The sequence below is a fragment of the Podarcis cretensis genome (assembly GCF_951804945.1).
Source record: "Podarcis cretensis genome assembly, chromosome: 1".
NCBI lineage: Eukaryota > Metazoa > Chordata > Lepidosauria > Squamata > Lacertidae > Podarcis > Podarcis cretensis.
The window spans coordinates 50,823,812-50,967,990 of NC_137170.1; the positions used below are offsets into that span (position 1 = coordinate 50,823,812).

The 144,179-nt window shown below is 41.3% G+C and overlaps 1 protein-coding gene, 1 long non-coding RNA gene and 1 pseudogene across 5 annotated transcripts; 2 read left to right on the plus strand and 1 right to left on the minus strand.

The window, feature by feature from the left end:
* Positions 1 to 25,797: 25,797 nt before the first annotated feature.
* On the minus strand, positions 25,798 to 99,593 carry FUT8 (fucosyltransferase 8). The gene is made up of 10 exons (XM_079951652.1): positions 99,169 to 99,593; positions 71,385 to 71,798; positions 64,720 to 64,835; positions 64,456 to 64,621; positions 57,818 to 57,932; positions 49,274 to 49,511; positions 36,198 to 36,444; positions 33,565 to 33,741; positions 32,818 to 32,968; positions 25,798 to 26,848 (listed from the first exon to the last, which is right to left on the minus strand). Exons 2-10 carry the CDS (start codon positions 71,585 to 71,587, stop codon positions 26,531 to 26,533), a joined length of 1,731 nt encoding a protein of 576 aa, XP_079807778.1. The 5' UTR covers positions 71,588 to 71,798; positions 99,169 to 99,593; the 3' UTR covers positions 25,798 to 26,530.
* Positions 99,594 to 104,587: 4,994 nt separating this feature from the next.
* LOC307213559 (actin-related protein 3 pseudogene) lies at positions 104,588 to 106,822 on the plus strand (annotated as a pseudogene). The gene has a single exon. The product of its transcript is annotated as an actin-related protein 3 pseudogene (transcript).
* A 22,448-nt stretch (positions 106,823 to 129,270) lies between these two features.
* LOC307202824 lies at positions 129,271 to 131,740 on the plus strand. Of its 3 annotated transcripts, none has more exons than XR_013833021.1 (3): positions 129,271 to 129,707; positions 131,191 to 131,280; positions 131,706 to 131,740. It is a non-coding gene; the product is annotated as an uncharacterized lncRNA (long non-coding RNA). The 3 variants fall into 3 exon arrangements; XR_013833022.1 differs by lacking the exon at positions 129,271 to 129,707 and adding an exon at positions 129,827 to 130,346; XR_013833023.1 differs by lacking the exon at positions 129,271 to 129,707 and adding an exon at positions 130,789 to 130,825.
* Positions 131,741 to 144,179: the final 12,439 nt, after the last annotated feature.

Here is a 144,179-nt window from a genome sequence, read left to right on the forward strand (position 1 = left end):
AAGTTCATTGTTGTTGACAGCTAGTTAAATAAGAGAAATACATTGTTTCCATTGTCTCCTTCTGCATTTAAAAAGGAGTAAAAGTAACTGAAAATTGAAACTAATTTTATTGCTTGAACTGTGCCTAAAAGGATTGATACAAATAGAAATTGTTTCCCTCTAGAGGGAGCCTTTGAAGCTGTTACAGGAGTTGAGCTGGGGGGATTTCCAGCTGCAAGATAAAAAATAATGAGAACCAGGGATTGACCTTGGATTGGTTAAGAATGTCGACAGAAGAAGCCTTAGTGACTGCATTTTGTAAGATAAGTGATTCATTGGAACAGCTCCACAAGAAGATGGACGTGGTGACTATTAAAATTGATAATTTGGGTCAAAAAGTGACTAATTTTGGACAAAAAGTGAATATCTATACAGAAACTATTCAGGAATTGACACAGCAATCTATTTTGATATGGCAAACTGTGGAGAACGCGAGGGAGAAAGATGTTGTTGTTGAACCTAAAGTAATACAAGTGGAGAGGGAGAGAGCCCCAGTCTTACAGAGGCAATTTGATGACTATAAGTTGTTGCCTTCTATGAGTGAATTCAGAGAAAGTCAGATTTTGAGGATTGGAGCCCTGCTTGGACTGGAGAAGGAAAGTTGGATAGATCCCCTCATGCAGGGATTGACTGACCTTTGGGACCTGGACCTGGGTCAGGAGGAGATTGGAGCTGTAGGGACCTTCAGATTTGGAGGAATTTTGAAACACGTCCTGAAATATCCTTTGGATTTTAGTTTTAACTACGGAGATTTGGCTGACCTGTCGAGAAGGAATAAAAACATTGCTAGGTCAGAGCTAACCCGAGATCTACTCTTCGGCATCAAAGGAAGGAAATTAAGAACAAGATCAGCAGAAGACAAAGTAAAGTGCATGTATAAATATGAAGAAGACATGCAGAAGGGACTTGGAAAAGAGTTAAGAGCCTCGGACAGAAGATCACCAGGTTGATGGACTATATGGAATTGACGGAAACTACTGGCAGAATCCGAGACCAGGGAGAAGAGACGGTGGAAGAAGATTGGAAAAAGTTTAAAGTTTATTTATAGAAATATTGTAAAATTAATGAGTGTTAGAAAAATGTTGGAATGAAATTATATGGCTTTAGTAGAAATGTTATAAGGAATTAAGCATAAATAAGTATTATAGTATTAATGGAAAATAAGGTTAAAATAAGTTAAGATAATTATAAGACAGAAAATAGAGAAAGATGGAAATGAATTGCTGAAACAATTAATAGAATTGGAATACAAAAAGGGAGGTGAGAGGAGGTCGAGGAAACAAGGGAATGAAGGATAAGACATTGAAATGGTACGATGTATGTTTATAAACTGTTTTTGTTTTGTTTTGTTTAGTTTAATGTGTTAATGTTGCGTTGTGTATATTGTAATGTATTTTTTTTCTTTTTATTTTTTTCTTTTCTTTTTCTTCTTTTTTGTAAGGTTTAAAAGTAATAAATATTATTTTTTTAAAAAAAGATTTTAAAAAAGACTGGGAACCATTTATATTGTATCTACAGAAACAGTGTAAAGAATTGGACTCACTAAGTAGGGTTTGAGTGAACGCTTACAATTAAGAAAATAAGTGCACAGTTAAGAAACAACAATATGGACATTAATTAGGTGTAAGATGTTATTTGAAAGAAAATTTGTTACAAAAATGAGAAGAATATAAGAGCATTTAGTAAAAAAACAACATAGAAAGTAAGATAAAATTAAGCAGAAGTAGTATATATTTAAAGAACCAGAAGGGAAAGCTGAGGGAAGTCATGGGGTGGAGGGAATTTGCTGCTCCTCCTCCTCCTCCTCCTCTTCTTCTTCTTCTTCTTCTTCTTCTTCTTCTTCTTCTATGTGTTTAATGTGTTGAATATTAAATTGTAAAACCTAATAAAAATTTATATATAAAAAAGAATAAATAGCTGCCTTACCTTTGACCTGTCCATACAACTCCAAGGGTGGTGGTCTTTCATATATATATGGTTGGCCTTACCCAGGTACAAGAGAGAAAAAATACTTACATTGTGCAAATATTTACTCTCTTTTTTCAAATCTCTCCACTGTAGCTTTTTCCTCCTGGCTATTGGTGCAGCAGCATCACACCACACTCACCACACTCCCCTGGCTTCTTCATCATTCTTCTTGGATAAATCACATGGGTGATCTATCCCAAACAGAGACAGGCAGCAAAATAAGGTGATGCCATCACAATACCGTGTAGCCAGTCAGATATGGCTATGTGATAATACAACGGAGGACAAGTCAGGGCAATTAAGAGCAAGGGCAATGTATCACAGAACTTTATTCAAAGAGTGCTGAAAAACAAAGTGGGGATGAATGGAAACATTCATCCCAAAAACATCATACGTTTCCCTTTTTTAAAGGGAAATTCCCTTATTCCGAATAGGATTCCTCGCAAGAAAAGGGAAAAGTTGACAGCTATGCAAAACATAGCTACATGACTCTAACGGAAAGAGGCATGCAATTCCACACAGACATTTACCTCATAGCTAGAAAAGGAACCAACCAAATTCACCTAAATTGTATCAATTTAGATTTCTCCATCCAGAAAACTATTTTAAAAACATAGTCCAAGGAACGCAAATTTTTACCCGGTTGGGGAGATAATCCTGGAGGGAAAGAGTAAGCGAGAATTAACTTCATGCTGCAATGGCAATGCAAGCTTATGCTAGCATAACATCCCTAGTTCTTACCATGAGTATCCATGTTTGCTTTAGCAAAGCCATTGGAACAAGGGTTTTGTTTTTACATTTGATTTAACACTGACCTTAGGTAATCCTTGCTATTTAACTCCCTGGTCTTCCATGCACATCTCCGTCTTGACAATGTAACCTTTTCTCCCTCCCTTTTTTGTGTGAAGCATCTTTCATATAAAATACAACTCTAAATATATCTCAAAGGGCTTACATGTTTCTGGTGTCTCAAAAACTCAACATCAAATGTGCTCAGTACACCAGAAAATTTACTTCTAGTTGATGGCTCTGCTTTTAGAAAATAGTAGAACTGAATCTAATTACCATAAAATAGTTTAGAGAACTTTTTAAAAGGAGTTTTGTGGTAATAATAAAAAGGTATACTTTTGTACATGCAAAAAAACACACACCCCACTGTTGAATATAAAAAGATTTGAGTCCAATAACCAGTGCAAGGCTGCCATACTCCCATCTAAATCTCCACACACACAGCCACTGAGCCTTTGGCCAATCACCATCTCTTAGCCCAGGCATCCCCAACCTGCGGCCCTCCAGATGTTATGGCCTACAACTCCCATGATCCCTAGCTAACAGGACCAGTGGTCAGGGATGATGGGAATTGTAGTCCAAAACATCTGGAGGGCCAGAGGTTGAGGGTGCCTGTCTTAGTCTAACCTACTTTGCAAGTTTGTGGGGAGGACAAAAGAGCCATATGTGGCGCCTTGAGCTTCTTGAAGGAAAGATGGGATATAAATGTATTAAAAATAGGGAATGCATATGCCACCACTATGGAACCTCATCATAAGGTTCTGTGTATTTTTAATATTTGCATTAGCATGGTAAAAAAATATATATTTGCATTAGCTTTTTTACACTACACTTGATCTTAGCCAAAAGGCCAAGAAGTGATGCATTAACATTTTTAGCACTGTTCAGTCTGTGACCCACAAAGGCAAAAACAGCTTTGTGTTATTTTTAGATTTGATAAGCATCCACTCAACCCTGTCATCCAAATGCCTTTTGAGTTAGGTATACTAACTTCAAAGGGTTAGGTCAGATTCACCTGGCAATTTGGGGCATTAAAAGAAAATCCTAGCAGTTTCAGGAATGTGGTAAGTAACAAATATACCATTAGTTCATTCGCTTTCCTGCCACATGAGAACAAGGGAAAGCAATTTTGTGGATTTAGAATCTCGAGGACTAGGCTAGCAATATTTTGAATGAAGTTGCTCTGGGCCATATTGATTGACCTGGGATGTGTGAGGAACGGCCTCCACCACTTAGGAACTTCATGACACACCAGCATTCTCTTGCCCAGGGCAACCCCAAGCGACTTACAACCAAATTAGGAGGCGGGGCATTCTGGCACCATTTTTTCTATAAGAAAGGCACTGGGTGCAGCCATGAGAAGATCAAGCGCTTTCACTTCCATGTTTAATTAATCACAGTTTAGCATTACATCTGAACACAAAATTGTTAATCTCATGAATGGTGTGTTCAATGTACAGTGGTACCTTGGTTTACGAACTTAATCCATTCCGGAAGTCCATTCTTAAACCAAAACCGTTCTTAAACCAAGGCGCGCTTTCCCTAATGAGGCCTCCTGCCGCCGGTGCCCTTCCACCATTTGGCTTCCGTTCTTAGACTGAGGTAAAGTTCTTAAACCAAGACACTATTTCTGGTTTTGCGGAGTTTGTAAACCAAATCGTTCTTAAACCAGACTGTTCTTAAACTGAGGTACCACTGTATATACTTTAGCGAAACATCATAAACCATAACTTGAAGTCAGTGGCGTAGCGTGGGGGGTGCAGGGGGGCTGGCCGCACCGGGCGCAACATCTGGGGTTAGGGCAAATCCACGGGTTAGGGGGCGCAAATCCACGGGTTAGGGGGCGCAAATTACTTGCCTTGCCCCGGGTGCTGACAACCCACGCTACGCCACTGCTTGAAGTGAAAGTGTCTATTTTCTTTCTTGTGGATGCACTACAGGAGAAAAGGGGAATATCAGCTCCACCCTCTCAAGGCTCATTTATGTAATAATAACAGCAATAATTGTATTATTTGTGCCCTGCCCATCTGTCTGGGTGGCCCCAGCCACTGTGGGTGGCTTCCAAAACACAATCAAACATCGAACATTGAAAACTTCCCTATATAGGGCTGCCTTCAGATGTCTTCTAAAAGTTGTATACTGTAGTTATTTATCTACTTGACATCTGATGGGAGGGGCATTCCACAGGGTGGGCATTTATGTAAGGCTAAACCATAGTTTAATGTAACACCCCAAAACAACCATTATGTAGCAGCAAACTCAGGTTTGCCACATTGTGCACAAAATTCAAGAAAAAAAGTAGAAGGTTCAGTAGACATCCCCATAAAAGACAAACAATCCCAAGATATCATTTTAAAAGTTAAGAGTCCATGTGGTCTTTGCTCAGTCATCCAGTAAGCTTCATGAGCATGTGGAAATTTGAAACCGGTGAAATCAGTGATTTGAAATCAGTTTGAAATCAGTGATTTGTAGGCATAAAATAATAATAAATAATAATAGTAACCACCACCACCACAATATTATTATTTCTACCCCGCCTATATTGGGACGCGGGTGGCACTGTGGGTAAAACCTCAGCGCCTAGGACTTGCCGATTGCATGGTCGGCGGTTCGAATCCCCGCGGCGGGGTGTGCTCCCGTTGCTCGGTCCCAGCGCCTGCCAACCTAGCAGTTCGAAAGCACCCCCGGGTGCAAGTAGATAAATAGGTACTGCTTACTAGCGGGAAGGTAAACGGCGTTTCCGTGTGCGGCACTGGCTCGCCAGAGTAGCTTCGTCACGCTGGCCACGTGACCTGGAAGTGTCTGCGGACAGCGCTGGCTCCCGGCCTCTAGAGTGAGATGAGCGCACAACCCTAGAGTCTGTCAAGACTGACCCATACGGGCAGGGGTACCTTTACCTTTTTACCCCACCTATAAGGCTGGGCTGCCCCAGCCACTGTGGGTGGCTTCCAAAACACAATAAAACATCAAACATTAAAAACTTCCCAATACAGGGCTGCCTTCAGATGTCTTCTAAAAGCTATGTAGTTCTTTATCTCCTTGACATTGGTTGGGAGGACATTCCACAGAGAGGGTGCCACTGCCGAGAAGGCCCTCAGCAAATGCTTTCGGATCCCCAGGATGAAAGATACACCATGGTTACAATCAGTGCTTTTTTCTCGGAGGACGCAGGGGTACACATACCCCTAAACATTTTGTGAATCTAAGTTTGGCCTCATTGAGGGGCAATATTTCAATATGAGTAGGAAAATGAGAGTTCCCCTAAATATTTTTTTAGGAAAAAAAGCACTGGTTACAATCCTAAACATCTCTCCCTAGAACTTCATTGGCACAAAGAGGCTTATTTAGAAGTAAATACGCATAGGATTACATGCTCATACTATATTTTAACCAAACCCAAGCAAGACAGCAAAGAGAAATCCAGCACAAATATACTTTGAACGAAGCCCCCAGCCTGTTCTGAACTGAACCAGTAAAGAACAAAACACCCCAAAATAGATTAATTGTATTATGTGTCAGTGCTGGAGATGCATATCAGAAGGGGGGGGGGGGAGTGAGAACTGGATGAATTCTCTTGTCACACCTCCCAATATGCTAGTAATTAAAAACAGCAATCTTTACCTTGTTGAAATCTCCAAAGTGCCAAGGCCGGATTGCACTGAACACATGTAGCTCAGAGACCACCTGCCAAGAAATGAATGCAGATGCATCACTTCACAACAAGAGGCTGCAGTGGATTCTCAAAGCTTCCAAATCATTTATCTGCTGAGGGGGAAGGGGGCAGAGAGACTGTCTCACTTGTGTGTATGTTTGTGTGCAATTGTGCAGGTCTGTGAATCCTAATAACTGGGGGACACACAACCGATGAATGCCAATTATCCAGCTGCTTTCTTTACAGTCACTCTGCTAGATTCAGGTAGGTAGCCGTGTTGGTCTGACGCAGTCAAAATAAAAAAATTAAAAAATTGTCCAGTAGCACCTTAGAGACCAACTAAGTTTGTTCTTGGTATAAGCTTTCGTGTGCATGCACCCAGGTATCTGAAGAAGTGTGCATGCACACGAAAGCTTATACCTAGAACAAACTTAGTTAGTCACTCTGCTGTTGAACCAAATGTCATCCAGTCCACAGCAGTCTTCCCCAACCTTCTGTCCTCCAGACCAGGGATCACAGGTGCTCTGAGGTTATGAGAGTTGGAAGCCAGCAGCATCTGGAGGTATCAGGTTGGCCAAGGCTAGCTTACACTCTGTTCCAGGGAAGAAAAAGAAAATCATATTTGACAGTTCTTGGAGAACAGGTGAGGTCCCTACAGACTGGAGGCAGGCAAATGTTGTCCCCATCTTCTTCACAAATGGGAAAATATAGGGCCCAGGCAACTTCTGGCTGGTCAACTTACCATCAATACCAGGAAAATTCCTAGAACATATAATTAAACAGTTGGTCTGCGAATGCTTAGAAAAGGAGGCTGTGATTATTAAGAGTCAACATGGGTTTCTCTAAAACAAGTCATGCCATACTAATCTTATTTATTTTTTTGATAGAGTTTCAAGCTTGGTGGATCAGAGAAATGCTGTGGATGTAACTTACCATACCTTTCAGAGGGACACAACTGAGAACTATATCATTTAATAAGAACAAGCCACATTTGGAAGATACCTTCAGGAAGTCAATCCAATAGAAGGAAATATGTTGTTTTAAATGAAGGACCTCTAAAATTCATAGTCAAACTCAGTGACAGATGTGGCATAAACTGTGCAGCTTTTCTCTCTCTTCAAGCCCAATTTCAAGCTCAACTCTTCTCCTGTTATGTCAAATCTAGTCCCTTTCTTTGTTTATGCTACTTTTTGGTTTTCTCTGCAGGTAAGCTTATCATTTCTTGTAGGCACAGAACAAATGCCAAAATAATCCTGCTGGAGAGCAAATGTCAACCCCATGCTGCTTCCTCTTGTAGTAATTATTGTTTCTGATGTCTAACTCTGCTGCTGAGCAGAAAAGGGTGGGGTGCAGAGAGAAGAGAGGAAACACAACTGGTGTTTCTACAAGGCCCAACTCTCCCCAGCTACATTGCAATGGCTTGTACTGATATGGTTAGATCACCAAAGGGTCCACTGGGTGAATAGATACACACAGGAGGAATGAGATTAAAGCTGCAATGTTATGCACACTTACTTGGGAGCATGCCCAACTGAACACAGCAGAACTTGCATCTGAGTGAACATGAGTAGGTTTGAGCTTCATATTAACCTGGCTCTGGAACAAGGATATAGAATCTGTGGTCCTCCAGATGTTCCTGGACTCCAGTCAGCCCTAGACAGCTGGGCAGGGATGATAAGAGTTGTATTTCAAGAACATCTCAAATCGTTCCTCTTCCAGAAATGCTTATTCCATGAACATGGAGAAGTAGTCTGTTATCTGTTTGGACCTGTTTAGAGACATGTGTCCCTGAATAGTCCAATCATCTACTATGGAATAACAGAACTCCATCACTGGTGTAGATACATACACAGGACCATTCTATGCCCTTGTACTAAGTCCCAACGTGTTCAGTGATGTCTGTAACTCCCAGGGAGGACTAACCTTCATCCAGAAGAATTTGAAGACATTAATGGCACACAAGGGGAGCCAGTTGGTCAGCCTCACCCTTCACCTGACAATCTTGAAGGAGATATTGAACTGCAAAGGCTACTCCCAGCAGATCATTGTAGGTTTCATATCATTAGTTTTTAGGCAGCCTAATCAAGCTGGAGGGATAATTTATGCATCAATAATAAAATGCAAGCTTGGAAGAAGCTGGCTGCAAACCCTTCAGGAAATGCAAATGGGCGGCAAAGTATCTCTAAGCACCACCTTATGAGGGTAGCTGTGAAGCAAAAAGCAAGGATCTTGCAACGTGTGCTACCGTCACCAGCCTTAGGGCAAGACCTTTGGGTCCCTCTTCTATTCCGGTGATATGCATAATGAAACAATTAGTTCCCAACACCAAGGCTGAAAAAGCAGCTTCTAATACTTTGATATCGCAATCTGGGGTACATGAAGAAACCATCTGCCAGCTACCTAATTTGCCCATCTCTCCTTCCCCAAAGAATTTCCTTTGTTATGCAGAGTTTGCACAAACACAAAATAAACCACCATGTCAGCACCTTCACTGTCTGTTAAAACTATAGGCTTGCTAACAGAAAAGGTGCAGGGATCCTGTAGCCTTCCAGGTGCTGTTGGGTTCCAACTCCCAGCTGCCCCAGGCTATTCAGCAGGTACCCTTCAGCAGGTTCCACAACTCTTGAGCATGAAATAACATTTGATTACCCTCTGCTCACTGGTTTTGGGTGCTGAGCAATCTTAGTGTTATCTCAGCACTTTTCCTGAGAAGAGTAGCTTCATTTTGTTGTTTAGTCGTTTAGTCATGTCTGACTCTTCATGACCCCATGGACCAGAGCACACCAGGCACTTCTGTCTTCAACTGCCTCCCGCAGTTTGGTCAAACTCATGTTCGAGAACACTGTCCAACCATCTCCTTCTTTGTCATCCCCTTCTCCTTGTGCCCTCCATCTTTCCCAACATCAGGGTCTTTTCCAGGAAGCCTTCTCTTCTCATGAGGTGGCCAAAGTATTGGAGCCTCAGCTTCACGATCTGTCCTTCCAGTGAGCACTCAGGGCTGATTTCCTTAAGAATGGATACGTTTGATCTTCTTGCAGTCCATGGGACTCTCAAGAGTCTCCTCCAGCAGCATAATTCAAAAGCATCAATTCTTCGGCGATCAGCCTTCTTTATGGTCCAGCTCTCACTTAGTTTCATTAGCACATCACAATTAGAGACATTAATGCAAAGCAAAGTAGCCAGTTCTACAGCTGGCTTGATTATTATTTTTTTAACACATGGCATATAGAAGTAGGAAATCTGAACTCATACCAAGGCTTGGCTTATAAGCATGGACATCACCACAAGGCAGCTATTTTCTAGACCATAGTAGTAACTCTTGCCTGCCACACAGAAGCAAGATGATGAAACTGATGGAGTGCTGCAATGCCAGCTCCAGGTTTAGAGAGTCCTTGGACAAGGTATTTGTTGGTTGGAAATGGGTATATAAAAAGTAGAATTCTTGGATGCCAAGCTCCAGGTTTGGGGCAGTTACCCTTTGTAAGAGAACCCCAGCAGAGATTTAAAATCACAAAACATGCAGCCAAGTAAAGCATGGAAATATAGGCTGCTAGGCCTTTAAAAGATGCTCTTCTAAGTTCCTGCCAAAGCTTCTCACTCCCTCTAGCATAGAAAAGCACCACACATTTGGAAAGTTAAAAATGGTTTACTTACAAGATCTTTGAAGGTCAGATTCATGTGCTTTTCCAGACAGCATTCAGAAAACACAGGCAGCAAAACTTAGGTTAGTTCCCAAGTGGTGAAAGTTCCTATTTACAGTGGTGCCTCGCAAGACGAAAAGAATCCATTCCGTGATTCTCTTCGTCTAGCGGTTTTTTCGTCTTGCGAAGCAAGCCCATTGACGGCTTAGCGGATTAGCGCTATTAGCGGCTTAGCGGCTTTTAGCGGCTTAGCGGATAAGCGGCTTAGCGGCTTAGAAAAAGGGGGGGGAACCGCAGGTACTCGCAAGACATTTTCGTCTTGCGAAGCAAGCCCATAGGAAATTCGTTTTGCGAAGCACCTCCAAAACGGAAAACTCTTTCGTCTAGCAAGTTTTCCGTCTTGCGAGGCATTCGTCTTGTGGGGCACCACTGTATATAGGAACATAATGATGGCTTTGTAAAAAGGCCATGCAGTCTGAGCCTGGAGCAGCTAGCTGAGACCTCTTCACACACTGGAGTTCACATGGTGGACTGAGGGAACAACAGGACTAGTCTACCTTCCTCCTAAGGAGAAGGGGAGTGACCTAGCTAAGTCTGGCAGGACAGCTTACTCTATGGCATTAACCCCTCCGTGCATTAATTAGACTTGAGCATTTGGGTTATATGAGGCTGCATTCTCAGAGGGCCCTCCACTTTGAGTGTGCCACCAGCTGTTCCTTGAGAAAAATGCATTGCAGCTTCTTGGGCCCAGCAGTCAACAGGGCATGTTATGATACAATCCAGCATATGGTTAGATACCATGATAGCATTCTAGTCATAAAGAATCACACATTACCTGATGGGCAGCTGTTGTGGCCAGAGCATTGTGCAGTAAGACCCATTCCATTCCTGTGATTGTGAACCAGGGCAATGAAACTTGAGAGGCCTCTGTCCACCTCCCTGTTGCTCTAGAAGGGGAGATGATCTGAGACTGCTCTTTAAATACTATAAAACTACATCGTAGTACAAAACAGCAACATACGAAGGCTTGGAACAGGTATTATGCAGCATATTTCAAGCCCTCAGGCAAAACATCTTGAATTCTTCAGAGAAAATTATATATTTATTGCCATGTGGAGGATATTTGGAGACAATTCTACACTCTTTTTCTAGTGGGAAGGGGAAAGAGGAGAAAAACCTCAGACATTTTCTCAGGAAAAAAGTCTCTGTTAAATGTTAGCTCAGCTGTTTTTCACCCTGATGAAAGGGATACACACACACTCACCAGAAGCAGAAGATGGCAGAAGAAAAGAACAGGAAGGCAGGAAACTGAGAAAAGGATTGTACCATCCCAATTAATGTGTTGGAGTCAAAACTAAAATCAGAAGATAGAGATTATCAAAAGAATTGAAGAAGTGGAGAACCGATTACTTAAAGGCTTCTTTGACACAGAGACACACACAGTACTCATGGTACAATATTTTGTCAGCTATGATCAGTGAAGTGCTCAGGTATGGGCAGGGTTGAAAAAAACACTCAAGTGTAAAAGAGAAAAGAAGCAACAAATAGACTTAAAAGTTACATACACGCAAGGTATTTCCAGTGCATTAGGCAAGGTCAAAGACAAACTGACACGAGCACTTTGCAATGCACATCCATTAGAAGTGGTATTCTCAAATGCACCCTAATGGAAATGACATGAAGCCTTTTGCTATTTCGCCTGCCGCATCTTTGGCAATTTCCCATTGACTTTGGGATAAACCAAGAGGCTGAGTAGATCAGGGAGTATAACGGTGCATCAGGTGTCGATAATTGTTTGTCTTTTATGGCAGTGATGCGCTCTCTACACTCTACTGAACCCTCATGTTTTGGAAATAATTAGCTTCAATATGCCTAGGGGACAAGGATCCAGAAAGTCAAAGCTGCATGCTGTATAGCCATGCAAGATATAGGAAGCATCAATAGTAGGAAACTCACTCCTCTAAAGTAAATTAGCATGCCTCCCTGAAAGTGATTGTAATTATACACACACATAAAGATGAAGCTCCAGCCACACTTGAATTTAAAGATTCGTTCTTATTCGGGGGTTGTTGTTTTTTGCACATGCAAGTCTTTCTATTGCCAGTGTCTCCAAGGCTTTGCCCTGTGAGGATCTCCTAGTTGAAACATCAATGAGAATACATGATAATAGCTATGTAAAGAGATTGTTCTCATGTTCCCTTCAAGTCTCACCCTTGAATGTGGCTTTTACTAGTCTCTTCTCATTTTATCATTGGTCCAGATTTTAGAAGGATGTTGAAAGTTGGCGTTCTAATTGTTGCTAGCAAAGGATATCTTGGAGATGGAGGGTACATGCCTGGCATTGCGATGGGTCTTTTACTTTGTTTTGTTTCATGATTAAGGTTTGTTCAGACATTAGAGACAAAAAAAGTGGTCCAAGTAGCCATTTCTATCACAGGCATGTGCTGTACATTTCATTACAATGTGCATTCAGGGAATTTATTTATTTATTTCAACAAAGGAAGAAGTGGAGGGAATGATAAGACAAACAAATAAGGACAAGGAAGAGGCAAAGAGGCAAAAGGCTAACAAAACAACCACAAAAGCAGCCATGCAGAGAAAAAGGCCTGTGCCAAGCTGACCAGATGCAGGGCAGATCTGGAGGGCTGAGGACTGGACTCTTCCTCCTCCTCCCTGCTTCCATGCTACAAAAGCAGTCCCTCACCGGTACAGATCTTCACCAAAGGTGGTGAGCCAATGTCAAGGCAGGAGGCAAGAGCAGGTCTGCAATACCTCATGAGGCATCCATGAAGTCAAATTGATTCAAAGAAACAAAACAGCTCAGGGCTAGTGAGCACAGCAACTCTTCCCAGTAGGTCTTGCCCCAATGAGGCAGTTGTGAGGACTGAAGGTCCTCACCTTCCTACAACTCCCTAAGTCTCCTCTTCCCCTGGGACCTGACATTGAGACTTCCTCACCTGGTCTGTCTTTGCTCTGCTCTCTTCATACCTCTGCAGGTTCTGGGAGACCAAGAGGGGAGGGGAGCTGGTTGCAGCAGAAGAGAGAGATGCCCTGGCTTGTTTAGCAGCCTGATTCATTTCTGCCACTTAGCCCTCCTTCTTTCCAGACTTTGCTTCTACCTCTGATTCTGGACTGATCTTTGCCATAGACTCTCTTTTTTTTAAAAAAATAAAATACATTTTTATTAGTTTTTAACATATTAATTAACATTCATCCAACAGAACTTCACATCTTATACAATACTTTTTGGACTTCCGTCAACGCCTCTGATGATTTTCCATTCTTATTCCTTATTATGCATTTCTTAATTTTATATTACCTTTAATTATCTTTAACTAATAATTCTCCTCATTGTCTTTTTTGCAATATTTCAAATAATTCGCCTCACAAAACTTCTTGCAAACCTACTAGCGCAATCTGTCCATCACAATTACTTTTCAAATAGTCCATAAATTTACTCGTCTTCTGAGAATCTCTGGTCCTGCGGGTTTCAAATCCTTCCTGTTAGTTTAATTCTGCATAGTCCAGGTCTTTGCCATAGTCTCTTCCTGCTCACTAAACCCTATTACCTCTCCAGCTTCTAACACCTCCTCCTCCCAGTCTGCTCTTCTCTTTCTGACCACTCATCATCATCCCACCACCAATCCCCAAGTTCTGAGCCTTCCTCCCTTGGGGGTTCCCCAGCTGGTGCCTCCCACCACCCCTCTGCAGCCAGCCAGCCAGATCAGAGTTCACTCAGAGGCAGAGCTATGAGACGGATGCAGAAGCAGGCAGAAGAAAAAAGCTGGAATGGATCTGCAGTTTCCGCCTGCATCTGTCTCTGGAAGTAGCATTGGGGCGACTGGCTCCAGCAGCAGTCATAAGAGAGCATGAGGAGTACCTCTTACAGTTCTTGTCAGGATAAAATGGGGATGCCATGCATGCCACCTTGAGCTCCCTGGATAAAAGGTGGGATACAAATAACTAACTGCATATTACGTTGCTGTGGTTACAGATAGGTAGCCGTGTTGGTCTGCCATAGTCAAAACAAAATAAAAAAATTCCTTCCAGTAGCACCTTAAAGACCAACATAAAAAAATTCCTTCCAGTAGCATCTTAAAGACCAACTTTTGTCTTTAAGGTGCTACTGGAAGGAATTTTTTTTATTTTACGTTGCTATGCTGCACCATAACCAACATTCTCTGGTTGGCCCACATCAAAACTTCAACACAACCCCAAGCCAATCAGGTATTTATGACAAGTGATGAATTGTTCCTCAAAAATGTCAGCCCATCAGCTTTAGCAAATATCTTTAGAATAAAATTCGGAAATGTAGAAGGAGGGAGAAAATGAGAGGACATTTTATTCTACTTACAAAAAAAAAATTGCAAACAAAATTAGTATCAAGTTTGTGGGGGGGAAATTTTTTGAGATTCTCCCTCAAATCTTTGGGCTATGCTATTGTTAATAAAGTGTGTTAACCATATTCATTCATTTGTATGCTGTGCATAATATAGTCGCTAGCTATTGAAAGGGATTAGCATTTAATCTATTCAGCTGTGAGTTACCAATTGCCAGCCCCTGCTGAATGCAATGTATTACTTAAGTTCTTTGTGAGCCTGGAAGTTTATAAACAAAATTGCCATACGGGGCATAATTTTGCTTATGAATGTGTTTACTGTATGAATGGCTCCCTGTTAGTCAGAACACCATATTGGTAAGTGGATATAGACAGATACACTTTTGTTTTAGGGTTAATTTGGGACAGGTGAATCACTGAAGCAGCAATTTATATGGCTAATTCATGGAAGCTATTCAACAGCTTTGCTTAAGTAGTTGTCAAATTTGGCTGCTTTATTCCCCGGCAACTCATCTCCAATTGTTCACAAATTGCTAAAGGCAGTTCACAATTATTTGTATTGTTCTTGAAATGATATACATGGGATCGACCACAGAATTAGCATCTGTGTTTAGATTAGAGAATGTGAAAGGTGAAATGTGGCTCCAAGCACTCACTGCTGATCTACCTGTGTTCTTACCAGGACTTCTGAAGTAGAGTTTTGGGTCTCCCCCAGCCTCTCACCTTTTTGCAAATAGGATTCGGTCGGAAATTTAGGTTTGTGCGATTATTGTTGATTAAAACACTCTGGGGCAGCAAGTTCACTTTAATGAAAAAAGGGATACTTTTTGTTGTTAGGCTGTAGGATAAGATTGATGGGAAGACTATAACCTCCATGCAAACAAATCAGAAAAGAAATCATCGTTAATGTGTAGGCATGGTATTACCTCTGCACAAGCTTTCTGCAAGCAAATCAGGATGCTCAGTGAAATGATCATCTGGAGCAGCCCCTGAAGTACCTTTAGACCAAGCACCTATTGACAGATTATCACACTAAAATTCTAGAATCATAGAAGGGACCCTAAGGATCACCTAGTCCAGCCCCCTGAACTGCAGCTGCCTCATACAGGGATTGAACCTGCAACCTTGACCTCATCAGCACCACACTCTAACCAACTGAGCACAATCCAACCAAAGGGGGGGGGGAGCCACAATTGTAGCACAGCATGCTAAAAAATGCCAACCTTAACCCACTTACTAAAATGTAAGCTCCCATTAAACTTAGAGGGGTTTACTTCTGAGTAAGCATTGTTAGAATTGCACTGTAAAGCCTACTGAAATCTGTGGGCTAAACCATGCTTGATTCTGTGCTGGACTACAGCCAAACACTTTTAAGCCTCATTGGTTTTTAATGGAAGAATCATAAAGATCCTTAACCCTCTCCCATTTAAATCACTGAAAGGTAAACAAAATGTTCCAGCTTTGCCTATGGTGCGACTTTTGCCTGCACGGTGCCTCAGAAATCCTTGTCTTCTTGGCTGAAATAGATTAACCTCTAAAACCAACATCTCTGATCTAGATTCAAGGCTGGTGCCGCAAAGCATTTCTTAACAGCCAGACAAGGCATGAAGCTAGCTGCAGGAAGACAATTAATGTGCACTTTTGAACAATATAGTGTCTGCTGATGAATTGAAGTAGGATTGGGATTACTGCAAATGGGAAGGTGAAGTTAACCCCCTGCACCTATTGTAAGCACACTTACTTCTGGGACAGAAGATTCCTCAAGATGCCAATGGGAGTTTTGCCCCCACGGTTAATACCTCTCCTTATGCACCATGCTGCTAGTACTTTCCAGGGGATTCTTCCGCTGCTATTTAATTTTTTTAAGCTGTGCATTAATTCATTTCATAAGCAGCAAACATGTGAAGGTTGCAGTAAGGAAGAAGTGCAAGAGGAGCACCAAGACATTCCTTGTTCATGGTAAGCCATTTCTTCTGCCATAATGGGTTATCCAAACGCAGCCTGTCTCTGTCTCTCTCTCTTATGTACTAGAAATAATGTGAGATGTCCAATCACGTCTTCCATGTCTACTTCTTTGAAACAGAGGCCATGGCTCACCCTATGGTTTGACAGGAAAATGGCCACCTCAGACTGTTGATTTTGGGTGTCCTAAAACAACAGAAAAAACCGAACATTTTGCTGTTGTTTTATGACACCTAAAATCAACCGTCTGAGGCAGCCCACTTCCCTGTCAAATTGTTATTTCATTAATTGTTGTATTTTTACTTCCAGGAAGATGAGCTTGAGTGACTTTCCTTCTCAGGTGCCAAAATAACTTTAGTGGCCTTGGGTTTCCATGCATCTTGACCTGGGGGGTAGGGCAGGGAGGGGGGTGCCTTTTGCTGAAAACTGACAGCAATGGCTTTGGGTCATTCTCAGTATAAAGAGCATGAGACTTGCCTTGAAGACAGATCAATGTTTTATAAACACCACCCTTCAAAATCATCCACAGTACACTCAATGTGTTGGTTAATTGGAATTAAGTCATTATATAGTGAAAAGTTCATTTTCCTGAGGTGATATTACATCAGCAATGATCTAACATTAGTAAGCTAACACTGAGTTAGCAAGACACAGATCTGAAGATGGGAAATGCTAGTCACATTTATGATGACCTTATTAAATTTATGGCTTAATATATTCTCAGAACAGTGTATCAGAACGCATCTTACTATCACCATTTCATGACGAAGAAATACATGGACTCATGTTTTGTACATTGTGAAATAATGCTCCAGAAGTGAAACATATTCAGAAAGATTTCTCAGAGCCCAAAGAAAGATCCATATTCCATAATGATCTTTGTGTGCAGCACTTATCTTTCATTTTTTATGCAAAAGTATGCTTGAAAGGAAAGTCTTGTCAAGGAGTTGAATCGAAATTTAGCCATGCTCAGAGAAGACCCACTGAAACGAATGCTCATTAAATTCAATGGGTTTACTCTAAGTAGGACTTTGATACAACCAAAATGAACACTGATGATTGTTGTCATAAAAATCTGGAAGAGGAGGAGGGAGATTTTCTCTGATTTGAATTGCAGGAATGTAACATTTCAAACTGCCAGCCATGCTAACCTTTAGAAAACATTCAGATCTAAGATGATACGAAAAAGGGCCCTATTATTTAATAATAGCAAACAGCAGAAAACACAGCCTCTCTCAAACTGCCACCAGAGGGCTCCTCAAGAACCATCTTGCCTTGAGGAGTGAAGACACTGAGCTTTCAAAAGGCACTTTGCAATGCTGTTTGTCTCCATTGTTTTATATTGTTTATATAATTGATTGACGCTTGTTTAAACCGTTGTGTGATAAATCAGTAAGTACAAAGGATTTGCCTACCACATCCCTACTGCCTGTGCATGGAAAATCTCTCTCTTCTAGTCTTTGCGTACAACGCTGCCTTACATGGAATGAGAGGTTCCTCATGACCAGTATTACCTGCTTTCTGGGTGGCCAATGGCTGTCTAGGATCTCAGGCAGAACCTTTCCCCATCACCTACTTCTCAACTCTTTCTCAATTGGAAGTGCCAGGGATCATTGCCTTTCTGCATGCAAGGTATGTATTCTTACCACTGACCTGTACCATCAAGTCACAGACACTTCCTCCCTTCAAAGCCCACATCTACTACTAAGAGGTTCCTGGCCTGGAAGCCACTCTTATTCTATCCCTGCTACGCCTATAGGAAATTTAGGCATGGTCTTCTCCTTTTCTGTGGCCTTCTCTGCCAGATCCCTCTGGAAAGGGCTGTTACACATCAGTGCGTACACTTGGGACAATGCCCAGGGTCCAAAGAAACACCAAGCAAGGAATACGAGCTCAAGAGGCATTTAGATTTGTTTTCTTGAACAGTCTCTTCCTCCCTAAGGGGCACAAAAGCTGCAGAAGACTCAGCTTTCTAAAGAGCAAAAGGCAAGCTTCTGTTGTGACCACCAGCAAGTTGTGGTAGCCTAATCAGCTCTTTTCCATTTTAGGGGCTAGCTGTAGTGCAAATTTAAACCATTGTGTGAATTGTTCAACATTTCCAGTTACGTTGCAATTCACGTATTTCTTCCACTAAAACAGGAACAGGTTCTTTATAACTATTTAAGTAAAAAAATAACTCTTAAGAAGCATGTCCTTTATTTATTGATTTTTTTACTTCCCAGACTAGGAAAGTTAATTGAGACCTGTGATTTCAGAACTATGGAATCCTCCAATTAGGGAAAGACGTCTCTTGCAAAGACCTGTTTTTTGTTGTCTGTTGTAGAGGTGTATACCCTATTAGAACATCCAGATTTCTTACCAAGGCTTTACAAATTTGTGTAGTAACACTTAAAGGGGGAATGGGAAACGGTTTATTCTGTATTGATGGGGGAGCAGAAATGTAAACCACTATTATTAGCAGTATTCTTGTTATTATTGTGTGTGAAATGGCTGCTCGCTAAACACAATAAATCAAACTGAACTGAACTGAACTAGGATCAAGACTGCAGCAGTGGGAGACAAATGTTCAATCCTTTCCCCCAATTCATTTGCTATTTGATCCATTGGTCACACACAAGTCTTCCTAATGGGGTAAATGGCAGCCTTGGGGGAGTATTGTCATCAGCAGAAGGGTATGGCAGAGGATTAAATCCCTCTCTCCCCACAGCGCAGATCCCAGTCATTTCTCTTTTGGCCTGCCTCACCAAACAGGTACTCCTTGAGTTTTCACATTTGCTCTCTAAGAACACAAATATGGTGCCAATGCCAAAACTAAAATTAACATTTTGGAGGAAGTCAGATTTTGAATTCAAAATTTGAATGCTTTGGTCTTGCTAGAGATCTCTCAAATCTCTATTGCACTGTTGTATACTTGTTTGGGTTTTGGTCATTTATCTCATAAAATAGTATAAGCAATCAAGTACCAAATATGATATTGAGTCCCAATAATAAACAAATGCTAATTATCATTCATTTTAAGTCAAGTATGTCACAGCTCCGAATGCTAAATGTCAAATTGTGACTCAAACATTGAACATCAAGCTTTACACAGGATTTGAAGATTTTTGTGAGCATTTACCCCCCATCTCAACCCTCACTCTACACACTATAAACACAGGACCTTGTCAGCCTTCCAGGAGAGCATGAGGGCTTACAGAGGAAGGGCAGGTGTGAATTGGCCTTGGGGCTAACATCCCTGTGCATACAATATTGTATATGTTAAGAAAAATACACACTAAAATCCTTACTATTCTTTGTGAGGAAACACACACACACACACACCACAAACTGATGTGGAAATGTGGCCAACTGAATTTAAGACCAGAAAAATGAGAAACTAAAAGAAACCAAATTAGACAAATTATCCACTTCTATCCAGTCCCAATATGAGCTCTCATGCATTATTTTGAACACCTTAAGTCTAAAGTTTTGTAAGGCATTGTGTCCAAATTCTGAAAGTTGTGCGCTCTCTCTCTCTCTCTCTCTCTCACACACACACACACCACTCAAAATTCTCAATAAATCTGAGATTGCTCTTTGCAGTTTTTTTGATATAAAAAACTAAGAGGCCAAACAGAATTTGCAGGTCAGGCTGTCCTTCCACACAACTTTTCCTATTAATGTTTCCTTTGACAATGCTGAGAGACACGAACATAGCATGGCTGGATACAGATGGGAACAGGACAAATAACTGATATGAAGCCTTTGAGTGTTACATAACCAAAGCCTCTTTCATAAGGGTACAAAATGTGATGGTGAACACCATCCATTTACTACATTAATGCTGCCATTGAAAGAGATACTTTAGTCATCATTTTTATCATCAGTGTAAGATGAGGATTTTTCCATTGAACTAGCAAAGTTATTATTGTACGCCACCACAATCTCCAAGTGGTACGAGATTCCAGGCGTTTCAGGCACTTACCCAAGGGTCATATTTCCTTTAGAATGAGGTACAGCAGAGACTCACTTCTGCAAATCACTACTCAAGGCACTCAGAATAGCTGTTCTCCCCAGTTCAAAATGAACTATGCTAAAAATGTGCAGAACCATCTCTCTTCAGAACCACAAGTAGGTAGAGGTTTGAATCTGAATCAGAGGGGACGGGAATTCTCCTTCCCTCTCACCACCACAGCAACAGCCAGGTAGCAGCAGTGATTGAGATACCTATCCCACGCTCATTTCTTTTCTCTACCTGGTTTTCTCTTTCTTTTGCGAATGACATCCAGGAGCCATCAGGTATGTCATTTTCAAAGAGCACCTGTTAGTATGGCTGCCAGGTGTCAGGTGTCAGGAGAGCCAGTGTGGTGTAGTGGTTAAGAGCGATAGACTCATAATCTGGTGAACCGGGTTCGCGTCTCCGCTCCTCAACATGCAGCTGCTGGGTGACCTTGGGCCAGTCACACTTCTCTGAAGTCTCTCAGCCCCACTCACCTCACAGAGTGTTTGTTGTGGGGGAGGAAGGGAAAGGAGAATGTTAGCTGCTTTGACACTCCTTAGGGTAGTGATAAAGTGGGATATCAAATCCAAACTACTACTCTTCTTCTTCTTCTTCTTCTTCTTCTTCAGGAAAAGTACACCTCTCAGTGCTGTAGCATCATTCCAGCTGCAGGAGGAGAATAGGGTAGAAAAGCAATATTCCTCCTAGTCAACCACAGAAGAAAGGGGTGAGTAGGGAGAATCTCCGTCCAATCAACTATTTGGGGGGGGGGGCTTCCTCCCTAGCACAAGGTACAGGACCCTGAGGTCTCAGAGAGATGGCAGTTGAAGGAGAATTCAAATAAAATCCCTTTGTGTGCTGTACTTTTGTTCACAATCACTAGCCCATTCTATATTAAGCCAGGGCAAAGCCACTCAACACTAATTATTATTCCAGTATTGCAAGTGTCTGTCTGAAGGTAAGGAACAGTTGATTTTGTAAGACAACCCTGCAGGTTAATCACTGAGGTGAGATCTGAAGTGGTGACTTCAAAGCTCATGCTATTAGCCACCGTATTGTACTACTTCATAGTGTCCAAAGTATTTCACAACTCTCATCTTGTTATCCTCACAGAGCATCTTTGTTATGACAAGTTTGGCTGAAAAAAGAGACCAAGGTGATTAAGTGGGTCCCATGGCTAAGAGGAGTTGTCCTACATAAAACCCAAAGTTATCAACTGCGCTACAAGCAGAAATGTTGAATGTCTCTTTTGTATATCTTGTGGTAGTAATGAGAATTTCTGTAGCCTCTTAGCTCAGATCAAAATAGCAACTACAAACATAGACTGTATGCACCAAGGTGATCAGCAATCATTGACTCTCACTGAATCCTTTCTAAACATTATGTTGCCACATACACTATAGTTGAATAAATCCAAACTCACACAATTCTACATTTCCCTTTTTGAGAAAACCTTATAAAACAGATACAAAGTATATAAAACTTATATGTAATTACAAAGTCCCAGGGTTTGGCTTTATGATATGAGCCTTCTACCTTGCTGAAGCTAAGCAGGTCTGGATCCGGTCCATGCCTAGCTGGATATGCACAGCACTTTGGGTTTAATGAAAGAGGAAAAGCAGGATATAAATGTTATGGGGGCAGGGGACTAGTTTCCCCAGTCTCCTTTATTTGAGTAATTCAACTGTGGAAGCAAAATGCAAAGCCTAAGATCACCTTTACGAGTATGTTTTTCATTTAAGATTTTAGTGGTAAGCCTGATTACATTTAGAAACCTGTATACCTTTTATCACAATTTTCCAAGACATTTAAATGGAAGAGTTTAATGAAATGGACTATAAGACAGAAGCCAGAAGGTTCTCTGCCTTCCCTACAAGCTAATTATTCTTTGAGCAGAATCCATTTTCTGCCAGCTTTTGAGAGAGATGCTGTTTTTCAGTAGAGTGGAGCTAAATAATTCATATATAAAAATGTTGCCACTTTATCCGAGTAGGAGAGTAGCAATAAGGTCCAAAGCATGTATTACAGGGAGCCAAGAAAGATTTCTCACTACTATTGAATAACCAAAGACTGTCTTATTTTTCTTCTTGTTGGCCTGGTGACTAGATAATATTTCTTCCTTTTGAGTAGGAAAACGGGTTACATTTGACCGTCTGTCAAGACATGCTAATGCAGGAAGCTATGCAATAAAATAAAATAAAATTAGAGGCATAGAGCAAAGTGAACATGATGTGACTGGAGAACACCTGAAGTGGAAACTTGTGCTTTAAGAAAGACTGCACCAGCTGAAGAAAATAAAGTGTGAACCACTTTTCTTTTTTAGTGACCCCACAATGCTGAAGTGCTGAGATTGCTGGCGAACAATAGCAGAAAGGGTTTTACGCTCAGGTCCTGCTTGTGAGCTTCGCATAAGAATCTTGCTGGCCACTGGGGGAAACAGGATGCTAGCCTAGTTAGGCCTCTGATCAGATCCCACAGAGTGGCTCTTATGAGATATACCCCCCTAATGGGAAAGGAGTGACACAAGTTGCAATTGCAAACCCATTTACCTAGAAGTAAGGCACACTGGACTGTGTGTGTTTTACTTCTCAGTAGGCATGCATAGGATTGCCCTGGTTGCCACCAGAACTGATCAAGAGATTTGAGGCCCTTTCACTTGTTGCAGAGATAAGGAGCACAGCAAATGTATGCTGTAATATCCAAGGTAGATACATCATAAAATGTGGGTGGAGAAAACTGTAACTGGCTCAGTTCCCTGGAGTGTGTATGTACTACATACCTGTCATATACTTGTGATCATTAAAATATGCTACTCTCACTAAGATGTAGCATATAGAATAGGCCTAAGACTAAATAGCAAGCATTTCTGAATTCACTCATAGCCTTTAAGTTAGCAAGCTTTTTTCAGTTTCTATTTGCTCTTAAGATATTATGTTAGAGTATCTCAGGAGTAGCCTCTCTATAACAAAGGTTGGTTATGGTCTCACCAAGGATATTTGAACTGATGATCATGTAGCAACTTCTTTGTCTTAGGCTTTTCTAATTACTTTAAACTTCTAACAGTTAACTCGGGGGGGGGGGCAATTATCCAGATAATGTTCAAAATAGACTTCTACCACCATTCAGAAGAAATATTTACACAAACTGATGCTTTTACACTGATACTATATGTAGTTCACACCAAAGGACATCTCATAAATATCCTGACTGATAAGACAGGATATTTCTATAATACTCTTGGCCAAATAGTTTATATTGGAATGAAAATAGTTTATATTGGAATGAATGAAGCAACTGCTGTTAAAAGTTATTCATATCTTCAAAGGAAAATATGTTAGAATTGACTATCTCCTTTTCCATTAGCCCTGCTGTTTGCACAGAAATGTCAAGTCTGGCCCAAGCTTTAACCATATGCAACAGTTGTCTTGAGTTATTTGAGTTAAGACGTAGGATTCCATTGTGCCATTTCACATTATTAGGAATGAAGTTGAACACAGTGGCGAACTGCACAAGCCAGAACCAGGAATAGAAAAGTAGCAGCTTGTGTAACTCAGCTTAAAAGAAAGAACATAAAATATATATTCAGGTTCTGGACATCATTGTGATTTAAGGGAGAAAAGAACAAGGTTATATAGATGACACTGAACTATTACCAGCACTACAGTGGTGCCCCGCAAGACGAATGCCTCGCAAGACGGAAAACTCGCTAGACGAAAGAGTTTTCCGTTTTGGAGGCGCTTCGCAAAACGAATTTCCTATGGGCTTGCTTCGCAAGACGAAAATGTCTTGCGAGTTCCTGCGGGGGGTTTTTTCTCCCCCCCTTTTTCTAAGCCGCTAAGCTGCTTATCCGCTTATCCGCTAAGCCGCTAATAGTGCTAATCCGCTAAGCCGTCAATGGGCTTGCTTCGCAAGACGAAAAAACCGCTAGACGAAGAGACTTGCAGAACGGATTCTTTTCGTCTTGCGAGGCACCACTGTATAAAATTTTCAAGGTCGGTTCTATGTCAGCTTGAAAAGAAAAGAGGTATGGCTATGGATACACCATGTATCTGTCAACAGACAGATTACTGGCCATTAACAAATAAGTATTTTTATAACAAATATGTTCATTTCAGTACTCAAATGTTTCCACTCCTACTATCCCACAGAAATGAATTGCTTGCTTATGTGCTTAAGTTTTTGTATTTCATTAACTGCTAGAAGCTCTTATCAGTTCACTGAGAAAAAAATGTGTCAAGTTGTTCAGTACGACAAAATTTCTAGCAAGAAACATTTAAAAAGCAAGGCTAGTGTGATATAAACATGTAACAACCCAGTTACAGATAGGTAGCCGTGTTGGTCTGCCATAGTCAAAACAAAATAAAAAAATTCCTTCCAGTAGCACCTTAAAGACCAACTAAGTTAGTTCTTGGTATGAGCTTTCGTGTGCATGCACACTTCTTCAGATACCAACTAGGCATGGCTCTTCCAAAAGGTCACTGGATCTTTCAAAGAGAGGCACCATGTTTTAAATTCTGCACATACAAGTATCTGAAGAAGTGTGCATGCACACGAAAGCTCATACCAAGAACTAACTTAGTTGGTCTTTAAGGTGCTACTGGAAGGAATTTTTTTATTTTGATGTAACAACCCTTGAGAGAACAAATTCCTGGGCAGGAAAATCATAGAATCATAGAGTTGGAAGGGATCCAGAGGATCATCTAGTCCAACCTCCTGTAACGCAGGAAGTTTCCGTACACCAAATCAGACCATTGGCCCACCTCATTCAGTATTGTTGGCATAGACCGGTAGCAGCTTACCTTGGTTTCATGCAGGAGTCTTACCCAGCCCTACCTGAAGGCACCAGGGATTGAACCTGTGACCTTTTGTATGCAAAATGTGTGCTGTACCCTAAGCAACAGCCCTTCCTTTGCAGGCTCAGATTAATACTATGCCATAATGTTTTGGGCTATCTCAATCTCAAGTGATCTATTTCAACACACACACACACACACACACACACACACACACACACATATATATATATACGACACTAGAGTTAATTATAATAAACAGCAAAAGCATTTCACAAAGACTTATACCAACAGTTGTTTCACCCACGGCTGATTTTGTGTTGAGGCCATAAAGAAAAATTGGAAAGAAATACTACAGGAGAGGTAAGAGAGAGTGTTTGTGTGCATGTGCACTCACTTAATTTTTTTTTTTATTATTCAGAGGCCAACAGGCTGCAGTCTTGTCACTTGGTCAAGAAAGAAATAAACACTCTTGACTGGCAGTTTCCTGCTGATTGAGAACACCAGAAAAAATCCGAAATGTTATCAAATTTCATCACAGACAATTTTCCCAATAAAGAGATCAAGGATCTGGAAAGATAGACCTTTGTTGGTTCTTCCAAATTTTAAAATCAAATTACTTGTATAACTCCAGCTACTTCTTTTTTGAATTTATTTTTTGTTATCAAAGACAATGTCCAGCAACAGTACCAAAGAATCTGTTCATGGCATTGTTTTACAAAAGTTCCTACCAGACAAATATTTTATTGTTGGATGTACTCTTTATTAATGATGAGATGAACTAATCAATGAAATTGCTAACAAAACTCCTATAAAGAAAGGTCTAGACTGAGTTTTGAATCTGTTGGTTGGAGCATATTCAGTGGTCATAACAACATCATCAGTTAAAGGCAAGTACAACTCTTACCCATCGACAGAACTAGGCATGGCTCTTCCAAAAGGTCACTGGATCTTTCAAAGAGAGGCACCATGTTTTAAATTCTGCACATACAAAATATGCTCATGTCACTCAAATTACACAATGCAGCAGTGTTAAAAGTCTTATTATAGTCTATTAATGGCAAAGAACTGAGCCCAAGGCTCATATATGACTCATGGGAGGGACATGTCCTCAAAGAGACAAACAGTATAAAACAGCAGGTTCCCTGTTGAATGTGTATCAGTGTGCATGAGTGCAAGTGCATGTAACAAAAGAAGTCCAAACCATGGCCCGTTGAATTGTTCCAAGCTGTATATCCAGTCCGAATGATAAAAGGCTTTCATTTTAACTGTATGTTAAAACGCAAATTCATATCCCACAAAAGCCAACAGTATGGTTGGTTGAAATAGCTTCAAAGTGAGTGTTACGGCGAGCTGTCCTGCTTGTCTTTATTTGTCAGCCTCTGGATATGTGGGGTACTTGACTGTCTCAATTTTCTCTTTGACTTTGTAGGAGGGGTATAAGCCTGTTTTTCCTAATTTTCTATTGACGCCTTTGGAGTAACCATCCCAGTGGTTTCCAGCAACACCAATTATATCTCCAGGTTCCATAGGAATTTCGTCAGCAGTTCGGGGATGATGAGCATAAATAGCAATCTGGTTATGAGCATTTTGTCCCCCAAAATAATAGATATCATCTAAAGAGTGAAAAAAGGCTGATGCATCTGGATGCAATGTCTGCATGATTTCATAGGCAACTCGACAAACCTAGGGAAAGTAGTAAGAAAAAGCATTAATTAGCAAACAGCATGACAGTACATCAGTTAAGTATTCCTTACAGAAGTGTATCTTGTCCAACTTTCTTTCTTCTCCAATCATTCATAAAGCATATTCAACATTAAGCAATTAGCAACAGAATGCAACAATGTTAATCCTTGTATAATGTTTTACAGAAGCCTTTTAAAACATTCAATTTAAAGTAATTTTAATTTGCTTACATCTGGAGAATGAGACAAAGGCATTTTGGGTTGTATCCAATGTTAATCATACTCAGACCCAATGAAATTAGTAGACATGATTAATCTCAATGGGCCTATTCTGAGTATAACTTAACTGGATGCACCTACTTTGTTGGCTTGAACCTGGGACTTTTTGAATGCAAAGCATGAGCTCTACCACTGAGCAACTCACACCACAGCAGTTTATATTATAAGCCCCAAGCCTGACTTGCTGAACCTTAAAAAAGTTTGAATTAAATAAAAAAGTAACTCATCCTCTGTAAGAAACTTCAGAACCTACTAGAAGCCCAAAGGACATTTACTACATTGGGTCTTCACTGGATCAAATTCAAATTCTTAGTACTACTCTGTGGAACCTCCTTAAAATTGGCCCAAGGCATCTAGACAACCCTCTGACTATGATCTGGCTTGGCAGTGATATCCTTCAGCAACTCCAAAGCTGTCAGGCTTAAGTACAAGCCCTCTTAGAACTGGAGATAGTAATGTCTTGGCAACAGGCCCAAGGCTCTGGATAATTGGAGAATATTAGAATGACTTATAATCTCATGACCTTCAGAGCAATGTGAAACCCTCTTGGTTTTCAGAGTTGCCACTAAATCGATTAAATGGAATATGAGTATCAAGTCCAAAGCAGAGTAGCAAAAGGAAAAAGGAAATGAAAAATGAATAGTATACAAGTGCCAGAGAACACGGAAAGAAAAATTGGACCAATCACCAATTTTTTATTTCCTTTGTATGCTGTAGAAGGTGGTCAGGAGTGGTGATAAATGTTTTAATAAAAGAGGTAGATGGATGGTAGGTAAACAAAATAAATTCAAATCTAGAGTGATCAAACATGTATCCCTTTTAATAAACTTAAAGCACAGCCATTTATCAAAATCTCAGATTTACACATTCCCTCATCATCTATTCCTAACAAAAACAGTAATAACTGTTAATATTTTATAATACTTTAGTGCATATATGATTTATTAAACACTATTTCTGACTGCTTCACTCTGAAACCGCAGTTCTGTGGCCACAACAATTACCAAATATGCTACCACTAAGGCTGAAGACTAGTATCTCTTTTTGGTATAACAGGTGCCTCGTTATAATCAAGAGAGGTTTGACACTCTAAAATTAGAAGTGGGTAACTTCCCCCCCCCTCAAAAACAAACAAACACTGCAGCCTTATCTATTACCGTATTTTTCGCTCTATAACACGCACCCGACCATAACACGCACGTAGTTTTTAGAGGAGGAAAATCCGTAGGCATGCCACCTGTAGGCATTTCCTCCATAACACGCACAGACATTTCCCCTTACTTTCTAGGAGGAAAAAAGTGAGTGTTATGGTGCAAAAAATACGGTACTTAAGCCATTTCTGCTCATTTTTATTTACAAGGCAGAAGCAAAACCATTATCTTTCCTGGTATCATTAGGTCTCATTGAGATTAAGATGAATGGTATTTAAATTTCTTGTAGCTTTTAAAACATCTATTTCATAAATTTAAAAAATCTGGTACACAGGAAAAGGACTTTTGAAAGCACACTGTTTACTTTCAGATATATTTAAAATGGAAGAATTTGTCCTCAAGATCACAAAATATGGGCATGATCCACTTGTGAACACAAGGCCCATTGAAAAAAATAGGAATTGCTCAAGAAAGCAGGCATGCTTTTCCACACTTCAACAAATTTTTGCATAGTCTGTGACCGATTCTAGACAGAATAAGCAACATATTCAGTGACAAGGGACACAGACCTGGATACATTAATATAGCTTAAATTCTGTATTATCCAATCTGGATGGGAGTAGGGCTGTGCTCTCTCCCTCCTCTCTCCTAACAATAAGAAATGAAGATAAGCCCTCACACAAACCAGCAAACTCTTTCAGCTTCACCTGATCTTTCCACTTAGAATCATAGAATCATAGAATCATAGAGTTGGAAGAGACCACAAGGGCCATCGAGTCCAACCCCCTGCCAAGCAGGAAAGCAGGAAACACCATCAGAGCACGCCTGACATATGGTTGTCAAGCCTCTGCTTAAAGACCTCCAAAGAAGGAGACTCCACCACACTCCTTGGCAGCAAATCCCACTGTCGAACAGCTCTTACTGTCAGGAAGTTCTTCCTAATGTTTAGGTGGAATCTTCTTTCTTGTAGTTTGGATCCATTGCTTCGTATCCGCTTCTCTAGAGCAGCAGAAAACAACCTTTCTCCCTCCTCTATGTGACATCCTTTTATATATTTGAACATGGCTATCATATCACCCCTTAACCTCCTCTTCTCCAGGCTAAACATGCCCAGCTCCCTTAGCCGTTCCTCATAAGGCATCGTTTCCAGGCCTTTGACCATTTTGGTTGCCCTCCTCTGGACACGTTCCAGTTTGTCAGTGTCCTTCTTGAACTGTGGTGCCCAGAACTGGACACAGTACTCCAGGTGAGGTCTGACCAGAGCAGAATACAGTGGCACTATTACTTCCCTTGATCTAGATGTTATACTCCTATTGATGCAGCCCAGAATTGCATTGGCTTTTTTAGCTGCCGCGTCATTAGAGCTCAGCTAATTATGCAGAGCCTGCTAACAATCTAAGAGGGACCCCCATGCCTAGACAATCAAAGAGGCAAAGTAAACAAAGAACTGGGGAAGCACCTCTTTCTTCCCTCACCAGTGAAAAAAAGGGGGGGAAGAGTTTTTATTTTTGATTTTCTGGGGGTGTTTATGTTGTTGGTTCCCCCTAAATAGCTTTCCTCCACATTAAAAAGGGTGTTTTTTAATTTAAAGGAGACTATCTTTCTGCTTGCTTGCCCTCCCTTTGATAAAAAGGAGAGATTGGTGGGATGAGGGCTGGGGGGGAGTGGGCTTCTGTGGGGGGAGAATGGAGGGAAGAAGATTTAGCTGGCTGCCTCATGCTGAAATGGAAGGTTGGGTACTATGTGAGAATGATGGGGAGGGTGTTTTTTGGTAAGCAGTGAAAGCAAATGTTTGTCTACTCACAAGCAAGCCCTACTGAATTCAATGAGGCTTACTCTCAGGAAAGCAGAAGAAAGTTTAGTTGAACTCAGTGGGGCTTATGCATGCACAGATTCCACTCAGACCTCTCAGTGGGAAAGCTGATGCAACTTGAACAAGAAATCACTTAAACTAATTTTAAATTAGTTGAAAATATATTAAATATAATATATGGAAGCTTATTTAATATTTTTATTAAATGTACTACTTCCTTCTGCTGCCGTGGGGAGGCATGACAAAGCCCTCTGATGCTGTGGGGAGATGTGGAGGGACCCTCTGCCCCCGCAGGGAGGCCCAACAAAGCCCTCCGCCACCACAGATAGAAATTGCGATGTTGAAAACCAGATGTTGCCCAGCCCAAGTTGGACGGCACTGTCATACTCTAGGAAGAATGGCTGACTCATCCATAATTTGATACTGACCTTCTACACCTCTAACGCAATCACAAAGTATCTGGGAATGAATTATTAGATAACAGTCTATGATGATTTATGTGCAACAGAATACTTTCTGGGTCCATAATTAAAAGGCTAACCATGAAATGTTCACAGTGAAAGAGGCATTTCTTTCATTTTTGCCTTGAATGAAGTTAAGAAATGGTTTGTCAAAATGTCAGTCTTTAAAAACAATTTAATGCTTTGTAGTGCATATTGTTCACTTCTTGATTATAAAAAGTACAACTCTTCAGCATATACTTGAACAGTAATCTTTTATAATCCTATAATCTCTTCCATCATGCTTAACCATCAAGGCAAATTCTCTGCAGAAAAGGGCAATTTAAAAACCATCAATGCAGGGAGCTAATCCGCATTGTGCCAGGTACTGCAGTAAATGGGGAACACCGTAAAACTACTAAGGAAGTTTAAAATATATATTGCATTGCTGTCATGGGAATTAATCCTCTGATACTAAAATGGTGAAAAAGAATATTTTGTTGCATGGAAAAAAATCAAATAGTCTGCAGTCCACCTTCTGACAGAAAGGGAAACTGTCAGTTTGGAAGAGAGTAAAAACCTAACATGGGGCAGACACAGGAAAGAGGCTGAAGGGAGGATACAGAATAGGCAACCGAGTGAGGAAGAATCTGAAAGAAAGTAAAAGGGAAACAAAGCTTGAGGAAAGAATATAAATCTATATCTAATAAATAAATAAAAAGTGGCCCTGGAAACAAGGAACTAAGGAAATGGGAAAAGCTGGGGAATAAAACTCAAAAGCGCTTAAAATAGCAAGGACAGCTATGAAAATATTTTTACTGGCAATAATGCTCATGCTGATGGAGAAATCCTATATTAAAGAAACTCTCAAATTTGGGTCAATAATAATTTACAAATATTACTAATAGTGATAGGCCATTATTATTTATCATTATTTTTCTCTTCTTTTTCTTCGTTTTGTTCTTTAATGTTATTTCATTTCTTTCTCTCCTCCCCTTGTTATATGTGCAAATAAAAAATAATTAAAATACAAACCCTTAAATATTGCAGGGAGACTTCGAAAATTGTTTTAAAACGATCTATCACTGGTATTTAACGGCTCAAGAAAGGAATACAGCACTTGGTTTGATGTTCACTCTTCAAGGTAGACTTCTTAGAAGAATACAGGAAAAGAACTGCTAGATTGATTCATTTAGGCTAGTTAGTGGTCTCCATTAGTGACATTAAGATGTCACTAGCAAGTTCTCAAGCACTATGTGACTGAGAGAACCATCTCCTAATGTTTGTCCGCAGAGGCAATATATCTCTAAAGACATATGATCCACAAATAATAATAATGATCCACAACAGTATCCTCTTCATGAATGTTAATTAAGGTTAATTAGCAGCCATCACCACATCTGGCAATCTAGTCTTCCAGTTAGTAACCAAGTAGTTTGAAAAAAGTATTCCCTTTTGTTTGTCCTAAACCAATAGAAAATCAATTGCAGCGAGAGATCCACTGAGTTCCAATGTTCTGACTTAATACCTTTTTCTACCAACTGTTCACCTTGTTTATCATTTACATTTCTTTTGAGGTATCTCCCATATTGGTCTCTACAGCCACAGCAGGTGCTGCAACCTTCCAACAATTTGACTTCACCCCCCCCCAAAGGCGCACTCCTCCATTGCCTCTCAAGACAGACAGATGCCAACAAATCTCTCTACCATTGCTCCCCATGGTCATCTTTTTCAAAGGGGCAGAGTTTTAACTTCCAATCACTTCTCTTAAACTCAGTATATTTTCATGAGACATACCATGGATTGGATCCAGAGTAATCATGAAAACTAGTTCCACTAATGTGACACACTTACAGGAAGAGGGGGGAAATTATTTTTTTCTGACTCTTCCTCCAATCCTCGCAAGCTGCTCTGGAAGGGTGGGGACATTCCAGAATATTGGGGATCAGCTAAAATTGCTTCCTCTTCCTCCTTCTGTATGTCAAAGGGCATGTCTGAACACAGCTCATTATTTCTGAGATGTAACAAGCAGAGCTACACATTGCTGTGGTTCCCTTTTTTAAATAGTAGTTCTGCTCTTGTTTTTAGGGATGTTAGTTTTGCATTGATTTTCTGCATGTTGTGAAAGAGAATAATTTTTTAAAGGAATTATTAATGCTTTTATATTTCAAGTATTTCATAGTACTACTGCTGGTTATAGGAAACCACTGAGTACTATAGCCATTCAGGTTTATACTGTGCTACTGGAGTATTGATATACAGAACTTTATAATGTGCACCACCTTACCTGTGAAGAAAATGTGCAGACAAGGAAGTCTGCCTGAGACAAAAAGTGTATATCCAGAATAACACCCCGTAGAGAATTTTCTGTGTACCGATTATGGAGACCAGCTGACCACGAAATGGAGTTGTCACTAATAAACTCATAATTTGGATACCTGAGGGGGAAATGCATCACAAATATCAGCATTCAGTTTTGGAGGTTGCACCCAAAGTAGTACATCCCATCAGTGCAAGGATTTTTGCTTGTGCAATAGAACTTCTGCCTCCCCTCAAGTACCTTCTAAATCTGTTCTAGGGGTGGGTGCAGGGCGGGAGGGAGCCTTGCTGCACAAGTGGAAATTCTTGCACTGACAGGACTCATTAATTGGATAACACACTGAAATTAAACAAATTTTTCACCTCTTAGCAGTTTGGTATGCCTTCATAGCTTGTAGCCCTACTGAGAAATTAAATTTTGCAGGATTTTTATCCACTTCTTGTAAACAGAAACCCATGACTCATGTGTGTCATAATTGACCTGCAAATTCAAGAACAAATCGGAAGCTTTCAGCTATATCTGATAAGAATTACTATTAGTTGAGCCTTGTTCTACCATACCTGTTTTGGAAGCATGTATATAAAACTCAGAGGTTATAGCTATTTGCAAATAGTTTCAAACACAGGTAATCATATAGGCATTAAAAGTAAATATGCTATTTGTTTAAATAGCCACACTTCATGTAAAATCACTTATGTACAAAGATGGTCTTACTTGGATTTTGCCTCTTGCAATAATGAAGGATCATCTGTAGCCAAATAGACTCGTTTTTTGTCAATATGCATTCTGCGGGAGAGAAGTTGGAAACGTTCTTCAACATGTACCATATATTCTTCAATGGGATGAAATGCTGCTTCAGTTCCCACTTTGTCTGTTCTTCGGACATGAATACTGCAATGAAAAGGAAACACACATTTCTCTTGATCAGGATTTGTTTGTTTTTTGTTTGTTTGTCCTTTACTTTCATTAGAATGGACTGCAAAATAAATTGGCATTAGAATATGTATTATTTTCAGAATACATTTATCAAAAACCACAGAGCAAGGGCTTGGATTAGTTACATGGCTGAGGGTGGGTGGAGAGAAGTAAAGATTACTATTCAGTCCTTGAAAACCAAATAGATGGTTGGAGGCCAAATGCCAATATATTTTACACATGTCACAGTAGAATCACAGCATTATGATTTTGCAAATACCTTCAAGGTACTAATCAGCACTGTCAGCATGGCCTCCTTTTACACACATATCCAGTAGGTTTAAATATAGTCACCAGCTCACAGAATTTAACCTTGTGTGAAAAGACACTGCATGTATCATAAATGTGCATTTGTCAAGAGGGTTCTTAAGGCATTTTTATCACTTCTCTACAGTTTCATCCATACTAAAACATGCCTGCTGAACTAAAACACTGGAGTAAAATTAATTTTCTCCAGGGTTTCTGGAAAGGAAGCTGTCTTTTATTGGGGTAGTACTATAGATACTTACTGTTGCTAATTTGATTGTGATTCTGTGGTTTCAATTATGGCTTTAATTGTGCTCTGTCTTGTTTTAACTCAGTCATGTCCAAAGTCCGTTTTGGGGGCCTAATCCAGCCCGCCGGTCGGTTTAATCTGGCCCCTGTGGCAAAAACCTCAACAACTCCAACCCTAAAAGAAAAGCTCAACAAACTTTGGCCAGCCCCCACGGCCCTGGCCCTTCACTTCATCAAATCTGGCCCTCTTTGAAAAAAGTTTGGACACCACTGCTGTTGCTGTCATCCACCTCAAGATTGAAAGGTGGGATATAAAAACAAACAAGAAGAAATGTTTACTGAAAAGTCCCCTATTAAACTTCAATTTTCTTTAACATCTTGTTCATTTCCCCACAAAACTGATGACTGAATGATAGGAATAGATTCAAACTAGAAGTGTCTTATTTTTAGTATGTTACTAAGTTATTTTCAAATATATAACCAATATTGTGCAAGTGGCTGAGTTCTGAAACCCAAGGAGCTAATGCAGATAAAAAGGTAAAGGTAAAGGTAGCCCTGCCCGTACGGGCCAGTCTTCTCAGACTCTAGGGTTGTGCGCTCATCTCACTCTAGAGGCCGGGAGCCAGCGCTGTCCGCAGAGACTTCCGGGTCACGTGGCCAGCGTGACAAGCTGCATCTGGCGAGCCAGCGCAGCACACGGAACACCGTTTACCTTCCCGCTGGTAAGCGGTCCCTATTTATCTACTTGCACCCGGGGGTGCTTTCGAACTGCTAGGTTGGCAGGCGCTGGGACTGAACGACGGGAGCACACCCCACCGTGGGGATTCGAACCGCCGACCATGCGATCGGCAAGTCCTAGGCACTGAGGTTTTACCCACAGTGCCACCCGCGTCCCTGTGCAGATAGATAACAATATTAGTATGTAAAAAGGTGGAACAAAAATTACACAAATTTTTATAGTAAAAACTGAGAACAATTCTATACATTGAACTCTTGGTGCACTGTATCAAAGTATTATTAAGACCATTAGTGCCAAATTAGATATGACAGGGACAGGGAAATGCTTATTCAGAACATTTTCTGTGGTTGCACCTAGATTATGAAACACTTTATCCCTTGAGGTTCAAGTAGCACCCTCTTTTGCCATTTTCTGCAGGTCAGTGAAAACTTTCTGTACCAACAGGCTTTGCTGCATCACTTTAGATAAGGATCTGCATTGAGGACTTCATCTTTAATACGTCATGTCTTCTTTGTTATTTACTTTATTGATTTCTATTGTGATTTTAATCTAATTACTGTGATTTTAAATGGGTCTTCAACTGGGTATAAGCCTAAGTCACAGAAATCTTATAAAAGTATTAAGTATGCCTTCTCTTTTCATATCTAAACCAAGCAAGGGTGGGCAGGAGCCTACATTTCTACAACAAAATATGTAACTGCCATTACAATGATGCCAGGTGACCCATTTTTTGCATAGTACTATACACAGAAACCTGGAGGCTGCTGCCTTCATGTATTAAAACAATAAAGTAGCAAAATAGGTTTAGGACAACACCCTTTATTCTCAATGCATTTTGAGTTCTGACTTTCCAAGAAGTGTTTCACAGCCTTCTATGTGAAAAAGAATGCTAAAGAAGGTGAAATGTTCTTGTTTACTCAGAAGTCCTACTAATTTTGATATATGACTAAGCATGAATAGGGTAAGGTTACCAGACGTCCCCGTTTCCCGGGTACAGTCCCCGGATTTACAAATCAGTCCCCATACAAAATCCATTGAAGTTGAAAAGTGTCCCTGGATTCATTGACAAAAAATCTGGTAACCTTAGAATAGGGATATGGCTAAGATTGTAGTCGTAGCGCATAATAAAATACCTTACCCAATAACTGGATGTTTAAAGCCAAGTTTCCTTGTAGCTTCTTCTATTTCCTTTTCTAACCAAGGCTGTGGACGGATCAGGTATTTGACAAACTGTGAGACCCACCACACTGCAGGATCCCCATGGACACGAATCAGCCTGTCAGCCAAGTCTTCTGGGATAGCCAATGGCAAATATGGAGGTCGCGGGTGTAGACTGTCAACTATGGGTAGCTCTATAACTTGAACCTCTTTATCATTTGCCTCACCTATAAAAGATACAGTATAGTTTAATACTTCAAAAACAGATACATAGTTTTCCATACAACTAATTGGGAGATCATTTATACCTAACATACAATGTTTTCTTGTTTGATAAATCACCAGATTAAGAATCAAAGAAATAAAATATGTAAGAATACATATGCACAAAAATGTGTCAGAAAAGCACTACCAATATTATTTTGCAGAACAAAATCAGACTCATCCCTGGTAGAAGTTTATTGGAGTTTAGACAACTTTCATAAACCTGGCAGAGGTGCCAAAGAAAGAGCAGGTTCCATAATTTAATTTACAGTATCTGAACAAGTCTGAGTTTATGACTGTTGGGATGCGTCTGGGAGACATGGGCCATTGGCAGGCCCCCAGCTGGCTCCAGCCCACTGGTCGGCAGCTGGGCGAACTCCGGTTCTCGAAACAGCATCAAAACTGCGACTCATGCCTCAGAAACCTTTAGAGACTGAGCACGCAAGCCAGCAGAGATAAGAACTCTTTGCAACAGGAGGGCGGACAGAGTTCTTCTCTCTGCTGGCTTGCATGCTCAGTCCCTAAAGGTTTCTGAGGCTTGAGTCACATGTTGGTATGGGCATACTAAAATGAAGATGACAAAACAGAAGATTTCCAAGTGACTTGCCTGACCGCACTATCAACTATTACTGAAGAAAGGCTGGATCACAAAATTTAGAACTTATTGTTGCCCTCAGAGTTCCCAGCTGAAAACCACCCACTCCCAAGCACCCATTCTAATTAATATCTTGCATGTGGCACCTGCAATATTTCAGAGTTCTGGCAAAAGATTCAGCAGCAACATCAGATATATTTGAGAACACAATAAATATTCTAGATTGGTTGCAAACTAAATGACCATTTCACCAGTTCGCCTGTGCCCACTGTTCAAGAACTTATGTAAAATGTTGTATATATCTGGCAATGGTAGTTAGCAGATTCATTTAGAGCTTGCTGATCAACATGATAATATCTAATGGGAGCTGGGAGACAGATAAACCCCACAAGCCTAAAACTTAGAACTTTTAATAGATGGCATTATATATGGTGCATGAGGAAAGGCATGTTTAGCCTGGATAAGAGAAGACTGAGAGGAGATATGATAGCCATCTTTAAATATCTAAAGGGTGTCACATGGAAGATGGCACAAGCTTGCTTTCTCCTCCTCTGGAGGGTAGGACCAAAACCAATGGCTTCAAGTTACAAGAAAGGAGATTCCAAGTAAACAACTGGGGGGGAGGGATTCTGATGGTAAGAGCTGTTCAACAGCAAAACAAACTCCCTCCTTCATTGGACTGTCCTTCATTGGAGGTTTTTAAGCAGAGGCTGGACATCCATCTGTCATGGAAGCTTTAGTTGGGATTTCTGCACTGCAAGAACTAGATGACTCTTTGGATCTTTTCCAACTCTACAATTTTATAATTCTATTATGTGTCAAAGCTTTATCCCCCTAAAACATACCGCCAGCAGTTTTATTCTCTGCAAGAGTTACTTTGGGTCCACAAAAGAGAAGCGAGAGGTAAGTGGAGACAAAGCACAGGCAGGGGAAGGTTTGGAATTTCTCCAGCTTACCCTGTTTTGAACACACACACACCCCAACACACACTTTATAGACATTTTGATGGTGGATCCGATTCCAACACATGTACAGTTGGTAGTTTAAAACAACAGGAAAAGATCCAATGACAATTTCTGCAAAATTAGAAGTCTGTCTTCGCTAGCTGCTGCTGTAATATCAACAAAATATTGATTAAAGAAAAATTTAATCAATTTAGTTGAAAAGCATGTGAAAGCACCTCTATTAGAGATTTGTGAAGAAAGGACCTAATTTATAAGTGAGACAGAATGATGCAGTGTGTGTGTGTGTGTGTGTGTAGACACACACACAAAATTAAATTTAATAAAGAATAATTAGATTTGGAATTCTAACACGAAAAGAAGAATGGAAATAATTACATGAGAGAAGTAATGCTAATAGTAGTGAGCAAGAAGAAATTGTAAAGAATGAACTGAACATTCCCTAACAACAAAATTCAATGCATTAACACTTCATTTGATTGATTATACACTGTGTGTGTGTGTGTGTGTGTGTGTGTGTGTGTGTGTAAAAAAATCTAATTCTAAAAGATCAGTTATTTCAGTAGATGGTTATTTAACTCTGGTCTCAACAACTGATTTCCCAGGAAGGTTCTCTTAAAGTAAAATAAAACTGGTAATTCAAAAATCAAAATGTTGCCACTCTCTGAATGTAAGATAAATTTGCTTATTCTGCAAAAAAAAAACCCAAAAAAACCACCCACCCCATGGATTAAGGCTATAGCTACACAGTTAAGGTTTCCTCTCAAGCCTTCTTTTGATGTAATCAAAACAAAAACCTTCCACATTTTGCATACAGTGGGATAACTGCTACACACTGCAATCCTCCAAAGAGTTTCTGAATCACTGTACAGTGGTGCCCTGCAAGACGAATGCCTCGCAAGACGGAAAACTCGCTAGATGAAAGAGTTTTCCGTTTTGGAGGTGCTTCGCAAAACAAATTTCCTATGGGCTTGCTTTGCAAGACGAAAATGTCCTGCGAGTTCCTGCGGGGGTTTTTTCTGTCCCCCCCCCCTTTTTCTAAGCCCCTAAGCCGCTTATCCGCTAAGCCGATAAGCCGCTAAAAGCTGCTAAACCGCTAATAGCGCTAAGCCGTCAATGGGCTTGCTTCGCAAGACGAAAAAACCGCTAGACGAAGAGACTCGCGGAACGGATTCTTTTCGTCTTGCGAGGCACCACTGTAAAGTCAGAGCACTCCTGCGTCTTCATCTGTCTCTTTGGACTTTGGTCTCAAGTACGGAAATAATTGACTTAAGTGCTATTTAGCGACTTAACGTCGAGGCAGCCAAACATATTGATTCAGTTTCTCACAGTATGAGAACTTCATGGGTGTGCAAGCGTCTTGAGGACAAAAACACAAGACATACCAGCAGCAGAGGACACTTGGCAGAGCTGGGGACATCATGCCATATTTTCAGCAACAAGTATTTTCAGCAATAAAGCTAAGTTTGGTGTACAAGCAGAGATGTATGAACATGCCTCAATCCATTCCAACGTTCATTCACACTTTGATCTGGTATTTTCCATTCCATGGCAATTGGTTTATTTTGCACAAGTCTTTCTTCTGTTTTGTCATCCTCTGGTGTAGAAATATACATATTTTTTTCATATATATCATAGCACACAGGAAACACGCAACTCTCGGCAGTCAAAATATATTTACAAATCAACTACTTTCCCTGTGTGTTATCTTTCAAAGTTAGTGACTTTCCAGAGGGAGTAAACCTCCTTTGTAGCAAAATCAGTTATTCTTATGGCAAAGGTGCCAGAATAATAATGGATTTTGCTATAAAGGAGGCAAAGTTAATGAACTGGCTAATGACACATCACAAAGCCACCTATGGCTGCAATTCTATCCAAGTATATTGAGAAGGAAGTACCATTCAGTTCAATGGGACTTACTACTAGATAAGTGGAGTTGCAGTCTCTCTTAGACATACAAGTTCTATTTGCTGCAACATCTTATTTCATAAATTTGTATTTTATACAGAAAATAGTCATATACAGTGGTACCTTGGTTTTCAAACACCTTGGTACTCAAACAACTTGGAACCCAAACACTGCAAACCTGGAAATAAGTTTTCCGGTTTGCAAACTTTTTTCAGAAGCCGAACACACTCCATTTTTGCGTGTTACACTTCCAATTTGAGTGTCACACTTCCATTTTGAGTGTTACGCTGAGGTCTGTTTTTGCTATTTATTTGCACTTTTGTTTTTGCGGCTCTTGTTTTTGTGACTGTGTGGAACCCAGTTCAGCTACTGATGGATTGATTGTGTGACTGCAGCACACTGTCTACTGCTTTCATTTTATGGATCAATGGTCTTGTTAGATAGTAAAATTAATGTTAAATTGCTGTTTTAGGGTTGTTTTTTAAAGTCAGGAATGGATTAATCCATTTTGCATCACTTTCTATGGGAAAGTGCACCTTGGTTTTGGAATGCTTTGGTTTTGGAATGGACTTCCATAACGGATTAAGTTTGAGAACCAAGGTACCACTGTATGGGTATGCAGAAGCATAATGCTCAAGCTAATTCCTGTTTGGCAGCTTTAAAACCTTTTTAGTGCCAATGTATTCTTGCCATGTGAAAAAGAACAACAATGAATTATGTGTTTCGTTGGTTTGGATGCTATTAAATGAAATGAAATAAAATAAAACAAATGTTTAAAGGGCAGGTGCTTGTTCAAAACGAGCAGTCAAATCTTGGTGGTTCCACTCATTTTGACAAAGAGGCTTGGACTTTTAAATGAGGAACACAGATAAAGTCTACAGGTAACAAAAAGGGTGAAAACAATAATGAACAATGCATCCCACTGGTTTTTCAAATTCATTGTAGGAAGCAGATTAAGGCTGCAATTCTAACCCCAAAGAAACAAGTCCAACTGAGTTCTGATTAGACATGGTTAGGATTTCGGCCTTAGTGCATATAGGTGGTGTCTAGGAACAAACAATTTACACAATTAAATACTTCAGAAAAAAAAAGAAAAACAATGAGGCACCCATTGGGACAGTGGCAATTATGCATCAGTGAACATCTAAATGTACATGGCAAATCAATATGCATACACATAATGTGTGCATATTTTTTTAAAAAAATATTTTTGTTGTAGACAACTATGGTTAAAAGCACCCCTAAGAAGAATCCATACCGTGATGGGGATCAACTGGGGGGACGGGGGGACGGACAGAAGGAAATCCATTTGAAAGGCTGTTTTCAACTGATCTGTCCAACATCCTTATGGATGTTGAAGGCCTGAGCTGCTTCACTGTTACTCTATATGGAGATTAAGTACAATAAGTATATTGTAGGAGCCCCCAAGAGCTGCATGTGAAACTTCTACTAGCATCAAAATAATAACTGACTATTACACAAAGGAAACACATAAATTACCACATCTTAAAAAATGCCAATATAAAAGTACTCATTTGAAGGGGTGATTTACTGCCTGATAACTATTACTGAGATTTCTTCACTTAGCAGACACTGTAAATGATTACCTGAAAAATAGCATACTCCCAGAATCATTTATTCTTGGGCATATAATGAAAAATGAAAATGAAAAAAAACACTGGCCTTTCAGAAATAACACATATTCATTATACCACATTAAGATGAAAAGGAAAATTAAATCTTAAACAGAAGATGCTAGAAATAATTTATCATACTTTGTAAATATCAAAATAATTGATTTAATACAGAGATGGACTGGTCTAATGAGACACATTCCCAATTGGATGTTCTGGAAGAAACAATTTAACTTTAGTATATTTCTCACCATGCCTACTGTTGAAAATAATTAAGATAGATACTGAAAACTCAAAAAGTATTTGCAAATAATTGCTCCACAACATGAAGCAGGGTGGAATGGAAGAGAAAGAATTATATCAAGACAGAAAATGGGTTAAAACAGCTACTTTATTGGTTACAACAAAGTTTGACATGGCATAGGGCAAGGATCGCTGACAGCCAAGCTGCTTACTGACAAAATCACCAATTCGCTTGCTGGGAAAAACATAAATGGGTGGAAGGCGAGTCCAGGTCTGCAATAGGGCATATGCCATCACTAAAAACATGGATGTGGTAGGCATGCTAGTCCCCTCTGAGATGGCTCTTGAACTGACACCCAATATCTCATAAGGTAGTACCTTAATAATAAAATAATTATAATAAACTTGGAGTATAATGCTTGCAAAATAATAGGACAACATAACCAAATAACCAAGAAAGACACTGCTATTGGACAGGCAAAAATGCTACAGCACCAAGCTGTGTGAATGCAAAGTGAAATTCCTTCCCAGCCCTATCAACTCCAAGACAAGATGCGAGAAAACATGGGAACAACACTGCTAAGGCATGGGCTAGACCTCAATCTACAGCCCATAAGCAGACCAAAGGGGTAAAATTCATTAATTCTGAAATACATTAGATGTACTTGCTTGCTCTAAAAATAAAATACATAAAACCCTAGCTCCAGTGCAACACCTTGTCAGTGCAAAATGGCTTGGGGAGACAGTGTTATTGAAAAAAGAAGGGCAGCTGAGTGGCATGTATGAACTTACTGACCTTATTCAAAAACTGCAAAATGGTTCTAGGTATATGGTTATAGGGTGATGGGGGAGAATAGCGATGTACTGCTTGGCACAAGTGATGCCATGCAGAATGGCAGATAGACAGCTGCTGCAGCAGCCACACACACACATTTTTAGAACCAGTGTTCATCTTCCTCCAGGAAGGACAAATCTAGTTTTCCTAAATGCAGACATAACCAGAAGCTACAGTGGGATAGCAAAGGTGTATTTACATACACTATGGACAACAAGGAATCCACAATGTTCTCTCACTTTGAAAAGTGTTAAATGTGAAATTCCTCACATTTTTTAAACTTCTGTGGAGTGGGGGCTAAGTAGCATCTGATATCACATAAATGAATTCCAGAATGAAGTTATCCAGGTAACTGATCTTGTTTGTCCATCACACTAAACCATGTTTAAGTAAGGCTGGTGAAACTGTGGCCCTCCATACATTGTGGGACCACATCTTCTATCAACCTCAGCCAACCTAACCATTAGTCAGTGGATGTTGGGAGTTGGGAACAAGTGAGATGCCCCTCTCTTCCTCTTATAATTATTCTGGTTTAATTAAACTTCAGCTTGCCATTAAATCCAAATTTGGTTTGAGATCCTGATTAGTAAACTGACATTAAGCCACAGTCTTTAAACTTCCAAATCAAACTAACCTAACATTAACACCTGGGCTGGCAGAGCACTACAGGAAGCCAGGAAAATTTAGAACTGCCCAGTAGATGCAATTACAATTTGTGTACAAAGCACATACCACTTTGGCACCTGTCCTTATGTGCACATAAAGGTTTTCTTGCTCAGGGGCACATTTCATGACATTTAATAGCCTACACACAGTGGGAGAAAATCCTCAGAACTTGGGACATGTGTGGCAGTGGTGGTGGTTGTGGACTGATACTTGATTGGTAAGAAGAGCTTGTTTCCATTTAGAGTGAAGAGGGATCTTCAGAGCCAACCCTGTCTAATAGTTTCGCCACCAGCTCATAGGTCCTTATACTGCAGCATACTTCCCAAGTGCATTTTTGGGGTCGAAATGTGGTTGACTCTCATTATAGTGATGAATCTAGATAGATTTCCTTCTTTTTGAAGCTCAAATTCAGTAATTTTATCCTTCAAACTATAAATATTGGTGAATATCCAGTGGAGAATAGCAGTGGAGTCTGCACAGAGTACAGTGGTACCTCGGGTTATGAACTTAATTCGTTCCAGAGGTCCATTCTTAACCTGAAACCATTCTTAACCTTAGGTGCGCTTTTGCTAATGGGGCCTCCTGCTGCTGCTGTGCAACTTCTGTTTGCATCCCAGGGCAAAGTTTGTAACCCAACCAACTTGCCAACTGTTTAAGAAGGCACTTCTGCACTAGTTGCAACATTCCACCCTGTGTAGTACAGAGGAAGTGAAAAAAACTTGCCAACTATAACTAATTGGTTATGATGATGATGATGATGACCCAAGAGAAGTGATGAAAATCCAAAGAGGACTGTACATGTTTGCATAACTTTGCTGACTCTGCCCCAACCTTGGTTTGGGCATGGTTTGTTTCAGCATGCTGATGCAGAGGATGTCTTGCCTCCATCCAGGCTGGTCAACCCTCTGTCCACACCTGAACCCCACTGGGAATGGCAGGTGAAATGTTTTACTTTAGAAATGTTGATGGACTCCCATATAAATATACTTGTCTTTCTGGCTGTTTTATCACTTAAAGTTGATCAGCAGATCTAACCATAACTGTTGTCTTCTCAACTCTCTAGAAATACCCAGCTTGAACTTCATAGGAAAAATCCCAAGATTCTTTGCCAGAAGACTACAAAGTGGGGTGGGGGGGGTGCTACCTCATTAAATGCTGAAGGATTACAGTCAAATACCCTATTAGAATTCATGCTATTTCCCTTAATACTAGAAGTGACTTAATTAGCCACTGGAATACACACAAATGACTAGTGTACATAAATAGAAAAGACATCAACAATGGCACTTAAAAATAAAAATCCTCTTAATACACAGATAAACCGCTTAATTATTTTCACACTAGGTAACTATATAAATTGTTTCATCCATTCCAGGCTTTGAACATATTTAAATAATTACTAATCAAAATTAATTAAAATTTTCCAACAGGGACAGTTCAGTTCATTAGTATGAAGATAAATGCACTACACTCTGCTTGATAGGAACAAACAATTTAGTAACTGCTGTTTAATGTCATTGACTGCAAGTTAACACAATGAAAGAGCACTGCATAAGGAATATAAATACTAAAACAAATTTTAAAGGAGTTCTTAATTTTTGTCCCTTTGCATACTTATTAGAAGGACCACTTACCATATCATCAATGGCAGTCATTGAAGACTGGTGCAGACTCAGGGGAGCCAGCTGTCCTGACCCATGCGGCTGCCGGCACTGTTAACAATCTTGGCCAGTTGCAGGGTGCTCTGGGAAGTCCCACCAAAACTTAAATTCAAATCGGCCAATCATGGCCAGTCTAGGGGGAATGGGTTTGGAGGAAGACCTGGGGGAGCCTGTCTTCACTCAGGTCCACTTCCATACCTTACATTCCTGCTGTACCGTGAGTGGTACAATGCACTCGGCAACGGACCATGGGAAAAGTTTTGTCCGGAGGCCCAGACATGGACTAACAGGCCATAAAACTTCCCAAATGGCAACCTAGCAGGTCTTCCCCATCTGATCTGCATCATGGGGTGATCTTTTAAGCCAGGATTGACCATAACGGGCTGACGGGAGGAAAATATCTCCCACTCAATTCAATGGAGAAGAAAAACACACTTTAAAAATGCCCCCTGCACTACCGGGCACATTGTAGAGTAAGAGATTGGGGGTGACCCTAACCTTACACCTAAACTCAATCACATCAACACCTGTCTATAAAATCCAGACAGGAAGCTTGAAATGACAGTGCACACAGCACAAGATTCAAGTTGGGTATACTTTCCAGATTCAAATAGGGTAAGCTCTGGTGATGGAAGCTTTGGCATTTCCCACAAAAGTCTTGCCTCAGAACACAGAGAAACCTGGGCACACTGAAAACACTTCTCAAACTATAACGTTTCAAGCTACCCTGCTTCAGAACTCCAAACATAAGTACTCAACATAACTGGGGCATCTTCCTGTCACCATTAATTCATGCTAGACTTTCTTAGCTGTGCAAAGGAAGATCTTCAACTATGGGTCCTTATAAGGTTATTTTACTGTTAGGTCATTTTTGGTGCAAAAAATAAAATGTTGCTCAGGTTGCATCACAGGGATTGAAGAATACAAAACTGAACTAACTGCTAGGTTCTACTCTTTTCAGAGGGAGAACACCTAAGCTTCTCTGCCCCTGATGTTTTTGGTGCCTTTTTGTACCAAGGACAGCAAAACAAGTCCTTTTAGCAATTCCCACATTCCATCTTAAGACTGTTACAAACCCTGCCATATAATTTAATCACCTGTGTGGTTAGGGGAGCAGTCTAGTAAAGAACTGCTTTCTATTTGTGTTCTTGTTTGAATTGTGCAGCAGTTCATTCAGCCCAAAATAAGAGAGTAAGACTCACTATGACAATAAGGCACTCTCTGCAGATGACACTTTGCATGTGCCCTGGAACTTTATAGTCCTGGAACTTCAATCAACAGATGAATGGACAATGAACGGATTCACTATAATTGCACAGATGAAGCAAACCTGAGTATACCACTGGCTGCCCTCAGTGAAAGATTACTTGTTCTCATGGGATTGAGAGGCCAAGAACTCCATAAGTATGCTAATGCATAATTTTACATGTGATCATTTGTCAGCTGCCAACACAAGCTCAAGCCACCATTTGCTCCCCATTAGCCCTGGTGAGAACAGAAGCCTCTTTCCAACTGGCACTAACCCAAATCGCTAACAAGCAAATCACAAACAAGAGGGAAATGTTATCAGTCTGAAATTATGAATTCAGTACAAGTTGCATGTTGTTCACTCACTCCAAATCATCTTTAAAATGTCTCTCTCTCTCTCTCTCTCTCTCTCTCTCTCTCTCTCACACACACACACACACACACACACACAGACATGTTTATAACCTTACATGTACTGATGTTTCGCAGTTGGAGGATCCTGCAGTCTAATTCAGAGAGTCGAATCGAACCTGAAACCGAACCTGGAAACCGGTTCAGAGAGCGTTGTTTCAGAGAAGCAGCTAAATCCAACTCTAAAGTATTGCAGATTCCTTGACTCATATTGAACTTCTCAAAACAAACCAGTAACTGGCTCAAAGTAAGTAGTTAATTATCAAGTACTCAAGTAGTGTAAAAAGGTGTTTCTGAAAGACTTCCTGCAACTTTGGGCCAAATTACATGCAATCCACACTTCTTTTTGTGCCGTGTGTCTAGGCAAAAAGTTTGGGCTTTCCAAGTCTGTCTGATTTTTTTTATTATTATTTTTTGTCCCAGCACTTTCCCCAGAAAACCCCACATTTTACCACTGAATTGGAGCAAACAGCAATGGGCTTTCCCCTCAGATTGCTGTTTGTAACAATTCAGTAATAAAAGCGCTGGGACAAAAACAAGCAAACCATTCCGTCACCGACCTGGAAAGTGAAGACCTATGACTAGAAAGTGCAGAACAAAGGTAAGTTTGGATGACCCCTTAGTCGTGCATATCTGCTCTAAAACAAATCAATGGTCTTTTAAACTGAGGGTATTGTTTTTGTTTGTTATTTATAGAATCCTCGAATCTTAGAGTTGGAAGGGATCCAAAGGTCATCTAGTCCAACCCCCTGCAATGCAGGAATCTCAGCTAAAGCATTCATGACAGATGGCTATCCAATCCAAAAATTATGCTATATATTTTTGTATTTTTATATTGTAAACCACCCTATGACCTTCAGATGAAGGGTGATATAGAAATTTAATAAATTAAAAATTAAATGCAAAGAGTTTGGGAGCAAATAGCATGAGACCTGAACCAGACCAGGACCATAATGTGCAAAGAATGTGGCTTTAACCCTTTTGCCCTCCCCACTGTGGGCTGATACAGATCAGGGTCCCTGCACCCGCAGTTTGTATAACAAAAAACCACCCCTTTGGGGCAATGCAAATTTCAGGTGTGGTGACCTTGATCTAGATCAGGCTGCAGTATGTATTTGTGAGGGGGGGGAGTTAGAGCCCCTATTTTCTCTACCAGGATCGCAATCTGATTTAAGCCTCCACACTGGCTATTGGTCAAAACAAGAACAAAAAGACTCGCTTCAGTTATGGATGGAGCTATGTGGCTAATATCACTTTGAAGTGTGGCCCTAAATAAGAAAGAAGGAAGAAGCCAGGATTCTAGGACTGGAACATTTGTTAAGGAGAAACAAAAAGCTACAAGTCATCTAACTAAAACATAGGTCAAACTGGAACTCTTATATACGCCAGATAAAGTATTCAGTGTAACTGATTTTCAACCAAACACCTGGTAGTTCAGATGATAACCCAGAGCTACTTTTTGAACAACATGCCAAGAGGAGAAATTTCATCACAGCTTTTTATCAACAAGATCAATCTCTGCAGAAGTAAAACTATAAAGTATAGAGGAAGCACAATAAAATCAGATCCAAACAAAGATCAGACAACCAAGATGCTTACGCCTGGTATATCTAATATGCTTTAAAATATTTGCTATGCCATTCTAGGCTGAGATTCCTACCCATCTCTCTTAAACTGTTTATATATAAACAACTCTCAGCAATGTATTTCTTTGGTGCAATAAGTGACCCTTGTTTTGATAAAAATGAATACAGAAAGGCTCTCGCCATTGCCTTTTGGATTCCAGCCAACATGCCTAATATAGCTATTCAATTAGAAAGAGAATAAGGGTTGAAGGCTAGCCTAGATACTGTTGATAACATGACTGGCTACCAGCCAAAGTTTTTTTTTTTTTTTTTTAAAAAAAAACCCAGACGACATAACATTCACTGACGGTACACATCATCTTTTCTAATGATGTGACCAAAACAAGGGATATCTCTTGTATGCTCATCTGTGAGCTTCCCAAGTTCATCTGATGAACCAGAGTTAGAGCATTGGACTTCAGTCTTATATCACAAGGCTTAGCTTCATGAAAAGTACCTTAGATCATTAAACAAAACTCTCCATTCTCTACTCTTTTGACCAGTAGATTATCTGAATTGCTACGAGAAGAATGATACTACCCAGAGTAGAAGGTCAAATGCTAAATAAGCAGACTTTTGCTTGTTCAATGGAACATCCCCCTTCCTCTCCTCCTCTGTGCCCTCCAAATCTGACTGAAGGGGCTTCCCAAACCTCTGAAACAGATTTGGGGGGTGTGGGGAGAAGAAGAAATGATTTGTTTCGCAGGCAGAGAAGTCCATTCACACACTGTTGAATACAACTTTCTGTGTCTGAGCAATTGATAAAAACATCAGAACAGCCAATTAAGCATGGGGCGATCTGAGGAAATTCTTGAACCACTTGATAATATTCATTTTTCTTCTTTCCATTGCTTTTCTTTATTTCCTAACATAAATTATCTTTCCTCTACAATGGAAAGGCAGACTGGGTCCAGAATGGTAATTGGGACTGAAATGTTATCAGATTTCTCTTAACATGCCCCTTATGCAAGAAAGAAAAATAGCTGTAATGAAATGGGACTTACCTGACCAGTGGCCAGTAGTACTTCCTGATCTGTCTGTGCATGTCTCACTCACTGGCCTAAAAACAGTCTCCCAGCCTCCGGTAGCATATCGCCAGTTCTGAGACTCCAAAATTAGCGTCCTTTGAGTACCATATGCAATCATGAAGCAGTAGACTACATGATGAAGTTGGCAACCATAACCACAGCCTTTGTTGATATTACAAACTAGTTTCTTGGCTTTGCTACAATCCTTAGGGTTCTACAAATGAGAAAGTAGACATGAAGACATTATAGACACAAAAGAAATAATTTTTTCAGAGCAAATGAGAACTATCATAAATTATATAGCAATTATCATAATTCATATGCAGATACAGGAATAGACTTCTGCTCCGTCAAAATTTTATGCACATTCTTCACTAAGCTAATATAAAATAAAGTGATTTTATGATTTTAAATTACTGTTTTATTTCTGAATTCATCAGAATTATAACTTTTGGTCTCAATGCTCACATGCCACCAGTACTGCTTTGAAAGTGGAATGTTCCCTATTGCAGATGGCTACTTTCCAAATTTCTTAGCTTGCTTCAGTAAACATGCATAACCACCCACCCATCCTACTGCAATTCTGCCTGTATTGTTAACACTAAACAAATGTTAATTGTTTGTATGTTAATTTTTGTATATCAAGGACAAAGAAACAGATGTATGAATAAAAAGACAAGTCCAGGAGAACAAAGAGCTTTGTGGCTTAAAGACTAACACATTTATTGTGGCATAAGCTTGAAATTTGTTGGTCCTTAAGGAGTCTCAAGAATCTGTTCAGCAGATACAGACCTGGATGCTACCCTCTCTGGAGACCATTACAATGGAAGGTCCAGGAGAGTAGTAAAACATACATGCACATACTAACATTCTCACACACACATGCACAAATGCAGGTGCGCGCGCACACACACACACACAGGCACATCAGTTTTCAAAAAGGACGTTAAGGATCTGATGTATAATGGAGGGGATTACTTGAGTTTGTGGTACAATATGAAGTGAGAATTGGTTTAATCAAAGCTGGAGTTGGATCAAGGAGACCCAAGCTCAAAATCCCAATCCAACAGTGCTGAGATCAAAGTTCTCTGAAAAGAACTTTTGACTTAAATTTGAGAAAGCAAAACTCCTGAACTGAGGTCATTTTGTGATCTCTCCCTTCCCCCATTATTTTAGTGTTGTTATTTATGGAAACAGAGATCTTCTAAGCAGCCACTGGTGCCAATATTTTACCCAGAATGCTTGGAAACTGCATCATTTGATAGCATCGGGGAGCAGAGAGTTAAGTGGCCAGCAGCAAAAATGAGAGGGAAGTACCACTCTTGCCATGAGTTATGTGCTCCCTAAAATTTTGAAGGTCTCCCCCTTGCAATTGCCAAAATCCACCATTTGTGAATGGGTTAGAATTACCATGCAAATATAAGGCTCAATGCTTGACCTTGAGCAAGTTACCATCTTTCAGCCTAACCTGGTCTAAAACACTGCTATGAGAATAAAATTGAATAACAGTTTTCTGGGGAAGGCAATACAAATGGGGTATTAAATAAATCAAGTTAAAATCAAAACAAATATAGGCAGCAATTAAGAAAAGGAAGTCTGGTTGATTTGGCTGTAGTCATGGACTTTTTGTCCTTTCCAGTTCTTCCTGGGTGACACTTTAAAATCTAGCTGTTCATTTAACATTTATCTGCCTTTCCTGCACCACCTATCCTCTTGTCTACAGTCTGTTCTCCTCTAAGACACAAGGTACAGTGGAACCTCGTGTTACGTACCGTCCTCCTTGCAAACGCTTTGGGTAACCAGCTCTGCTAAACCGGAAGTAGGTCTCCTGGTAGCAAATTTTGCCCCGGGGTGCAAGCGGAAGTCGCATGCCGGAGGCACACGTGCAGTGGAAGACCCCATTAGCGAAAGTGCGCCTCATGTTAAAAACGGTTTCAGGATAAGAACGGACCTCCAGAACGGGGGGCCGCTAGGGGCACATTGGAAGATGGCCGACAATACCATCTCTCCATCTCACGTGAGGTAATTAAGAAGCTGATATGGGAGTATGCAGCCTCCCTTGTTGCCCCAAGGGAATGGGGAACACTGCCTCGCCTGCGGTTGCCACAAATCACCCCCGGATTCGAAAGAAGGGGGTGAGGGCACTAGGCGCACAGCCCTCGCATGGGACAGCTCTCCCTGACGCTGTCTCTGATCACGTGCCTGGTTGCAGGAGCTCAAAATAAACAATTAGCGAGAAGCTAATTAGCGAGTTAAGACTGCTAATTGAAGTGACCTCAGTAAAGTCGAGCAATGGGCTGGATTCAACAATATATCAAAAAGAATATATATCAAAGATGTTGGTATGTCGGAACGGGACTGAAAGGGGAGACGACTTTTCTTTTTTTATCTTATGTGAGTACCTAACAATCCCCCCCAAGAAGAATCGTTGCAATTACTGATTACAAGCAGGATGATTAAGAACTGTGTGGAAATAAATTACTACTCAAAGACATGGCTTGTGGAATATTTGGAAAGGAATAAAAGATCTTTGTGATGCAGTTATAAAAAGAGACTTGTTGGGGCAGGCCTGGCTACAGGAATCGAGGGGGAGGAGACCAAGGTTTGTTATTATATCGGACTGTGAGTTTGATCTGGCAGAACCCCCTAAGAGAGACTGACTGGCCTGTGAAGATTAATGGACAAACTTTAAGAATGTTTTGTACGGAAGTGCGGAAATGGTGTTTGTCTGTCTGAATATGGCTCTTGGAAGAACAGAAAATCCACACAGGATATAACAACGTTTGTTTTCAACCCGCTTGTGGAGACTACCAGAGGTCACAAAGAAAGGAATATATGACAACAACAACAAGAAGATGAGGAAAATAATAGAGAAGATTGATTAGAACTGTGAATACTATTTGGACAGAAATTGTGAACATTAAAGCAGCAGCAAGAGAGATGTTTGGATCCCTTTCTGAGCTCGAAGCATGGGTACCCCCAACAAAAATTTTAAAATTTGGCTGTGTAATTTGGATTTAATGTGATTTGATTGGTTAATATTTTTTTTTTAAAAAAAAGAACGGACCTCCAGAACAAATTAAGCTCATAACTGGAGGTACCACTGTACTGTGTCTAGGCAATCCCACTTTCTATTGCACATTATACCCACCTCCATGGAAATTTGTACCAGGTCAGAGACATGTTTTTCACTTCCTACAAAAATGAACCGAGTTGGATTATTACCAACATGACTCATTTTAGGGAGCCATGCTTCACATGGCATGGTGCATACTTTGCATACAAGAAGGTTGCATCTCAGGTAGAGAAGAGATGGGATTCCTTTTGCTGTGTGCTTTGCATTATCTAATTGTTTGTGTTAGGTTTTAGTGAGGTTGTTTAACAATACTGTATTGTTTCTATTTATTTTGTTCCATATTACTTTGGGTACTATTGGCAAAGTGCCAGTTTTAGAAAATTAAAAGTTTTAAATGCATAGCCACACAATCAAACACAATTTTCATGACTCAAAGAAACATGTTAATAACCTTCCCCAGACATTTCATGATTCTTTGCACATACCAGATCAGTGTACAAGCACATACCAGTGAAATATATACACCAATATAGTACAGTATTTTTAAAATACTTTCTTTATTGAAAAATAAATCCCATAGCATAAAATCTCCTGGACCTATCTGAAATTTAGCAGGGTTAATCTACTCTTTTGGGGGCTATCTTTCCTTCTAATTTGATGCACTCATGTGTAAAAACCTAATAGCTGTGTCTGGTTTGATTTCCCAACGCAAGTGAATGGGACTACAGTGGTACCTCGGGTTAAGTACTTAATTCGTTCTGGAGGTCCGTTCTTAACCTGAAACTGTTCTTAACCTGAAGCACCACTTTAGCTAATGGGGCCTCCCACTGCTGCCACACTATGATTTCTGTTCTGATCTTGAAGCAAAGTTCTTAACCCGAGGTACTATTTCTGGGTTAGCAGAGTCTGTAACCTGAAGCGTATGTAACCTGTAACCTGAAGCGTATGTAACCTGAAGCCTATGTAACCCAAGGTACCACTGTACAATATCTGGATTACTAGATCGCTCCAAAGCAAATCAAGGCCAGATCTAGATCTGGACCACCAGATGTTGAGCTATGTCCAAAAGTCATATCCCAGGAAATAGTGTTCACTACTGACCTTGATGTTACCCTGTAGGTGGTCTTGTAGATCAGTATGAGGTTGGTGTTGGTCATCAACACTACGGGCTCTGACAGTAATTAGCATGTATTCAATAGCTATGTTTTAGCTGCTGCTGCTTGTCTATGGTTTGCATCCAAACGGAGTTCCACTTTGACAATAGGACATCCACTTCCTGTCCTCCTCCCTGCAGCCTCCCACATGTTTTAGAAGGTGGGGGACCCTCCACAGCAATTCTGGGGAAGCACGTGGTGCTGTAGGGGGAGAGGAGAGGAAGAAGTCCCATTATCCAAGCAGATCTCCATTTGTGCGATGCTGGATTCAACTTTTTTATTATTTATTATTTCTAAAAAAATATATTCTATTTCTTACTGATTTTAAATGTTGCTAGCTGCCCTGAGTGGTGAATAAATGGGATATGATTATTCTATAATAAAATAAATACCAACTGCAGCACTTCAAAGTTAACTTCTTTTTCAGGTTAACTTCTTTTAGATATCTATCTATTTTCGATATCTTTTAGATATCAGATATCTAACACTACTCACTGAAATGCTAAGTTTATACAGAATGCTTTCTCCCCCTTTAAACATTTTAAGAGAAATGCATGTTTTTGAATGATCATGTATTACAACAGCAACAGGAAAGCTCTGGCCTACAGACCTAATTAAGCCTGGCAAAGATGCCAACTTTGTTCACAAGGCTGTTTCCCACAAAGCATGTCTACCTGTCCCACACCTAACATCAGATGTGATATGACGTGGGGCGGGGGGCACAGGTGAAGACACAGCTGCCAGTGCACAATCAGGAGCATTAAAAACACTCCAAACTGTGCATTTGCAAGGCAGGCTTGCTGTCAGTGCTGATGAGCTGATCAGCAATGAGAGAAAGCCTGTTGGGATCAGCTTCGCTACCAAGTTCCCCATGGTTACTTCAATCCTTGGCTTTTCTTTTGCTGCATAATTTGCTATGCTACAAAGGAAAACTGGGTTGCCTTTTGTCATAGTAACATCAGGTGACTGATAGCTGGGCAGGCTCTGGCCAGCTGCTGAAGTGGCACAGCAGGATTGAGAGAACCCACGATCCAGCTCAGACTGTATCTAGTTTTCAACGTGTTTTAAGGTATTCACATGTATTCTAATTTTTTTTAAAAAAATCAATTAAAGCTTTTAGATTATATGAATGTTGTTCAAGTAAGCAGACTTGAACATTTTTCTAATATTTTCTAATCAAAATTTTCTGCTCAAGTGCTACTGAAAGAACTTTTCAGATCTTTATACAACATGAAGATTAACATGTATAGGTTCAATTTTATTTACTGCATATAAATGAAACAAATACACCCTGATAACAATTTGTTTAAGGCACTGGAAACTACAAATTCAAAATTCTGCAGAGAACGTACATTATGATACTTCAGTTTTGCAGGAACTCAGCTTAATGAAGAGAAATAGAAGACTATTAAATTGTATCTGACACTGCTCGTGCCATACAAACAATATAAGTGAACCAGTGGTGGCATCTGCTAATGGAAGGGAAGAGGAGGGAATTCCATGCCATCTTCTACATTGTTCAGGAAGGTTCCCCGACTCTCTGGAGCTGATTGTCAAGGGCACTGGAGACAGTAGGAGGAAATGGCAAAAATAACCTTTCTTCTTCCATTACCTGATGCCTCACTTGCATTGTTTGATTGCTTTGGCCCAAGCCCTTCCATGAGCACAAGAATACCAAATAGATTCCACCCATAATGAATTGATATTGAAGTAAAATTGAGCAAATGGAATGGTCACAATCCTAGCAAAATATGAAATCAAGTTGTAATTAACTTTTATGCCGGCTCAGGCTGGCAATATATTTAACCAAAAAAACAAGTCAAGAAAACAAGCCTCTGAAGAGAGCAAGTCAGACCCAACCAGCAGTGGCAATAGAAAGAATCGCTCTGGTGAATGGGATTATTATTGACTAAATTTGTATACTGTCCTTCATTCATAGATCTCAGGGTGGTTCACAGGAATGACCCCCACCCCCTGGAGAGGAGGCAGTAGACTTTCTAGGATACCACCACCAGGAGATGTCACCCCTATCAGAGGAATGTCCTTCAGCCCAATCCAGAAACAAGAATTCCACAGTAAGAATTCCATTTTTTTTCAAGCAATCATCCCTAGAGAGCACTGCTCTATATGCATATTAAAATTGGAATGGTAGCATTTTTCAATGGCTTTTAACTTATCTAAATACTTTTAAGGAAAATGTATTACATGAGTTGTCTAGTGTCTTTTGAAAACTAATGCACTTCAAATTTTTACATGGTCACAATTCCATAGTACTGACTGCTTTGTTTAGAATCATGAGGCAGAATTTTAGAGATAAGATTTAAATTACCACAAACGTGGCAAAACCAAGTTCAAATTGCTTGCATATTATACAGCTTAACTGCTGATTTGTAACCATTTCTATCAAGATGCAAACTGAAATGATACTACAACTTCCAACAAGCTTCCTTAAGAAATATGCAAAATATTCCCAAGAATATAATAAAGTTCAATTTTTTTCAATTGTTTACTTTAAATTTTAAAATGAGGTGCCAATTGTACAACATGTTAATATAAAGCAGATATGTCTATTAAAGCATACATTTGCTAATGATTTGCGGACAATTATTTGGCAAATTCTTAGCATTACTGATTTTTTATGACTTCAACATTAACTACAGACAGTTTCTCATGTCGACAAGTCCTGTGTAAAGACCTCCACACCCCAGCCTACCTCACTGGACCCCCAGCTTCTCAGTCCTCTGGACCGTGGCTGCTCTCACTTTAGTCCTAAAGCATGTTTCCTAAAAATGCAATTACAATAGTTCTACTCAGAAGATCCATTGAGTTCACTGGGGCTTATTCTGAGGTCAGCAGGTATAAGTTTGCCACTTTAGCTATATCATTCCAGAATTATTTAAATATGCACATGTATAAAGGTAAAGGTAAAGGGATCCCTTGACCATTAGTTCCAGTCGTGGCCGACTCTGGGGTTGCGGCACTCATCTCTCTTTATTGGCCGAGGGAGCCAGCGTACAGCTTCCAGATCATGTGGCCAGCATGACAAAGCCACTTCTGGCGAACCAGAGCAGCGCACGGAAACACCGTTTACCTTCCCCCCGAGCGGTACCTATTTATCTAATTGCACTTTGAGGTGCTTTCGTGCTGTTAGGTTGGCAGGAGCAGGGACCGAGCAACGGGAGCTCACCCCGTTGTGGGGATTCGAACCGCCAATCTTCTGATCGGCAAGCCCTAGGCTCTGTGGTTTAACCCACAGCGTCACCTGCGTCCCATGCACATGTATAGAGCAGCCTCATTTGGAAAATCATGCTCCCTCAGGAGATCATCTTGCCCATTGTTTTAGTCTTGAACATAAAAGCCTTCCTTAAAATGTTCTTCAACATGAAAAAACCTAAGGTCCTCCAGATGTTACTGGAGTACAACTCCCATCATACCTGGCCATTGGCTATGATGGCTGGTGCTGATGGCGAGTTGGGAGTCCAACAACCTCTAGAAGGCCAAGGGTTCTGCACCTCTACATTAATTTGTTTCTCAATATGTGTACCAAGGCACACATACATACACACAAACATACCTCTTCTTAAAATAATTCTACATACTTTTTCTGATTAGAACTAATCTCGATGTCAGAAAAAGTACTACATGAAGTGTCTCTAAGGTCATGTTTGAAAGGGCACTTCCTTCTCTCTTGCAGTAGTACCATGATTTTCAAAGATGTCACCAGGAAGTATTTGCCATGGGACAACCAAGCATAACATCCTGGATACTATGGTCTCTATGTCCTTTTAACCATAAAGGTAGTGACTGATGGGCCATGGACTTATGGAATTTGCATATGAGATTCAGTCCAAAAGAACATACCTTACAAATTTCCCTCAAAGTCTGAGAAAAAATGTTATCTAGACAAAATACTGAACAGCCAAAGAGATTTTCTTCTTTTTAATTTAGTAAAAAATGATAAAACCAGAAAGTATATTGATGAAAGGTATAGCAATTTCTCATAGCTAAGTGACTGGAAATGTACTTCAACAGAAATTGAACACAAACAGCAAATAAATTTGATCTATAAAACTTACCAAATGCTCTCTTACTTAATGTCCAAACACATATTAAATAAACTAATTTCATTATTTTAATGACTAAAGTTGCTTTAACCCTGATAAATACATATATTTTTCTGGTGCCTTATGTACTCTCACACTGCTCTATATTAGCGTGAATTAAATGTTCCTTCAGGAAATCCTACTTTAATTTCTTTCTATTCAAGGACACTTTCTCCATAATTCTTACCTGAAGGTAAGTTATTCTCCTCTGTACCAGCTCTGTCAAATCTTTGGCTTCTTTTTCTCGCCAATCACCTGCTCCATCTGTTTGACTGAGGTAGTACAAATCTGTCATTATTGACCTGTTTTTTAAAAAAGCAAACAAACAACCTTAGTGGCTAACTTAACTAATCAGAAGAATCACTGGCAAAATGAAAAGTAAATGAGGATTATAAGATCTTAAAATAGGAGTTTTAAAAAATTGATTTCCCTCCACTTCCAGAGCCAAATATCTGTATGTGCACATGTATTCACCTTCAATAAATTTAACAATCTCAAATTGATTTAAGCAAAATATTTGAACAGTTTAGGGATGAGAAAACCAAGCTCACACACATGCACAGACAGAATTGGAATTGATTTCCCCTAAGCACCAAAAACAATATTCATAATAAAACAAATCTTTTGGTGCAGGTAGAGCAACATAATAATCTCTCTTGAAAGCCAAAATGAGTTGCTACCATCAAACATTAAGAAAATATGCATATAGGTTTAATACACAATCTCCCTGCTGTTTAAAGTATTGTGAAAAGTTTTCAGTTTACAGATAGCAGGCAGAGGTGGACTAAAAACCAGTACTCTGGTCCATTGAGAATATCACGGAAAGGTGTCAGCAAAAGAGAAGAAAGTATAGGTTCATGGTGGAAATTATAGGCAGGTAATCAGCAGACCAACTCAATATTGTTGAAAAAGACACAAACCATCAGTGCATAGTAATAAATTTAGTTCTGAGCAGTAACCAACTCAAACCACTCAATCCATTTTGGGGGGAGGTGACAGACAAAAAACTATGATTGTGTATAATTATACCCAGAGTTCATAGCTTAGTTAAAAACTACTTGATCGTCATACAAGAAATTGTACCCTAACTAGTATCCATACATTTGTTTCAAGAACAACCAAAAAAGCACTGAAGATGTATACAATCTGTATGACAAATGAACAGTTAGAATGGCTGCTCCACAGTAATGAAAGTTCCTTCTCAGCAGGCTTACAAATTCTGAACACATTTTAGAAGTGCTGCAGGTTCTTACTATTTGGGCTAAGATAGGACTGGGAACCTTTGGCCCTCCAGATGTTGAAGTACAACTCCATTCTGCCCTAGCAAGCAAGGCCAATTGCTAGGGAGTATAGGAAGTGTAGTTCGGCAACACCTGAAAGGCCACAGGTTCCTCACACCTGTGCTAGACCTTAGCCAACTAATAGACCCCAAAGCCCACAAAATTATATCTAAAGCCTTGCCCTTTTTCCCCTAAGCAGTTTCAGAGGGTGCCTTCTTTGCCTTTACTTAGGGATTATTCATGGCTCTCCCATTCATACAGAATGCAAAGAAGGGGTAAAGGTGTTGATACAGACCTGGCTATATTTATTACCTATTTGTTCCAGACAAATTCATGTTTGTTACAGATAAGTAACAGGAAAATATCTCCAGTGACTGTATACTTTTCCTGCCCTTGCATAAATAAATAAATAAATAACTGGCAGCTGGTCAAATCAACATCCACTCCCTCAAAAAAAACTCAGTGAAATTCTCTATCACCATGATAGGCTGGGCTGTGCAGTGCTGAGAATAACTTTGAGCACAATATGTCTATGTGCTACTTGCCATGTACCAACATGAATGGCATTGGAGTGCATGTCGGAGAATGCCTGATGTGAACTTCACCTGAGCTAAGCCCAGGACAAACACTCTCAATGGGTTAAGGACAGATTCAACTAGGCTTGCACGAAAACTCAGCAGGGCAGCTGCCTGGGATTCAAGAGATAGCTGTGAATTGTCAACAGACTAATATTGCCAAATCCCAGAATGCAAAGAATACATCCTGAAGGAGAATGGCAGAGGAAGGAAAAACAGAATCAAAGCTTAAAGTGACACACAGAGGTCCTATGGTGATGGCAGCAACAATGTTCTCTAAAATTTCCTGGCTAACAATATCCAGAATTACTCAACAAGACTCCCACAAATCTTTGCCATATCGTGCAACTGCATTCCCAGCATCTCACAGTATATTGTATCAAATCCAAAATAAGAACAGGGCACAATGTTCCCTATCACTATTTTAGTGGAGGATCAATAATTGCCCAATAAATACAGTTATAAGGTAAAATCAGCATGTCAAAGGCTCAATAAACCATAAGACCCTGAGTGCAACTGAATAGGAATTCATGGTGAGTATCAGCTTTCATGGAGTTACATAATCTACTCAAGCAGCCGCATAATCTTCATTATCGGGTATTTTTAAAATCACATTAGGTAAACAAATTAGATGCAATTGGTCTGTTCAATTATTAGAGAATCTCAAGTTATTTTAGGACTAAATAGTACCTGCGCCCCCAAAATTTGTCTGCTATAATCTTAATGCATGATCCATCTCAGGTTCATCAAGCCTTTTGCATGCAAAGAGAATGGCACTGGGCTTAGGGCTCTGGTTGCCTTAGTAAATGCAAACCTCAGGAGACAGAACTATAGTTCAATGGTAGCGCACATACTTTGTATTCAAAAGGTCTCATATTCAATGCCTGGCACCACCAATTAAAAGAATCAGATAACAAGTGACGGGTAGGAGTGATGGAAATGTACTCTGCCAGAAATACTAGGCAACGACCAGAAGTTAAGATTAAACTGAGATAGATGGACATGGTCTGACATGGTATGAGACAGTTTCCAATGATCTCAATGTGCCAGGCCATTATTTAGATATGCCCAGGGGGGTGTTAAATATGTGTTAGTGTGTAAGTGGAAGTAAGTGGGGATAAATTGCACCTTAGTCTACAAAATTTAGAACAGGTTTGATATCTAAACATTTGCACTGCAAATAAGCGTTTAGCTGTACTTGCTTTCACTTTATACTGAATGAAACAAATAAATCTTTAGTAAAAGCAGGGATTATTGTGTTTAATATATATAACATTAAGGTCATCAACATTGGTAGCAAGTATTTTCACCAACTCAGAAATCCAATCTGCATCTGGAGCCAATCACATACATCTGCAAAACATCATAGAAGTATCAGCTTTACAGAAATGACCAGGGTTGTAAATAATGATCCACATGCTATTAACTTTAATGCCAGATCTAGATCAGGCAAAATTAATATGTTCTTGTTGTCAAGGTAAGTGTACAGTTACTGAACATTCAGGTAAACAAATTAATCCAGTTAGAACGCAAGACTGGCAAAAAATGTATCATTTTCAGTATTACAGCCAACTTAGATTTGGTTTTATAGCTTATGAGATTTTTGCACCTTGGCAGTTATTCTCATGATGAAATATACACCCAGACAGACCACCTCTTTAACAGTAAACATATCCAAAGAAATCAATTTAGTATAAGGCAACAAATTATATAGCTTTATTTTGTATAACTTTTAACAGGCCAAAGAGGAAATTCCTTAGTGTAGTCTCATGAGGCTACCAAAATTTTTGTTATGTGAAATTAAGTTCTCAAGTTTAATTGCAAATATCATTTTCTATTATTCTCTCTATGTTCCAGAACCAGTCATATATATAAAGATTGCTAAATGAAAATATAGGTGCCCAAGCCACCAATATTAGAGGAAACATACAAAGTTGAGGAACATGTGGTTTCAAAAAAAGGAGTATGACCTTCAGAGTCACGGCTGATTAAGACATCTAATATGCAAGATTCTAAGCAAAGCCCATATATTCAAAAAATAAAAGCATCCCTATAGTAACCCCTTCATAACAACAACAACAACAACAACAACAACAAACTGGTCTGGTGGACAATACCTCAGTCGAGGAGCTCACAATGAAAACGTATCTCTCCACTGTCTATGGAGACACACTGCTTGGAGGGATGACAATAGTCCTCCACAGACATTTACTGAATTTTGCAGTACAGAATGGTATGCTAAAACACAATCCTAAACACCCAGCATAGTAAGCCTGCAACTTATGTGGCGGTTACGTCCCATGGATCATACCTAAAGACAAAATCACATCTGGCAAGGGCAGAAGGTGGGAGAGTATCTATTTTCTCCTCCATTTTGTGAGGTTTCCCTTGCTTGTCAGGGGAATGCTGAGGGAACAAGAGGACTTTAGATCCCAAGGATCCAGTGTCTCCCCATAACAGCCTTCCAACATGCCACTTTCGTTCTCCTACCTGGAACATCAACAGTGAAGGAGCAATGGCAGCAGAGCTTTTCATCACCGCACAGGGGCCTCAGGGGGGCATCCCTCCCATAGGCTGAGAGAGAAAGTCACAAATATCCAAGAATGCCCCAGATGCCCTCTCAGATAGTTTAGAACTGCCCCCTTAATTCAGAGTTTAGCTCTATTTAATCCCATACCTTGGTTCTTAAAATCAGCTAATGGAATGGTTTGGATGCTTCTGATTACAAACATTTGCCCTAGGGCTTACTGGTGAAGGGCGGGTAGTAATAATAATAGTAGTAGTAGTAGTTAGGAAGACACTACATGGGGCAATACTTTTAAAAATAGATGCTGAAACAAAGAAGAGACACCATCGCAACTTTATGCTCTAGTTTCTCTTTATTTTTTACATTTAGAATTTCTGCATTCATGGCTGGCAATATGGTATTTTATAGTATGACTTTTGTAGAAAGGGCTTGAGAAAGTTTTGTGTCACACATACAGAAAAACCTGGGTGCTGTCAACTAAAGGTCTGAAACAATGACTTGAATCCTAACAAGAGCAAGCACTATCCTGCTTGCAGAGGACACTTAATAAAATAATAATAAATAATATTATTATTTGTACCCCACCCATATCACTGGGTTGCCCTAGCCACTCTGGACAGCTTCCAGCATATATAATTTTTTTTAAAAAAACTTCCCTATACAGGGCTGCCGTCAGATGTCTCCTAAAGGTTGTATACTTATCTCATTCATATCTGAGGTGGGCACCACTACCAAGAAGGCCCCTCTGCCTGGTTCTCTGTAACTTCACTTCTCACAGTGAAGGCCTTTGGTGCTGGATCTCAGTGTCCGAGCTAAATGATGGGGGTGGAGATGGTCCTTCATGTATACAGGGCCAAGGCTATATAGGTCTTTAAAGGTCAGCACCAACACTTTGTATTGTGCTCTTAATGGGAGCCAATGTAGCTATTTCAGGACTGATTTTATACGATCCCAGCGGCTGCTCCCAGTCACCAGTCTTGTTGATTAGTTGTAGTTTCCAAGTCACCTTCAAAGGTAGCTCCACACTGAGCACATTGAAGTGCAGTCCAATTAAGACTTAACCAGGGCATGTACCACTCTGGCAAGACTGAGCAGGCTGGTAGGGTCTCAGCCAGCATACCAGATGGAGCTGGTAGACAGTCACCCTGGAATTAACCTGCACCTTTATGGACAGGTGTGAACCCAAGATGACTCCCAGGCTGTGCACCTAGTCCTTCAGGGGCACAGTTACTTCATCCAGGACCAGGTATTCCCCCACACCAACCCCACCCACGTCCCGCAGAAACAGTACTTCTGTTTTGTGAGGATTCAACTTCAATCCATTAGCTGCCATCCATCCTCCAACTGCCTCCAGACAATCACACAGGACACTTGCCTTCTCCTTCCCACTGAAGCCCCCTGTACCTCCCAAAAATCTGATTTCATTGTTCAAGGGACCCATCTACATCCGTGGGGTATAATTCACAGCGAGTACCTTGAGGCAACCTGCTTCTACTATGAAACCCACTGAGTGTCTACAGTCAATTTCCATGTTGCCTGTGAAGGACAATGTTAACCACTAGGGCTGGGCAACATCTGATTTTCAACATCGGTGATATCTGATTTTCAACATCGTGATATATCACCAGCTAAACATTGCAATATAGTGATATATCACAATGTCTAAAACATGAAAGGTGGACTTTAAGATTGCACGTGGTGGTGGGGAGAAGAGCAGCTATGGAGATCCGCAGGTCAAGGGTAGAGATGGGGCAAATGAGAGAAGGAGCAGACAGCCTTGGAGATCTTGGGGGTGGTGCGGTGGAGATGGGGCATACAAGGGAAGGAGTGGGCAGCCTTGGAGATCTCTGGGGTGGCGGAATGGAAATGGGCATGTGGGCAAAGGAGCAGGCAGCCTTGGAGATCTCAGGGCTAGGGGTAAAGATGGGCATATGGTCAAAGGAGCAGGGGCAGCCAAGGTGAAAAAGCAGCTGGTCAACTAAGCAAGGAAAGTGGGGCACAAGGAGGAAAAGAAGGCGCTGGGCAGTTAAGTGCCTGACAGCTGGCTGAGGTGAATCATGCAAAGCAGCCAGAGCAGAGAGAGGGTAAAGGGTAATGGGACCCCTCTGGGGTTGCAGCGCTCATCTCGCTTTATTGGCCGAGGAGCCGGCATACAGCTTCCGGGTCATGTGGCCAGCATGACTAAGCTGCTTCTGGCGAACCAGAGCAGCACACGGAAAGAGAGAGGGTACATCACAGTTATTGCAAGGTGCCAAGGCCATCAGCAGGAATGAAGAGCCAAAAGGGAAGACAGCCAGCCAACCAGAGGGAACCAGCTCCAAGGGAGACCAGTTGGTCTGGCACCTCCTGCTATCTTCAGATTCCTGAGATCTATGGATGAAGGGTGGTATACAAATTAAATAATAATAGCACAGCAAAACTCAGCAGTAGTTGTTATTAGTACCTTTCATGATTACCCAAGTCAGATACAAGTTCATCAATATGCCTTTGGAGTTCACTTCCTTCCAATATTTTAAGTTTCTTCAATTCGCTCTGGAGAAAAAACCAAAGCTCCTTAGCTCCATTTTCAATCCGCCTCCTCAATATTTCATGATCTTTTCCTAAGCCCACTAAAAAAAAAGGAAAAGGTACAGAATTGTCAACATTAGTTTTCCTCTAGACAGAAAATGCATTTGTAGAATTATGAACAAAATAGTTATATACAAACCATCTCCTGTTTGTTGCTTATAGTTTTCTATCTGTTCTTTGGCCTTTATTAGCTGTTCTTCTAAAGCATGAACTCTTCCTGCAGCAGGGCCCTGATCAATAGGACCTTCTGGTATCCTACAGCAAAATTGAAAGAATGCATCAAATAAGTTTGATTAGTGTTACATGCTTTTTGAAAGGATATTCTTGATAATGGACTAGAAAAATGTGTAGTTTTGTGTTGTGAGTGGCTCTGTCTTTTGTTACAAAACTTAAACAAAAATATAAAAACCTATGTTATACTCAGAGTAAACCCACTGAAATTAATGAGCCTAACTTAGTCATGTTTATTAATTTTAGTGGGTCTGCTCTGAGTGAAACTTAGTTGAGTAACAACCCCAATTTCAGCTTATGAGCATTTGGCTCAGGAAGGAAGAGATGGGACTATTCTGCTCTCAATCATAGGTGTAGAGATTATTCTGTTTGGAAGGTTGGTTGTTAAATAAATCATGACACAGTGTAGTATGTTATGTGTTGTTGTTCATCTGAGGTTGTATTTCCCTAATTTTAAGACCTACTAAGGAAAATATGATTGCTATTATGTCTTTATATGTGAAACACAAAATTCAAATAGGGTGCACTTTCTTTTTCCCATGACTGCAGATCTGTTGCCTGGTATATGCTGTACAATTTTAAATTAACCTTATACTGCCACAGTTAACTGCTCTAACTTGGAATTACCTGGGTGCACCAACCAAAAGAAGAATATGGGTAAGGTCTGCTTTAAAGCGAGATACCCCAGATCTTTTTTTTTTTTTCTTCACAAGTTTTTCGTGTGTTTTTTTAAAAAAAGAAATACAATACTGATGCAAAATCCTTCCTCAAAAGTAGAGGTGGACATTGTACATCTCACAAGGTACTTCCAAAAGTAGGGGGTCAGGAATCTGGATTTCTCCCATACTTGATTTTCAATTAAAAGATATACTAAGTGACCCGAATGTAAGATTTATCTTCCTCAAAGTCTGTTGGCTAACTCTTGGCTGATATTATGCTCTATTTATGTGCGTAGTACCCAACAAGAACAATTTCTGGATGAAACTTTTTACATTGCTGCTGCACTCATTTACACACTGAGGTGAAGTGGTGATAGATAGTGATTTAAATCTTGTATTCAATGATTATTTTGATAAAAGCAGAACATCTCACCTATCACAAAACCCATGTAAACAGTCTTTTTAAAAATATCCTACATATTACATAAACACAATTACTTTGATGCTTTGCACATAGCCAATCCAGAACTAAGAAACTATACACATATGTCAGCAAGATACAAAAATTATGCCAGATTGGATTATTTATTAATCACAGAAGGCCTTGACTCTCAGGTTCGTAACTCACGAGATTGGTCTTCTTAATATCTCAGACCATACCCTGTTATCACCAGAATTCAATGGGGAGTACACAGACCTAAAACCTTCTGTGGGAAATTAGACCCCTGGATGTGTGTGTGTGTGTGTGTGTGTGTGTGTGTGTGTGTGTGTTTACTAGAGAGAAACTTCTTCAAGCAGAGATTTTCAACCAGTGTGCCATGGAACCCTGGGGTGCCTTGAATAATTGTCAAGGGTGCTGCAGGCAAAACTGGCCTCCATCCCTCTTTCCTTCCTTCCCTCCTCTGATGCCCTCTTGTGTCTCTGCCTCCCAAAGGCTTGCATGGTTGTTTGTTGCAGCAGCTCTGGCTACAAACTCCCCAGATGAATGGTGCCTCTAGGGCTGACCAAGGGGTGCTGGTTGCCAGGATCTGAGGCAGCCTCAGAGTAAGCATGCATGTGGGTGAGGGAGTCCAGCAAGCCAGTCCACCAGCCCTTGCTGTTGGGAATGGATGGACACAAGTGAGAGGTTGGGCGGGCGGGCAGGCCAGCAGGTGCCACACTGGCCTTTCTTGTGCTTGCTGTGTGAAAAGCTTGCCTGGGAGCTGAGTGCCCAGCGCTGAAAGGGAGCTTTTCCGCCATGCAGGCCTGGCAGCACCCACTGCTGCCACTGCTGCTTCCCAAGGTCAGCAAGCTGCTGGACTCACGTTCACCCTCGGACATTCTTCACTGGGCCACTAAGGCTGGGGGTATCCTCTTCCCAGGCCAATGTGGAGCAGTGTGAGAAGGCACCTCTCTTTGGGGAGGGAGGCGCAGCTGCTGTCTGGAGGACTTCCAAGGAGAGAAAAAAGGGAACACTCCACAAGGGAGGGGTTTTTGAAAAGGGTTGAGGGTTTGTGGCTCTGCAGGCAAGGACATAACTGACTTGCGGGGGCTCAGAGCACATTTCCCCACAGGGGAGCACCAGAAAGAATGTAGTTGGTCAAGGGAGCCATGGCTCAAAAAAGGCTGAAAACCTCTGCCTTAAAGAGATTCCTGATTTTTTAAAGTTTAATGGTACAGTCATACCTCGGGTTACGAACGCTGTGGGTTGCGCATTTTCAGGTTGTGGACTGCGCCAAACCCAGAAGTACCAGAGCGGGTTACTTCCAGGTTTTGGCACTCGCGCATGCGCAGAAGCACAAAATGACATCATGCGCAAGCGCAGAAGCGACAAATCGCATCACGCGTGTGCGCAGATGCAGTGCTTCAGGCTGCAAATGCTGTGGGCACAGATCACGTTCGCAACCAGAGTGTACAGAAAACTTTTTTAAAAAAGAGCAGAACCTAGATCTCTAGAAATCCCACAGGTACTTATTCCCTTCAGAAGATAAAGCCATATTATTAGGAATTCAACAACAAAAATTCTGCCCTCCTAGTGAAACAAGTACATATAGCAAGCAAAATGAGTAATGCACTGTTAAAAGGTGAAAGGGGGGGGGGGGACCTATAGACAAAAAGAAATTTTGGAGGAATTAAAAATATATATATACAAAACTCTATGACATTGAACCATTGATTCCCAAATCTTCACAAAACTCCTACGGAAAAAAGATAATTCCAAGATTTAACCAGACTCACCAGGATTCATTAGATCAATCTTTTACTCTAGCAGAAATCCAAAATGGGATCAAAAATATGAAGCTCCATAATGATTCTGGTCCCAGCAGATTCATTAGCCTTCCCTTCTGAAATTGTTTATTGACATACAGAATAGAGACCAAATTCCTTAAACTATTTCATTGATTAATGTGGATGCTTAATTATTTACAGGCATATTGGCCAGTAGGCTTTCAAAAATTTTACCCAACTATGGGTTCATAAGGCAAAGATCCACAGGCCTTCCCTATTATAGAAGGGTTCTCAATACAATTTTTGGAGTCAATCACATCCAGAATCTACTGTTCTCCTGATGCTGAACACAGTCAAAGCATTTGATTGTTTAAATAGGCAATAGCTCTACGTTCCTTTGGTATTAAGCGCGTCTTGGGTTGATATGCTTGATGCTCAGGAAAACCAGCTCATAGTATTGTTTAAAGATAACCTGAAGGAGGGGAAGAATACTGTTCTGAACTCCTTGGAGAAAGGACAGGGTAAAATGCAATAAAATGAAGCCACAAGCATTAAAATCAAGAGAATACATACTTAAAAGCATGATCTTTTCAATCATATTGTAAAAATATCTAAATGTAACACTAGATTTAACATAGAATGGGCACAATGCAGAAAGCTAAGTGGCAGAGGAAAAACTACTGCTTGTGCAAGCTAGTCATGTAAAAGCTATATGCCAAATTAGTGGCATGAAACATTTGCATGCAGAACTTTCTCTATAATTATCCTGATTTTCTAAAATCTTGTACAGATTATGTGTGTTATGCAGAAAGCTACTCTTGAATTAAAGAGTGTTTCTTCATGTGGAAAAATATCACTGGGTAGTGGCTAGTACAGAAATGTTAAATTAATTTGTCTCTTTTGTAAGCACTTGAAGAAAAACTTTATTCCTTCTCTGCATAGAGATACAAGATTTCCATAAATTTTAAAGCTATGAAAATATATCACTTTTCACTTTTTATGGGGGGGGGGAGCCTTTTAGATTTGACTTTCTTATCAAAGCCAAACAACATTATTGCTTTAGATTCATAAAAACATCATTTGGAAACACAGAAAATTAATATTTTACATATTTATAAAATGTACAGAGCTACTTGCTTTTAAGCAGTTCCAAATTAAATCAAATGTTGCCCTAGCCCCAAGCAATGAACACCTAGTTTGGCACTCTCATGAAGATGGCAGTACCCTCTGCAGAAATGAATCTTAGATAGATCTGAGTGGTGCATTAGGTCTGAAGTACCGTATTTTTTGCACCATAACACTCACTTTTTTCCTCCTAAAAAGTAAGGGGAAATGTCTGTGCGTGTTATGGAGGGAATGCCTACGGGTGGCATGCCTACTGATTTTCCTCCTCTAAAAACTATGTGCGTGTTATGGTCAGGTGCATGTTATAGAGCAAAAAATACGGTATTATACATAGGAACCGTCATTCTCTAATGCTATATGGCATTGTCTTACATAAAGTATTCCCACCACATATGGAGTGGAGAATAGTTTTCCTTTTTTATAAAAATAAATAAATCACTAATTACAAAAAGTTTTTCAAATTTCCTTCAGTGGTGCCCCACTGGGAAGGACTTTGAACAGACTAATGGATGGAAAAGATGGCATGGAGTAGCCCCTCTCCCCCCCCCATTCCTCTGCTCATTTAAGACACCTGCAGCTATTTTCCCCAGGACACTGCCCTTGGGGACAAGAACCATGAACTAGAAATCTAGTCCTGCTCTTACTCAGATTCATAGTACTAGTAATATACCATCAGGTGGGGTGTGTGGCAATATATTCTAAGTAGTGCTATCCCCAAAAACACCTCTTTTGTGGGGAAATTCCTGTTGCAAACCCTGCTTTGGGCAGTGAGGTATGTCATATATGACAACAAGAAATAATGGTCTCATGGAAACTAAATGCTGAATATTGCCAGCTGAGTCTGTGGCTGAACTGAAGCAGTAGTCAGTGGCAGTGCCTGGATAGCTAAATGCAAGAGTTGAGTAGTTTTGACCACTGAGGTGCTCTAATCTCTAAGATGCCTGGGTGGGGCAGAGGAAAGCAGCATATAGTAGCATCATAGCCACATGGAGACTACTGCTGCAACTCCCAGTCATTTCATTTTAAAGGTGATCCAATCCATCTCCTGCATAGCAGGGTCCTGAGGACAGCTATGATGCTTTTAAAAAATGCAGTCCCCTCTACCCAACACTTTCTTTTTTAAATCTAAAGCAAGCCACCACGCACTGAAAATTCTTGGGAAAATTTTCTCCTTTCCACAGATACACTCTGAAACTCAGTCCACAGCTGGGTTCAGCTGAAGATGAGCCCTACCATCAAAACTGAGCTAAAAATCTAATATTTAACTAGAAAGTGAGAAGTATCAGACTGTTCAGTCTTCCGTTGCAACACAATTCAGCCCCCAGCAGAATGCTATCATCTGCGTGCAACCTTCAACTGACAGGAATCATCCTCATTTGAGAAAAGCAATCATGCAACACTTTATGCTGCAGGGTTGTTTTTCTTGCCAGGATACTAAATGTCTTCGGGGACCCGCAGAAAACCTACCATTCCCTTTTTACTTATAAAACCCAAGTGTCTACACATTTACAAATCCTTACAATAGATCCCATTTCTATGGATATCCATTTTGGAGTGGACATTTGAAGTTCTTCACAACCTGCTTACTATTTTACCAACATGAAAAAATCATTGTTCATTGCATGTTGGGTTACCTCATATAGTTGAGGTTGGGCTACCTCAACTATATATATTTCAATTCCATTTATTAACATGTTCGGGTTCTTTTACAGGTCCTGATGGACTAAGTAGGCAGAGTAAAAAAGTTATTTATTACTACCCTTTCTGTTCCATATGTTAGCCAAGTACATGACCATGAGACAATGACTACTAAACATGGCATTTCCCACTTCTAAAGAGTCCAACATTTGTATCTAGCAGGTATGGGGAATAAAACCAGGTGTCTCTTATATCCCAGTCTCTTACCCTTCTGTACTGGCTTAAGGAAAGGACCTTGGTACTGAAAAATCAGTATCGCTCAGGATGATTCAAACGTTAAGCTGGGGTGGGGGCAAAAACCTGTACTGAGTCTCCAAGCCATGATAACTAGAAAGAAGATAATCTAACAGAACTATTTCTTCAAGTAAAAGGAAGGTAAGCAAGTATGCTGGGGAATACAGACTATCATAAATTGTTGATTAGAGGGAGATAAAGCCCTAAGGATGCCTATTCAGAGCTTATCTGAAGCCCAGGGCAGAACTCTTGTTAGAATAAAGTTATACACTCAAGCAAAAAAGTAGCCAGTGCTTAGCCCTCCGAGGCCCAGTGCAAGTATACCCAGCTGTGCCCCTCCTCTCCATGGGCCTGGCCCTAAGTGCTGGAGAAAGTTAGAATTATGGGTTACAGTTTTTACCTGAGATTACTGGATCTTAAAAGGAACATTAAATTTGCACTATCCCCAAACTTTCACCATCAGCTTCCACAAATATAGTACAAACAGCCAACTACTATACCACCACACAAACATAGCACCCTGATGTCTCCTTCGACCTCAGAAAAGACACATGCCAGGACAAAAAAGTATTTTGTCCTTTACATTAACACAGAGAAAATGCAACTTCAGTACAGTATACCAACATTGAGAAAGTTTTTATCAACTTACCTGAGAGACTCTGCCATTCGTCGTAAGTCTTCATTTTGCTGTTTTAATCGTTCAAGTTTTGCTAATATCTTTGATAGTTCACGACTAGAATGGTCTGGGTGTTCATTGTCTCGTACTAAGTGTCCGCCTATGTAAAACAGCAAGGTCCCCCAAGCAAAAAGGATGAGCATAATCCAACGCCAGGAGCCAGTCCATGGCCGCATTTTCAGAAGTTCTATCCACTACCAAATAGTTTTTGTTCACAAAGCAAACATTGTAACTCCTCAATCAGTACAAAGATTCCAAGGTTTCTGTGTCTTTGATTCACCACATTGTGCTTCTCACAGCATTTCTCCAACAGTAAAACTTTAAAACAATTATCACTGAAGATGCACAATCCAAGTTCTAATGTCGCAGATGTTTTGTTTTTATAGTCTGTGGGAAAAGAAACAAAATGAAGTTACATTTTGTGATTTAAAGCTAGTAACATATATTGAAGTAAAGCTTAAATGAGTTGGTGTTGAATTTCAAGTCAGTTAATAGCATTATAATGTTTCAGCAACTTGCAAAGGAATAGTCTCTAAGCAACTGCATGTATAGAAATGACAAAAAAACACTAAAAAGTAGCATATTTGTTTACACAGTGCTGTTTTGAACTTTAGAAAACTGCAACTAAATCGTAAGAGACCTTATGCAGCAGATTTGGATTTATTCTTTCTTGCAAAACAATACACTTGTAAGTGGAATGGATAGTACTTATAACACATAATATATTTTCTTCTCTTTGAGCAAACTTACTAGCAACTTCAGAAGTTTAAGTTCTCTTATACTGGTCTTGATGTCTTGCTTCTGCCATGCTGCTAACAAAAGAAGCCATGCATTGGCTTTTTGAGGCATTTGAACTGAGGCTAGGGGCTTGCTTCACTCCAAACCATTCATAAACAGAAGCCACAGTTTGTCCTCATTCACATTAAACCAGTTTATTTTGAAAATGAACCAAGTCAATAACATCATCTTATTGCAGAAGAGCCCTTGTAAAAATCAGGGTAAAAGAGCAAGATAAAGGTGACATCCATTCCAAAGATTTTCTTCCACTTCCACAAGAGCTGTGATTCACAGAAGCATAACAACTGGTATAATTAACTACCCACACCCCCTGCAAAAACCAAAACCAAGGGTAATCAATAACCAGGGCCTGAAAAAGAAGGACCCTCTAGACCCAGTTATCATGCAACTTTGAACCAGTATGCAGTCATTTGCCGGAGTTCTCTGTTAAAAGTCCTGCATTCAAATGCCTAGCACTATGGCATTACAGCAGTAGTCTGTGTTGTAATTTTGATGAACTATCCTTCATTGTTTTTCTGCAGGACTATCCATATAATTCACATGCAGGACAATAATGGCCTCCATGTTCCATTACATCCTCAGTTGAGAGGCCCACTACATCAGCCAGAATCTTAAAATAGACAATCTGCACTATGTACTTCACAGCCTCACTCTAGTCATACACGCATACATAGTATTAAATCAGAGTCTTGATGTGTTAAGTATGTAGTAACTTCCCACTTCTTTGTCTACCTTATATTTCACCTGCTGTAGTTTAACTCCCAATACTTTTTGGCACTGTGTGAGCTTTCACTAGCCCCTTACACAGGCAGTCATGGAATAGTAGCAGCTTTTTTCCTTCTACTTACCATTTTTGGAATGGAAGTCTAAATAGATAAAGGAAGGTGGTTAATACTTAGCAAGATGTACTTAGGTCACTAAGCTGGCTATAACCCCAGAAAACCGATGTAAGCTAAAAAGGAGAAATCATTTTTTCTTGACACAATAAAATGTTAATTGACTAAAAACATAGCACTTCAGAATTACAATCTTTCTTTAGTTTAGTTCTGAAAGCCCACCTCTACTGTTATTATCTTGCATTTTTATGCTGTGAACTGCCCTGAGATCGACAAATGAAGGGCAGATACAAATTTAATTTAATTAATAAATAAATAAATAATAGTAATAATAACAACATTAATGTTAAAAAGTAAATGAAAGCATTATATTTGCTTTCAGTAACAACTTTGAAAAATTTTAAAAAAGATGTAGACAGAATGAATCCATGTGTCAAGCAACTACAGCCAAAACATTTGCTGTCTCCAAAGTCACCATCACAGTGCAATTTTGTAAGACCTGGGGCTCGGAACACACACCAAGTAATTCAAAACTCTTGTGTTTTTATTTTGAGATCTACTTTCTTACTAAAACCACAAGCTCTTATTAGGACATAAATATATAGTTGCTTTGGAGAACAGTTGGTGAAGGTTCTCTTAGAATTCAAAATTCTATGATAAAAAATCCATATTGTATCCATGATATCCTGTTGCAAAATTATTTGGTGCTTTAAATTGAAGCAAAGTATAAAACTTTCCACTTCGAATTTGAACTAATTTAAACAAGGAAGAATCTAGAACATAAAATGTATTCATTCCAGCATTAAGAATTAAGCATTAAGCAGTATGCTGCAAACACAAAACCATAATTAAAATGGTATTACACGCACTTGTATAAAATCATTAAAATAGTTGACAGAAAACCCTTATACAAGTGATGCCATACTGGACAAAGCAACAATACCTACTACCTATATCAGTATGTCAAACCAACCTACAATGTCAGATTCAGTTTGCAGTTTTCCTGCTTGGCCACTTGGGGACACTGTGATACCACACATTCAGCTGGGTGCCTCCCCCATCACCACCCATCCTAGCATAAGATGCAGCAACTGAATGATGTCAGGTGCTTATTAATTCAAAGCTTCCATGCCAGTGTTTTACTTCATCATCCAGCCAAAGCCTGTAACCAAACTCCCTACTCCTTACATGGCAATTTATTAATTTCTGTAGTTACTATTCCTGAGATGGCAACCTACCCACCTTTTACTTCTCAGGCACAATACAAGCTAAATAATTTGGGCTCTTAGGAGACCAACTCTTCATACATATCAGCATTATCTCTATAGGCAACCAAGCAAAGCCTTGACATGCTCCTTCAAGGCACAATTAACAGAGTGGTGTTATCTGCCTCTATACCCTTGTTTTGTAATCCCTTCCACAGAGGTCCGCCCAGACACAAATGGAATTCTCCCAGAAGCAAGTGAGACTAGACCTGTGTTTAAACTCCTGCTCAGATATGCAGTTCATCTTTGTGGAACAAGACTCTCTCTATTCCGCTCTTACTATGTTAATATTTTATATAGTTCTCACGAGTCTCACAAGCTGCTCTGAGCTCCTTGGAGGGGGGGAAAAGTTCTTGTTAATAAATGCAAGGAGGAGTAAAAGCTAATCTACGCATACAGATCAAGCAGTGTGCATTTTCTTGGATTATGCCACTTGGACTAATCTGAATGCCTGAATGCTTATAGGAGGCAAGGGAGAGAGAAACTACTCCCTACATGCATATACAACTGAGAAACCTAGCCTATAACCCTCTCTCAAACTTGCGGGCTTTCTACATGCAAAAAATACTTTCCTCAGAGAGCATTTATACATGTGGCTTTATTATTTATTTAATTTATATATTTCCATTCTATCCCATGGGCTCAGAGGGGGTTATGTCAATTCTTCTAAATGCTAACCCCTCTCCACAGCGGCTCACGATCAAGGATTCTATTTGTCTATATTCATCTTTATAACTGTTAAGAAAGTAATTGATTCCAATATCCAAGGTACTGACAGAAATACTCAAAAATGATCCACTTCATTTGCTTTCATGTTATTGTTATTGTTATTTATTTATTAAATTTATATACCACCTGTCAGGGAACTGCCATCGGAAGGGCAGGCGGTGGAAGGGCTCACGGAGGTTAGGAGAGACTCGGCAGCAGAGGAGGGAACCAGCAGGGGGAGAGAAGGAGCTCCAAGGGAAAGTGAATCGGAGGGATGGCTCAGAGAGACTTCCAGCGAAAACAGTGGGGAAGTTTCAGGACCTCCTATAGGGACACCCACCCCTCGCCGGAAACTGTCGCGCCGAGAATCCCGAAGGCGCGTTTCCGCTAAGGAGCTTCTATGCTGGAAGCGTTTCCGCAAACGCCCACTGTCGGATTCTGCCAGCGATTGAGGGAGTCATGTTTTAGGGGGCTCCGCTATAGACAGAGCTTTGATAACCAGGCCAGACTCTGAGGGACTAAGCTTTACGCACAAGCAGCTCATCATCCCATCACACCACCCTATACCCGCAGGTCTCATCTATAATCCCGAATGCTCCTACTACAGGGGGCGGGGGCAAGAAGAGTATGAAAATGCGGCATTTTAACCATTCACTTAAAACTTATGTCAATGAAGTTTACTTAATAGCCAGCACTGAACAATTCAAGCCATGTAAAGAACAGAACAACGGCCTGCTAAAGTTTTCTTGTTCTCTCTGAACTAGGCAAACTTTCCAGAGCAACATTTAGTACTGCTGAAATCCAAGATATGGACATTTGCAATTCAAGACGTCATGAAAGTAATTACAAAAAAGCCCAAGAAAACCATTTTATCATATTTCCACTACTGAGAAGGCCTTCTGTCTGGTTCCCTATAACCTCACTTCTCATAGTGAGAGAACCTCCAAAAGACCCTCAGTGCTGAACCTCAGTGTCTGGGCTAAACGATGTGGGTAGAGGTCCTCCTTCAGGTATACAGGGCAGGAGATAGAAATAACAAGAAAAAGGGTACAGCCAAGCATAGCCTAATACAAATAATATCTACTCTGCAAGAATTTTAGATGACCATGTGAGCAATATTCTAAACTTCATAAATATAGAAAGCCTTGTCAGTCATTAGTTTTAATAAGCATGCCGTATAGGTAATAATCACAAAGTTATAATTAATTCTGCTGAAATTAAAACTAAATCAGGGCACTTTAAAATTCTCTTACTTATTTCCTGAAAATAGGAAAGTGACATTATATGTGGGGCAGCGACTACTTCTCTTTGATCCAGCTGTGAATTTAACAGCTTAATAATGTGATAATTTGAGTCAATTCTGTGAACAGCAACAACTAATTGTTGTGCAACTCATATACTGAATAGGCACAGATTTGGTGGAAATTTAATATTTCATGGGTTAAGGTATACATTTTCCAAAAAACCATTACTTAAGCATTTATTTCATGCAAATAAGAGTAACCTGCAAATAAGAGTAACCTGCTTTGGACAATTTAAGTTTGCATCAGAAATTTAACTAATGTCCAATAAAATGTCCTAGGGAATAATTTGATTTAACATCTTTATTCTTATGTCCCGTCATCCAGTTTAGAGAGATTGTTTCAGAGTTATTCACTAACGTTTTTTGTTTTAACCACTCAAAATCACTCTGACATCAGCAAATCCGGCCACCTCATTGTTTACCCCTTACTCTAGGCCATTTATGCCAGTTAAAAAGCATTGGCTCTAATACAAGTCCTCCTAGGGAGATCCCACATGTTATGCAGTGTTCGAAATTCCCCATGCGCCAAGCACATTTTGCTATTGGTGTGGGTCCAATTGCGATTATACGATTTCTGGGTGCCAGATTGGTGACTGACATCTCCATCAAGTCAGCTGACTCGCATGCAATCCTCCATCATCACATCAAGGAAATTAAGCACAGGGATGAGTACATATATAGTTGTCTGTGCTGCAGCCTTTCCACACGCCACCCAAATGGAACTCACAAAGAACAGTTAAAAAACCTCTGCCTTAGTCCATAATTAATATCATTTCCATTTCTACTTTGTGTGCTTCTCCTTCTTGAATACTGAGACAAATGAACTGCTGTTAGAGCAAGATATAGTCAAGTAATGTAGTTGAGCTAATAGAATCATAGGATTGTAACATTGGAAGGAATCCTGAGGATCATTAGCCCAAATCCCTGGCAAGTAGAAATTCTGTTGTGGCGACCGTAACCATAAGGTTTAAGGAGCCATTTGATGCCTAGTTTATATATCTGAGTTTCCGGCACAGGTTACATCCCTCCATTAAAAAAAAACTGTCTGTTTATTCCTCCTTGCACCTTCTTGTTCTTTACCAACTCATAAAAGGAAGTCTCATCTTATTCCATGACTGCTAAGTTTGCTCAGCGACCTTTGTTGAAAAGTTGTAATAACTTTTTTGAAACTCCAGATAAATACCAGATTATACCTATACATGTGCTTGTTCACACACTCAAAAAAACAAGCTTAGTGAGACAGAATTTAACTTTGCCCTGTTAATTCTTTTCCAGCAAGACTTGTTCTTCTATATACTCAACAATTTTATCTTTTTATAATGTGTCCGACTAAGTTACCAGGAACAGACACTCACACAATTGGCTTTTAAAGGGGGGAGGAGAGAAAGAATTGTACAGTAGGAAGGAACCACAAGGGTCATACAGTCCAAACCCCTGTAATGCAATAATCTTTTTGCCCAACGTGGGGATCTGGGAACTTTTAAAAAATGGTGGCAAATTAGCTGCAGTTCTCTGGGAAAGAGACCGTTCTCAGTGGCATGTTATGCATTTTTGTTAGAAGATCAGCAATTTCACATTAGATTTCTTTAAGAATTGTAAGATGGGTACCATCTGGACTTGGTGATTTGTCATTTTCAATTTGTCAATCAAGTCTAGAACTTACTCCCTAGTTTGTTCTTGGCTTACCACTCATAATTTGTTTGGGAGAAACAAGCCATGAACTCATATTTAAACATGACAAGTCAGACTCTGGCCTGATTCATTTGCAGCACAGCAGCAGCAGGAATAAAATAGGAGTGCCACAGGAACGTCAAAACAGTGTGTACCAAATTGTCTTAAGTTATTGTTTAATGTGGAATGTTCTCCCCAGGTGCCATCTGGTGATATCTCTATCAAGTTTTAGGCACCAGGCAAATAACTTTCTCTTTACCTGGACTTCTGGCCCTTATGAAAGTGGTATTGTGGCCTCTTCTGGTGGGGCTGGACTTTTTGCCCTGCCTTTTGTTTAGCTATATTTTTAGCCTCTTAATTTGTATTGTTGTCTTTTACTTTTGTTCTCAAATGGTTTTAAGTCGCTTTGGATTACTTTTTAAGAAAAGTGACTCACTAATACTGATGGTACCATGATTTGCAACTTGGGCCATTATGTGGGCACACCGTGACCAGTTTTCCATCACCCAAGCTGCAGTGCTGGCTCAGAATAGTTCTAAATCAAGTCTACAATATCAAGTATTTCAAACATGTCCAGGCCAACACTACTGTGTGTGAAATATTCAGCAAACACTTCTAGCTTCAGTATTTTACTGTATAGGATTTAGTGTGCATATCCATAGGAAAATGTGATATATGAACATACATATGAGCTCTATTGAATGGCTCTATTAAAAACAGGCTTAAACATAAGCATAGCAAATCAAACCTATAATACAACTTTTTCTTCTTCTTTTGTAGTTCTTGCCCAATATTCAAATAGCATTTGAAAATCCTTTTAATGAAAAAAAAACAAATTCATTTTCTTATGGAAAAATAGAATTTTAATAACCAATGCTATCAGTGGCTATGAGTCATGATAGCATATATATTTTCTTTAATATCAGTGTCAGTATAACACTGATTACCAGTTGTTATGGGGATATACTACTTGTTGGGTTAATGTGCTCTTGTGGGCTTCCCACAAGCATCTGGTTGGCTGCTGTGGGGACTGAATGTTGAACTGGATGGGCCTTTGGGGTGATCTAATAGTGTTTTTCTTGTTTTCTTCTACTTAACCTTTGACAATTCTGTACAAATCAGTCAACAGGTGAAGGATAGGTAGCAGCTTTCCCAGGGACAATATGCACCAAAATAGAAACTCAGTCAAGGCAAGTGGTAACCACTATTACTTAAAGGAACTCTGTATTGATTCAAAGTCTATGTTGCAGCTCCCAACAAGACTGCCAAGCTTTCTACTCTAATGCTCAAAGGACCCTGGAATATAAGGATCTTAATGCAAGGACACCCCCATAGTGACAGAGTCCAAGAGTGCTGAAGTAACATATGTGAAGCCTGACTGGCACACTGCAGTTAAGTCCTTAGAGCAGCTGCTGTCCACAGTTGGAACATTCTCTCCTCTGCTGAATATAAGGACAATGTGCAAATCTAAATTGTAAAGTTTACCTCTGGGAACCAAGTGACTAACAAATCTAATAAACAATAACAATGCATTCCAGCAGTTCAACACCCAAAAGCCTTTTTATATACAATATTACCAGTTGGGTAGAGGGGCCTGCTAATATTGCCTTAGATTTCCACCAGGCAGCCAGTGCAACTATACTCAATATAATTTTAAGAATGGCCCTCATTTTACCTAACAAGCAAAACAACAACCCTAGTTATGTCCTCTCTCTCTCTCCAGGTGTTTTGTTGTTGTTGTTTTGCATTCTCACATGCAAGTACTTTCCCCCCACTTGTATGACTGGATGATTCTGCAGGTATTCAGTTTGAAATTTCACCCTGTTTGTAGTATTGTATTATGTTTATGATAATGCTTCATATTAGTATAATCATTTCAGATACAGTCATACCTCATGTTGAGTCTGCTTCAGGTTACGTGTTTTCATGTTGCGTCCTGCAGCAACCCGGAAGTACCAGAATGGGTTACTTCCAGGTTTTGCCGCTCACACATGTGCAGAAGCTCTAAATCGCGCCACACGCATGCACAGACGCAGCACTTCGGCTTGCGTCGCTTCCGTGTTACGGTCGGGCCTCCAGAACAGATCCCGCCCATAACACGAGGTTCCACTGGATTTGACACACTTAACTGTTATCAGGAACAGTTACTTTGCTCTCAACATAATGTTCTCTTTTAATGGGTCAGTTTATAATTCCCTTTGCAAAACAGAGGCAAAACTGATTAAGGCACAGGAAACACAAGTCCCTGCAGGCTTGCTATGGGGTAAATAGCGATCTCTAAAAAACAAAGTGCGAGACTGGCTTCATTATTATCAAATAACGGAGGCTTACAATTTGGACAAGAAAATTGGCTTCCAGGTGGAAAAATCAAAATTGGAAACGGAACTGTTAGATCCTAAAATTAAGAACTTGTCAAGAATGTATAACTTGCTGCTGAAATGGAACACTCAGGATGAAACGGTGAAATCTGCTATGATTAAATGGGCACAAGATGTCGGACATAATATTATGATGGCTGACTGGGAACAGTTATGGACCACAGGTATGAAATTTACGGCATGCAATGCCCTAAGAGAGAATTTAATGAAAATGATTTACAGGTGGTACATGACACCAGTCAAGCTTGCAAAAATTTATCATTTGCCCGATAATAAATGTTGGAAATGTAAAGAGACGGAAGGTACATTCTTTCACCTTTGATGGACATGCCCAAAGATTAAGACTTTCTGGGAGATGATCTATAATGAAATGAAAAAGGTATTTAAATATACCTTTCTGAAGAAACCAGAGGCCTTTCTCCTGGGCATGGTCGGCCAATTGGTGTCAAAGAAGGACAGAACTTTCTTTATGTATGCTACAACAGCAGCAAGAATACTTATCGCAAAGTACTGGAAGACACAAGATCTACCCACCCGGGAAGAATGGCAGATGAAGGTGATGGACTACATGAAACTGGCGGAAATGACTGGCAGAATCCGAGACCAGGGAGAAGAGTTGGTGGAGGAAGATTGGAAGAAATTTAAAGACTATCTACAGAAACATTGTAAAATTAATGAATGTTAGAAGGATGTTGGAATGAAGTTATGTGGTCTTAGCAGAAATGTTATAAGGGTTTAGGAAAAAATAGACTGTTAATTGGTGAAAGGAGGGAAAGTAAAGTTACATTATATTAAGATAAATTACAGAACAAAAAGTGGAAAAGATGGAAAGGATTTGCTGAAATAGTTAACTGAACTAGAATACAAAAAAGGGAGGTGTGAGGAGGTCAAGGAAACAAGCAGATTAAAGACAAGTTATGGGAAGATTAGCTGTGGGGGTTTTTTTCCCCTTCCTCTTTCTTATTGTGATGTGTCGTTTTGTTCTTGTTTGATATGGTGTTTTTACTTTTTCTTTTTGTAACCTTTAAAATTTTAATAAATATTATTTATTTTAAAAAAAGCAATCTCTGGGAGAGATTTAGATTAAGGAAATCGTTAACTCCACCTTTCACAATATTGCAGCCATAATCTAATGGGGGTGTGGGATGCAACACCTACTCTTAGCTAAAAATAGAAACATTAAGGAATCTCTCATCCATTTTGGGCCACATAGAGGCTGTTGTATAAACTCAGTATCACATCCCCACCACCAGGAAGCTCATGCACACTTTGTTTTACAAAGCCAAAGTGTGTGCAGCCTTTCAAAGAGCAAATCCCTCCAGGGGAAAATAAACAATCCAAACCAGCTATATGTTTAGAGCAAAAGCAGGTTGCTTCTTTAATCCAATGCATGCATCCTTGTTCACTATCGTATAAAGTTGTGACAGAACATAATCCAGAGCAATTTCTACAAACAGAAATTGGCTGGTAAATGCAACCTATCCCATAAGTTTTATATATCTTTAACTAATATGTTAAGAGTTTGAGTTTCAGAAGGCAGTGCCAACAAAGGATATGTTTACTTGATCAAGTTTATGCTCTACTTAAAACTAGTGTTTAGTAAATTGCTTGAGGGGGAAAACCTCCTGAAAAGGGTTCTAATGGATGCTATAGTTATTAACTTAGCATTGTTACTGAAAGGCACTTCAGATTTCTTTTAAGAAAATAGCAAACTACAAAATGAGCTCAAATCAGCAGCCAGAAAGCAGCACAGCACTGCATGTGCTATTACAGTTCATATAAACTGTGCATATGCTGAATTACACCATCAAGCTTTTTAAAAAAACAAAACCTAGCTGCTGATAAGGCAAAATGAAACAAACAAAAGCTTCTGGTTATAACAAGATGATGGCACTGAGTGCAAAATGAAATGCACTGCATTAGAATTCATCTTTAAAAGCAGTTTACACTTTTTTTTTTCAAGAGTTAAAATCAGTTTGAAACCTTAACTGGACATTAAGCATCTTCAACTTGTATACTAAATGTCATACAAGATCTCATTCTCCAAGGGAGTTATCAAATTACAAAATAAATAGAATGTCATATAAGAATGTCAAAAGGGCAAGTGTAACCAAATTCCTCACTTTGCTCAGCCAGACATATATGGTCCTCTCCAACCTAGCAGCATCACCTAGCATAATCAGGAAAATAACAAGGCACCAACAAGGAGCACACTGAATTTGCAGTCAACAAGTGATGATCCCACCCAAACTGGCACATTCTTTTTTCCTTCTAATAGTCAGTATTAAAAGCAGTATCAAACAGCAATGGTCTAGTTTTCCTGCCTGCAACTCCTTGCAGTTGCCATTGTGAAATAAAATGTTGCCATTGTGAAATAAAATAAAAATCTGTGCTTTCAATATTCAGAGTCAGATTGTACTATTTTCATGCACTAAGCAGAAGTCAAAAATTCTGGTCACCCTCCATTAGTTGCATACATTTTAAAAAGATTTCTTCAGTTTGCATCAGTTACCATTTAAAACTAAATCATGGATCAGTATTTCATGCTCAAACACTCCAGTCTCTACACATTTATTTCATCCTTCCACTCCTTCCTCCCCTCACATGCTCTGAACATGTCCTAGTTTGTGTAATAGTTTGCAATTACATCCAAAACTAAACTAGTTGTGCCTATCCTGCCAACCAAGTTAGGCAGAGCACATATTCCCATGGTGCAAAAAATTAAAATAAAATCACAGAATAGATACAAAGAGTGCACATATGTACATACATTACTACTTTCCTCTCTAAAATACTGATAAACATCAACTGTAAAAAGATTAGGTCTGTGCACCAGATTTGTCTAAATTCTGAACCAAATCAGGCCTGTCCAAGCAGATTTATATCCTGTTTGGAATGGGTAAAAGCAGATAAAATTACAGAGTGGATCCAGTTTTTCCCCAAATAGGTTCATACAGATTTGTACAGATTTATAGCTCAAAGGAATATCTCAGAAAACCAGTGTCTCTCCAACACCATACAAGGAGAATGCTAGAGTGAGGAGAGGAGTAAGAGGTAGGTGAGCAGCTGCAATTGCTAAGCAGCTTGGGAGGTGTAACCTAGTGGGTTTACACAAAACTTTTGTATTATTAACCAGTCAGCCAAAATTAATGTGCATGTTAGCCAGAATTCTGACTTCAGAATTACTACTGCTCTTGCAGTTGCTACCCACAGTGATTATTATTAAATAGTATTTTGATTTTCCCTTCACTCATGGCTACTGCTTGCAATCTGCCCTCAATATGGCAGGATCTTTTTTAAGAAAAAGGAGGGGTAGTAAACTGTAAAGATGGCAAACATGAAGATCCCTGGAATTACCCACCTCCAATTGAACATGTTAATCATTTCTATAGGAGCTATGATATCTTCAAATTCCATGTCCCTATGTATATTTTTATCTCTATGCTGCTGCTTGCTTATAATAGTCAGATCCTTACACCAGTACCTCATATCTCAAACCTATTTTAAAACAAAAACCTCAGCATTCTGGAATGGGGCAAATACACATACATGGGAAATGGTGTGACTGAGCACTCGTAGTCCATTCTTTTAAAAAAATCTTTTTAGGAAAAAGCTAAATTTAAAGGTGACTCTGATAAAATCATAGCGCTATTGATCCAAAATTTGGCAGGGTTAATCCCCTCTATAAGAGCTACCATGTCCCCAAACTTCATGCCCCTGTGTCAAAAACAAGAAAGGTATGGTTATTTTCCTTTCACTATACAGGTCAATGAGATTTCTGGCAATTTGCAAAATTCAGATTCACAATGGTCCTAGAATGGTTAAAACCAGATTGTGCCAAATCTAGATTCACAAATTGGAGCTGCAAATTGTAACAGGGTGTCCATCCACAGCCCTAAAAAAAGATCTGGCTCCTGCTTGCTTTCATTCAAAAAGGAAACAGTTTATACATGTGTTCATTCATATCCAATGTGATACCCATTTATGTGTACTATGACACTGACACTTGAGTAAAAGTAACTACATAAGCCCCCAGACTCTAGCTCTACATGCACGGCTGGCTGATATATTTTTTTAGTGTGCTACACAGGACAGGCAAGGATATTGCATTAAGGTTAACATTTAGTCACACAGTCCCCCACATCAGGAAATTCTAGGTGTATTATTAGTTTACAGGAAATTCTAGGTGTATTATTAGTTTACACAAAGAAACAATCTCACTGGAAATGATGTGCAATTCAAGACACACACAATTGAAAGTGGATGCCCTCAAGTTGTTCCACCTCTGCTGACTACTTATTTCCATCAATATGAAGACTTAAAGTTTACCCATGAATGGAGTCAAAAGAGTTCTTCCAGTTCTACTCATGTTGAAAATGAAATTTTGATGTGCTTATGAAGAACAATCTTCTTAAGGAGGGGAAGTGGTCAAAAACAACGATCACTTTTTTAAATGCCAGAAAACAGAGACTGATAAACACAATAGTGAATTATAATCATGTGTTCATGCTGAATATCCCCTGCACCTGTGCTCAAATACTGCTGAAGGTCATACTATCTCTAACTTCACAATTCTTTAACATTGGAGTGGAAAACTACCAAGAACTCAATAGCTGACTTTTTGCTCCCCATTACTGTACATACTTATATGATGGATTCTAAATGGCAGAATTTGATATTTTCTGTACTGATTACTACACTAGCACTTGATCATTCTAATTTTGCCCTTAGGAAATAATTTTGTATAATACTTATTCCTGAGGGACACACATACAAAGTCTAATGAAAGGATGAATTAAATAAAAAACGTTGAAATTTGATTTCTCAAGTTATGAAATTCAAATATCTTAAGAAAACTGAGACTGATTGAGAGACAATTAAAATATTTTATCAGATCTTATGTATAAACAATGACCACTTCTTTCAGTATAAGTGAATGATATTTTAAACAAGAGACAAGGGAGGCTGCTTACCACAAAGGTTTAGTATGGAGGAAGCACCACCAGAGTCCTGGAGAAATGTAAAACAGCCAGGAGTTAATGGTCATATATATGGTGGGAGGGGGAGCAGAAATACCAGGTATGGCAGGCGGTTCATGGTTTCACATCTTAATAAGAAACTGAGAATGGCAGGAAGTGTCAAAAAGAAAGAGAGAATCCAACTTCAGTCTGTGAAGGAAGTATTCCCTGGCTGGTGGTGGGACAAACTGCAAAAAGGCCAAGAATTAGCTTGATACCAGCTCTCCAAGTCCTCTCCCATCCCCTGGGAAAGGAACTTGTAGCTACCTGCTAAGTTATAAGCTTTTCAAAGGTACCATCTATTCAGAATTCCCTATGGAGGCATGTAGAAGAAAAACAGAGTTGTTTACTTCTTAGTGTTCTTCCAGTGTTTCTTTCTGCAGTCACACATATCAAAGCAAGAAATGGAGAAGAATCTTCTGAAAAGCATTGAAGAAGATACAACAGTCTATTATATTGGCCTACAGAGACCAATATAATAGGAGGATCCTCAAACTAGAACTTCAGTATAGCTTTCCCTGTAACCCATAAGCACCAGAAAATTTTGCTAATCTGTTTTTGTTTTTTGTTTTTTATAGCTCTCAATATAGCTCTCCCTGTAACCCATAAACACCAGCAAATTTTGCTAATCTGTTTTTGTTTTTTAAGTTGAGTCCTGAGTGAAGGGCAGCAAGATGCAGTCTTACTCCCAAGTCTACATTATGCTTTCAACAGATCTTGCATCACTGGAAAAGAAATTAATACAGCCAATATTCAGGAAGTTGAAACTTTAAAAAGCTCTACTTTCAAAGCTCTTTCCATAACCAACCATTACCATTTGGAAAATATGTTTTCATCTACTAACACTTCACCCAGTTATCAGCCCAAAGTCATTTTCTAAAGTCATTTTCATATATGCACCTGAAGCCCAAATCATTTTCATATATGCACCTGAAGAAGCCTTCCCTGGAATCTGCATGGTTGCCTCCCCTTACCACGCTACCTGCTGAAATTAAGTTTTGAAAGAAGGGTTGCAGATAGGCAGTAGGGTCATGTGGCCAGCATGACTATGCTGCTTCTGGCGAACCAGAGCAGTGCAAGGAAAAGCCGTTTACCTTCCCGCAGGAGTGGTACCTATTTATCTACTTGCACTTTGTGCTTTCGAACTGCTAGGTTGGCAGGAGCAGGGACTGAGCAATGGGAGCTCACCTCGTCGCGGGGATTCAAACCGCCAACCTTCTGATCGGCAAGCCCTAGGATCTGTGATTTAACCCACAGCGCCACCCACGTCCCAAATTCAAACCTATGGTGACCTAAAAGCACTTGCTCCCTTGATTGCTTTATATCTTTGCTTGGTTGCACATATGGAGAGCACTTTTTATATTATCATCTTTATAATATACTGACTAGGGGAGACAGCATTTGGTTCACACAGTGGTGAATGATTGGAAGTAATAAGAATCCTGTTTTAAGTGGGAAGGGAAACTATGCAGACTCTCCCACACTGCAAGCTACCAGATTCAGTGGAGGTCATCAACCAAGCTACCCTTTAAAACTATCTCAGCCAAAGGAAGAGAACTCTCTCTGAAACTTATTTCCCACAACCCCATATTGCCTGGAACAGTAATGTCTCACCCTGAATATGACTGATCTGTTTGAATGGTTCTATGACTTGAAAAAAGAGGTTTTGTATGTTCTATTGTTACGCAAGAAAATCTTAATAAAAACATGTTTTAAAAAACCACAATGTTTTCCTGACCTGAAGCTAGCTAATTCTCTTTCAGGAAAGTAGTTGGGGCAATATATCACAGACATAAAACATTAGTGACCAGGTTTCACATGCCTTCTACCTCTAGGCCAATGTTTTTAACCCTTGAAGAAGGGTTCTTCCTCCTTCATCCTTGGAGGATGAAAATATAGCCATCTTCCTTCCCACTTCTTGCAGGCTAAAGTAAGGGGTTGTCCATTAGAACTACTGGTTGTGGAACTTTTTTCTTCCCCTACCTGCTCCAGTAAAGAAAGCAAGATAGGAGTTTGGAACATTGGCAGTTGGTGCCCACTAGACCTGGGAAGATGTCACAGGGTGTGTGGCCAACTTCCAGTTTTCTCCACAACTTGCTCCCTTGCAAATAGCATCTAACTGAAAAGTATTTTACAGCTGTCCCAGTTTTCTGATATGAGAAAAGTTGCATGGCCTCCACCAGTTCTGGCTCTTTCCCTATCCTCCTCTTTCAGCAAAGAAACAGTGAACACTCTAACCTTGCTGTTTATTAATACTTAGCACCCAACAGAGCTTTAGTTGTATGCTTGCTTTCATGAGTGTGCACACAGTTAAGTCACGCTTCCTCAGCAGTGAACAGGAACCTAGATCTTTGCTCATTCAGTAATTCTCTCTCAATCTTGTTTAAACACACATAGCAAGTAAGTATCTTCATAGTCCTGTCCTAGCGTTATAAAATTTTCAATACATTTCTGAGATACTCCTGATTGGTTTGAGTTTATTCGAAGGGAAATAAAATCAAAATGGAGGTTCAAAAGGATCCCCTAGTCTCCCTAGACCAGTCCTATTGAAATTTATTACACTGGTACTTAATCCGAGGTACCACTGTATTTTAAAACTTTTTTTTACTGCTGGAGAAATGGGTACTATACACAGAACTATACACAGTATTCCAAGAGTGACTGTGCCGTACATTTATATAAGGATATCACAATACTGGAAGTTTTGTTTTCAGTGCATTGCTTAATGATTACTAGCATTGGATTTGCCCTCATCACAGCTGGCACACACCAAGGGTGGAATTCAAAGTTGTGTTAAGATGATCATTCTGTCAGTGCACAGCCAATGTAGAGGGGACATGTGTAGTGGGTTAGGTTGGGGAGGGAAATCTTCGTTGCGCTTGTGACACTCATTGACCTGGTCCCACTGGCATAACTGTTTAGTTGAATCTGACGTCAAGTTGGTGTTTTCATTCAACTATACATCACAACCCTAAGATTACTTTCCTGTTCGGTTTCTCATTACTGTACATGTGCAGTTAGGCTTTTTCTTTTCTTTTTTAAAGTGTTATAATCTTGCAAACAATGAACACACTGCCCACTTTAATACCCATTCAGCTAGTCTGGAAATACCCCACTTCTTACTCCTTCCATCCAATAACAGTACATTTCTTCCTACTCTACTTCTTTTTCTTTAACCAGTTACCAATCAATAAGATGAGCCATGACTGTGAAGTTTACTCTGAAGCATTATGTGATAGACTATCAAAAGCTTTTTGAAAGGCCAAGTATACAATTCCCTACCACTTTGTTCCTATTCACATGCTTGTTGACACTCTAAGAACTCCAGAAGGCTAGAGTTCAATTCAGCTATGGTGAATTTCAAAACTGAGAAAGGGGCTAACATAATAAGGTCAAGAAGATCAATTCAGCAAGCATGTATATCCGTGTGGACAGCTAGGTTATTTAACACATATCAACTTGCTTAAAATTTCAGATTATTTAGTAACACTGTATTAAATTACTTATTAACACTGTAACAGTCGTACTTATTAACACTGTAACAGTCAAAGAATATCAACAAACGAAACCTGATTACAGTGGTACCTTGGGTTAAGAACTTAATTCGTTCTGGAGGTCCGTTCTTAACCTGAAATGGTTCTTAACCTGAAGCACCACTTTAGCTAATGGGACCTCCTGCTGCTGCCGCGCCACCAGAGCACAATTTCTGTTCTCATCCTGAAGCAAAGTTCTTAACCCGAGGTAGTATTTCTGGGTTAGCGGAGTCTGTAACCTGAAGCATATGTAACCCGAGTTACCACTGTACTCTAAAGACTTATCATCCAACTAAACCAGAGCATCATCAAGAATATATTTTCACTCAGGTATTAATCACTTAAGGATCACTTGTGAGCTGCATGTTCGTAACAAAAGATTAATGTATTTTATTATATGTTTGCAGACGTTACCTGCTAGATTGGACCAGAAATCCATTTAGTCAATCATCCTGATTCCAACAGATCAATCAGATGCTTTTAAGAAGTCACAAGCAAGGAACAAAGGAACCCTCCCCATATAGATTCCACACCCAGCAGATAGCATTCCTAAGCACATAGACAAAGCTTCATTTGGCCATGATAACTAATAGCTACTACTACTATCATTACCATCACCATCATTATTAAATAAACTTGCATCTCACTCTTCATCGCATAGGAGCCATGGGGAGAAAACACACAAGTGATATAACATATCCAATACAGATGCAGAGTGTTGATACCCATATTTTATGAATTTGTGTAAACCCATTTTAAGTATGTCAGTGGTCATCACCCCATCCATGGGCAGCTAATTCCTTAATAACTTATTATGTAAAGTAGTACTTCATTTTGTTTTCAATAAAGTTCACTGGGAGGCCAAGCTCTACTACTGTGTGAAAGAAAGAAAAATCCACCTTTCTCCACACCATAACAGAATTTTATAAATCTCAGCCAAGTCCTCCCCTTAGCTGCCTCTTTCCTAAACTTTTTTTTTAATAAAAACTAAGCATTTTAACCTTTTCTTATTGGGAAGATACAATAGAGTATGTCAAGAATGGGAAAGCAAAGAGCCCTCTCCATGCAGCATTTCATTCAAGTTCCTAAAAGAGAATGAAGTTGGTAGCAAGGGCAACTTCTATGCTTCTTCCTCCTGCCCTAAGGCACATATTGCTAATCTGATAATCTAGTGCCAAACAGCCATGCTAATCATGGGTAATGTGGGGCATTTCTGTCTCTAGATATTCTGAACTACAGCTCCCATCATCCCTGACCATTGGCCATGCTCTTAGGGGCTGATGGGAACTGTAGTTCAGCAACATCTGGAGGGCCAAGGGTTCCTGCACTAAAGGATTTCTCTGCAGAGTTTGGCTCCTAGCTACAGCTGCAGAGGAACAGTAGTAAATCCAAGAGTATCCAAAGGTTGAAATTTTTACGTCAGGAGTGTCTGACATCATAAAGTGTCTGCATCACATATCATGCAGCCCTTTACTAGGTTAGTATTATTTAAGGTTTATTTACCACGTGATTATAAAAGGGGTTCCTATTTAGAAACACATGACTTTATTTTAACTCCTGTTATTGGTTATTGAATTTAAGTGAAGTAGATCATAGCTTCTGGTTTCATTTATGCATTGAATGGATAACTGAGCACATGAAATAATGTGAAGTGATTCATGAGGATCTCTTTGCTTCTGTAGCTGCATTTTGCAAAACAATTATCTTTTAATGCATCTTATGTTTTACTTTCATTTTGCTCTGAGGTTTACACACTACAGTGCATTTCATACATATTACTAAGGTCAAAGATAATAATCCTCTTAACATACTTGCGTTGAATATTTAGATGATACACAACACATCTGAAGTCTTCAAAGTCTTTAATGGGAAATTGTCCAACACATATTTCCAATTCCAAAGACCTAGCATCAAATCTCAGGTCTTTGATGGCGGAAATATGTTGTTCCTAGCAACCTTGAACTTATTTAGCTGTGAGAATATTTGATTGGTTTCTTTAAAAAAAAAAGTTTGCCTTTTTTTGCTATTTTGTTGTTTGTTGTCTTGAGGAGGACAGGGCTGGATGGAAATTTGGGAGGTGTTATAAGAACTTAAGGTCTCAAATATATAAATTAAATGTTCATAAATTTACAAGGCAAACACATACATAAGTATATAAACCACGTGTCAATCCTGAAACCATTTTGACTCTCCCAAATTAACTTCAAATATTTCTCTGCAAGGAGGAAGGAAATGGGAAAGCCTCTCCATTGTCCTTTGCTTACCTGTCTTTAGGGCATGTTTGGGTATGAATAGGGTGAGAGCCTGTGACCTGGATTCAGGAATTAAAGTATTTACCATCACAAAAGAATGGGCAGGCTGCCCAAGTAAAGCAATCACTGGCCATTGTCAGGTATCCTGGCAGAAAGGATTATTGTTGTAGACCACCTCCTTCTGTGGTGTATGTATGTTTTTGGGGGTGGTCTTGAGCTACAGGGGGGGCAATTTCAAAAGTCTATATAAGGGCTTGCACACCATTGTTCTGGGTTTCTCCTCCCTCCTGCACGTGGTGAGTGAGGACTCTATTGCAACAGTTTAATAAAGATCAGGCTTACTAGCTGCTTTGCTTCTCAATAGTCTCTGGTTAAAGGTAAAGGTTAAGGGACCCCTGACCATTAGGTCCAGTCGTGACCAACTCTGGGGTTGCAGCGCTCATCTCACTTTATTGGCCGAGGGAGCCGGCGTACAGCATGACTAAGCCGCTTCTGGTGAACCAGAGCAACACACGGAAACGCCGTTTACCTTCCCGCCAGAGTGATACCTATTTATCTACTTGCACTTTGACGTGCTTTCAAACTGCTAGGTTGGCAGGAGCAGGGACTGAGCAAGGGGAGCTCAGCCCATCACGGGGATTCAAACCGCTGACCTTCTGACCAGCAAGTCCTAGGCTCTGTGGTTTAACCCACAGTGCCACCCGCGTCCCTGGTCTCTGGCTGGCCTCTGTTATTTTCTCCTACAGATAGGGAACCCACTTAAGGACTCTATACGGGCTCTTGCATACCCCATAAGGAAGAAGGAGCAGGTTTTTTCTACATCAATAGGAAGGACAGAAATTTAACAACAGCACCACCACCCCAGGGTAGTTTCATTCCTTCTCTCCCATTCCTGCCTCTCAATATTTTGGAAATCAAGCCACAAATAGTCAGAAACAGAGCATCAAATTGAATAGTGCCCACTTCTAAACCTTAGATGTTGTTTACTTCAAGAAAAGTGAACTGCCTTTAAGAAAAAGTTTCCCCCACAAAAGCAAACTGCACCTGATGAAAATACCAGGTTCAAAGGAACAGACAAAGGCCTTCCACTGAAGTTTTTCTTCTTCTACGAAAACTTGAAACAAGAATCCTTCTTTAAGGCAGACAGTGATGTTGGAAAACCTCTGACTATATATGCACTGCCACCACAAAAATCTCCAACTGTTGTCAAATTTGTCTATTCCAACTTATACCGGTAGTTATGTGCAACCTGATCCTAGGCCTGTTTACTCAGAAGACCAATGGAACATATACCCAGGGAAATGTATACAGGACTGTAGTCTTAGGGTCATGTTCAACTAAATAACTGCACATGCAGAATTACTTCTATAAGCATAATGGAACTTCTCCTCCCCTTCACCCGCTCTGTGCATTTCCCCAACCCTTCAAAGCAGATTTAGGGGACATGCAGAATAAAAGGGATAGAAGGGAAAGTTGCACTGCATGTGCAGAAGTCATTCCACACATGCAAAGATTTTGTTCAATACAAACTTTAACAAGTAGAAATCAAAGTGAAGCTCTGCAGCACATTTCACTATACTACCTCTACATGAGCAAATGCTTAACTGCAAAACCTGGAGAGCCAACAATGCGAAATAAACTGCTAATTCCCTTATAACTTTGCAGAAACACGGAAGAGAGCAAGCATACAGAACAGGAGCCTTAAAAATACTCAGATGGGACAAAATTTACTTAATAGCTGGAGAAGAAAAAAATTGTTTTCCAGTTTATTTATAGGGGTGTGCTGAACTTGGTTCTCTTATCAGCTTCTAGTCTTCAAGGAAAGGGAGGAAAAGGTTATCAGTAACAAGGAGATAATGCAAGTGCCCTCACATCACTGGTCTGTGTAAGCTGATAGAAGAGATAATCATGATCATTTCCACATCATGATGCAAGAGAGAACTAATAAACATCATAGCATCAAAAAAGTACTATTCTCTCTAAAATATATTGTCAAGTGGTGAAGAAAGTAGCATTTCCCCTTCTGATGGTAAAGGAAATTGATTCAGATTACCTTTCAGCCAACTATGGCTGGTCAGAAGAAGAAACAAGAACATGAAGAACAGGAATAGAATAAACTTATTTTATTACATTTTAACCATCCCCATCCCAAGGGCTCAGGATACATACCACTGCAAGATAAGATGAAGTAATACCAGAATAAGATACTTACTACTCACCCTTTGGTGCTTTCAGCAAATCCAGTGGCAAAGAAAGAGATAAACCCTTGCTTTGAAGCTTAAACTCATCTTCACTGTCCTATCAGAACTGCCTTCCTTTATTACTGGGAATAAATTAACTTGCTAGGGAAGATAGGAGTTGTGTCCAACAACAGCTGGGGGCCACAATTTAAAACAAGAATGGGAAACTTGCAGCCTTTGCTGAATCACCAATTATCATCCCAGACCACATCAGTTGAAACTAATGGGAGTTAAGTGCCACATGTTCATAATCCCTGACTGGTTCCACATAACTCTAAGCCAGTCAAAATTTTGAAAACTAAGTTACAATAGAACTTGGAAGACTGCTTACAATTTTGGTACGTTCTTATTTATTTTTAAAACTTATACCCTAATTTTCCCCTCCAAAGGCACTGCTCAAAGCAAAGCAGATCTGCATCTGAAACCCTGCTGAAATGCCTGTCAGCAAAAGAACTTAAGCTGGCAGACATGCAAGCGAGGGGTTTTTCAGCAATGGTCTCACAACTCTCAAATAGAAGTCGACCTGAATGATATTAGGAAGGCCCTGTCACTGGATATTTTACCTTCGCTTAAGGTAACAAATTATGGTTTGGAATCTGATATTGGTGACTGAACTATGTTGCATTTTTAGCACTGAACAGATGTTAGTCAATACTTTTAACAATATAGGATTATGTTATACTGTATTAAAAAGACAAGACACTTTTAAATTATGTTTACTGTATTTTACTGTTGTACAGTACTTTGATACATTATCTGAACCATCTTGGGAAGAATTTTATTCTGGAAAAGTAGAATAGAAATGTATTTACTAAGCCTTTTTTTTTTTTTACAGCAGCTTACAAATAAAAATATAAAAATAATAATCCAACAATGAAAATACAAATAAAGGCATCTCCTGAAACTGGATTTTGACACACACACACCCTCCAGACCTAAAGGACTTCTGCTGGTTGTTTTTTAAAACAACAACAACAGTAATTATATTACTGTTTTCTGCATAGACATTTGAAACCCCTAGAAGTGTTGTTAGTACAGTCAAACTTTTTTTTCTTAAAGAATTATTCCTAAATGCTGCTCCTAACTATTATCAACTGTGTGAAGGGGCTCTAGATATTCAAAGGGGCAACATATTGCATGGATATTCAATGAGTGAAGACTCTTCTTAGGTGAAACTCGTGTGCATAGGCTTCCCCAGAAGTTATATCTAATTGCACAGCACTCCAGCTCATGTGGAAGAATTCATACATAGGCTCCACCTGTGCAGACATCCATGCATTGCGGCAGGGCCAAAGAGATATGCAACTTCAGTGGCATGCATCCACTGCCCCTTTTTACACACCTTCTTTTTATACACACATGGAGTGCTACCATATCAGATATATCAATCAATATATGCATACACGAGAGGAATGCACTCTATTTGTTGAGCAGCCATCCCAGGGCAAAGAGGAGTACAGAACCTAACCTTTTAATACTACTGTGCAGGCAGCATCTTCCACCTGGAAACACGTTTTAAAGCCATGAGGGAATGTGTTTCAAAAACTATTGTTTTGAGCTCCCAGATTTCTATCACAGGCAGTGGGGGAGGGAAGCTTGGAGAGAAGATGGCTAGAAAAGTGGCTGAAAGTCAATCTAATCCACCCAGGAACAAGGATCCATATACTGTGTCATTTGCTCTCCTTAACAACAAGTTGTATTTCAGTAATTTCTACTACACTTCTGTAACACTTCCGCTTGGTATGTGGCTCACTGTCATGCAAAGCTGCATACAGGTTAACAAAATACAAACAAGTCCCTACTTGCAAGTTAACCACAAGAATTACATCATAAGTGAAGAATCATTATTTTAAAGCAAAAATATGAAATACCACCTCTCAGCCTACTAAGGCTTCTTCCACAGAAGAAGCTGACAATGGACAAATTTGTACACAGCACCATGAGAAAATGCCTTGACAAGGCAGATACAACCCACACTTTACACTATTTAACCCTGTTCCAAGATTTCTACAAAGAGCAAAGTGCAGAACAGTTATCTTAATTACAGGACCTTATCTGAGATACAGATATGATTTTTGAACTTAGGCATGAACAAGTGACATAGAAGTGAACTGAAACACATGAAAGCCAGAGCTGCCACCAGTGTAGCAATTATACCACTACTTGACAAGAGGTGCTATACTTGACAAGAGGTGCTGATGTCATACAGAGCAAGACAGCAAATAACGCAAATCACCAATACCGATCAATACAAAGAAATAATTATGATATCACATTTTTTTCAATGTTTGCCCCCAACAAAACAAGAAGCCTATCTATGAGAAAAGGACGCAAAAGAACCAAGAGGAATTTTGGCTCAGGCCTAAATGTTACCTTCAAGATACCAACAGAACCTCTTCCAAGTCTATGTATATTTACTCAAAAGTAAGTCCCACTATATTCACTGGGGCTTACTCCCAAGTAAGTGCATAAAGGACTAATCTTGGGTTTATTTATTTAAAAGCATTTATAAAGCACTTAATATTTCAAAAAATATATAAACAGTTGAGTAGGTTAAGAAGTTACTATACTGTAAAACCAGTCAGCAAGTACTTTGATTTAAGCAGTTTAAGAGTTCAATGACACTAAAAAGCATGGTTTCACTGGGTTCAAATGGGCTTATTTCTTAGAAAGTATGTTTAGGACTGCAGTCCAACTCAGGTTAAACCCAAGTACTATAACTTAGTTGGTTATGAACCAGGTTGCAAAAGAAATACAAGAAGAGTACATCTACACTAAAAACTATTTTTACACTGAAACAGAGTCATTACTTTCAGAACAAAATAAATGATTTAAGATATGTCTGCAGACATATGTTCCAAGCCAACATTTTATGCACTGTTTGTGAGAAACACTATTATATGAACTTCTTGAACATATTTGGATTAATAGGCATTAGAGTACAGCATAATAAAAATAGTTTTCTTTTCCCTTGAAGCATTTTAAGCAATTATAACCGTAATAAGAACATACCACAATCAAATGGGAAACAGTCCTGTAAGGTCTGTAGAATTCTAACAAATTTAAATGTTGTTTTGCTTTAGCACTAGCTCCCCCTCCAGACCAACTTACCACTGTAATTACTTTTTTCATTATGGAATACACAGCTACAAAAGCCAGAGATTGAAACTGTCTCTCAAAATTTCAAATAATATGCAGTGAGTCTCTAAAAATGACGAGAACTACTTTTTAAAGGAAGGTGTCTGTATTGTCCATATTGCCAAGATAGTACTATTTGGAACAGTACTGACACTCATTACAGTTTGTTTTAACAGTAAACACTCCCCTTTCAGATGGAAGAAACACTCAGTTTTATTGTACCTATACTAACCTGTTTGTTGGTAGACTTACATGCAAACATAACCTATTTAGAATGAAATTTTATAATCAAGGAATTCTCCACACTATTTATTATTATTGAACAGCTGTTATTAAATAGCCTACTTGGTTGCTGAGTAGCGTGAAGTAGCCTACCATATAACCTTTCTGTGCAGTATTTCCCTTAACTCCTCTGAAGAAATAGTCTAAGCAAATTAAAACAAAAACTCTACGAGAATTCTTACCCAAAATTAAGCCTCTGCTTTTATCAACTATTAGTACTTCTTACTTCTAGCAACTTACATTTCTGAAATAAACACTGTTTTAACACAACTTAAGCACCCAGCTCAACTCTTTGGACATTCTAAGTAGCTGCATGATATGAAGTATGAAACAAGTCAGTACAGTTAACTATAACAAAGTTATCAGAAGATACAATCTAAGGTTGCAATCCTATACCTAGGAATAAATCCCACTGGATTTACTTCTAAGTAGACAGGCCTACGATTGTGCTGCAAGTAGGCTTTCCTCCTGTTTTTTATTACAAAAGAATGAACATCTGCAGGATGCAAGTGAGTACCATATCTAAAGGATGCATGATCAACAAGGCCCTAACTCAAAGCAAAATTGCATTAATAAAGAAATGGCATACTGTACCAGGTATCTTTCTGCAAAACCCCTTACCAGCAACTGATTTTAAATATCTACTTCATAGACTTTAAAGTGTAAGTTCCTTACTTTCTAATCCTTTGAAACAGGGCAATTTGGGGAAAATATGAAGGAAAGACTCGAAGGCACAAGTCTGATGAATAATTTGTTATAGTTCTTTCAGCTTTTGGGATTTTTTAAAAGATGAGGACTGTCCAAATATGTATTAACATAATTGGAAATTTGAGACATTAGTACTGGAAACAATATTGGCACTCCTTGCTGAGCAAAAATTTAAATCAACATTGCAAGCTCAAGCCATATGGAAGCAAATAAATTTTGTACCATTAAAGTACGTTAAAATGCTATGTTCTGATCGTCAAACACATACCACTATTTTTATTGGTATCAACAGCCCCACTGAAAGGACTACGCCCAAAAGTTAAACTATCAATAATCAAATTTAGAATGTGTGTAAATATTTGCAGAGTTAAGGTCAAGAACAGGTTACGGAAGCTGTACAATACCATATGCACTTCTGAAGTAAGTGGTGATGTGTCCACAGGTTTTGAGGATATAAAGGGGAAAGAAAGAGTAGCAGTTTATGCTAGAGGTCGTTATGATCTCCCTGTCTATAGTTTCTCAAGTCTTCTGAATTTTTTTGCAATGGGGATCATCCATGAACATTTGGAAAGGATGTAACAGCGACTTTTATTGAAATAGTCTCTAGTTGACACGTTTGAGTCACTCACACAACACAGCACAAGTTTTAAAAAGCCCAAAGAACTAAATGCGAAAGGTATCCAAGTGCAAACAGCACCAATTACATAAAACACAAAAACATCCTGTTTTTGTAAGCAATTTGACTAAAACAGATACATAAAAAACGATAATGCCAAGGCCACTGAACGGCGGACGGCCAAGCGCCCATGCTTGTTAATGAGGCCCATGAAAGAGCAAGATCTAAGGAAATAAAAGGAGTGTGCACCCTCGCTAGCTACTTCCTGACTCTGAAGTAAAGTTGAAAGCCACCACTTCTACACAAGGGGCGGGGGTGCAAGAAAAGCAAGACCACTCCCGCAGTTCTTCTTCTTCTTCAGCGCCCGCTTTCAGCACATCCTACCCCTCCTTTTCCACCCCCGCCTATTCCCCAGATGGCAACCCCACCCCCAGCTCCTTGCACACTGGCTGCTCGTGCTGCATTTTGTAGAGCTTGCCGCGTCTCTCGCGGGCGCCTCCGCGCACGATGTTCGGGGCTTTGGCTTGTGCACGTCCTTATTTTTTCCTGGGTGTTTTTGTGTGTGTGCATCAGCATTGCTTCTGCTGCTGCTGCTGTTGCTGCTGCCGCCGCCTCTTTCCTAGCACCCACATAGCAACGCTGCTGCCCCAAGAAGAGAACCATCTCCTACCTACACCCCCGGCCTGAGACACCCCCGGCCGCCTTCCCGGAGCACGCAGGCAGGCCCCGGCCAGGACGACACCTCCTCCTTCCTCCTTCCCTGAGGATTTTGTCCCGGGCGAGGCGAAGGAACCCCAAGAGCCAGGCGGCCTCGGCGGAAGGTCCCCGTTCCCCCCACCATCACTCCTTCCTCTTCCCAGTCAGCCACCCCTCGCTCGCCCGCCCGCCACCTCCCTCCTCATCAGTAACCGCAGCTGCTGCTGCTGCGCCAGGCCCGCGAGGGAGGATGGGCTGGAGCGGGAGAAGCAGCATCCCTCAAGTTCCCCGAGCGCCCCCACGGCCTCGCCTTACCCGCCTCGGTGCCCGTGTTGCCCGGCCGCCCGCCCGCAGGCTGGGTTCCTGGTCACCTCTGCTCCTCAACGCCGGCGCTCCTGAGGTTGCCGGCTGTGGAGAAGAGGCGGAGGGAGACGGCGGTGGAAACGGAGCGGCGGCGGCGGCGGCGGGAGAAGGGAGTGATGAAAAGACGGAAACAGGAACCCACCGCCGTTTAACGGAGCCTCCAACAGACTGGAGGAGCGCGAGACACTGACAGAGCGCGGGGGGGGGGGCGAGGGGGAGAAACGGCGCGCGCAAACGCGCTCCCCTCACGCGCGCACCGAAGGCAGGCAAGGAGGGCTGGAGGGAGGGGAAGAAGTAATCCGAGCTGAGGAACTACGAGCAACGAGGCCGCGCGCGGACTGGGGAGGAGGAGCGCGAGGCATCGGCCCTCGACGCCTCAAAGGGAAACTAGGGAGCCAAGTGGGTGTGGCGTAGACGCGCGTGCTGGGAGGGAGGCAGCCAATGGGAGAGGCGCCCCTGTGAAATCTCCATGCGGGCGGAACGTTAGCTTCACAGCCCGGGAGGAGAAGGAGGCGGTGGCGGCGGCGAAAGGGCTGGTAGCACGCATGCGTGGTAGGGCGGTCTCCGCTGCTCTGCTTTTGCATTCCGGCTTGCTTAGCGTTTGCGCTTGAAGGCGAAGCGGGTCTTGCCGCGCCCGGCGGAGAGCGCGCGGAACACGCATTGGCCGGATCGAGTAGGAGCGGCGTTCTGGATAGCCAGACGCTGAGAGATCTCCGCCGAATGCGATAATCACTGCCGGGAGCCGGGGAGTGACCTGCCAGTCCGTCGGACTCGGCCCTGTTATATCCTGAACGCGAAGTGGAGCCCTTTATTCCTCAGCCCGGCGGAACAGCCGCTCTTCGGCGTCTTCGTATTTTTGAAATGCTTCTCAAGCAGCCCAGAGTCGCGAGCAAGGGGAGATATACTATGAAATTAATGAAGTTTAAGCTTTAGGGACCCTAATCCCACTGAGGCCCAAGAAACGACTTTATTCATGTATGTATATGACATTTCCCTAATTTACACGCACACACCCAATAACTTGAAAACTATAAAGTATAGGAAATAATTATTCACACCAGTGACTTTGACATATGAGATAATCCAGTACAGCAATTTTAATCAAAAACTGAGATCATAGAATCATAGAGTTGGAAGAGACCACAAGGGCCATCGAGTCCAACCCCCTGCCAAGCAGGAAACACCATTAGAGCACTCCTGACTTATGGTTCAAGCCTCTGCTTAAAGACCTCCAAAGAAGGAGACTCCACCACACTCCTTGGCAGCAAATCCACTGTCGAACAGATGCAGTAGCTAACTTTTAAAAAAAGAAAATGTGGCAATCTGTCATGGAACAACTCCGTTGAAGATCACAATGGCTAGCTATACCTCAATGCTGGTTGCAAAGGAGCCCCCATAGCAGTTGAAACTTCAGGGCTCCCCAAATGTAGGTCACAAGAGGAGAGCTGCAGCGACAACACTGAAATACAGGGGAGCAAGGTGAAGAAGACGACTCTTGAATAAAGAAATGAAGATGAGGATTTCACCATGCATACTTTTTATTATTAAACAGTGTCAGTCAAATTGAAAACAAAAAAAAAAAAATCACACTAGTATTAGTATACACTACTTTCATTCATATTTTTACCTTAACTTCCTGGAGTTGCTTGTGAAGCAGCTGCTGAACTGGTTCCTGCGTTTGATATAAAGGTGTGCCTATATGGTGTTTCCTGAGGGAGCTGCTTTTTGTATGTGTACAGCACCACAGGCTCTCTAGAGTAGAGGTGGGGAACCAGTGGCTCTTCAGATGTTTGTGGACTACAACTTGAGTCCAACAACATCTGGAGCGCCACAGATTCCCACCATCAGTGATCTAAATCTTGCCCCTGCATCTACCAAGTAGGAGGTGAAAGAATGAGGCCCAATTCTTAATTGTTATATGATGGGTGGTGTCTGGGAGCCACTACCACAGACCATGATCGCATAACTGAAGACATCTTGCTACAAAGGAGCCATGTGAATAGGGCGAATGGCTTTATTACTCCCCCCCCCCCAAACACCAAGGCTTAAGCCTTCCTGCAACCGTGATGACTTACAGAATCTTAGATGGTATCTAGCCTGGGACGCCTTTCATCAATGTCTCCAGTTGCACCAGTTGCTGGAACAGAGAAACCTGGTTACTGTAATCCATACCTTGGTGACTGACCTCCAGATTGGCCTACTTTATTTCATGCGGGGCTGCCTTGGAAAATGGGCCAAACTTAAAATGCTACTGCTGCCTCTTTAACGTATTGTTACAAAAGCCTGGTGCCTGCTCCTCTCTCTGCCAAGCAGCAGCAAGAGTGCATGAGGCCACAGGCGCACAAACACACATGGTCTGTGTCACTTTGGAGAATAGAAGACACGGTGGAGACTGCATGAAAGAAGTCCAGATGTTAAGGCATTGCCCAAAGTATTGCAGGCAATCTTCCCTCTTCTCCCCAAGATGGATCCCGACCTCTCTTTGTCCTCCTTCTGCCCAGACCTCCCTTTTCCTGTCCCCTCAAACACAGGCAACATTTGTGACATGTGACTCCCAAGGCCAAAGAATCAACACCTTTCTGTAATGCTAACAAGTCTGCTCTTCCTCCAGCCAGCCAGGCTGGTTTGCATAAGCCAGGAATTCATTTGCAGCTTGCATTCTCCCTTCATACCACAAATAACCAAAATCCTAGCATTTATCAATTTTACCCACATCTATAATAGGGTTACCAGACATCCCTGGTTCCCAGGGACAGTCCCCAGATTTGCAAATCTGTCCCCGGGAAATGTGGCAGCAGCAGTCTCAGCAGCCTGGAGCCAGCTTGGTAGCGCAGTTGGCTCTGGCTGGCTTCAGGAGCTGCTTGCTGCCGCCGTCACTGCCAAAGGGGAACCGGGGATGTCTGGCTGTACAGATCTCCTGCCCCCTTCCCCCCCTTGTTTTGACAGATCAGAGGAGGCTCGGGAGTCACGAGTGGGTGGCCATTGCCCACGAGGGGTGCAAGGCATGCAGTTTCTCTGCCAGGCAAGGTGCAAAGCCCTTCTTTCATACCCTGTGAAACATAAATGCGCAGAGTTTTATAAAACTGGGCAACGGTCGCCCGCCCACAACTCCCAAACCTCCCCCAATTAGTCAAAACAAAGGGGGAAGGAGATAGGGGGAGGCTCAGGAGTCACGGGCGGATAGCATGCCATTGCCGTTTTTAAAAAACTGAGCATTTATGTTTCACAGGGTGCAAAAGAACCTTTATACAATATGCATGTGTGCTTAGGCCCAGGGTCTTTTGCCTCACCACCCCCACTACTGACTCCCTGTTGCTACTCAGCTTTAAAAAAAAAAAGTGTAGTGTGCCAGGAATCATAGAATTATAGAGTTGGAAGAGACCACAAGGGCCATCGAGTCCAACCCCCTGCCAAGCAGGAAACGCCATCAGAGCACTCCTGACATATGGTTGTAAACATATAACACCATGAAGTATCAAGTGCAAGAACTAGAGCTGCGTCAAAATGACACCCAATTTACAACCCTACTCTCATGCAGGGCATTTGGAACCAGTTTGAGGGGGGCAGCCACTAGTGGAGGGTCCCCCAAAATGTCCTGAGAAAATGTGCTCTTGCATATAAGACCACTATATCATAGAATCATAGAATCATAGAGTTGGAAGAGACCACAAGGGCCATCGAGTCCAACCCCCTGCCAAGCAGGAAACATCATCAGATATGGTTGTGGACTGCCTGCGGCATTGTGGGTGGGGATGGGAATGGCAGCTTCCAGGAGGCAGCCAGGAAGATTGCATTTGCTGTTTCCCCCAGTTTTAAAACTTTTTTAAAGGAATCATCCCTCCCCATTTCTCACATGATAACTTTTTAGTTCAGCTCTAGTGCAAACAGATATCAAACCATCTGCATTGGTTACCAGTTTCCAAAGCTAATTCAAAATTCCAAAGAGATGCCTTCTCCCTTATGAGCCCAGTGGGGCTTTCGGAACTGCCAATCTAAGTGCCGCCTTCCCAGGAGTTGAGATTAGTATGTATTAGGAGAAGAGTCCTTTCAGCTGCAGCTTCAGACCTGTGGCATATACTCCTGAATATATTCTCAGGAGTCCTATTTGTGTTCTGCCTCAAATGTTCAGAAACATTTGAGATTTATTTGGGAATGTGTTTTTATGGCTGTTTTGTTTCTGAATTATTTCATTAACATGCTTTATAATTTTTATATATACACATGCTTCTCTGATTGCTTTATTGTGTATTAACTGTCTTGGGAATACATTTGTTATAGGGTGTTGTAGAAATCGGGTAAATATGTAAATATGTTGGTTACATGACTGCAGGACTTTGTATTTATGGGATGGTTCATGAATGGTTTTGCCACTTCCTGTCTGAAAGTCCTTGACCACAGTAATGCACAGCTGCTCACCATCTTCCCCAAACCACCTTTTTCTTCTCTCACAGATATATCATCTCCCCTTCTTGCATTTAACATGTAGTTTTTGCAATGCTTCTATAATGGCAGTTTGAGTATGAAGCCCAAGAAGAGGCATCACAAGATCCAAAGCAGAAATTCAAAGTAGATTTCTACTGCTAATAATAATTTAATAATTGTATTATTTATACCCTGCCCACCTGGCTGCGTTGCCCCAGCTACTCTGGGCAGCTGTGCTTAAACATGGTCATTCAATATGTTGGAGAGAGATTCCAACAGCTACAGCAACATAAATCCCTATTTGGCTTCCTGTATGATATATGCGAAAGGAAAGTCCAATGCTGTAAAGAAAAATATTGCATAGGAACCTGGAATGTAAGAACCATGAACCTTGGTAAGTTGGATGTGGTCAAAAATGAGATGGCAAGAATAAATATTGACATCCTGGGCATCAGTGAACTGAAATGGACGGGAATGGGCGAATTCAGTTCGGATGACCATCTACTATTGTGGGCAAGAATCCCGCAAAAGAAATGGAGTGGCCCTCATAGTCAACAAAAGAGTGGCGAAAGCTGTATTGGGATGCAATCTAAAAAATGATAGAATGATCTTGATACGAATCCAAGGCAGATCTTTTAACATCACAGTAATCCAAGTTTATGCACCAACCACTGGTGCTGAAGAAACTGAAATTGACCAATTCTATGAAGACTTACAACACCTTATAGAAATGACACCAAAGAAGGATGTTCTTCTCATTATAGGGGATTGGAATGCTAAAGTAGGGAGTCAAGAGATAAAAGGAACAACTGGCAAGTTTGGCCTTGGAGATCAAAACGATGCAGGGTGGGCCATCTTGGGCTTCGCTCGCCGGCGCTGTGTGTGTGTGTGAGAGAGAGGTGGGGGCAAGGGGCAGGAGTGAGGCAGCATCTGGGGCAGGGAGGGGCTGGCTGGCTGGGCTCCCTTTTGCGGAAGTGGGTGGCTTTGCGCCCCCAGAGTGGAAGGAAGGAGAGAGCGCGAGCCCAGCGGGGTCCACCGCACTTTTCCCCCAGCGCCGTCTCGACCCGAAGGAGGATGGCAGGGCGGCTTCTGGCCTGCGTGGTGGACTGTGGCATAGGGTATACCAAACTGGGATATGCTGGTAATACAGAGCCACAGTTCATCATTCCATCATGTATCACTATCAAGGAATTTGCCAAGGTTGTCGATCAAGCACAGAGAAGGGTTATGAAAGGTGTGGATGACCTAGACTTCTTTATTGGGGATGAAGCAATAGAAAAACCAACATATGCAACAAAGTGGCCCATCCGTCATGGAATAGTTGAAGATTGGGATTTGATGGAGAGGTTTATGGAACAAGTAATCTTTAAATATTTAAGGGCAGAACCTGAAGATCATTATTTTCTATTGACTGAACCCCCTCTAAATACTCCAGAAAACAGGGAATATACTGCAGAAATCATGTTTGAGTCCTTCAATGTTCCTGGGCTTTACATTGCTGTTCAGGCCGTCCTTGCCTTAGCTGCATCTTGGACATCAAGACAAGTAGGAGAGTGAACACTGACTGGAACGGTTATAGACAGTGGGGATGGTGTCACTCACGTCATTCCTGTGGCTGAAGGTTATGTGATTGGCAGCTGTATCAAACATATTCCAATTGCAGGACGAGATATAACTTACTTCATTCAACAATTGCTAAGAGAACAAGAAGTAGGAATCCCTCCTGAACAATCATTGGAAACTGCTAAAGCGGTGAAGGAACGCTTTAGTTATGTCTGCCCTGATTTAGTAAAAGAATTTAACAAGTATGACGCAGATGGTACCAAGTGGACCAAACAATATACTGGAATCAACGCAATCTCAAAGAAAGAATTTACCATTGATGTTGGCTATGAGAGATTCTTGGGGCCAGAGATCTTCTTTCATCCTGAGTTTGCTAATCCAGACTTCACACAGCCTATCTCAGAAGTAGTAGACGAAGTAATTCAGAACTGTCCCGTTGATGTTAGACGTCCACTATATAAGAATATTGTCCTCTCTGGAGGCACCACAATGTTCAGGGACTTTGGTCGCCGTTTACAACGAGACTTGAAAAGAACTGTTGATGCCAGACTGAAACTCAGCGAGGAACTGAGTGGTGGCAGACTGAAGCCCAAACCTATTGATATACAAGTTATCACACACCATATGCAAAGATATGCTGTCTGGTCTGGAGGATCAATTTTGGCTTCCATGCCTGAGTTCTACTAAGTATGCCACACCAAAAAAGATTATGAAGAAATTGGTCCTAGCATCTGTCATCACAACCCAGTTTTTGGAGTTATGTCTTAAATCCGACCTGCCATGAGTTGGATCTAGGGAGGCTGGGAGATGGAGGGTCTTTCTCAATACATGTTTGTCTGGATGGCCGGTATTAAGATAACAAAACATGACTTGAAAATAAGAAAAAAAAGACCAAACACAATTAAACAGGAATATTTTAATAAGTGTCTCAACATGCAGATGTAGTGGGAAACCAAAATGATTCCAAGTGTTTTTTTTTCCTTTCGATTGAATATTTGATCCTGTGCGTAAACAAAACAAAAGAAGTGGGTTTTTGTTCTTTCTGTGCCCTGATATTTTGTATATTAATTGAATATCCAAGATTTGATGGTATTTGATGGTGTGTAGATACAGTAGTCAGCTCTATAATTCTTCAGTTGTACTCTTACACGTGTACAATGAGAGAGCTTGTTTATATTTCATACTTTTTTATACGTTGAGAAAAATATCAGTGAATGAAAGAAATGTAATATTTGACAAGAGAAATACCAGTGACGAATTTGAGATGAATAATAATAATAATAATGCCCACATGAAGCTTAATGTGAATCTCTAGTAACTTCAAATTATGACCAATCTTAAAACTTGGGTTCCACACACAATGCAACTTGGCAAGTGCTTTCGGAACTAAGGAGCTAGAATCTTGGATTAACTGATGCCTGCTAGTGCTTTCTGATTACTCGGTGCATTTTCATTCTATTTCTTGCTTTGGGGGTGGGGGGAAGTAAAGACAAGACTGTTGGACCAGTATTGCAGTTCTGTAGTGTCATTTCTAATTACAACCAAATATTCAAGTTATCAAAACAGGTGTATTCCACCATTCCAATAAAGACACAAAAATTCTTTAAAAAAAAACCAAAAACGAAGCAGGGCAAAGGCTAATAGAGTTCTGCCAAGAGAACAAGCTGGTCATCACAAACACGCTTTTCCAACAACACAAGAGACGACTCTACACATGGACATCACCAGATGGGCAGCATCGAAATCAGATAGATTATATTCTCTGCAGCCAAAGATGGAGAAGCTCTATACAGTCAGCAAAAACAAGACCTGGAGCTGACTATGGCTCAGATCATCAGCTTCTTATAGCAAAATTCAAGCTTAAACTGAAGAAAGTAGGAAAAACCACTGGGCTGGTAAGATACAATCTAAGTCAAATCCCTTATGAATACACATTGGAAGAGAGGAACAGGTTTAAGGATTTAGATTTGGTGGACAGAGTGCCTGAAGAACTATGGATGGAGGCTCGTTACATTATACAGGAGGCAGCAACTAAAACCATCCCAATGAAAAGGAAATGCAAGGAAGCAATGGCTGTCCAATGAGGCCTTACAAATAACGGGGGAGAGAAGGCAAGCAAAATGCGAGGGAGATAGTGAAAGATACAGGAAATTGAATGCAGATTTCCAAAAAAAATAGCAAGGAGAGACAAGAAGGCCTTCTTAAACGAGCAATGCAAAGAAATAGAGGAAAACAATAGAATGGGAAAAACCAGAGATCTATTCAAGAAAATTGGAGATATGAAAGGAACATTTCGTACAAAGATTACCATAATAAAAGACAAAAGTGGAAAGGACCTAACAGAAGCAGAAGACATCAAGAAGAGGTGGCAAGAATACACAGAGGAACTATACCAGAAAGAAATGGAAGTCTCATACACCCCAGGTAGTGTGGTTGCTGACCTTGAGCCAGACATCCTGGAGAGTGAAGTCAAATGGGCCTTAGAAAGCACTGCAAATAACAAGGCCAGTGGAAGTGATGATATTCCAGCTGAACTATTTAAAATTTTAAACTATGATGCTGTGAAGGTGCTACACTGAATATGCCAGCAAGTTTGGAAAACTCAGCAGTGGCCAGAGGATTGGAGAATATCAGTCTACATCCCAATCCCAAAGAAGGGCAGTGCCAAAGAATTCTCCAGCTACCGCACAATTGCACTCATTTCACACGCTAGCAAGGTTATGCTTAAAATTCTACAAGGAAGGCTCAATCAGTATGTGGACCGAGAACTCCCAGAAGTGCAAGCTGGATTTAGAAGGGGCAGAGGAACCAGAGACCAAATTGCAAACATGCGCTGGATTATGGAGAAAGCTAGAGAGTTCCAGAAAGACATCTACTTCTGCTTCATTGGCTATGCAAAAGCCTTTGACTGTGTCAACCACAGCAAACTATGGCAAGTTCTTAAAGAAATGGGAGTGCCTGATCACCTCATCTGTCTCCTGAGAAATCTCTATGTGGGACAAGAAGCTACAGTTAGAACTGGATATGGAACAACTGATTGGTTCAAAATTGGGAAAGGAGTACGACAAGGCTGTATATTGTCTCCCTGCTTATTTAACTTATATGCAGAATTCATCATGAGAAAGGCTGGGCTGGAAGAATCCCAAGCCGGAATTAAGATCGCCGGAAGAAATATCAACAACCTCAGATAAGCAGATGACACAACCTTGATGGCAGAAAGTGAGGAGGAATTAAAGAACCTTTTAATGAGGGTGAAAGAGGAGAGCGCAAAATATGGTCTGAAGCTCAACATCAAAAAAATGAAGATCATGGCCACTGGTCCCATCACCTCCTGGCAAATAGAAGGGGAAGAAATGGAGGCAGTGAGAGATTTTACTTTCTTGGGCTCCATGATCACTGCAGATGGTGACAGCAGCCACTAAAATTAAAAGATGCCTGCTCCTTGGGAGAAAGGCGATGACAAACCTAGACAGCATCTTAAAAAGTAGAGACATCACCTTGCCAACAAAGGTCCGTATAGTTAAAGCCATGGTTTTCCCAGTAGTGATGTATGGAAGTGAGAGCTGGACCATAAAGAAGGCTGAAGAATTGATGCTTTTGAATTATGGTGCTGGAGGAGACTCTTGAGAGTCCCATGGACTGCAAGAGGATCAAACTTCTCCATTCGTAAGGAAATCAGCCCTGAGTGCTCACTGGAAGGACAGATCCTGAAGCTGAGGCTCCAATACTTTGGCCACCTCATGAGAAGAGAAGACTCCCTGGAAAAGACCCTGATGTTGGGAAAGATGGAGGGCACAAGGAGAAGGGGATGACGGAGGACGAGATGGCTGGACAGTGTTCTTGTAGCTACAAACATGAGTCTAACCAAACTGCGGGAGGCAGTGGAAGACAGGAATGCCTGGCGTTCTCTGGTCCATGGGGTCACGAAGAGTCGGACACGACTAAACGACTAAACAACAACAATGATATATGCAGTATCAACGAAATATCTGCTGAAGATGTACATAAGGCCTGCAAGAATTTGGAAAAACCATTGATGCACAATAGAAACAAATATGTTGATGCTGAATATCTATGCTGTAAACTTGTAGCTTGAAGGCTTCCAAAGTTTATGCCACCACATCTCTTCATACTACAGCAAAAACTCCTAGATAATGTGTCTAATGTTTCTGTTGCCCTAAGGATCCTTCTCACACTTCCATTGTCAGTAGCAAGTGATGAATGCAGGTTCTCAAAGCTCAAACTTATAAAACATATGCTCAACAATGTTGCGAAAGAGACTAATTAGCTTGGCAGCTATATCAATTGAACATGCCCAAGCATCAGCACTTGACCTGAAGGAATTGGTGGGGGGAAATTGCAACAGAAATAGCACATAAAGTGAGATTTTTATGTGCCTAAAATTGAAACTTTTAAGAGAAGAGACTTAAATTTCAACATAACAAGATCGTTCAAAATGCTTTGTGTGCTAAAATAATTTCTTATGATAATAAAAGATTGTTGTATTACTTACTTTTGCAATTTAAAATAAATTTAGCAGTTTCAAGTTTTATGCTGTTCACTTTTTTCTACAACACATCTGTTTTTGAAAATTGAAGTTAGCAACTGGGGGGGGGGGGCGGTGCAAGTACTTAGCCTTGCCTAGGACACAAAATAGCCAGACACCAGCATTGGTTGGACCATAACTTGGATCAAAGTTGACCCAGAACCCTCACAATGCTCCAAATAGTTTTCTTTCTTTCCAAGCGCCCGCAACATATAGGACACATCGTATTTCCCACACATTAAGGAGCAGGACTGCAAAACTGCGTTAAATATCATTTTAATCACTGGGTATCAATCTACTCTCAAGTCCTGTATCATAGTCTATTGGAGCATGCTCTGGCAGACTGTTCTCCCTCTCTACACACTTACTAAACAATTAATACCACAGATGTTTGAACAGGTGATGTCACAATCTCATTTCAGGTATCCATGCTGCTGCATATTAATTTGCCCACTGAATTGTTACTCTGCCTCTCCATCATTTTACTTCTGGCTCCCATTTGTTCTGGAGGCAGCTTCTTGGAAATGATTATATTGATTAGTTTCCAGAGTGGTAGTTGTGTTAATTGTACCCCAGCAACATTTGGGGATCCAAGGTTGGGGAAGGCTGCTATAAGCCCAAGATCTTGGAAAACATTATTTTGTTAATGACAGATGTAGACATCTGTGTCTGGGTATATATCTCTGCTCTACCTCCACAATTGGAGGCAGCAGTGCTTCTGAATACTAGTGGCTGGTTGCCTTCTGAGGTCCAACTGCGTAAAATAATAGATTTCATACTTCAAATTTTAAACTGTGAATGTTAAAATACCACTTTTATAATAAAACTGTTTTACAGTAAAGAGACCTTGGTGCAATTATTTGGAATGTGAAGTGAAGCAATATTTATAAAACATCAAAAAGGTTTGGAATTTTCCAGCAGTAAGCATCAAAAAGAAAAATACAGTTCTTACAATACTGGTATATGATAAAATGAGAGTATAATGCTCTGTGCGCTTTCATTCAGTATGAATGGAGCACCTGAACGCTAGAAACTCCAGTGAAAATCAATGTATACCTTCCTCTGCTGCTCTAGAAGCACTTGGTACTTCTAAGGATGTTGCTTCTGAAAGCTGAAGTTCCATTTAGCTAGCATGACTAATATATTGCCAGTGAAGAGCATTATTGAAAGCCATCTACACTAATGGCCATCAGCAAACCTTGTTGTAGTGAATTCCACTAGCTAACCACTGTAGGAAGAGGTAAAGCTGGCAGCATTACTTTCTGAGGCTGCCTGAATTTGGTTTTTCTTTGACATCTGTAAACATGGGAAATCATGGAGTTTGGGAGGAAGAGCACTGCAGGTCATGAAATACCATTGCACTGCAGAAAATGGGTCAAAAGCAGAAATTACCCACAGTGCAGAGCTAGCCTGTAATTTCTTAAGATATACTGTACTGCTGTTTGATGCATTTTTACACAGAATAGCTTCCAAAACCAAAACTTAAGCCACACTCACTTTGCACTTCAGCTGAGGTGTATGTTTGAGACAGCCATTGCACAGTTGACAGTTTAGACACAGACCACAGCTTCATGCATAAGGGTTGGAGGGTGTAGGGGTGTAGAGGCAGGAAACCAAAGAAGTAAGGTACATCATGTTCTTCCTCTGCGGTGTGTAGAGCTTGCGCCGTTCATCTCGCTTTATTGGCCAAGGGAGTCGGCATACAGCTTCCGGGTCATGTGGCCAGCATGACTAAGCTGCTTCTGGTGATCCAGAGCAGCACACGGGAACGCCGTTTACCTTCCCGCTGGAGTGGTACCTATTTATCTACTTGCACTTTGACGTGCTTTTGAACTGCTAGGTTGGCAGGAGCAGGGACCAAGCAACGGGAGCTCACCCCGTCACGGGGATTCGAACCGCCAATCTTCTGTGGTTTAACCCACAGCGCCACCCGCATCCCTGCAGGTAGCTTTAGTTGGGGGTTAAATAATTTGAAGGTCAATTTCCAAAAGATGAAGAATCCTTTCTCAGGCACCTGGAGTGAAACTGTATATTCACCGGACTTACTGTAATAAATTCCCATTATATTTTGTGGAATCCATCTTTTCATCCTTAGTGGCTGCTTTCATTTCCCCATATGGCTCTTCTGAATAAATTCAGAAGAACAATGGTTGGGAAAGCTTAAATGTCACCCAGGCGGGGGGTGGGAGCAGGGAAGAGATGTCAGGCTACTCAGTTACATGAGTAGGTATCTGAATAGCTTCTGCACAGGCATTTGCCAGACAAGTAGTCTCAGCCTACAGAAATGTGTGGGCTAAAATAAACAGAGAGTGCTTGTGATTTGTCCAATTATGCTTGCGAGTGCGTAAAATTAAATGCATCCCAAACTGTTGCAGAATGGCTGTACAGTAGGCTTATTGTATTGAAACAATATACTGTAAAGCTAAGATACACTTAGAAGACAGCCATACCTTGGTTTTCGAACAGCTTAGTTCTCAAACGTTTTGGCTTCTGAACACCGCAAACCAGGAAGTGACTATTCCGGTTTCAGAACTATTTTTGGAAGCGAACGTCCGATGGGACTTCCGCAGCTTCCGATTGGCTGCAGGAGCTTCCTGCAGCCAATCAGAAGCCGCACTTTGGTTTCTGAACATTTTGGAAGTCGAACAGACTTCCAGAACGGATTCCGTTTGACTTCCAAGGTACGACTGTACTCAATAAATGGTGCTGTTGGAAACTGAAGAGTGAGTTTGTGTGTGTGTGTGTGTGTGTGTGTGTGTATCACACACACATTAAACTTCACAAGTCCAGTGCCAATCCCCAGGAAAGCTATGCCTCAGCTGGGGCTCCAGGCAGTGTTTAAATTATGAGGAAGTAATTTGCATTATGGGACGCAGGTGGCGCTGTGGGTTAAAGCCTCAGCGCCTAGGGCTTGCCGATCGAAAGGTCGGCGGTTCGAATCCCTGCGGCGGGGTGCGCTCCCGCTGCTCGGTCCCAGCGCCTGCCAACCTAGCAGTTCGAAAGCACCTCCGGGTGCAAGTAGATAAATAGGGACCGCTTACCAGTGGGAAGGTAAACGGCGTTTCCGTGTGCGGCTCTGGCTCTGGCTCTGGCTCTGGCCAGAGCAGCGATGTCACGCTGGCCACGTGACCCGGAAGTGTCTCCGGACAGCGCTGGCCCCTGGCCTCTTAAGTGAGATGGGCGCACAACCCCAGAGTCTGTCAAGACTGGCCCGTACGGGCAGGGGTACCTTTACCTTTACCTTTTAATTTGCATTACAGGAGAGGTCTGTAATGAAATCCACAAGCCTCACCCAATGACATTTGCTAATGTTAGACAAATCATGCTGCTGGTAATTTAAAAACAGCAGCTGAGGGGGGCCTCACAATAGGTAAGGGGGTGGCCCCCCTCTGGTCACTGGTATCTGAGCACTAGTCCCAGGCATTGGGAGGGAGCCTATTGAGCATTTTGTAGAGGGGGACTCTCCTGTTGGTTTGTTGGTTTGTTTTTTTTGTTTTGGGTGTATGAGTTATCTTGCCCCAAAGCAGATGTTCAGGTGGACACCCCCAGTAACTTTTTTCTGCAGTTTGTCTATATTCAATGTGCCTAAGTGCGCTCGACTGTGCTATGCGTTCGCAGGAAGCTCTGGGCGGGGCAGGATGCGTTGGCATCTCATGGAGAATACCTTCCCATTTTCTTGGCTGTACATTTTGCCCTGGCCTGAAACAGATTATGCAATGGGACCCTTCTCCTCAATACATATTTTTTTCTGCATACTTTGGTTATCTTTGTTGTGCATAGATGCCTATATCCATGCAGCACAGCCTGGATAGCTGGATAGCTCAGTTGGTAGGAGCATGGTGCTGATAATGCCAAGGTGGCAAGTTTGATCCCCATATGGGACATATGATCCCCATATCCCTGCAGTGGGTTGGACTAGATGATCCTCAGGTCCCTTCCAATTCTACGATTCTATGATTCTATGTCATGTGCCCACAGGAAGTTCTAGCCCAGGCAGGATCCATTGGCATCTGGAATGAGACATTCTCCTGTTTACACTGGCCTAAATAGGATTTTGAGGTAGGCACCTTCAGTTGGATCACTGCCTTGTCATGGCAAAGGGGCTTGAATAACTCAGAGAAGCTATGAGCTATGCCGTGCAGGGCCACCCAAGATGGACAGGTCATAGTGGAGAGTTTTGACCAAACGTGATCCACCTGGAGCAGGAACCGGCAAGCCACTCCAGTATCCCTGCCAAGAAAACTCCATGGACAAAGACAGAAAATCAGCCCTGAGTGCTCACTGGAAGGACAGATTCTGAAGCTGAGGCTCCAATACTTTGGCCACCTCATGAGAAGAGAAGACTCCCTGGAAAAGACCCTGATGTTGGGAAAGATTGAGGGCACAAGGAGAAGGGGACGACAGAGGACGAGATGGTTGGACAGTGTTCTCGAAGCTACCAACATGAGTCTGACCAAACTGTGGGAGGCAGTGGAAGACTGGAGTGCCTGGCGTGCTCTGGTCCATGGGGTCACAAAGAGTCGGACATGACTAAATGACTAAACAACAACAACAACCTTCAGTTACTCAATTTTTATGTTTTTATCATGCATTCATGAACATCTGCAAGCATTATAATTTTAGTTGAGTAGCTTTATTCTTGCGCTTGAATTGAGGAGTCCCCTAATCAAGGGGAAATATGATATGGGTATCCCAACATTTATTTTGGGCATCAGTGACAGATAAACATCACTTTGGAGATGAGGGGCATGTGCATTTTCCTTCCTTTTTCATGTTGCTAACGTTTCAGCTAATCAGGAACTGGGAACTAGTAACCAACTTCAGCCTTGTGCTGTGAAGCAAAAGTCCAAGAACAGGAGCGAGGGGAGGGGAAGAAGAGGACAGGCCTGTCCAGGAAGAGCATGGGGATGGGAAACTTGTGACCTGCCAGATGTTCTTATACTCCAGCTCCCATCAGCCCCAGTCAAGAAGGCCAGAGGTCAGGAATGATGTGAGTTGCAGTCCAATAGTATCTGGAGAGCTACAGTGCAAAAATGCTGCTTATGTCCAATACTCCATCCGCAGAACTGAAACCAAACAGTTTGGCAAATCTGTCAGAGCTGGAAATGAAGGCATATAATCTCAGCTACAGGCACCACTAAGTGTTCTGCCTAAAATTATAGTAAAGGCTCTGTGGTGAAATGTTGTGGCCTGAGGGGAAGTTCTTCTTTCCTTAGTTACTACTTAAGTTCCTGTTGTAAGATCAAGCTACTAAGCCCATGCCAGGGAGCCTGTGATGGTTTTATAATGAGAAATAAAGTTCTTTGGAAGTTATAATATGAAAGTACATATTTTCATGCCTCATATTCTGAGTGGAATATATATATAGATAAAAACTCCCAACTCCACTATGTAAAAGATCCATTATAAAACTGATTTATGATTATCTATTTTTTTGTGGTAGCTTATGATGGTATTTTATGGGACTGCATATTTGAATTAGTTTGTAAGCTAAAACCTTTTCCTATCCATTAGTGCAATGCAAGAACATTTCAGCTGCCGCCATTGGGGTTCATTTCCACTAATGCAGATTTTGGTAATGCAAACTGGATCATTGTAAACTAGTCTCCACAGATGAGACTCTTAATTTCAGGGTCACGAGTTCAAACCCTACACTGGGCAAAAAGATTAAATCAGTGTTTCCGAAACTTGGGTCTCCAGCTGTTTTTGGACTACAACCTCTATTATCCTTAGCTAGCAAGACTAGTGGTCAGGGATGGGAATCGTAGTCCAAAAACAGCTGGAGACCCAAGTTTTGGAAACACTGGACTAGATGATCCTTGTGTTCCCCTCCAACTCTATGAATCTGCAGTACTATGGTTCTATGATTCTTTCACCTCATTTAATTTGAATTGTACCACAAACTAGATGGCAGCCTGATCATCAAAAGAATGACACAGACACAGGGTGGTTACAAGTTGCATATAATTTCACACAGTGCACTCATGTGTTCTCTATCCTTACAGCTGGTGTTACACAAATATTTTGTCTTTACTGAAATCAGTGTATTCTACCATACATAAAAATGTAACTCAGAGACTATAAAACAAATATTGTAGCATTTGTAGCTTAATTAGGTAAAAGCCTATTAGCTTTGTACCCATATATTTATTTGGTTCATGATATCATTGCCTGTAAAATCTACTTATCTGGCACATTTTCATGTATATATATTGATAGGTAGATAGATCCAGATCTGTACTCATTGATAAGAAAACAGAAAGCGCTGAAGTTCCCTTTCTGGGAGATGCAGCGAATTTATTACAATTTCCTAAGCACTGCCTTTGGGTGGGGGGGGAGAGTGGAAGGAAGCAACAAAAATGGACATACTGTACTCAAGGGTTTGTTTATCCATATCACAAATATTAAGCAGTCACCCTACATCTGTTTCTTGTTGAGAAAAACTTTTCAACGAGCTTGCTGAAAAAACTTTTAAAGTGGAATACAAGAAGGGAGGCGGGAGGAAGTAAGGAAAATAAGGTTTTGAAGACTATTAGAATGAACCAGAGTTTTCTTTTAATGTTTCTGCTATTATTATGTTGAATCTTTTGTATGTTTTTGTTTTTTATGTTTTTTGATATTGTTTGTATTTCCGATGTTTGTTGTTTGTTGTTTCGAAGTTTGTTATATTTTGTGAAACTTAATAAATATCATTAAAAAAAAAAAAGAGAGAAAAACTTTTCAGACAAGTAATGCAAAGGGTGGTGTATATGTTCAGCTCTATTGAATGACACAGCACATGGCAGCTTTTCTTAAACCGGTTTTTAGCTGAAACTAAGGTAAAGGTAAAAGGTAAAGGACCCTTGGACATTTAAGTCCAGTCAAAGGCGACTATGGGGTTGCGACGCTCATCTCGCTTCCAGGCCAAGGGAACTGTCTCTGTCCACAGACAGCTTTCCGGGTCATGTGGCCAGCATGACTAAACCGCTTCTGGCGCAACGGAACACTGTGATGGAAACCAGAGCGCACGGAAACACTGAAACTACAGGTAAAGCATTATAAACAAGTTTCTTAAACAGGTTTTTTTAGCTGCAGGTTTTTTACCTACAGGTGAGGCAATATAAAACAGGAGGGGGACACCTCTGACCTCTCCTGCTCTATGCCCTTCTTAGGTCCTTTTACCTGGTTGGAATGTGTCCTTGAATCCTCTTCCTTACCTGGATGTTGGGGGGTGTGTGTGTGTGTGTGTGTGTGTGTGTGTGTAAACCTCTGTTTTTTGCCTGGTTATAATGTAGCCTATTTACAAAAGGAAGAGTCATATCCATTCGCCCACCCACTTTTTGCCCCTGGACCCTCCTACTACTGTCATGTGGCTCTTGGGGTGAAAAAGGTCTAAACCACAGAGCCTAGGGCTTGCCGATCAGAAGGTTGGCAGTTCGAATCCCCGCGATGGGGTGAGCTCCCGTTGCTTGGTCCCTGCTCCTGCCAACCTAGCAGTTCGAAAACACATCAAAGTGCAAGTAGATAAATTGGCAGGAAGGTAAACGGCCCACAAAATGGCTGGGATATGTTTCACGGGGGGGAATGCACTGGGACAACCGATCTCAGTGATCACGGGTAGGAGGAGGAGTTACGCTAAGACCAGACCATGTCATTACAGAGGAGGCAGGTTTAGTCGTTGTCTGAGGACTATCCCTGCCTCCGGGTCTGGCCCTGACCGGATGAATACTAGAATCAGCAAGGGATACCCACATGACCTGAAAGTGTTGCTGTGCAATGCCAGGTCAATGATTCATAAGACCACTGCCATCCATGACTTGATCATGGATGGAGGACTTGACCTGGCATGTGTAACAGAGACTTGGTTGGATGAAGCAGATGGGCCTGTCCTTGCCGCTGCTTGTCCACCAGGTTTCTCTTACGCACAGCAACCCAGGTCATGTGGGCGGGGAGGGGGGGTTGCAGTTATTTTTAGGAAGTCATTAGTTTGCACCAGGCGTCCTATTGGGAAGACCCAGTTTTCTGAGTGCATGTTCTGGAAGTTGGGCAATAGGGGCAGTACAGGATTCCTTTTGGTGTACCGACCTCCCCGCTGCACCAAGGATTCCCTGCCCGAGCTGCTTCAGGTCGTGGCGGATGTTCTCCTGGAAACACCTAGCTTGGTCGTCCTAGGGGATTTTAACATCCATGCCGACACGACCTTACAAGGGGCCGCTCGGGACTTCGTGGAAAGCATGGCCTCCATGGGGCTGTCCCTGAATAAGTCTGGCCCAACCCATAGCCGCGGACATGCCTTGGACCTGGTGTTTACCTCTACGGATGTTGGTGATCTGACACTAAGTAAAAGTGAAACGAAAGAAGTGCCATGGTCAGACCACTTCCTGGTGCAGCTGGACTTCTCTGCGACCCATCCCCTCTGCAGGGAGGTGGGACCGATTCGGATGGTCCGCCCCCGCCACTTAATGGATCCAAATGGTTTCCAGAGAGTGGTAGGGGATGCTTTATCCCATGTTGATGGCCTTTCAGCCGATTCCCTGGTGGCCCGCTGGAATGTGGAGTTAACCAGGGCTATTGACTGTTTGGCTCCGAAGCGCCCTCTCCGATTGCATGGAGCCCGGAGAGCCCCGTGGTTTTCCACGGATCTGAGGGCAATGAAACAATCGTTGAGACGGCTAGAGCGCCGGTGGCGGATAACCCATTCTGAATCTGACCGGACACAGGTTAGAGCTCAACGTCGAGCCTACCAAGTGGCGATAGCGACGGCGAAGAAGACTTTCTTCACCGCCTCTATTGCATCTGCGGAAAACAGCAGCAGGAGACTCTTTCAGGTGGTTCACAATTTAGCGGAACCACCTGTAACATCGGGGCCCAGTACGGGCCACATGTTCTCCTGCAATGATTTTGCAAATTTTTTTGCAGATAAAATCGCTCAGATTCGGGAAGAAGTAGACTCCACCGTGGGAGCAGGGCCGGGGCGGGAGAGTGCTAGAGTCCTGTCTGGTCAAGTTGTGTGGGATCAATTCCAATCTGTTACCTCCGAGGATGTGGACAGGCTGCTTGGACGAGTGAAGCCAACCACCTGTCTCCTGGATCCTTGCCCATCCTGGCTTATAAAAGCTAGCCGGGAAGGACTGGGCGATGGGCTTCGTGGGGTGGTGAATGCTTCCCTCCGTGAGGGAGCCTTCCCAGACCCGCTGAAAGAGGCGGTTATTAAACCGCTTCTTAAAAAAACCATCTCTAGATGCAGCCACGATGGCCAATTATCGCCCAGTCTCAAACCTTCCATTCTTGGGCAAGGTGATTGAGCGAGTGGTTGCTGAACAACTCCAGGCACGCCTGGAAGAAGCGGACCATTTGGATCCCTTCCAGTCGGGATTCAGGCCTCATCATGGGACTGAAACTGCCTTGGTCGCACTGGTTGATGATCTCCGGCGGGCTAGGGACAAAGGTGAGAGCTGTTTCCTAGTTCTGCTGGATCTCTCAGCGGCGTTTGATACCATCGACCATTACATCCTTCTGGACCGTCTTGAGGGGCTGGGAGCTGGGGGCACTGTCATACAGTGGTTCCGCTCCTTCCTCCTGGGCCGTGTTCAGAAAGTGGTGGTGGGGGATGAGTGTTCAGACCCCTGGGCTCTGACTTGTGGGGTGCCTCAGGGTTCTGTCCTCTCCCCCATGCTTTTCAACATCTACATGCAGCCGCTGGGAGGGATCATCAGGAGGTTTGGGCTGGGTGTTCATCAGTATGCAGATGATACCCAGCTCTACCTCTCTTTTAAATCAGAACCAGTGAAGGCGGTAAAGGTCCTGTGTGAGTGTCTGGAAGCGGTTGGAGGATGGATGGCGGCTAACAGATTGAGGTTGAATCCTGACAAGACAGAAGTACTGTTTTTGGGGGACAGGAGGCGGGCAGGTGTGGAGGATTCCCTGGTCCTGAATGGGGTAACTGTGCCCCTGAAGGACCAGGTGCGCAGCCTGGGAGTCATTTTGGACTCACAGCTGTCCATGGAGGCACAGGTCAAATCTGTATCCAGGGCAGCTGTTTACCAGCTCCATCTGGTACGTAGGCTGAGACCCTATCTGCCTGCAGACTGTCTCGCCAGAATGGTACATGCTCTGGTTATCTCCCGCTTGGACTACTGCAATGCGCTCTACGTGGGGCTACCTTTGAAGGTGACCTACAACTAATCCAGAATGCGGCAGCTAGACTGGTGACTGGGAGCGGCCGCCGAGACCATATAACACCGGTCTTGAAAGACCTACATTGGCTCCCAGTACGTTTCCGAGCACAATTCAAAGTGTTGGTGCTGACCTTTAAAGCCCTAAATGGCCTCGGTCCAGTATATCTGAAGGAGCATCTCCTCCCCCATCGGTCTGCCCGGACACTGAGGTCCAGCTCCGAGGGCCTTCTGGCGGTTCCCTCACTGCGAGAGGCCAAGTTGCAGGGAACCAGGCAGAGGGCCTTCTCGGTGGTGGCGCCCGCCCTGTGGAATGCCCTCCCATCGGATGTCAAGGCGATGGACAACTACCTGACATTCAGAAAACATCTGAAGGCAGCCCTGTTCAGGGAAGTTTTTAATATGTGACATTTTAGTGTATTTTTCATCTCTGTTGGAAGCCGCCCAGAGTGGCTGGGGAAACCCAGCCAGATGGGCGGGGTACAAATAATAAATTATTATTATTATTATTATTATTATTATTATTATTCCGTGCACTGTTCTGGTTCACCAGAAGTGGCTTAGTCATGCTGGCCACATGACCCGGAAGCTGTCTGTGGACAAACGCTTCCCTTTACCTTTACCTTTGCCCCTGATATAAAACATATGGACCTAACCACAGTGCAGTAATATCTCCTGTAAGTAAACTTCTTTTACTGTAATTAACTGTGTAAAGCACCCTGAGAAGCTGTTGAAGGATAGTGTTTGTATATACACAAACAAATTTGCTCCTTCACTCACCCCAAGAGATGGGAGAGAGATGAGGCAGCAGGACTGGGGAACAAGGCAAAAGTCATGACTAGATAGCAACTTTGACTGGAATGCAAACCAAAAGACAGGACCAGAGAACAAGGAATACAAGGCACCGTAGAGCTCAAGGAGTCCTTGTTGACCAAAGGTAAAGGTAAAGGTACCCCTGCCCGTACGGGCCAGTCTTGACAGACTCTGGGGTTGTGCGCCCATCTCACTTAAGAGGCCAGGGGCCAGCGCTGTCCGGAGACACTTCCGGGTCACGTGGCCAGCGTGACATCGCTGCTCTGGCCAGAGCCAGAGCCAGAGCCAGAGCCAGAGCCGCACACGGAAACGCCGTTTACCTTCCCGCTGGTAAGCGGTCCCTATTTATCTACTTGCACCCGGAGGTGCTTTCGAACTGCTAGGTTGGCAGGCGCTGGGACCGAGCAGCGGGAGCGCACCCCGTCGCAGGGATTCGAACCGCCGACCTTTCGATCGGCAAGCCCTAGGCGCTGAGGCTTTAACCCACAGCGCCACCTGCATCCCACCCTTGTTGACCAAAGCACCACCTAAACAGGAAGTCCTCATATTTCTTCCTGCCCAGAAGTTATCAATGGTCAGCTCTGCACACAGGGCTTTGCTCAATGCCTAGCAACAGTAGGGCTGTAACACAACTTGGCATAAAATTTGTGTATGATAATTTTTGTATATAGATGCAAATTTAGCCCAACCTTCAGCGGGAGGCAGGGGCAAGCAAACTCTAACAACAACAACAACAACAACAACAACAACAACAACAACAACTTATTATTTATACCCCGCCCATCTGGCTGGGTTTCCACAGCCACTCTGGGTGGCTCCCAACAGAACACCAATAACAATAATAAAAAAGCAACAACATCAAACATTAAAAACTTCCCTAGTTTTTCCTTTAGGACTTAGTCTGAAATGCATGGTGTTTTACTGCCTCTGCGGCTGTTTTATATGCTTTGGCTTTGTCATTAATAACATTGGTTAAAATATGGTTTCATTGTTATTTTGATATTATTGTTTAAAAAAAAATGAAAGGAGAAAATTTGAATGTGTAAGAATATCTGTATGAGACCACATATGGATAATACTGTTTTTCTTTTTACTATGCTCTGTGGTATATAATGCACCATTTAAAAATGAAAATCAAATTAAAATGTCATATATGAAAGGCCGAGTCCATCTTTTAAGCAAACAATCACACAATGTAGCTGCTGTATATATCGTGAGAGAAAGTGGGAATTTAGGAGGGGGAAGCAAGTAAGTTATTTAAGCAGCAACATATGCTAGATTTAAAGCTTAGAATCTTGCCTCCTACATTTGTGACAACATATTTGCCTGTGTTTCTGGCATACATATACTGTCTATTTCTGCCGTGTGCCATTACATGTTTTGTGACATTTGGCATGCGCATCCAATTATAAGCTCTTAAGTGGTAGCAGAGTGAGTCGGGATCAGTCTCAATAAGGGCAGAGCAAAGCAGGTGTTCAGTATAAATCCCATATAGGAGTCAAGCAGCATGGGAGCTAAGTGCTCAGCCATACTTCCGCTTGTCCTGTGCCTAGAAAGCAAAGGTGCAAGAGGTTTCCGCTTGTCCCGTGCTTTCTAGATGTGGGTCAGAGCAGTTTTCCATTTGCCCTGCTGTTTTCCCCAGGAAAACCCACTCTCTATTGCCTGATCAGAGCAAATGTCAGTCCGTGGAAAACCTGATTGGCATTTTCTCTGATTCAGAAGTAAAGAGTGAGTTTTCCCCAGGGGGGAAACAGCAGGCCAAACAGAAGTGTGGACAAGCCCAAACAATGCACCCTCTTATCCAGGAAGGAGGTAAGGGGAATGGGTTCTTGGTTCCAATCCTGCTATGGGGGCAGGGGTCTCAATAATCAGTCCTAAGCTTTTTGCTGGAAGTTCTTCACAGGGTATATATGAGTACAGGTATATCCGAGGGACTAAGCATCACAAATCTTTATACCTTATGGTTTTAAGCATGTGAAAATCAGGCCTAGCCAGTTTTCCCAAAGTTACATGTTAAATGAAATGCTTAGGGGGGTTTAAGTCTTCAGTTTAGACAAACTTACAAAGCAGCAGCTCCTGCATGCTTTAACTCTTGTTACCATGCAAGAAAGAACCTGTTTCTGTTTAACAACACTCTCTCCTATTTCAGATCGTCCTGCAAAACCCACATTAAATGTTGTGCCTACAGAAGAAGGAAATAGTCAAGACCTCAAACCTAGGATGGATGCCAAGGGAAATCAATTTTATCTATGATATCTGAGTCTTGTTTATACCTTTTGTGAAAGCCTGCGCATTCAGGACAGAGCTAGTCTTTGTAGACATCTCTTTAACTGGAGGAACAGTTGTCCTGAGTGTTCCTCCCCGTTCTTTGTTTTCTTAAGTCAATTTTACTGTGTGTGGGGTCAAATCAGTACAGTACATTCAATCCTTTTGGCAAGTAAGTCACAACTGAAGGTCTGATGTATGATATGATACATGATACATGATGTATGATACAGGGCCATCCTAAGCCTTCTTCTGGTGCCATCACATGAACAGGGAACATGGATAGAGCAGAGATAAACCTTTAGCCCCACTCCCTCCAACCCCTTCACATGTTTACTTTTTGCAGTGGTGATCCATAAGGCTCCTCACATAAGTAGAAGCGCTGGAGGATCAAGGTTCCCTCCTGTGTGAGATGCCTCCCCATTGCAAAATTTCATTGCAAAGGGGTCTGAGGAGTTGTGCAGTTGTGGGGACAGGGCCCCTCCACCTGGGTTTCCTCTTCAAGTGATAACACCCAATGAGAACTCTAGTCTACACTATGCTACATATACAGCCCTGTGCCTTATGGGGCTCTTGCCTCTCTGCAATTAGCATGAACTTATATATCTGTAAGATTCTGCGTCATATCCAAAGGATGTGTGTATCAGGCCTTCACTGGAAATTGAACTCATGATTTCAAAGCAAGTAGAGACTGTGATAATCACTCTGGGGAAGAAAGCCAGCAGAGGAAGTGTTGAAATGCCATCCTACACAAAACAGAAGCAGGAAGCAGGTGTTGCTTTTAGTCAAAAAGTATTAATTGAATTGTTGTTGCCCTATGATGCCCATCTTTCTGGAATTCACCATGAGTGTACATGTGTGTCCAGGTTCTCAGTGTCCTCTAACCTGCCAGTTTGGCCCTGTCTGTTAATTCTGTTCTCCTCATAAGCAGCACAAAACAGCAGGTAGTAAGGAGGAGTCAGTTCACAGTAGGAGGCTGGTGGAATCATGGGAACTACAAACTTTTGAGGCTCAGTTGCCTTCAATACAATACAGTGGTACCTCGGGTTACATACGCTTCAGGTTACAGACTCCGCTAACCCAGAAATATTACCTCAGGTTAAGAACTTTGCTTCAGCATTTGCCCGATAATAAATGTTGGAAATGTAATGAGATTGAAGGTACATTCTTTCACCTTTGGTGGACATGCCCAAGGATTAAGACATTCTGGGAGATGATTTATAATGAAATGAAAAAGGTATTTAAATATACCTTCCTGAAGAAACCAGAGGCCTTTCTCCTGGGCATGGTTGGCCAATTGGTGCCAAAGAAGGATAGAACATTTTTCATGTATGCAACAACAGCAGCAAGAATACTCATTGCAAAATATTGGAAGACACAAGATTTACCCACCCGGGAAGAATGGCAGATGAAGTTGATGGACTACATGGAATTGGCGGAAATGACTGGCAGAATCCGAGACCAGGGAGAAGAGTCGGTGGAAGAAGACTGGAAAAAGTTTAAAGATTATTTATGGAGTTACTGTAAAATTAATGAATGTTAGGAAAATGTTGGAATGAAGTTATATGGCTTTAGTAGAAATGTTATAAGGAATTAAGGATAAATAGATTAATAGAGTATTAAAGGAAAAATAAGGTTAGAACGTGTTAAGATAATTATAAGATTAAAAATAGAGGAAGATGGAAAGGAATTGCTGAAAAAATTAATAGAAGTGAAATATAAAAAGGGAGGTGCGAGGAGGTCGCGGAAACAAGTAAATGAAAGATAAGGTATTGAAAGTATTTGATGTGTTTTAAATTGTGTTTGTTTTGTTTTGTTAGTTTAATGTTAGTGTTTTGTTAGTGTAATGTAATGGGGTTTTTTATTGTATTGTATTGTATTGTATTGTATTGTATTGTATTGTATGGTTTTTCTTTTCTGTAGTGTCTAAATTGTTGGAAAAGGTAATAAATATCATTAAAAAAAAAAAGAACTTTGCTTCAGGATGAGAACAGAATGTCGCAGTCTTTTAATGTGAGCTATATACAAGTATTTACAAAAGCAGTTCATACAGAGTAACCACCTTAAGGCAAACGAATATTCTCCACCAGAGCACCACCACACTACAGCACAACCACACCACAACCACAATTAGTGTTGAACAGGCTTTCCTTTTAAAACAGGTGATAGCCAATCACATTCCTGCTGAGTTACTCTGACCCAGCACTTCACAGAGTATTGCACCAGCCTGTTGAAGCTTGTTGAAGCCTGCAGACTTACTCATCATCCTGCGAATCCCAACACAGAAATCGTGCTCCGGCGGCGCGGCAGCAGCAGGAGGTCCCATTAGCTAAAGTGGTGCTTCAGGTTAAGAATGGACCTCCAGAACGAATTAAGTACTTAACCTGAGGTACCACTGTACACAAGGTCCAGATCTTGATAATGTAAGAACTTAAGAGTCCACTGGATCAGGCCAATGACCCATTTAGTCCAGCATCCTGTTCTCACAGTGGCCTATGGGAAGCATGTAAGCAGGACCTGAGTGCAACAACACTCTTGCTTTCTGTGGTTTCCAGCAACTGGAATTCAGAAACATTCTTACCACTGCGCATGGAGGCAGAGAATAACCATCAGGCTAGTAGCAACTGATAGCCTTATCCTCCATGAATTTGTCCAATCCTAGGAGGTTAGGATAAGGCTATCAGTTGCTACTAGCCTGATGGTTATTCTCTGCCTCCATGCGCAGTGGTAATAATGTTTCTGAATTCCAGTGATAGCCTTATCCTCCATGAATTTGTCCAATCCTAGGAGGTTAGGTAAGGACGCAGGTGGCGCTGTGGGTTAAAGCCTCAGCGCCTAGGGCTTGCCAATCGAAAGGTCGGCGGTTCGAATCCCTGCGGCGGGGTGCGCTCCCGCTGCTCGGTCCCAGCGCCTGCCAACCTAGCAGTTCGAAAGCACCTCCGGGTGCAAGTAGATAAATAGGGACCGCTTACCAGCGGGAAGGTAAACGGCGTTTCCGTGTGCAGCTCTGGCTCGCCAGAGCAGCGATGTCACGCTGGCCACGTGACCCGGAAGTGTCTCCGGACAGCGCTGGCCCCTGGCCTCTTAAGTGAGATGGGCGCACAACCCCAGAGTCTGTCAAGACTGGCCCGTACGGGCAGGGGTACCTTTACCTTTACCTTTACCTAGGAGGTTAGGTCAAGGAAGAGGGGCAGAATGGGATGCCCTGGCCGCCTCACCTTGGCCGCCTCACCTTGTGCTGAACTCACACATCTGCTTAACCTGCCTTGATGATTTGTTAGCCAGTCCTGAGGTGCTTTGTCAGCTGGGACTCCCTCTAGCTTGTGATATGACGGCAGCCACCCAGAACCAGCCCTAGACCAAATGGCACTCCAAGAAAGGAACATCTCTGGCAATTCTTCACTTGTTCACCTCATTTGTAAAAAAAATCCATATTTTTAATTGAACTTGAAGCCTGTGTTGGTGCGAAAATAAATATAGAAAGGAGAATTCCTGGATTCCAAGATCCAAGGTTGGGGCAAGTACTCTTTGGTGAGAGAACCACAGCAGAGATATGCAGCAAGGTAAAGCTGCTAGACCTTTAAAGTATGCTCTTCCCAGTGAGTTTCAAAACTTATCTCTCCCCACAACATAGGAAAAGACCACACATTAGGTAAGTTTAAAACTGTTTACTTACAAACTTCTCAAAGGTCTGGTTCATGTGCTTTTCCATACTTCAGTCAGAAAGTTGCACAAGCAGTAGAACCTAGCTTAATTACAAAGTGGCAAAAGTTCCTACATTATTGGTATAGGAACTGAAGAGTGGCTGATGAGACTTAAGCATGTTGGTTATATGAGACTGGTTATCCCACAGCCTGTTTCATGACTCTGATGCACAATTTGCATGCATGATTTATTCCTGTCCTGTAAGACAATAAATTTGCATGCACAGATCTAACACCAGTACTTACATACACCATTCAATGGATGGGCACTGATGTTGTAAATTTTCCTATGGATTAAAAAAAACAACCCACATATTAATGTAGGTCAGTATCACCTGTAAAGAGAAAATGAACTTTTTGTTTCAGCTGTTGATTGGATACGGGAGTACATGGCAGGGTTCCCCCAACCCCAGTTCAGCACCCTAGGCACAGTTCAGCCATGGATCTGACAGGGTCTCTGTTGTGAACTATATTAAACAGACAGGAATTTCTGGGACAGGGATTAATTTCATGTTCCTTTCAGATTCTGATATGATATTTGGAAAATGATTACACCAGAAATGTTCAACTTGAACCAACTTGTTTGTATGAACAATATATTTATTAAGCATTTGTTTGAAGAAGAATCATAATAATAGTTTTTTTGAATTGTAATACTTTTATTTTTTTCTGTACTTTTATATACTTTTAGAAACTTTGGTACTCTCTGATACGCATTTGTACACATGCACAAAAAGTTCATTTTCTCTTTATAAGTGATATTGACCTGCATTAATATGCTTTTTTCAAAAAAAAAAATCCATAGGAAACTTTACATCAGTTGTAACTGTACAACATCCATCAAATGTTGCATGCAATCTTTATAGTATTTTTTTTAAAAGAGAAGTAATAAATAAACTCATTACATAAATTTAAATCCAGCCCTGTTTCCAGCCATCTGGCTAGATAGAGACCTTACCTACTGCCTCTTTGAACAGAAGGAAGAGGGTGGCGAGAAGTGTTCCATCTGTAGTTTGAATTAAATATCAGATCCACTTCTGAGCAATGCAATAGTTTCTGGAATTGACACCCAAAGTCCGACATCATAGCCCTTGTATTTTAGAAGGGTTACATTGCATTAATCCCTGTCACTATTCAGTGAATAGCAATCATTGAATATTACAGTACTGTATCTTATTCAAATGTTAGACCAGGCTTTGGAAAAGCCATTCTACATGGCTACATTACCAAGCAGCCTTAAAGTAGTATAGAAATTTTATGAAATAAATAAATACATGTACATCTTGTTTCATGATCATATATGTTGTCAGAAGTCCACATATATTGACTACATGTTGCATTCCCGCTTCTGGTAACTTCCAGTGTTGTTTCTGGGAATGAATGTCTCACCCCAACACTGTCAGCCTCTGTCTTTTCAGTGCTATCTGACCTAACCCAACAGGCATGTGCATATTTTGCAAATTCATACTGAAAGCATCATAATTCACTGAAGTTCCCTATTGTGTGTGTGCATGAGAGAGAAAGAGAGAGAGAGAGAGAGACTTGTATTTCTGCCAAGAGAAGAGCTTTAATAATCTCCACATGTTAAGCAACTACAAACTACCACCTTTCTATTTATATCTCTTATTTTCTTCGATTTGAGAACAAGGTTTCCGTATGTATTATTACCCTGGCTGAGTCATAAGCCTTGATTAGAGCTGATGAATATGAAGCTAATCAGTTTCTTGGTTCTGGGAGTGACATTTCCAGGCAATAAGGCTGTAGTACAATCAAGCAAACCAACTTAATACATATTGTTGGGTGAATCTGGAATCGTTGCAGCACTATAGTGGCACTTTCCCCACATTGCCCTTGTTAGTATATAGTACTAAGTAAAGTCAATGTAACTGACAACAGGAGGGGAGCCACTTTCAATGTTTGTCTGGTTTTCTGGCTGGACTTGTTAAATTATACTCTAGGCTCATTGTGATTTAAATGGGAAAAGTTGTATTGATTTTCTTAAAACTGTCTGAGAAGAAAAAGAGCATCCCCGTGTCTGATACAGCTTCCTATCAATGGTACCTGGAAATGCAGACTGCATTCGGTAAATATTCTCCATGAAAAGTGCCTAGGTTCAATTTGCAGCATGACACCAAACCTGTTTGAAGACCATTGAAAGGGAGAGGAGAGTGCATGCAAGTTAACGACATACTGTATTTTTTGCTCTATCAGATTCACTTTTTCCCTCCTAAAAAGTAGGGGGAAATGTGTGTGCATCTTATGCAGCGAATGCAGGCCGCACAGCTATCCCAGAAGCCAGAACAGCAAGAGGGATCGTTGTTTTCGTTGCGCAGCGATCCCTCTTGCTGTTCTGGCTTCTGGGATTCAGAATATTTTTTTTCATGTTTTCCTCCTCCAAAAACTAGGTGCGCCTTATGGTCTGGTGCGTCTTATAGCGCGAAAAATACGGTGTTTTAAACTTACACTGCAAGCTTTCAAAGGTTTTAATGTTTAAATTGAGAACAGAAAATATTAATAAAATGCTGAGCATGTTTACAGCTAGAAAAAAGAAGAAGCTGAGGCTGCTGAGGAGGCCGGATACTATCTCAGATGTGAGTCTTTGGGGGGGGGGGTCCTGCTCCCTGCCTGGCAGGTCTCTTCCATCTGGCCTAGTAGGGTGGGGCCCTGACTAACTGCAGCTATGAAAGTTGCTGCAGCTGAACACACATTTGAATTGCAGTATTGTTTAGCTGGTTTCGGTTTCGTTATGATTGACCCCATTGTCTAAAATGCTTTAAATTATTTTAAGTGGTTTTTACATTCAGGGTTTTTGTGGGATATGCCTGGGAAGAGAGGGGCTAGGGAGAGCAGAAGGGCCCAGTCGCAATGGTTCAGGGTAGGGGGCAGTGGGACAGGCTGGGTAAGGGGCACACAGAGCAGGCAGTGAGTGACTGTGCTATGTGCCAGACCCTCCTCCAACCTGGGGAACTGTGGTTGTCATATCAGTCAGCCTTCGGGTTTGCAGCTGCTGTTGTTGAATGCCAGGTCTGCTCTGAGTAATATCATATTGGTCCGAATATAAGCCGCACCTGCAAATAAGCCGCACCTTTAGAATTCGGGGGGGTGGGGGTGGGAGACAATCATTTTATTTGTATGCAGCCTTTCCATAGTTGAAACTATGCTCAAGGCGGCTTACAACATGACAAGATTGACATAATTACAAACATAACAGAAGTCATAAGCAATAAATAAAACACATCAAAAAGTACACAACCAAATGGAAACAATTTCCATGTAAATCATAAGATCTAAAACTAGAGATACAACAATAATATCAATAACAGCAACAAGCTCTCTCAACTCCCCATAAAAAATACTCCAGTCCAAGAATCTGTTCAGCAGCCTCAGTTTTTGTAGCTGGAGTCAGTCAGCACTCCACTCTCCCTGGACTGATGGGAAAGGGCCAGCAAGGCAGGATGCAGGTCTTCCAGGGCTCACAGCCAAGATGGTCTCATTTAAAACAACACAGAATCAAAAACAACTGAAAAGAGGAGCCCTTTCTGCTGAGCAGCAGCCGCAGTCCTTGTGAAGCCTGTCAGGCCCCGCCCCAAGCCAGGTGGAAAGAGGCAAGGGCAGGGCCCTTCAGGCCCCCAGCAGGTGGCCCTCAGCAGGCAATACCCAAATGTAAGCCACTCCCTTAAAATTCTGCAGGCACTCACACCTGTAAATGGCAAATGTAGAAGAAAATCCTACAGGTACTAGAGAGGACCTGCAAGTGCGTTAAACACTTGTTTGTAGCACCGTAAATGCAAATAAAAAATCACTACTGCACTGTAAAATATGGGGAAAGCAATGAATGACATTAGATTTAATTGCATAACAGTCTCAAGCTTGCAAATTGACAATAAAACAATTTTTTTGTTCCGTTTTACCTTGTGTCTGTTTCAGCAGCGATATCGTAAAAGCCAATTTTTGTAAGGTCACAAATTTAGGCCGCACTTTAACTTCTCACAGTCAGAATTTTGGAAAAAAGGGTGGCTTATATTCAGGCCAATACGATACTTGTTGCCTCCACTGCATCCTCACTTTGCCATCCAGTCGGAGCTCTTCTGGGCAGTGTTGGGCCCTTACAGTCCAGCCCAAAGGAGGTGGTAGAACTGATGGTAGCTCACTGTACACTTCTTTGCAAAGCATTTTGAGGAAATAATCACTTGCCTCCACCGGGATCGTGACTCCGCTATGATGGCAGATGAATCTCAAGGGGTGTCCAGAGCATTGTCTAGTCCTGTTGTGATGGATGAGTTTCAGTTAGTAAGGCTTGAGGGTGTGGTGTGGACAAGTCAGTATCTGGGGTTAGCTTTCAAATAAAATGCTTTTATAATGAAGGAATTAAAATGGTTATTTTGTTTGCTTTTTGTCTGACCAGACTAAAGTTGCTCATTATTTTCATGCTGAGTCAACAATATATGGCAGTTAAAAGAATTCTGGAGCAGGGCATGGGAGTAATGAAAAAATCTTATTTTCTCAGGTGGTTCTGTCATATAATAGTGAATTCTGTCCTTCTTGGTATAATGAAGACACCATTGATGATGTGCTCGTTTCTATCAATATGACACAAGTAAGCTGAGATCCCGTAATTGTCAGGATTGTGTCGGCTTACAACAAACCCTTTTAACCGTTGATTAAATCTATGATCGTGTAAGCAACTGGAGATTGCAGAGCTTTTTTAAAAAGAGAGAGAGAGATAAAAGCTGTGTAGAAACAAAGAGTGGAAAAACTATTTGTAACAGATCTCTGGTTGTTTACCCACTTTGTTCAGAATATTTTTAAAAAGCTAAACTACACCCTACACTTTGCAGTGCTTTGTGCACAAATGAGTTTTCAGTTCATTGCTTGCCTTGCTATTTTGAAATCAGTTCAAATCTGAAATGCAGGCTTTCGCAAAATGGTAATGGAGTGCAATTTCCATCTGAAACTTGTTTTTTTGCATTATTTTAATTTTTGCCATTTGTATTTTTTTTTCTTGTCTTTTTCAACCAACAGTCAACAAGAGAACACTAAAACACAAACTTCTTCTTTTTACAGAATCCTGGTATGTATCTAAGATAAAAGGCTCTTGCTTGAAGGTTAATTAATTGTGGCCATTAAACGTAAGTGGAAACATTCTAATGAGATAAAAGCAGGCTGCAGCATTGTTTTCCTACCTCACATTGCAGAATTGAAAGGAAATTGCCCAGCTAAATGATCTCATTTTCAACTCTGTTTGTTCTGATAATTTATTGAATGTTTTGCCTAGCTACAGGGAAAATGTAGGAAATCAATAGACATTACAGATGAAATTAAAAGGTCATATCTGGAAGACCACTTCTGGTATACTTGAATAGAAGGAGGGCTGTGGAAATCAAGGTTTGAATTTTTGCTCAGCCATGAACTTCGAACAGATAGCCTTTTGCATTTCCCACTGAGCATGGTTAACAGGACGGAAATTAAAAGAGCATGCTGGGAAGGGGGGCTTTTCCCTGACAAACAACTCAAAGCTTCTCTCTGGACACAGTTTTTTTTAAATGTAGGTCTAACTTGTATGGCATATTTCTATTTACAACTTAAGCAACTTTTAAAACTGACTCCTGACCCAACCTACCTCACAGAAATGTTCAAACAATCGATACAGGCCATTCCCATTTTGTTTTTCCTGTAAGAGGCATATGTTGGAATGGCATGAAGAGAATGAAAAGGGGAGGAGGCAAAGAAGCAGTTAAAAAGCACCAGCTTATGTTAAATGTCATTGGAAAAGGATGCTGTGGGATTTTTACAATGAAGGGCAGTACATTAATGTTTTAAACAAAATTGTAAAATATTTGTACAGATCCCCCAATAAAACTGAAATAAATAACATCCCATTGAACAAATTAAACATGTCACCCAGTCCTGGTGCCTGGTGATCACGCTATATGTGACACAAAATATGTCACTTCAAGTGCTATTTCCCTCCCACACTCTAAATAGCAGGTCCCAGGAAGACACAATCAGGATGGGGACCATGACACATATGGGGAAGCCCTTTCATCCCCTGTCATGGTCTAGAGGAAGTTATCCCTCCTGCCCATCCCCCACCAAGCAGCTATTAGCCCTAGAAGGAAAGCTAGCAATGAACTGAGGTCCAGCGATGAGGGCCTTCTGGCGGTTCCTTCACTGCGGGAAGCGAAGCTACAGGGAACCAGGCAGAGGGCCTTCTCAGTAGTGGCGCCCGCCCTGTGGAACGCCCTCCCATCAGATGTCAATGAAATAAACAACTATATGACATTTAGAAGACATCTGAAGGCAGCCCTGTTTAGGGAAGTTTTTAATGACGGATGTTTTAATGTATTTTTAATCTTTTGTTGGAAGCCGTCCAGAGTGGCTGGGGAAACCCAGCCAGATGGGCAGGGTAGAGATAAATTATTATTATTATTATTATTATTATTATTACTACTACTACTACTACTACTACTACTACTACTACACTGGCACCTGCCATTTAGAGTTGGGGTAGGGAGGAAGAATAATGAAACTTGGAAAGGATGGGCTCAGTGTCACAGGCCACAAGCTATAGTGGGGATTATCACATTGTGGACTTTCATGTTTCTCTTCTGAAGTACAGAGTGTGCCTACATTACCAGCTATTTTATTTGCATTTGGAAGAAGAGGTTCCTGGCAGGCCCCAAACCCACTTGGAAATGGACGAGTCACAAAATTGTTGATATATATGTGTAGCTTGTAAGGGCCATTTCAAACTATGTACAACCCCGGGTGTTTTCACCCAGGTTTATAGTAGCATTCAGGTAGCATGTGAGGAAGAGACCCCAAATCTGGAGGCAGTATGCTTCTGAATACCAGTTGCTATAAGATGCAGGAGAAAAGAGTGCTGTTGTGCTCAGTTCCTGCTTGCAGGCTTCCCATAGGCATTGGCTGGCCACTATGAGAATAGGATGCTGGAATAAATGGGCCATTGGCCTGATCCAGCAAGCTCTTATGTTCTTATGTGTATAGTAATACAACATGGAGTCATAGCAAATCATTACTCCCCAGCTTGGTGCATGTGCCCAAATTTTTGGGACATGAATATCCATTCAATGTTCATGGCAAGTAATCATAGCTGTCAACTTTCAGATTTGAAAATAAGGGATCAGCAGCCTCGAAAATAAGGGATCAGCAGCCTCGAAAATAAGGGATCAGCAGCCTCACCTGTCCCGGGGACAGCCTACGGGATATCTAACAATCTGGCATAGCAGCGGGAAGCAGCGGGAAATGGCGCTGGAATAAGGGAATTTCCCACAAAAAAGGGGTTGACAGCTATGGGCAAGTTCCACTGGATGACTGCTGTAGAAACTATGGGCTGACCTATAAACTATGAAGCAAATAGCTTCTTCTTATTTTCTCCCTCCTCATGTAGGGATGGACATAACCACTGAAGTCCATTGCATCTCAATTCTTGGAGATCTGTCCCATCCTGTTTCCAGGCAGATTTTAAAGCGCAAATTCATAAAAATCCATCCACAAACACTAATTATAAAGGTAAATTTTAAACAATTTATAAGGTGATCCAAAGGTTACACACTTTATCCATTCTGGCCCCCCCAAAAAATAAAAATAATTTACTTTTAAACCTTCTGAAATGATGTATCCAACCACTGCCAACCTGAGTAGCTAGGATACAAGGACTTTTGCTTGAATGAGCACACCTTGGCTGAACATAGAGCAAGTTACCTTGGGAGCAACAGGGCTTGATGACATGCCATCACTCCCAGAAAAACATGGCTGTCCCCAGGAATCCAAATAGCCTGGCCAGGGATCTTTCTTGATCCCTCTTCTGATTACTAAAATGCTAAGGATCCCAAAAAAATCAAGTTGATATTTTTGCTTGTCTTCATTTGTATCCTCCCCCTCCATGAACTAAAAAGGTAGCTCATAAATGCTAGCAAGTTTCTTCCACTCTCTGTCCACTTGGACCCAAACAGGCAGAAGGGAATGCTTGGCTTCCAGCAAAGATGGAGAAAATTGACTCCTGTGAGGATAATTCCTCTTCACTGAAACTGTTCAAATGTTCTAACTTCTAATTGCTTTCCTGAATGTAAATGGGTTGATTTCTCTACACTTGGGTACTATAAACTTAATGATGATGGACAAGTGAAGCTCATGAAACCACACATTAAACAGCATTCCGTGGTTTTTCCCTTTGCGTTTATTTGAATTCAAAAAAGTCAGGCTGTGAATGAACATGAGGAGTGAGTGTGGGTACAAGTTGCTTAAACCTCTACCCTCCTGTCATTTTTCTAGCTCAAAACCACCCTCCCCAAGCTGGTTTATCAATCACAGCTGGAAAGAGCCAAGAAAATGACATGGATCCCACATGTTTAATTCACCAAGCACCTGGCCAGGTTAAAAAAAATTGTCCAAGCATTTAACAGCATTTGATTAACTTTGCACTACCTCCCGTTGTGCTGTGTTTTATGTTATTTTTAATCATACTGTGTTTATAGGCTTCTATTTTTAGGCTGTTTTATTTTTATGACAATGTTGTTTCAAAGAACAAATTGTATGCTGCCTTATGGACCACACCATTGGAAGGTGGGGGCAAAAATATTTAAAGGCTACAATATTACGTGCGCACTTACCTGGAAGGGAATGTTGTTGAACTTCTGAGTAGACATGCAAAGAATTACACTGGAAATGAATAATCAAATTAATACACGTGTGAACTGACTCCACCAAAAAGTGTTATGTGATGACTCGTTTGCATGTGAATAGATATGAAAGCAACCTGGTCTTATATCTGTGATGCCCAGATATATCTGTGACACATGAAAATCATCACTTGACCTGCAGCAATATAGACACCCAGTCAGATAGAGAGAAGCCAGTAGCACAAACTGAAAAGGCATTTGAGCATCCAGGTCATGCTGTTGAGAGTTAGGACCTACAGAGATTGCAACCCCTGGGCCAGGTGCCACCAGGTGGTTAACATCCTCACCCCAAGGACCTCACAATCCACCAAATATGCCACACTACTGTGAGCGCCAAACAAACCACAAGCTGTAATCAAGGTTTGTCTTGGCTTACAAAATAAACCATGAGTCTGAGTATGGACAGCATGCTAAGACAAACCATGGCTTAGATCAGGGGTCAGCAACCTTTTCCAGCCGTGGGCCAGTCCACCGTCCCTCAGACCATGTGGTGGGCCAGACTATATTGGGGGGGGGAATGAACAAATTCCTATGCCCCACAAATAACCCAGAGATGCATTTTAAATAAAAGGACACATTCTACTCATGTAAAAACACATTGATTCCCAGACCGTCTGTGGGCCGGATTGAGAAGGCAATTGGGCCGCATCCGGCCCCCGGGCCTTAGTTTTCCTACCTCTGGCTTAGATCACAGAAGTGCAGCAAGAGCTGCCCAGAGGAGGAGGCAAGTGGCCATGATCTGTCTGGAAGCCCACATGCTCATACATTTGTACTAAACCATGGTTTGCTTATTGTTAGGCGTGAACGGAGTCACTGTGTTCAATGTGGCTTTCTCCCATGGAAGTCTGCATTGATTGAAGTCCTTCAGTTGTTGTGATTAATTGATCTTTGCTTACTCTATTGAATCAAATTCTATGTGGAGAAGGATTAGGAAGAGGTTTCTTCAACACTTCTTCCCATGATCAATTACTCAGTAACAAAAGGTTTCCACCCATGCATCTTTTCATTCTGAAACGTAACAAATTGTTTTAACCACCTCTCTCTCAATCTCTCTCTCTCTCTCTCTCTGTGTGTGTGTGTGTGTGTTATGTTAAATATGGTTATTTCCCCAGATAATCAGTTTAAATTCATCATTAATCGTCCTCAAGAAATGGGAATAAATCAATTTCTCTTTTTATTGTATTTTTCATTAATTTTAGGTGATCTGTTGTGTGTGTATGATGTGTGAATAACAACTCTGTAAAAATCTGTTGGTCATTAAAAAAACCAAATATTAGGGAAATGAATAACCATTCATTGCAGATAAAGTAATAAAATGAAAACTATATTTCCAGCAGATTGGAGACCCAGGTTTGCTCAAAATCCACATTCTATGGTTCAGAAATGCGTTCCAGTAGTATGAAAGTCCTCTTTGGTATCCACAGTATTGCCTAATCAAATACAGTAAAATGCTTTCACACAAGGGATCTCAAATGAAGATTTACCAACATGAAGCAGAGAAGAAGACAGCTGTGTTTTTATTGTGGTTATAATGATCCAATTTCATGACCACATTATAGCCTAACTTTCTATAAAGGGAACGGAAGAGTCCTCGTGTGGAGTCTGCAATCATTCAAAAAGAACATCCGCTGATTCAAGTGTGGAAGTGAGGATAATGTCAAGGGGGGAGATAAATGATGGGAGCAAACCAGAAATGGCAGGAGAGACTAACAGTTATGGAGCAGAGTGAAGAGAATGGAACTCAGAGTAATCAGCAATACGTAGGGATCTACACATTGGTAATGGACAGAGGTGTGATTGGGGCGGATGTCCAGGGTCCCATTTTGCAGAATATGCAAGAGCTCCCTCCAGCGCAGCAGGGCTGGCTTGCCACTCTGAAAGTAAGTGAAGTAATGCACATTGCTATATAATAAGAAGGGAGCATAATAAGACCATGAAGTCCAATGTTTAAAATGGCCTAACTGCTTCACTGGCAATGAGAAGTACTACAGTAGCAGGAGAGCTAGGCAGATTTCAGAGGAAGGAAACCGAAAGTCAATGGTAGGGCTTTAACGTGGTAGTTAAGGATGATAAGGAAGCATTTGAATGGCCATATAAATATAACAATCAATAAAGGAGAGGAAGGAGTTGATGGAACTGAACCCAAGGGAGAAATGATTAGAGATATACACTAGAAGTCAAATCAGGGCCCTTCACTGCTGTGTAAACATGGGTATAGTTGGTTTCCAAGTGATCGAAAAGAGGATCAGAAAAGGGTGTCGACCTAACCTGGAACATCAAGGAGGAACTTGATAAGCTTGTGACCCTGTACCCAAACTTAACCATACAGTAATTTGGTACCAGGTGCTGGAGAGACATTGTTGGCGTGGTTGCCCAGACCCGGTTGCCATTAATAGAGCCAGAAAGAAGGCAAACCACGCAGTTGCACAAAAAGTGCAACAGTTGAGAGGCTGTGTGATACGTCACCCTGCCATCACCTTTGAGCAGGAGGCCTTGTTTCACGGTGATGGGGTGCACCTTTCCGATGCTGGCAATGATATCTGCTTGAATGACATTTCAGAATGCATCAGGGATTGGTTGCAGGTGTGAGGGTATTGGTGGTGAGCCATTTGGTGTCGAGTGGCGGTTAAGCATTGGGTAAACTTTTGTTTGGATGGAAGGGAGGTTGTAGCCTTCACCTGCCCCTCCTCAGTAAGGGTATCCTGTTAAAGGGATCCGGGGCCTCCGGCCATGTCACAACCACAACGGAGACTCCTTGGGGGGATCCCTATTTGATGTATGGTAAGTCATAGAGCTCCTCCTATTGGTGGTTTACCCTATCGTGTTTTTAATCTTCTGTTGGGAGCTGCCCAGAGTGGCTGGGAAATAATAAATCACTATTATTATTATTATTATTATTATTATTATTATTATTATTATTGTTATTATTATTATTATTTAGACTCCCTGCAGACAGGTGGGAGTCAAGATATAGCCTGGCTTCATCCAATGCCTAAGCCAAACTGCTCATATCTGCAAACAATAAAGTTGTAGCCTATCTGAACACATAAACCAATATAATTGTGCCCATGTAATTTATTGTCCATAGGGGAACTGTGGGTCACGGGGCCTTGGCACGCAAGTGCACGACAGGGACACACACATTTCATATTGTCTGTTTGTGGTAACTAGTTGTTTAATGAAGGGTCACCATGAATATTTTCCCTTGATAAAGATTCTGTTGTAATATGCTGATCCTTGCAGGTGTCATGTAGGTGTGTATTTGTGTACACAGGAACACAGAATGCTGTCTGACCATTGGCCCATCTAGTTCAGTGTTGTCTACACTGATGGGCAGCAGCTGTCCAGGCTTATTGAGGTAGGGGACATTCCTAGCTCAGCTGGAGATGCCAGGGATGGAACCTGGGATCTTTACCCAAATATAGTGTTCGACTGTCCACTTGCTGGTGCAGGTTAGCACCGGTGTTAGAGAGAAAGGCCCATTTCCACAGCCCATAGGATACATGGGGTCCTTCTAGACAGACAGCACCTAGCTATCAAGATCAGCACAAGATATAGCTCGATAGCTATAGTTATAGTCTTGCTCCATTTGGGAGCCCAGCACCTAATCCTGTCTTTTTTGGCTACCATGCATTAGAACATAGGAATGGGCTGTAGGCACCTACTTATTTAGTTTGTTCCATACAGATTATAAAAAGTAATTGGCCAGCATTTTTCTGTTGTTCTTAAAAATAATAATACTAACAGAGCTTTTCTTGAGAACAGAATATGAGACAAGCTAATCTAAACTCAGTCCTTTGACTTCCATTCAGCCATGGCATTGTGAATATTTCATACGAACACGCAAGAATAGATGTGTGCCTCTTTCCTCCCGTGCCCCAGCCCATCTCTTCTTGCTTAACCACTATTTCAGCCAAGCTTGCGCTGATTCTGCTTTCCTGTCCTTCATCCAGCTCTTCCATTAGCCACAATGAGAAAGAACTGCATCCTGAGGTTATTGGCATGCTCGGTTTCTAAGACACACTGTGTGGTTAACTGCAGGAAGATGACTACAGCTGACACAATGGGGGGGGCGGGGGGCGGAAGACTCAGATGAATGTCTATATAAAAACCACAAGCCTAGCATAGAAATCACAAAATGGTTTAAAATTACTGGGTCAGTTTCTTCTAACAGATGCGGAGGACGTATATTTAAAGTCTGGCATCCTGATCCTGAACACATTACAGGGAAAGAAGTCCAATTTGTTTCATCTGGCCTAAATTCCACAAACACATTGCAACCCAGAGGTCCATGTGTGCAGCTGGGAGCTATTGCTTAAGCTCAGATTACATGCAGCCCTGCCAAATCTTGACTTGCCTTTCAGACTGTGGCAGAGTGCATGCAAGAGTACCATGGACAGAAAAGGGTTAGTCATTGTAGGAGGAGCCATAGACCTTCCAGAAGCAGGGTGGGAGAGAGAGACCTCCATGTTGTTTGTGCCACTGATGAGATGGTTGCCTTGTTTGATAAGATGGTTCCATTTATTCAGGGCTGGCCTGCCCATGAGGTGGGCTGAAGCAGCTGCCTTGGGGGGCAGAATGCCATGGGGCAGGACACACACCCCATGGGCAAAGTTGATGCACAGTGGTGGCAGCTTCCAGGGATATCTCACCAGAAGCTGCTGCTGCCATTTCAACCCAGTGAGCGAGGCTACGGCTGGGGGACAGGAGAGTGGCACCTTCCTGTTTTGCCTCAGACAGCAAAACAGGGTGGGCCACCCCTGCATTTAATTATTTAAAGAATGTATAAACCACCCGTTGCTTGAAAATATTGTGGTGGTGTACAAAAAAGGAAATGGAAACAAACTACCAAGTTGAAACTGCAAAAATACAACAAATCCATTTATATAACTGACAAGTATAATATACTGACAAGTATAACCCGACAAGAATAATACCCAGCAGCAATGCTACCCCGAAAAAGCCGGGCTGAACCAAAGAACTCTGAAGCTGACACCTGAAAGAACAAATGGTTGGTGTCGTTCTAATTTCCAGGGGCGTGTTTTCCAAATTGTGGGTGACATTGCACTAAAAAGCTGTGCCCCAGATATTTGTTAAATGAACACCCACATGTATGGCCCTCACATGACGATCTACTTGATGATCTAAGGGTTCAAGCAGGACGAGCAAAGAAAAGGCACTATCTTAGGTAAACAGTCCTGGACTATTTAGGCCTTTATACAACCGCAGTACAGTGGTACCTCAGGTTACATACGCTTCAGGTTACATACACTTCAGGTTACAGACTCCACTAGTCTTACCTCGGGTTAAGAACTTTGCCTCGGGTTAAGAACTTTGCTTCAGGATGAGAAAAGAAATCATGCTCTGGTGGCGCGGCAGCAGCAGAAGGCGCCATTAGCTAAAGTGGTGCTTCAGGTTAAGAACAGTTTCAGGCTAAGAACGGACCTCCAGAACGAATTAAGTATTTAACCCGAGGTACCACTGTAAAACCTTACAGTTGCCCAGTATTTAACTGGGAGACAGTGCAGATCCCTTAACAGCAACCTCACTGTTGCTCCTAACAGCAGCCTAGCTTCTGCCCCAGCTGCTGGACCAACCTTAAGAGAAGCCCTCTAAGCCTCAACTGTGTTTTGTCTTAAAACAAACCATTAAGTTCAATGACACATCCATGCCATATATTTAAAACACTCTTGTACCACTTTAATAGTCATGGAGAAGCCTAGAATGAGTACCGTAGTTTGTTAAGAATCCCGAACCTACAGAGTTACAGTTCTCTGCATTCTTGACAAGTGGTCCAAGAGTGCTTTAAATGTATGGGACCCAACAGCATCTATTCTTACCCGAAGCCTGAGAACACCTCTTGACTATTATAGCACAAACAAGGAGATTAAAACCCAATTTTGCTGCTCATCGGAGGTGGCTGTTGGAGTGCAGAAGATGTAACCTAGGTGTGACAATACCCAATATCACATCCTTGTACTCTAGGTCCACGTTGTCATTGTCCAACTTGTCCCAAGTACCACCAAACAGATAACTGACAAGAGAGATTGGTGGGTGCCTGGAATGTGCTCTTTCCTTCCAGTAAGGGGGATTGAGGTGTTTCCACCAATGCAGCTGCAGACATGCAGCCAGCTGTTGTGCATTATAATACTTTATCCCAGCTATATCTGCCTTATACCAGGTCAGATCTAGCCCAGTTTTGTCCACTCTGACTATCAACAGCTCTCCAATGCCTTAGGCAGGCATAGCCAACTCGGCCCTCCAAATGTTTTGAGACTACAATTCCCATCACCCCCTGACCACTGGTCCTGTTAGCTAGGGACGATGGGAGTTGTAGTCCCAAAACATCTGGAGGGCCAAGTTTGCCTATGCCTGGTCTTAGGCATAGGTCTTTCATATCACCTCCTACCTGAGTCCTTTAACTGATAAGAGGATTATCACTGCATAGCTGCTGGAGGAAGTGCTACCAGTACATGTTTCCTTACAATCACAGAAGTCGATCTGAAAGGGTACTCTTCCACAACCTTTTTTTTTTCTATGACAGGATGAGTAAAATGGATGTTAAGGTGTAACTAATTCATATAAAGTGATCTTAACTGTATATGCTTCAAAAGACCTGCCTTAGAGAACCAACTTTTAGTCAATTGGCCTGTGATAAAAACGAACGCATGCTAGATTTCCCCCATTACTCGTCTTCACTACTAAAGTCTGCTTACATAGAAATAAATTTCATCAAAGCCAAAGAGGCTTATTTTAAAGTGAAGTTGTTTAGGACTGAGGTTTAAGGTTCATCAGCTCATCTTCTGCTACTTATCTCAAGAACAGCAGCAAATGGTGTCTCTAACCAACCATGGTTAGCCTATTGCAATGAATTGCTCTTCAGAAAATTACCTTATTTTCTTGTGATCCAGCTCTGAGATGTAATCACATCAGCCCTTATAAGTAGAAATGCAGTGGGTGGTGGTACACAGAGAGTGTTAAACTTTAAAGCAGAAAATCACAGTGGCAATTGGGGAAGTTTTCATCCCAGTCAATACAGTCGCATGGCGATGGTGGAAAGTTTGATGTTGGTGGGACTGCTTTGAATAAACTGTGAAAATGGGTCCTCGGCAGCCCTGATATATTCAAGCTCTCTCCGTACAGTTTGTGGAAAACAGGAATGTTCAAACCAACATCCTGGCCAAATTCCAGTATGGGTAATTATACTCAACCCACCTACATGGATTGGCCGGGACAGAGAAATGCATTGTGTCGCTGCAACAGTTGGAAGCAAAACGAACCTCCGGCAGATTAAATCACTGCTCCTACAAAAGCTCTTGTTTTAAGCTTCATCTATGACAGGGGTGGCCAACTCCCAAGAGACTGTGATCTATTCACAGAGTTAAAAACTGGCAGTGATCTACCCCCTTTTCGGGGGTTCAGGTCAAGGTTGCTGAACTTTTCTTAGGAAGGAAAGCCCTGTGTTTTGGGATTCAGGGCAAAAATGTTGAGCCTTTTTTTAGGGGGACCAAAGTTGTTGAGCTTCTTTGGGGGGAGCCAGTGATCTACCAGTGATCTACCACAGACGTCCAGTGATCTACCAGTAGATCACGATCTGCCTGTTGGACATGCCCGATCTATGAGAAGTGAAAGGTTCCACTGATCACATGGCCATTTAAAAAGAAAAAATCTAAAGAGCAGCACAAATGAAAAGATTCTATAGCAGACCTTCACAACAGATTCCTTTAAACTATTGGTGTTCTATCAGCTTTGCCGATCAAAAAAAATAAAAGAAAAGAAAGAAAAGGTGGGTAAGAAATGAAAATCTATTAGGAAAGGTAAACAGCAACACGCCTTCAGAAAAGCGAAATAAAAATAAAGCCACTTTCAAGCAATTCAGAGGTTTTGACAAGCAGGGTTAAACTCCTTGTGGGAGATGCCACAGGCGACTGTGCTTAACTGTCCTGAAAAAATAGAGTCAAGGAGCTGGCAACCAGCACAGACTCTTTGAAAAATAACAGTAACTTTGTCTGACTAGCTTAGCTTAATTATGTTGAAGGCAGCTTGACAAGCAATTTGTGGGGAAAGAACATTATGGATACAACTAAATGAGAAATGTCTTCTACCTGCAATTGCCGGGGATGCTTTCTTCCATTTTCCAGATGACTTACGTTAGTTCGTAAGTAAACAGACGTGATTGTATGTTGAAGGCTCTTTAGCACGGTGCCATAGCAGAGAGGAAAAGGGAATGGAAGGCAGCAGCAATTTTCTACCACTACCTCTCGAGAGTCTTTTTTTTTTTCAAGCTGTGGTTATTTATTGTACTTACCTGATTTCCTTAACACCTCCCTGATACCAAGTTTCCAAGTTGTGAGCAAAAATCTCTGCCATAACATGTGCAAATGCCATAGGCTGAGAGCCAAAGGACCAGAGATAGAGCTCTGCACAAAATCACTCAGGGTCTACCCTGGGAGGCAGGTCAGTGGGAGAAGAAATGATTTCTGGAGGTCCCTCCCTTATTCCTATGTGGCAGCGGTGGGGAACCTCAGACCCAGGGGTCAAATGTAGCTCCCAAGAACTCTCTACTTGGCCCTCCAGACTCAACCTAGGCCACGTCCCTCCCCAGACCACCCCCTCACATTCTGCTGGGTGGAATGTGTCCTTTCACTGTGACAATAGCCTTTGATTGCATGGATGGAAGATGGAGCAAGCTGGGCTTGTATAGAAGCCTCTGTTTTTGGTGTATTTGAAATGTAGCCAACTGTACAAAACTAAGAATTTATTCCATTGCTCCATTGACGTTTCCCTCTGTGCC

Coding starts and splice junctions, on each gene's coding strand:
- FUT8 (XM_079951652.1), bottom strand. CDS start 71,587: ATGCGGCCATGGACTGGCTCCTGGCGTTGGATTATGCTCATCCTTTTT. Junction 36,445..49,273: donor TACTACTGGCCACTGGTCAG/GTAAGTCCCATT, acceptor TATCTTTTATAG/GTGAGGCAAATGATAAAGAG. Junction 32,969..33,564: donor TTGCAAGAGGCAAAATCCAA/GTAAGACCATCT, acceptor TTTCCCCCTCAG/GTATCCAAATTATGAGTTTA.